The 106550-nt window shown below is 39.0% G+C and overlaps 1 protein-coding gene and 2 long non-coding RNA genes across 52 annotated transcripts; 2 read left to right on the forward strand and 1 right to left on the reverse strand.

Moving 5' to 3' along the window:
• Positions 1-767: 767 nt before the first annotated feature.
• CREM (cAMP responsive element modulator) lies at positions 768-63602 on the reverse strand. Of its 50 annotated transcripts, none has more exons than XM_070255123.1 (11): positions 62825-63532; positions 58862-58909; positions 53966-54086; positions 46339-46462; positions 32017-32163; positions 29516-29613; positions 29225-29367; positions 21191-21379; positions 10648-10683; positions 6812-6968; positions 768-1581 (listed from the first exon to the last, which is right to left on the reverse strand). In XM_070255123.1, exons 3-11 carry the CDS (start codon positions 54007-54009, stop codon positions 1437-1439), a joined length of 1083 nt encoding a protein of 360 aa, XP_070111224.1. In that variant the 5' UTR covers positions 54010-54086; positions 58862-58909; positions 62825-63532; the 3' UTR covers positions 768-1436. The 50 variants fall into 50 exon arrangements, with proteins under 50 accessions (XP_070111224.1, XP_070111223.1, XP_023487890.1 ...); XM_070255122.1 differs by having other exon boundaries at positions 768-1990; positions 62825-63141; XM_023632122.2 differs by lacking the exon at positions 58862-58909 and having other exon boundaries at positions 62825-63602.
• Positions 63246-72649, forward strand: LOC111771172 (uncharacterized). The gene is made up of 2 exons (XR_002804848.2): positions 63246-64155; positions 69536-72649. It is a non-coding gene; the product is annotated as an uncharacterized lncRNA (long non-coding RNA).
• Positions 72650-83661: 11012 nt separating this feature from the next.
• On the forward strand, positions 83662-103980 carry LOC138921406 (uncharacterized). Its single transcript, XR_011433962.1, has 3 exons — positions 83662-84154; positions 89592-89733; positions 103887-103980. It is a non-coding gene; the product is annotated as an uncharacterized lncRNA (long non-coding RNA).
• The last annotated feature ends 2570 nt before the right edge of the window (positions 103981-106550 follow it).

A 106550-nucleotide genomic window follows, 5' to 3' on the forward strand; every position in this document is an offset into this window, starting at 1 on the left:
GAAGAATAAGTATTTCTAAGGAAAGGTAAAAATGGCATGCCCTGCCTTCTGGGAATCACAGATGAAGTGAAAGAATGATGAGGACGTGGGGACAGCAGTTAGACACTACACAGCGACCTCCTGTTTCTGTAGCTCCCTACACACACTGACCGGTTCCGCTACTAAAACCAGGGCTGGGGTCACACTTAACAAATTGGAAGTGATGGCAGGAAAGATTGCAGAGTGTGTTCCACACTCTCAAGAGTGACAAGATGACGGCATCCTGTAGTGAGGGCTTTGAGCTTACACCTGGAGCTTTTTATCATAAAACAGAATGAAATGTGGATACCACCAACAGCACTGCTGTCTCGATGTAATGAACTTCATCCGAATGTGCTGATGTAAAAATATTTGATCTAATATAAACTTCAAGCTGTTTTAAAATGGAAAATAACATCTTGGGTTGTTTTTGTTTTTACTTTAAAACTCCTACGGTTGTTAGCTAAACCTCAAAATAGAGGGTCATTAGCAGGAGATTTCCAGACCATCTGCAGAAAGGCCCAGGCCATCACCCGAGCTGAATCTCTAGTAGCTGCTCTTCTGTGAGAAAGCTCTGGGCCGTCCTTCTGATGAGATGGCAGAAAGAGCATGCGCGGAGATCATGACCCAATGTAGACATCGGCTTGCCTACCTTTGAAGGTATGCAAGCGCAATTCTAACTTTTAAGTCATTCCAGATATTAAAAAGTTGTTGTAACTTTCATTAGGCAACATCAAACCAACACTAAGAACTTCTGCAAGATCTTTATATTACACAATAGAGTAAAAACTATTGTCAATGTTCAGATAGTTAAATGAGCACCAAACACTACAAAGTGTAACCAACATGGTTCTATTAAAAACTCTCAACTATGGCATTCAAGGACAGCAATACAATATTTCCTTTACAAAGCAACTAATATAAAAATCTGCAAATGCCATAAATTCATTCATAGGCTATTATTTTCACATAGGCATGTCATTAGAGTCTTTCAACTCTTTCTTTCAATTCTTTCCTGAGGTATTTTTTGTGGTTTACTTTTATTGTACTGCTGGATGCATTATCTTTGATGATCCTTTCCTAAAATGATTTTTAAAGACCTGCAAAAAATTTTATTGCATAGGACACTATTCATGACAGAGATTGGGAACTGCAAATATGTGGCATTGAAACAAGTCTTACAAATATTGCATTTTAAGAATTTGTTACATACATTTTTTTACAGTTTGTCTCTTTTAAAAAACTGAAGTTACAGCTAAGAGTTAACTACGTACAGTGAAGCATTTTAGGAATGTTAGAGATTAGAGAATACGATGAATGATACAAAGGAAAAAGCCATAATTCTTGTCAGCTATATATTGTATTGCCTTCAAAAGCAACTGTACATGTTGTAATCAGTTCATAGTCAAATATTTATACTAATCTGTTTTAGGAGAGCAAATGTCTTTCAAGGTTTCAAGTTCCTCTATAAGCTTCTTGTTCTGAACTTCCAGCACAGCAACTCGACTCTCCAGACACTTTACATATTCTTTCTTTCGACGTCGACATTCTTTAGCAGCTTCCCTGAAAAAAAGCAGAAGCAAAGGGCAAACAAAACATTTGTTGCATGCTCCTGACAGACAGACGGAAGTAAGCTTGGTGAATGTGAGCATGGCTGCATTCCAAATCTTGGAACAACATTCCCAATTCCATCTCAAACACTAAGCCAAACTGGATTCTTAAGGGTCAGAAGTGTCCCCTCCACAAGTCCACATGACAATTAGTAGAACTGCTGCATCTCCTGCCTTGATTAGAGTTCACAGTAAACAAGGTCCAGGTCAAAGACAGTTACTCTGCTTTATGGCAATAAAGATCTTTGAGGGCCTTGAGTTCCTCAATGAGAGTCTTGTTTTGGTTTTCAAGCACAGCCACACGATTTTCAAGACATTTGACATATTCTTTCTTCTTCCTGCGACACTCCCGGGCAGCTTCCCTGGAACCAACACAAGGCAAATGACTACAGGCACAACCTTCCAGCACAATCCAGAGTGGCTCAGTGAGCTGCCCCCCAAACTCAACAGCCAGTCAATCCTAGGCAAGGTTTGTACAAGGCGACACAACAAGTGTAACTAAGCACAGCATTTTGTGAGACTACTCTAAGACAACAAGAACAGCTTGAAAGCAGTCAGTTCGTGGGCATTCCTCACAAACGGTGTCTGTGTTTTCGTAGGGCATACTTTCCATGATAACAGTGACCAGAATGGTTTTCAGTAACCTAAAATAGAACGCATCCCCAAGTGGAATTTCTACAAAAACAGTCACAGATCCTTTTGATTCTCTTAGTTATTTTTGTCCACCAAAAGCCACATATTCTATCACAATGAATCAACATTATTCGATCAAAAATGATTAAAAAAATTAATCCTCAGAAACCTGAAATGTCAATATTGGAGATTTTAACTCTTCAAGACTAAATCTGAGTAAAACAAATAAGATCAATCACGACTGCAAAAAAACCAGTTTATTGGCTAGAGAACAACATGGATAAAAATAACAATAAACAAATCATGCAGATTTTCATAAACAAAAATGAAATGGACTCTGCTTCTGAAAACTAAAGAAGGAAAGAAGGGAAGGTACGCAATACAATACTCGATTATTCAGACAATTTAAACCCAGGAATATGAGAACACCACAATTAAAATTATGAAAAGGAAGCTACCGAATAAGTCAAAAGTACATTTCAAGCCTGTTCGCTCATCACACGCATTTACTGCCCAATATGCTGAATTGTAAAGCACTGCAGGCATGCCCAGAGGAAAGCAGACCAGCAGCCACAGCAACAAGCTTAAATAAACAGATGGGTAAGTCAGTCATTTTCAGGTATCATCCCACCAAAAAATAATGACTACAGCAACACCTTCTCTTTCTCCTTTTGTTCAGGGTGGGAGGCGGTGGCAACGACATCATTTACTGCTCTATGGAATACACCCGCTCAGAACACCTTTAGTTTGGAGTATTCAAGTGAGAATAACTGCCCTTGGGGTACCCTTCACATGAAAACAGCCTACATTGAAACAGATAATTCAAACACGTTTTAACAAAAGTCATGCTGAATGTCTAAACCCCAGTCGCTGTAATGCCAATTAGCCTTGCCGCAGTTCTGAACCTGGAGTGATGTGTACAACAGATCGGCCAGTTCTGTTTTTAGGATAGTTCACTCTCACTAACAACTGGTTATCTCTGTTTTCTCTGTGGGAAGCAAAAGTCAGCAGAAAAGAGACCTTGAAATACCAATGAACTGCAGGAAAAGATCAACCCCTACTTCCTAACCAAAAACAATGCACTCACCCCGTGAACTCAAAGTTCTCAGACTTCTCTCTCAACTGGTTAACAAAAAAATAAAAAATGTAAAAGTGAATTGAATCTGATAAAGATTAACTTTAATTAATAAGCAAGGCGAAATTAAGAATAATTTCAAGCATATTTATAGATTTGCCAATTTGGGGACATAATTCAACTCTCTTCCACAAAGGAACTAAAGTACATTTATTAATACCAAAGCTTTCATGATTAAATCATTACATTAAATTCTAGATTTAGAAGGAAGATAGTGATTTTACAAAACAAGTTACCAGTAAATGAAATTTTAAATATCTAATAGGAGTGTTGTGGGATATTTAATTTTTAAAATTTCATTTGTTCACAATAAATAGCACACAGTAATCGTAACTTCATATTTCACGTGTTCGTGCACGCATGTTACCAGAGCCAAAATGTTCCAAGCACAAAGCTTTAAATGATCACACCAGTAGACGGTACATTCCTAAGTACTTCTCAGCTATGGAAAACACCTGTTTCTTCTATTAATAGTTAGCTCAGTTTTCAGGCCTTGCATTTGTCTGGATATATCCTCAGCATGGAGAGGAAATACATGGCAAAGAGGAAAAATTGACAAGGCTATAAAGAAATAAAAACTGTCACTGGATTGGTGAAAATATAATTAAATATCTATTATAAATGCCACCCAAAGAATAAAAAGAGACAACGTATAAGAGGTCTTTCACGTTAATAAGTAAAACCTACATCCTTTCCATGAAGTTAAATCTGAAGCTGACGTTGAGGTCTTTTTGAGGTGACTCAGGTGTTTTAGAGCAGTGGGCTGGCTCTGGAATAAAGAACCGTCCAGGTTCTGTCCAGTTTGGGCTACGTGATCTTAACCAACTTATTACTTAACCTCTCTGAAGCACACTTTCTCATCTGTAAAGTAAGGATAATAACCAGACCTATTCTCACGTGAGAGCTACGTGTGAGTTAAAAGAAACAACAGAAATAAAGTACCTAAAAGTTGCATACGATACTTGCTCAGCAGATATTGAGCAACCTAATAGCCATTTACCCTCTGCTCTTCTCTTGTCTTGCTCTGAAACTGAGATTTGGAAAGCTAAAATTGACCCTTCTCAGAATCCGTTGCAGCTAGGGCTTCTATTAACCATTTCTAGTCAATGGAATGGGGTGAAAGCTGCCAGCAGGGTCTTCTAGGAAAAGTTTTCACAAGGGCCAGACTCAGCCAGCCTCAATTTTTAGCTTTAGCCCTTCTCTCTTCCTGCCTGATGCAAAGCTTAGAGGTGGGGCAGCCATGCCGTGATCACAAGAACAAATGTCACACGCTAAAGATGACAAGGCAGGCAGGAGCCTGGATCCTTGATGACCCTGCTGGCCTTTGTTCTGGCCGCGCATACCTTTGGACCAGCTATGTAAGATCACAACACCACCTGCAAGCCTCCATTTCCCTTACTTATTTACAGCCCAAACACAAACGCTACCCAAGAGTTACTAGCAGCTAATTATGTTTTTAAAACCCCAAATTTTATGATTTTTTTTTCCTCAGGGAGATCTCACATGTATGCGTAGGTAGTTGTGGGGCATGTTTCTAGGAACCCACTACCTCATATTTTATCTATTTCATTTTGGTAATTCTACTGACAAAATTTTTTAATCTAAAAATAAAGGTGGAGAATAATGACAAAAGGGAAATAAGAAGGCTACTTCTTAGTTCTTCCTTTTTATTTTCTTTGGGAAAGTAAGACATCAATGAACAAGTTTATAGTTTGCATTATTATCACATTTTATATCTCTAAAGTGAACCTCACAGTGTACATTCTGTGACCAGAGGCAATGATATTCCTAGGTCCTGAGATCTCTGCAAGTGCAGGTGTGAAGTATCCATATTCCTTCATCAGATCAAAGTCAGGGATCTGACAACAAGACTTCCATAAAACAACTATGATAGAAGTGATCGCCACCCACTCAGCCCCTGCAGAATTTCTGAATCCAGGATGACTCAGTAAACCTGGCACAAACACTGAGAAAGATGTGTTTATCTGAGTGATCCTATTTCTGGTTGTCTGTTGAGTTCTCCGGGGTGCAAAACTCCACCTAGTGATCTGTGGTAACTAATAAGCTTGGGAACTGTGGCCAACTTAAGGAGTCCCACAATCTATCAAATTGTGGCATTTAAAAGGCTATTAGTGTAGGGGCTGGCCCCGTGGCCGAGTGGTTAAGTTCGCGTGCTCCGCTGCAGGCGGCCCAGTGTTTCATTAGTTCGAATCCTGGGCGCGGACATGGCACTGCTCATCAAACCACGCTGAGGCAGCGTCCCACATGCCACAACTAGAAGAACCCACAACGAAGAATACACAACTATGTACCGGGGGGCTTTGGGGAGAAAAAGGAAAAAATAAAATCTTTAAAAAAAAAAAAAAAAAAAAAAAAAGGCTATTAGTAACCTGAATATAGCTACTACTGGTTCACACTCAGTTACAAGGGACAGTGATGAACTCAGCACTATTTCCAAATTTTAGAGGCTCAGAAGCCACAATATCTAGATTAACTAGGTTGCTAACACCCAGTAAATTAACTACCACCATGTGGTCCTAACCATAGGCAAGCACATGATCCCATCTGAAATGTTTTGTTTTCTTACAATGAGGACATTATTTAACACTTAAGAATATGGTGACAAAACTGCTGGGAAAACTCTTATATCATATTCTGTTCATTTTGAAAATCAGATTAATTTGCACCATTCTCCATAATAAAAACTAAACCAATAAATAACATGTCAGTTAAATGAAAAAGAATTTTGGAAAATAGCATTTTTATGATATAGTGCTGTTTAAAAAATAAAATTATAGAGGTACGGTGTAAGAATAAGTGAGAAAAAGAGAACAGACTGGAAGTATACATACTATAATATTAGTAAGTATCTCTAAGTGGTGGGGACAGGTGTAATTTTAATTCTTTCTGTTGTTTTGTATTTGCACTAGACTAGAAATGATCAGAAAAGGAATTCCTGTATAATAGAGAAAAAAGCAAAGTTACAAGGTAGATAAAAAGAAACTACTTAGAAGTAAAAGACTTAGAAAATTCTTAACTCACCCCTATATTTATTTTGCTCATAAAGAAGCTAAAAAATTATACTTATCACCTACTTCACAAATACCAAGTACAAAAGAAATCTTTATTTGTAATAAAGCCCTTCCATCGTCACTAAAAAAAAAATGAATCTTTTAGACATTACCCTTACAAAACATAGGTATATACCTCTTGCTGATGAAATAGTTTCACAGCTAAGAATTCTGACTAGAAGAAAATCTAATTATCATCACACATAGGGCACAAACCAACATAAAAATGCCATATAACACTAAACTGGGGAGAAATAGCTTAGGAAAAGTAATTTTCTTTAAGACCCACAGTAATAAATTATAGGTCCTATAAGTGGTTGCTGATATCCAGTGAAACATCTTACCTGTTTTTCATTAGCCTCAGCTCTCGTTTGCGTGTTGCCTCTTCTGCCAGTTGCTGGGGACTGTGCAAACTTCCTGGTGAGGCAGCCATCACTACCCCCTGTGGCAAAGCAGTAGTGGGAGCTCGGATCTGGTAAGTTGGCATGTCACCAGTGGCAGCTACAATAAAACAAAATATTACAAGCTTATATGAACAATTTACAACTTGATATTTTATATAGAACTGACCTGAAAATAACATACTTCTTCTTACATGTCATTAGAGGTGATCTTGCTAACACTTAAGATGATTATTCTGAGTATTACAGAAATCTCAGGTATCAAAGATCTTCTTCAACATTTGGAACAATGACATTCACCATGCTCTATACATTTAAAGTAGAAAAATGTCCTAGCCTAAAATCAGTGGTGTGCTGATAAACGTTTAACAACCAGCTCTCTGGGGTTGTTGGCCCGGACCTGTAGCATCTGTCTTTCCCATGACATGAGTTCTTTCACCATGGCCAAATTCAAGCTACCAATGTGACTTCACTGAATGCAGAGTTGGGAAGAGATACACAGTAAGTACCACACCATACTGATAAAACAGATGTAAATAACCTCAAGAACATAGATAAAATAATTAGAAATGATGTTTTGAGTATTTATTGTCGTTTTTAATGTAATTTATTTGTTAAATGTATGTGCGTGTGTGTGTGTGTATAAATTTTTAATAATGACTGTTTTAACAACCAGTTCACAAAAATCCTGAAAATTTAACAATCAGCTCTAGCAAACCAGCAGGAGCCGGCTCTAGCACACCACTGCAAAAATTCTGATTAAGCACAACATCTCCATCCTCTGCCTATTCCAGGCAGGAGATTTTCCTGTACCCTGTATCATGCCTGAAACAGTTACCAAACGTCTTCAAGTGTAAGTCCTACTAACAGAGGAGGACTGAGGTGCTGAAGGAAAGTACCAGCTCACCGTATTTGCAGTTAAAAGTCAAAAACAAAGCAGCAAAGCTCTACTTAAAAGTGGTTTCTCTGGGGAATGATCATTTTTGTCTTTCTTAGGTTTCTTGGGATAATACATTTCTAAGTATTCATTTTTAAAAAATATTTTCTAATTATTGTATAACCATAGTTAAATGATAGACTTAATATTTATTTAGTATTCATATTGAGTACTAAAAGTCCTCAAAATGTCCTAATTTATATTCAAAATTTCTCTCTCTACTGCAATAAACATAGCTTCCCAGAAAAGACAGATGGATTTAAGTGATGAAACACATTTCCACCACCAATATTTCAATTTTGAGAATGTATGGTCCAGAGTTAATGTGACATCCTGACAGGATATTACAAGCTAAACGCAAGAAAAACGTTTAAAGAAAGTTACTAAATCCTGTAAAAATTGGTCTGAACCAAATGCCAATCACTTACATATTTCAATAAAATGTATTATACCCACTGAGTAAGAACTAAAATTTTACCCAAAAGGAAGACAAAGACTTTTTCACTTAAATAGGATAGTATCAGTGAAAATGGCCAAGTAGTTTAAAAGATCTGTCAAAAATTTATCTATGTGCTTCTTTTTGGGTAAATCTTAGGTTTGTTTTCTCCTGAGGGCTCAAGAATAAGGTGAAAGACTAAAACAATAAAAAATATGGCTTTGGGAGAAGATCATTAAAGGTCTTCATAAGATTAGTAAAAATACCACTTATAAGGTTGTACTACTTCTTCCTTCTGTATGTAATTTAAAAAAACAATGGTGATAAATAGTAACTGTGATAAATATAATGTTCACTAGCAAAATCTCTATTGACAACCTTGGGAAAAATTCTAAATTTGTTTTTGTGACTATTTAAAAATACTGTATACATAGATGTCTCACTGTATGTCACAGAAAATTTTATAGCTTTGAAAAATGTAACACAATTTTAAAACCAGTTATAAACTGTTAACATACTGAACATTTTTTTAAATATGTATTTTATCATTTTGTCAGAGGAGATAAAATAGAGCACAGAATGACATAGTTCTCTCCTCTCTTCTTTTTATCCACATCCAGGGAAGAAGGTTATGGGATAATAAAGGTTGAAACAATGGAACAGCTGCAGGTGACACAGGCTTTCTAAAACTGGAATAGCCAGTGATGAATGAGAAGCTGAGGTGTCATCAGGTTGACGTTTGCACACGGCAAAGATGCAGACCTTGGTCCAGGGTTGTTCTTTCCAAACACGGCTCACTAAGAAGCGCAATAAAATCAACAGAAAGGTACAGAGGAGTTCATTATACCCTCTCTGGTTTTATATACATCTGCTATCTTCTCTACTGCAAAGTTAGAGCAGAATGCTTACATGATATATAAAAGTTAGTTGAAGAGTATCCATTTTTTTAAAAGAAGGAAATAAGGGGGGTGGGAATACTTCACAGATGAAAAATAAAGCTCATTCATTGGTCTTAGAATCCGAAATGGTTCTAAACTTTTGCCTGTTTCCAAAAGCTGAAACCACCCTCAAAGGAACAAATTCGGCACTATCAAGGATAATGGCAATTCCAAAAGAGGCATTCTTAAAACATTTTCAGCAACCGCTCAAATGATAATGTGGAAGAGAATGATATACTTGGATGTACTAGTTCTGGGATGTTAGCTAACAAACTGGGTTTTATTACAATTTTTTAGACATACTATATTCCTTTTATCTCCTTTGACAAAAGTCAGATTGCAGCTCATTAGTTGAAGCCAGAAATATGAATTAGTATAAATTAGTAGGAATTAGTATAAATTTCTGTAATATCCCAAAGAATCTATAAGATGGTACACTTCTAATGGTCACTGAACAAATATGAATGGATAAATCCCACATATTCAAATAGGATCTTATTAGTAAATACATTAAGAAGATAAGAGCAAAGAGCATCTCTTGTTTTGAGGAAATCCAAATGTCAAAAAGTTTTGTTTTTGAAACAAGTTATATAAAAGTTTTTTATCTTAGTTAGCTCCAGTTTCTAGTATTAAGAATTCAGTGGTAATTTAAAGCAGATAAGATACCTGGGCTTACAGATCAAAGAACCATCCTGTGTCCTTTGATGACATATCTTATGCCTGCACTCTTATAAAGGCCAATTCCTGTTCCATCTAACTACTAAAAGTGTCCAAATTGATTTTTATTCTAGCGTTTCATTGTATAAATTATTTCTGAAAATAAATGGATCATCAGTGGGGACTTTAAACTCATGATTGGGGAAAGATAATAAGAAAAATATATTTATACACTAATTTTATTCTAAGGCAGTGAAAGCTTTAAAGACAAGTCTGGGATATCTTTTTTACCTTAGAATCTAGCACAGAACGTGACATATAATTGGTGCTTGGTGAGTTTACACGTGCGCTATGAAGTAAATTCTGAACTTCCCTGGGTTTTGCACAAGCCCACTGTCATTTGGAATGTTTAAAATAAGCAGTCTTATAAGACTTTCATTAGCTATCATTATAGCTAAGTCTTTAAGTCTTTAACACTAAGACCTGGAAAGCCCTACAAGATGCTACATATTTATTCAAACTGGCCTTTCTTGAAAAAGGCATTATTTCTTCAATCTTTCCTCAGATGTTAGTCATCTAACCCGACATTTTAGAAGCAGAGATGTTCTAATTATAGTGTTTCCAACCATATAACTCTTGACATGGAAAAAAAATCTTTAAATTGAGTATCAAATATTTCATGGGAAAAGAAAATTCCTAGAACTCAATTCTGGTCATTAACTTCATACCTCTCTTTGCAAGCTTTAAACACGGTACAGCAGAAAAAACATGGGGTTTGGAGTCTGGGTTCTAGTCCAGCTTTGCCACTTACCAGCCATGTGACTTGGGGCAAGTTCAGTTTCCTCATCTGTAAAATGGGGATACAGTATCTCATTTAATACTCACAATACACCCTGCAATGTATGTCAAAGTGTCTAGCACAGTGCCTGGCACGTGGGAGGCATTCAGCAAATGTTAGAGCCCTTCCTCTTCCCTTCCTTAAGTTCTGAAAGACAACGTTCCAAGTTATGCTTATGCCGTGGATTAGTCAAAAGGCAGATAACATCCATAAATATATTTTCCCCTGGAGTCTCCCTGCTAACAAACCTGGGTAATAGAATGGTGAAATATACGCTTCTTACTCCTTATTTTCTTTAAAAATATGCCTATTAAAAACTTTAAAGCTGTATACTGTATTTTATTATATTCCTTTAGAGAATAAATTATTAAAAGATAATATAAAATGTTCTTTTCAATATATATAACAATTTAAAACAGAACCTCAAAGGTGAAGAATCACAAATAACCAAATGATATCATCTCAGCAGACTGGTAATAAGAAAACTGAAAGATCCCACAAGTCAAAGAGGTATTTGTTTGTTTCTTCCTAAGAAAGAAAAAAGAAACCCAGCCAAATGCCTATCTAGATAGCTTCCAAAGTAAAATGATTTATCAACACCCCAAATGATGGTGACTTTACTTGCTTGCTTGTTTATTTATTTAGATTGCTATAGTACTGAGCACATTAAGTAAATAAAAACAGCTTTACATATGGTGCTAACGTCATATGACATTTCGCCATGTGTCACTAATGCCAAGGACACCTAAGTAATAAGCAAGAGAGGTAACCTAGAAGTCATACTTAAAGCAAGGGGCTTCTTCCCCTAGCTCCAGCAGCTATGCCACCTTCCCTTTCTCCTGTGGTTCCCCCCCCCCATCACACCAGTGCTGCTAATGCCCAAAGCAGGCTTGTCCCTGCCTGTCGCCTCAGTCATAAACTGTCCCTCCCCTACTGCTCCACTTTTGCCAAGAAAATTAAATCCTACATAACCATGACTACGTAAGCACTGAACATTTTCAAATTTGTTACAATTACTAGAGCACACAGACCACACAGAATTAAGTCATTAAATATTTATTACTTTAAGGTACACATAAGGGAACTTTCTGAGTTGTTTATTAAGTGTAAACTTTAGAGTAAAAAACAAGTCCATGTAAAAAATGAGATATTATGAATACTGAAATTTAAAGTTCTATATAATAGCAAATATATGCTCTATTGCCCTATGGGAGTAATAATAAATATTCTAGGAAAAAATCCATTTGACTACTTAAAATGATACTAACTTCATTTTGCAGGTTTATAAGCAGTGGGGAGTGTGCTACTGTAACTCATCTAATGTTAGCACAGTTCATCAATGTCAGGCAAATTTGGAGGAGCAATGTAATATGGTGTGAAGAGAACCAGACAAGCAGTCTGAAGATTCAAACTGGCTCACCACTTGCTGGCTTCGCAAGCCTGCAAGAGTCACCTATCCACTCTGAGCTGGGCTCAGTGATCCGCAAAATGAACGCGATACTATCTGACCAGGGTGAACCAGTGAGAGTGCACGGAAGTGCTTCCCCTCTTCTCAGTGAGGCCTCCCCTCACCCTCTATTCCTGTGGGTCTCGCACCTTCTGACAGCTTCTTTGATAGCACTTACCACATCTGTATTTACGTCTTTGAAACATTAAGTGATTTTTTTATTTTAAAATTTACATAAATGCAAAGTATCATCATAATTATTTTTATTAGGCAATATATTCATATAGGCAAATAAAATAGGGCAAAGTAAAACAATTATCCCAAATTATATTTCATTAAAAAATTTTCCAAAATGCTGGGAAAATAGTAAAATGGCCCTTTCAGTAAAACATCCATACAGAGTTTTATTGAAACTTAAGGTAGATGAGTGCCTTGTTATTTTCACTTCCAACGTGATTATAACTTGTTTTGCTAACAACTTCAACAAACTGTTACAACCTGATCCAAACCATTCTTTTAAATGAAAATTTCCAAACAAAAACCTTTCCCAGTAGCCTCCTTTCACAAAGGTGAAATGTATTCTTGTTCTCATGCATCAAATATTAACTAAGATGTTGTTTTCCAAATTTGAATAAGTCGGAATGTTTGTTTTTCACAATTCAGAAATCCAGGCTGAATACTACTTTTTAGAGTTTTTTAGACACGGAATCTAAAAAATATGGAGTTAGACTCCTAACATAATCAGCTTGTGAATAAAGCCAAAAAATATTTCTAATAAAAATCTAACCTATACTCAACAGAATCAATAATTCTCTAAACTATAGATATTCACTTTTCACATTGAATTCCATGATGCTATAAGTAAATGCTCCCAAAACCTTTTCCAGTCGTCAGTATTGTTGGGAGCCTGATTTTCGTCTAGATCAGTTTTTCAAACTTTAAGTTGTAGACCATTAGTGGATCGTAAAATCAATTTCATGGGTCAAGAATAGCATTAAAAAAAGAGAAGGAAAGAGAACAGAAAAGTATGAGTACCTCACATACAGTAAGTATAAGCATCGCTTTTGAAACTTGTTCTATATTAATGTAGGGCACACCCACGCACAGGTCTACTGCACCATGATGTAAAACAAGGGTCAGAGTCAAAAAGCGCAAGCCAGCGGTCCAGGTCAACCCTCTGGGTTCGCCCATCCACACAGGCACACCACAACTCAGAATCCAAAGGCTGCCCCGGGAGCTGCTCTACTCCACCTGCGAAAAGCACCTTAGACCCTGCGCTCTTTGGACTCTTCAAACAAAAAGAAAAAACGTGTTTTTCATTTTAAAACGGTATTCCAAACAGAATTGATTCTGTGACAACTGACCAGATTTCCAAAAATGATGATTTCCAAAGGCACAACGATATCTTGTGAAAAAAGGCTGACATCTTCTAGTTTCAGCATTTTGAAAATTTTAAATTGGAAAGGGTAACACTGTGAAAAAAAATCTCTTTAAGGATGGTATGTTCATTCTGTAAACATAAATGTATAAAAATGTTCACTTATATAGAAGCAATGGTTAAAGTTTTATGCAAATTTTTACCTTAAACTTTCATCTTTAAATATATTCTGAGTATTTTCAAATCATTTTATTTTTTGTTATGATTCTCATGCTCAGACAAGTCAAATGCTGAATTGGAATTAAAAGCTTAGTAAAGAAACATATAAACCAATTACTAATTTTTTGATATATGTGCAGAAAACTGCCTTTTGGTTCTGAGTCATATAACACGCAATATCTGAGGTTAAGTCCATCTATATCTTACAATAAATTTGTATTGGAGAGGTTCTGCAATCTGTAGCATCTCTAAAACTTCACAAAAGCTCGAGAGAAACAATGGGTCCTCAAGATAATCCTACAAACAAGCGACCACGGCTTTTGCACGCTCCCAACACGGGCCTGTCGCCCTGGTGGCGAGGCCGCGGCGGGCGTCCGCCAGCCCCCTCTCCGCGCCCACCTGCGCGCTCGGCGCCGGGGCGGCGGGCACACGCTACCTCAGTCGACGCCGCCGCCGCCGCCGCACGAAGGACAGCGGCCACCCGGCCACAGCCGCGACCCGCACGGGCACCGACGCACGCGCGGAACTCCTGGGGACGCCGGCCCCCGAGCGTGCCCTCGGCCGGCAGACACTCACCTCGAGGGGGGCGGCAAAGCACGGCTCGCGAGCGAAGCTGAGCGGCGGGAGGGCGCCCCGGAGGAGCGGCGGGGCCGCCCGCGCTCACGTCAGCGGGCGCACGCGCCAGGGCCCGCGGCCAGCCCGGCTGCTGGCTGACGTCGGCGCGCCGCCCGCCACAGGCCCCCGGCGCCCCCGAGCGGTTCCGGGAGGCGCGGTGACGTCAGCGCGCGCCGCCGCAAGCCGAGCCGGGGGCAGGGGCCCGGGGCCCGAGAGCCGGGGGTCAGCGGCAGCGGCCCTCCGCGCGGCTCCTCGGCTCTGGGCTACGTGCGTACGCGGCGAGGAAATCGGCAGCTCGGTTTTTGACAACTTGCAAACTGTGTAAGTTTAATCTGTAGCGGCATCGGACCTGCAACAGGTTGCAGATGAAGTAACAGCTTATTTTGGTAGAGCGGAACGGAGAGCGAGCGAGCGAGGACCACTGCCGTGGTCAAGTGAGCGAAGAGGCAAGCACACTGAGATGCCTCAACAGAGTGCGGAATTTACAGAGAGAGAAAGAAAGGAACGTCTTACTCCTCAGCTACCGGAAAAGTCATACTTTCTGAAACACTCAGGTGTCCCGAAATAATTTTTTTAAAGTTCAAAAAATTTTTTGCAGAAGTAATTTAAATCCCACTTTAAAATTCTTACCTGTTTCATCTCCAGTTACAGCCATGATGGGCTTCTGCATACAAACTGCCTTGTTTCCCCTCTCACAGGGCAACAAAGTGTTCCGAACTAACAAGCATGGGCAGGGTACGTAGGAGTATTGACATCACAATGACATCACTAGCCTATCACTGCCATCAGTTTGCTTTGTCACAGCCGAGCTCACTGAAACCCAAGCCCTATGAAAACCCTTCCTGCAATAAAGCATCTTAATGCTCGTTTCTCATTTTTACATAAAAATATGTTGGGATGGGCTCTGGCAAAAAAACGTCTCATTAGCATTAAAAGTTACATAGTTGTTTCTTATGGGGCTTCTTCTTTATTATTGTCCTGTCCAAGTTTCTAGATAAACAAAGGTGGCATAAACCCTATATAGTTTTCATAACTCACAGAAGGAGGAAAAAAATACTTGGAGATTAAAAAAACAAAAAAAGAACCCTAACATTAAGCTCTGAAAGACACTGTGAAATACACAGAAGTGTATTTCATAGACCCTTCTAAATTCACCCAGTAAGAAATACCCAGCCACCTTTGTTCACTTAGCACATTTTTATTTGCTACACCACCATAAAAATCAAGCTGTTCCTAAGGTAACATAGAATTTGCTAATTTCACTTGAAGGGAGTAGATACTGAAATTTTAAAAATTCACTGTGCCAAATGTAGCAAGTATTATATGGCATTCTTCCATAAATATTAGATTGAACCAAATAAATCTGCTGATATTTGACTTTTTTGGCTCACAAAAACAGCAATTTCATGGGGCTCAATCTAATACATTATTTTACTAAATTAAAATCCCTTGAAAAGAATTTTGTGATTTTTAAAAATTCTTAAGTCAGTCACAATTACTATTTGTAAATTTTAAAAAATATGTCCAATTTTATTTGGGTCACCTAATGAAGGTTCAGTGCTTGAATTGCTGGTTCTCTATAGGAAATTTAACAATTGCACAGTTAGACAAAAAACTGGCATATGTTCAACAGTATAATAGACCACAGCCTGGGGAAAAACCTGATTTGCATCTCTACTGCAGAAAAATAAGTGACATGTCACTGAGACCTTTTACCTCTATCAGAGGGCTGCACAAAGCCCATTCTCTTATCTGATTAGAATCCAACCCGACCTTATGTCAATGAAAGGACACTCTACCACAGTTCGCCTTATTCAATTAAGCACCTTCTGGTAAAGGCAGGGACTTCACACTTAGGTACTAAGGAAGTGAGACATCAGGGAGTATCAGGTTTCCAGTGTTCTCCAGAGCACATGAACTGAAGACAGCCTGCCCTGGCTGAGGAAAGAGGTCTAGGGATCAGCCTAGATGTTAACCCCATCAGAGGATCCATGAAGGACTCTTCCATCCCAGCCTCACCTAAAGGTTTGGGTCCAAGAGTCAATTTTATGTCCAATTTCAGAAAGTTCAAATAGATTTTTATGTCAACATTTCTTTAAATTGGCACTTGGTGCTCAATAAATAGTGTAAAAAAGGGTAGAGGAAGGAAGGGCAGGAGGAAGCTTGGTTGCTTGGCGGACTACTGCTGTAGTTAAGTTTTAATATACTTGCTGGACCAAACTCAAGCAGCACACAGAAGTAGTAACATTTTCACAGACGAGGAGTACTTCACTCTCGTTCAGTAAATGGTTACTGAATGTTTATCATACGCCAGCGACTGTGCTAGGGACTAAGAATCCCTGTCCAAATAGAAGTTCCCATCTAGGCAGGACATGGAGCTTCACAAGAGTGTGAGATGTGCCCCAAGAAGGTGCAGTGGGAACTCACAGGAGGTATCTAAGCCACATCTGGAGGATCAGGGCAGGCTTCCTGGAGTGCTGTCTAAGGTGAAAACTGAATAATGCACATGATTAGGGAAAGTGTTCTTGTCAGAGCAAAGGCTACGTGCGAGGGCCCTAGAGAGGAGAGGGGGCATGGCATATCACAGGAAATTAGAAGAATCCAGCACAGAGCTGCCCTACAAAAGACGAAGAAGATGAGAGGAAGGAGGCCTGGATCAGGCAGAGACTTGGGCCGTGTTAAGGATCTGGACTCTGTCTAACAAGTAACAGGCAGTCAATGAAAGTTCTTGAGCAGGAGACTGACATAAATTAGATGTGAATTTTAGAAATACCACTCTGAATTGCAGAATTGAGAGTATAATGTAGAGAGGGAAGTGTCGGAGGCAGAGACTTGTTTTTAAGAAATAGTAGTAGCTCCCAGGATCATTGAGAAGGATGAAGAAAGAGAGCCTAGCTGAACTTTCAGGAACAATTCACAAAAAACCGGGCCAAGAAGGGATCTGCTGCCTCCGGCATGACTAGGAAGATCAAGAAGCTGCTCCACAGCGGCCAGCTTCAGAGCAGAGATCGGAACCTGCTGTCGTAATCCAGGTCAGAGCAGATGGCAGCCAGAACTAGGGTTATGACTGGGCGGAGAGGAGCGAAGAGGTGTGATTTGGCTAGGAGGAAGAATGGATGGGGGAAGGGAGAGTAAGGGATGATGCTCAGGTTTCTGGCTTGAAGCAACAGGATGGACAGTAATCCATTACTGAAATAGGGTAAACAAAAGAACTGGGGTAGGGGGTCAGCCTGGTGGTGTAGTAGTTAAGTCTGTTTGCTCTGCTTCGGCGGCCTGGGGTTTGTGGGTTCAGATCCTGGGTATGGGCCTACACACCGCTCATCAAGCCATACTCTGGCGGCATCCAACATACAAAATAGAGGAAGATTGGCACAGATGCTAGCTCAGGGACAATCTTCCTCACCAAAAGGGGGGAAAAAATACTTGGGTGGGGAAAAATGGATGTGGAGTTTTGGACTTAAGTAGTTGAAGATGTGTGTAGGATATCTGAGCAGCCAGTTGGAGTGGGGCACAGTCACAGTGAACTGAAGCCATGGGCAGGGAGGTCATCCAGGGAGAGTACTCAAGTCTGACAGCAGAGGGCCCAGGATGCAAGCCTGAGGAATGCCACTAACACTTAGGAGCCGGGCAGAGGAAGATCAGACCAACAAAGGAGACTGACGGAGAGGCAGGAGAGAGAGAAGAAACTACAATAAAATGCAGTATCAGGGAAGCGAAAGAAGCAGAAGTCAACAGTGTTAAATACCGCTGAGCGATTAATTGAGAACTCACAAAGAAACTGCTGTGACCTTTCAATGGAATGATAGGGGGGAAGGTGGATAGAGAGTAAGACAAGAGTGCCCAAGGACCCTGTGATGTGTAACGCAGAACTAGAGCGGCTGGCCACCATGATTTTAAAAAAAAGTAGAGGAGGAAAGGAAAGGAAAAGCAAAGGCCAGGCAAGGAGAGAAAGAAAAAGAGAGGAATAAAGATTGGAAGGAAAGAACAAACATCTTACTTGTATTTGATAAAAGCGTTCACATAGTATCACGGATAGATTCACAATGAATCAGCATATTATTAGCAGTAACTATAGTTTAGCAAGGTTAATAGATAAAAGGTAAACTTTTAAAAAATCAATAATATTTCTCTTCACCTGCAACAACTAGAAAATGTAATAGAAAGGCACCATTCATAACAGCAATGAAAACCATAAAGCATTTAGGAACTAACTAAACAAAGAATATAAAAGACTCCCATGGAGAAAATTTTAAATTGTTAAAAGAAGTTAAAATAAGATCCACCTGAATAAATGAGACGATCAACAGTTTGGAATAGGTCAGTTTAACATTATAAAGCCTTCAGTTCCGCCTAACTCTTGTGCACTGTTGGTGGGAATATAAACTAGTGCAGCCTTTAAGGAAAACAGCATGGAGGTTCCTCAAAAAATTAAAAATAGAACTACTATCCAACCCAGCTATTCCACTTCTGGGTACTTATCCAAAGGAATCAAAAATACTAACTTGAAAAGATATCTGCAGTCCTATGTTCATTGCAGCATTATTTACAACAGCCAAGATATGGAAACAACCTAAGTGTCCATTGATGGATGAACGGATAAAGAAAATGTGGTACATATATACAAGGGAATATTATTTAGCCATGAAAAAGAAGGAAATCTTGTCATTTGTTACATGGATAGACCTTGAGGGCATTATGCTAAGTGAAATAAGTCAGACAGAGGAAGACAAATACTGAATGATCTCACTTATATATGGAATCTAAAAAAACCCAAAAAAACCAAACTCATAGACACAGAGAACGGATGAGTGGTTGCCAGAGGTGGGGGGTGGGGAACGGGCTAAGTGGGTGAAGGTGGTCAAAAGGTACAAACTTTCAGTTATAAAATAAATAAGTCCTGGGGATATAATCTACAGCATGGTGACAACAGTTAATAATACTGTGTTGTATATTTGAAAGTTGTTAGGAGTGTAGATCTTAAAAGTTCTTATCACAAGAAAACAAAATTTGTAACTATGTGTGGTGATGGATGTTAACCAGACTTATTGCAGTGATCACTTATTGTGACTTATACATATGTGGAATCATTATGTTGTACACCTGTAACTAATATAATGTTAAATGTCAATTATAGCTCAATAAAAAGACCAGTTCTCCCTAATTAATCTATAAATTAAATGCACTCTCATTTTATTATATGACATTGTTATTATTTAGAAACTCAAACTTATTCCAAATGCATACGAAAGAATAACGGTTCCCAAAGGCTAACTCAGCACTAAAAAGACCCTAAGCAAACAGACAGACAGACAGACAAAAGGACAGAAAGGGGAACTTGTTCTGCGAACCAACAAACCAGTATGGCACTGGCACATAGAAAAAGAGACCAAGAGTGCAGAATGGAGAGTTCTGAGACAGATCCAAGTATACATGAGAACCTATTGTTTAAATACTATTGCCCCATAAATTAACTGGGAAAGAACAAACCATTAGTAGGGAAAACTAGCTCCATACATGGAGAAAAAATGAAAAGGAATTCCCACCTAATAGTATGTACACAGGTGAACCTCAGGTGGATTAAGGACCTAAATGTGAAAAGTAAAACTACAAAGCTAATAGAATTAATGTAGAAAAATATCTTTATGACTTATGGAAGAAAAAAAGTTCTTAACTAAAACCCTCAGAGGACAAAACTTATGTTTAAATAAATGTGTTTAAACTTCTGTGCATATTATCTATGCAAAATATAAAACATTTAAAAAACTCTCCTTGTTGTTAAAGTATCAAGTTTGCAGCAGGTTTTCCATATGAAAAAGATAAAATTAGAAGAAATGATTATTCTTTATGATTATTCATTTAGACACCAGAGTTCACGAGTTATCAGGGAAATATGTAGGTGGACTTAGTTTTACATTTAAAATTAAAGTATTGGGTAAGTACTATGTATTTTTTTTTTACTCCATAAATGCCACCACTTCAGTTCTTCATATACTTTTATAATTGTCCATGCTAACCCCCAAATACCTAAGAGAAAAGCTAATTTTCAAGAGATTCATCAATTATAATCTGCTTTTTTCCACACTTGCAAGATTTTCAAACTAAAAGAACTGATTACTCCCCTTAAAATTAGTGCTATATCATATGCCCTAAGCAAACAGACCAAGCAGAATAGAATTAAATTAAAACAGAAGTTTTGAAAGTTGTATTAAACATATTATAGTTATTATAGTTATTATGAAGACAATGAAATTAAAATAATGTAAAACTCAACTTTGATCGAAATCTTAGGTTATCCTAAAAGCTTAGGGCTATGTGCCAACTGTTTTATTTCACTACTGTCAGCTTCTGTAAGAGGCAGTACAAGTACCTCAGAATTCAGATATACTAAGAATGGTCTAAAGAAAAACCAACAACTAGCCTTTGTTTTCAAATGAGATGTCTAAAAATGAGACTTGAGTGTAACAGCTGGAGAAAGACCCAAATTCAGTGCAAAATGGACTGGATACTTAAATCTTCATAAACTAGGTAATAAAAATATATTAGGCGCAATATTTCTAACCCCCAAATGAAGGACATTTACTTAATTCAAAAATTCATTCATGTTTCCAACTCCCTTTTTCCATCATGCTACTCTGAATTTAACCTTTCTTAAGAGCAATAAAACCTGCTAAAAAGTGAATCATATAATTTAACTTGTTTAATGTATTAAAATCTTTCTTTTTCAACCCTTTTAAGTGCCTCCCCCCACCCCCCCAAATCTACCGTCTGTATATTTCAGAAAACTATAAAATCACCACTAAATGGTATGATATAATAATCCACAGGTATTCTAAATGTATTAGATTAATAAAATATACCTTGAACAACAACCTGGCTGCCTGGGACAAAGAACTGCTGTGTGCCATCAGCTGATTGTGCTGCATACTGTACAATTGTAGCACCTGGTGGAGGAGCTCCTGAATTTGTCATTGTTAATGCCTGCAGTCCCTGAACACCATCAGATCCTGGGTTAGAAATCTGGATTGTTCCACCTTGGGCTATAGCAACTTAACAGAAAAAGAAAAGAAATATTAGAGAATTTCACGATTCATTTTTAATACTCCCAATACTGGAAGAATATACTCTGGGCCTCTTTATTACCAATGCTTCCCATTCTAAGTTACCCTTACTGCTCTATGCTGAATTGATAAGGAGGTCCTCCTTCATGGGACCACACTCTGAAAAAGCTCATAAATACTCAAAAATAGCTCATATTCAGAATTGTTTGACAGACATAGAACCCATGGAGTTTTCCGTCTCCCTGGCATCCATCCAGCTAAATTATTTAAGAAGCAGACTGGAGATGCAGACAGGGAGAAAGTCCAGCTTCTTGATTTTCTCCATTCTTTCAGATATTTTTAGTTATAGATAAATAGCATTCTTCCAACATTTAAGAAATGGTCAGCAAGGTTCCATTGAGCATAATTACAATGAATTTGTACCTTCATTCAGCTAACCACTTTTCTAATTTATCATCAAGAAAGTAGCTTTTAATGGAATATATTACATATTTTGGTTTTAAAGCTCAAGTCTACAAAACTTTAACCTTTACCATTTTGACTATGCCAGGAGAATCCTGACAAACAAAATGTTAAGCTGGAAAGGACCTTAAAAGGCAACTGTACTGAAAGATTGTGTGCTACACTATTTACCTCTACCAAGCATCTCCAACAACTGCAGCTAACGGCAACAAATATGAGGCAGATTTCCTCTACATACTGAGACTTGCCAGACATGTTTAAAAGTTAACATATTTATGGAAAGTTTCAAAAGAATAATTGATTAAATGTTTTGTTTTTAAATTTCACTCTAAAGTACTCTTTAAAATATCTGAGAGTACTGTATACTTTAACACAAAGATTATGACCCCATGTTTTAGTTTAAACACTAGACATTAAGTGGAACTAAGGGCTATCCTTTTTTCAAAAAATCACATATAAACTAGCTAACCAGACTTTACAATGAAAATAAAAACACCACCACCAGAATAACACAACACTTATAAATCAATGTGAATGTCTGACAGGAATGTTATAGTAGTGTTAAAATATACTCTGAATCTTTCCAAATCATTACATAACATTTTTAAGAGTGTCTGGGCAAAGGACCACTTAGTTGATGACCTGATCGTTTACACTTGTCAGAACTATTAGAAAGAGTAACAACAACAAATCTTCAGTGCTTTGACCTAAGGTTGTAGGGCCTAACACAGAAAGATGGGTTAACATTTTTAAAAACATTTCAACATAGATGCATTCTCTGCATTTTAGTTCATTGACATGCCACTAGTAGAATATGATTGACAGAAACTGAAGAATCAGTTACAGAATGTCAATAGTGCTGAGGTTGAGAAACTCTGATGTAATATCACTTTATTTATCTCGTTCACCTAGAGTACTATATTCTGTACATATTTAAAAACAAGATTTTACCATGACTCCAAAGATTTGCGGGACTCTCCCCTTACAATAAAAAGGTTTGGGAGAGATCTATGTCTAACTTCTTAAAAGGGAAGGATAAAGAAGAGATGCTGCTTCCTGGGTCCTCACGGCTGGACATGAATGAATTTCATATGTTATCATACATTTGAATGTGCATTTTCAGTTGATGATTAGTTTGATGTCATAGGAATAGTGCTTTAGAAGGAACAGGCACAGGCAGTGTAACCACAATGTGTAAGAAGCACAAGCCTAGCATATAGCAGGCACTCAATAGAAATGATGAATGAATGGCCTTCATTTCCTCGAGACAGACTATATTATGAACAACTTAAGCCACCTGTGAATCTAGAAGAGTTAAATGAAGTATGGTTTCAAATTCTAAATGACTCATTTCAATGCCAATACAATTATCCAGCTTTTGGACTAGTAAAAAGCTGAGGTGAGAGTAGTTGCTTCCAAGGATAAGAACCATGAAATAGGTAGATAACAAAGATCCTTACTTTCTTTTTTCTTTCCATAGTTTCTTTTTTTTCACTTTCTTTTTCAATGTTTTCCTATAATTCCAACCAAAACTTCCTCACTTTTACACCATAAAAAGCTGATATATCAAGAATTTGTTCCTCTCACCATTTTCTGGTCGAGTCATTATATAATTAGATGTGGACAACAAGAGCTGCACGCGCGCGTGCGCGCACACGCGCGCGCGCGCACACACACACACACACACACACACACACACAGAAGCTGGCTCCAGGGGGAAAACGGTCTTACTAAGTCATCTTGTACTTTGGCCTAGCTTTTATTTTTTAAGCCAAAGACACTGTTGATTTTGGCATTATCAAATGACAGAGGACTTTCCTATTTAAAATGTTACCTCTCAATTGACAATAAACAAGATTTCCCAATGCTTCAGGATACTGGAAATAAGCTTTGTGCATGCATCTGTGTATTCAAAAGATTTGAGGAGGAAACTTCCTAGGCTAGAAAATATTCAAGGACAGTATAATGTGTGTTTTCAGCAAACACTCATCAAGATAAATCAAACGGTAGGAAAAACTAAGATGAAATTAACTGAATGAGTTGTCATAACTCATTTCGTTTTAGCTAATTATTTTTTTAAAAAAACTTATGGAAGTTTTCTAATAAACAGAAGTAGAAAGAATTTTCCCTACCCACTCATCCCAAACTTTTTTTTGTCTGGAGTATTTCAAAACAACTCCCAGACATTGTGTCTGGCTAATCATTTTTAAATGAAACGATGGGCCCATAGGAAGGCCATTAGCAACCAATGAAAGTAAAACACCTTTCTATTTCCCACTAGCTTTACTTGGGCACCCAGGCTCTATTAATGCTTTCTTGGACTGACACGTGCCTCTGAGGCATAAAAGCTTGTGCCTATGGCCACACTGTTGTTCACAATGAAGACCCCACACTGGCCTATGAACATTGATTTGCACTCAAGCAGAAGTCAAGGGTTTTTTTATTTTAGACCATAAGCATAGGAACTTTCCTCTTTTAAGTAATCCTTTATAACATTACAGTTTCATAAAATAATCAAAATTGAATTAAAATTGGACAGCTAGATTATATAATCAATGATTTAAGCCTACTGGTACGTCACCTGCTCATAGCAGTCGTGGGTACAAGTTAGACTCTTTTGTCCTAGTTGCTCTGGGAAGGACCTGACTCTTTTCCCCTAAAGTCTCAGGTGAGCTGTACTTCATAATTAAGTAGGTCACTCTGTATCCACTGGCTGAATGTCATACACACTGACCTTACGTTAAGAAAGAGTGTCTAGATAAAGTGTAATTCATTAATTTACTAAGCATTTTTCTACTAAGTTAGTTTTAGTTACACAAATGTCTTTATAAACTTCTTATATAGTTATGGTATTTGGTTTCAAATCAGTATTAACTCAAGGATGTCTTACACATCCCCAACTTACCATATACCATGGTAACCAGGATGATATCATGTCAACTAGTCTAGGCAATAAATGCTTTACAAATTCCTGGTATACAAAACTGTGTTTAAAAAATCTGCTCCTCCCATTACTCACTGCCATTGAGCACTTCTCTCCTGGAGCTGTTAATATCATTGATGTAAGGAAAATATTACTTATGGGATGAAAATTCAAGAGTTTTGGTAAAAAATTTTTAATTAAAAAATTAATATTTTAAAGTCTTGTCTAATCATTAAAGAAGGAAGAAGAGAAAGATAAATAAGGGTAGGAACTGAAAAAAAGAGTTCATGACCAAATGAGGAAGGAGTAGAATTTATATAAACTAAGATTTCATCTGACCTCTTTCCACTTGATGCTAATATCTGTCTTTAATCTGAAACCTTTATATATGAGCTAATTCAAATACATAAACATATAAATATTTAATTATTATTTAAAACCATCTTTATTCCAAATTGTAATAAAGAGATTCACAAATAAAATTTCATTGAATTACCTTTACAAAGAACACAGACCTTATGCCAGTGAATTCTCAGGTTTAAATTCAAAAAGTGAGCACAAAACAGAACCTGTGAGGACCTGGGCCTTAAAAGCCAAGGAGTGCATACAGCAGAAGAAAGACTTGACAGACTCATGCTGTAACAAGAACAGCAACACCCAGGTTAAAGAGCCAGATTCCCATGGGTAGATCCCTCCCGTGTTTGCTTTGAAAGTGACCTTGGGAGAATGTCAGCAAAGTTGCTACTGAGAATCATAAACACAAGTGCATGTCCTTTAGAACGTATGAGCCTGTCAGGTGGCCAAGGCCTTGATGGAGACATGGAATCAGTGTCCATTCAAATGGTCTCCTGAGAACTCTCAATTCATGAAGCAGTCCGCAAAGTTCACGTCTATCTTTCCCATGATGGTGGACTATGGATTGACCCACTTACCTTTAGTGTATAACAATTCCAGTTAAAAGGAGTTCATAGACCCTCATTCTAACAAGGTTCCTAGTAAAATAAAGTAGGAACAAGCAAATAGACGGGACATTTAGCAAAAAAAAAAAAAAATAACTGGAAGTCTTGGGTGATGGTCCTTAATTGATAAGGGAAGAGGTCAGGTATAGTAGAGTGGGGGATAAAAAAACTGTCTTTAGAGAAAATTTAGTGAACTATGAAACCCCAAACATTTTAATTTATTTAGCTGCTTTACTATGCATTTATGAATTCACTTGCATTTAATGCATATCTTAAATGTTTTACGCAGCAAGTAACATTCTTTGCTAATTCTAAGCCTTTCTGAACCGCTTTCAGAAATGTTCTTCTGTGACAGAACAGATTTTTTTGACCAGAGCGACTTACTAAGCACACAGCAAACCTATCACTAAGATCTGTACTTTCAGGAAAGATTTTGCAAGTGTGGCTGTCTTGGTGTTGCAATAATGAATCCCTATTTTAAGTTATTTTTCCCACTCCCAGGGAGTAGCCTATTGCAACTTTCACTTATTAATTTTTGTAATTAAAAAAATAAGTTAAAATAGTAAAGCCAACTTCTGTCAAATATTTAACTTTCAACTACTAACTGCTTGTATACAGGAAAACCTGAGTTTACTTATTTTTATTTTATTCCTTCAGCTTTGACACACCAAGTTCTTTAGTTCTTTTTGTTTTTAACTCCAACTAACTCCTTATACCAAATTAAAAATAAATAATCTAAAATAATAATCTTTGAAAATAAAAAACAAGTGAAGTTTGGGGGAAAGTCATCCATGGATAAAAGTAGAAGAAAAAATTAAAACTAAAAAAACAGTTTTACAATAAAAGGTTATCAAAGGGTCTCAAAAATAGGTATATGCAAATACATAGAAATGTCTCCAGAAATTCTAGCAAAATAAACTTTCCTATTCTAAAACCAAAGGACACCAGTAATTATTTCTATTTCTAGATATTTAGGAACAATATTAAAACATTAATATCTGTTGTTATTCCTAGTGAGAAATATGATTAATGAAAATGGATTCTGTGTATGTGTAAAGATACAACCACCATCCAGTTAAAGTCAACATCTTCTAAAAAGTTTCAATATTAGTGTTCACTTCTTGAATGAAAGAATTATCAACAGAAACAAGTGGCACTGAATGTCTAAGAAATACAAAATTTTAACAAAGGCAATATGGCTTTTCGTGAACCAATAAATGGCAATTTTCACCTGCAGACGGCGCACATAGAATAACCACAACTTTTCATTAAAATAACTGCCAGAACCATACTGGAGGGGTCTCAATTCAGAAACCTAACTTACAGACACTGCATGACTTCTAATGTTGCAAACAGATAAACGGCTAACTTCTAAACATTCGATTTTCTAGTTCTCAACCACAACTCCCGACTCCACTACCCCCTCCCCAGCCTCACCCCCAGTGACATTTAAAGCCGAGCCCCCACACTGCCCCCACTGCAAGCTGCACTAAGAGCACAAGAAACAAAGGCTTCAGCGCTAGCTGGAGGGAGCGGGCCAACGACCTTGAATGAGACGTAGCCGCAGCTGGCTTACATTTCTCTGTTGCCTGTCCAAAGTAGCAAGTCTCTCTTCCTGGACTTGTACCTGTTGTCTCCTTTTGTCCTTACACTAACCCCAGAGTTTGGTAATTTGCTATTATTCCCATTTCAAAGACTAAAACCCTGAGATGGGAAAACAAAGCTTCTCGCTCTAATCCAGTCAGTGAGCAGCAGGACAAGGGTGCCTTCCCCACGTCATCTCTAGCTTCAACATTCTCTCAACCCAACGTGTTGTCATGATGTCAATGTTCAGCTAATGATCTAGGCAAATGAACTGAGGCGTCCCCTTCCTGTCACCTTGTAAAGAGACCACCGCGTCCACCACTCCAAAGCAGGCTCAGGACACGCCAGGGAAACTTTTAAGATGACAGCCTCTTTGGTCATCCCTCAAACTTTAAGATGTCTCAGCATTATTTTGGCAGTAATTTCCAACCTTTTCCCCATCACAACACAAACAGAAAATCATAATATGTGTAGAGTCTACTGTCCAAGGCCAGAGCTGACCCATCGGGAGGTTCTAGCAGCTCCAAGGCCTGCCCAGCCACTCTGGGCCTGAGGGCACGAGGAACTCACACACCTGTGACCCGTGTGCCGCTCTGCAGGGGCCCACCGGCTGGCAAACCCGGATGTGCAGTCTACAACTCCCACCACGTGCTCCCAGTGGGCCAGAGAGAACAGCATGTAAACCAGAGAAGTAACAAAAGAGGAATGACAGTGAAAACCTCAAGGTCTGACTCTTACAAACAGTGATGAGTTTTCTTTTCCTAACAGTGACTTTGGAAAAGGCAAGTCAGTACCCTGCAGAGGCTGTGGACAAATTATACCCCAGTTCTGCCAGGTTTGATGAGGGGAGCTACCCAAAGAGCGCAAGGGACCAAAGGAGAATGGGTTTAATACTGCAAATCCACTGCCACTGTCAGAAAAACTCTAACATACTCATGACAATATAAGGTCTTTATATATACTAAAGAAGATTATAGCTTGCTTCAATAGCCAGGTCTTAAATTAAGACTTGAGATTTTTCTAGATATTATTGCTTTTTAAAGGGAAATCAGAAAATATATCTAAAATCTTAACACTGTATTTGGACCAATACAGTATTTAATATCACACATATTCCACTACCTAAGCAGCCTTTTTTTAAAAAACTTTTTTCTGTCTTTCCCTCCTCCCATTTTCTTTTCTTCCTAACCCTCAATTTTCACTAAAGTATTTTTATGTATCAAACATTCTTGATTCGGGAAAAAACTAGTGCTTTAATTGGAGCAAAAAGCACAGAATGAACAGCTCATTAAAATGCACAAGACTAAATATGAATGTATCTGTTTATTTAGAGCTTTTGGTACTTAAAATTTCAAATAAAACGATCTGTCCAATTGCTGTAGTTCTAAAAAGTAAATCATTTTTCCATTCTCTTCTGGAAAAAACCGCAGCACAAATTAACACAGAGAGTAGTGTAAACAGAATTACATTTAAAACACAATTTAGAAAACATATGTACTTCTTGTAGATTAGTAAGTATAAAATGTAATTGTTGGTAACAAAGGCCAACAAAAATGAAACACATTTGTATCTTATGTTTGCATGCATCATAAAGACAACAAAAAACTGTAAGTTTTAAAGTTTTACTAGACATGAATATAAACATATAAATAGGAAAAAATCCTTTTATTCTACCCCCAAATTTTCTTCTATATTCAGTAAAGAACTGTATACTTTTCAAAAGTATATGTGTGTATATATACAAATCTCCCTCTTCTTGAACAGGTACTTTTCATTCAATGGTACACAGTTTAGGTATCATGATGCCTTTTAAACCTGAACCATTCAATGTCAACTCAGAGGCTTCGCTGTTCCTAGAGAAGACTTAAAGCTAGCCTGCACCATATCGTACTGCAGCATACATACTGTATTGCCCCGTGCTAGTCTGATATATGCTAGTCGGTACTGCCATGGTAGCGATGTGAGGTGGCGTTCTTTCTTCCTCTGATTTTTCTTCTTCAATCTTGGGAACACCAGGCCCATCAGAGGAAAGTTCATTCAGTATTTTTCTAAAATATAATTTAACAATAAAAATAGTTAAGATATACAAATGAGATTTAAAACAGAAAAGCTATAACAGAAGAATCAGTTTGATGTATAAGTATTCTCCCTTTTTTGGAAAAAGTATCATTACAGTAGGAAACTTAATTAACATACCTATAAGAGGGTCTTCGTGAAAGGATTTCTCTACGTTTATGAGAATCAATTACATCTTCTGATTCTGCAGACTCATCTGTCTCTGCAATCGTTGCTACCTATAATACAAGAGTTTCTGAAATGCATCACAAAATATGTGATCTCCTTCATTCAAAACACGGTGGTTACACGTCTCTGTGTGCACTTCAAAGCCAGGTGCTGGGGAAGCGCCCAGCAATACAACACAGTGAACCCGCACTAATGGAGCTCACAACCTGGCTTAGGAAAGGAAGCACAGACAGAAACATTTCAGTTGTAAAACAAGTGTGTGTGGAAAGGAATGCTACGGATAATAAATACTAGAGAAATGCAAATGAAAGAGTGGTTGGAATGTGAGGTGAGGCTTCCCAGGAAAGGACTAAATATAAGATTAGTAAGGTCTAAGATTCTGACTCTGAAAGTCCTCTTACACACACAGCAGGGAGTGAATGAGCGAGTGACAGAAGCAGAAAAAGTGTCTCCATTTCACTGCCCTCTTCACAATACCACAGCTGACTTGAGCTAGGTCTTCAAATTAGACATTAGATAGGCCCAAAGAAGAAAGGATATTTGAGCAGGTAAACAAGTGAGTTAACAAGCCTGGTTAAAATTAGGATTTACATTACAAGAAGTAGGTTGGGGCTTGATGGTGGTAGGTCTTAAAGGTCAAAATGAGGAATTTCTCCTTAAAAGAAAGAGTAGAGTTTTAAGTATGATTTCATTTTTTCAAGTCAAGTAATAATATGATTATTAAACAAAATCAGAAAACTAAAATAATATATCTGTCTACAACATGACTGCTCTCAATCTATCCATCCATTTATCATTCTGGGCCTAGGATAGTTCTGACTTTACAAAACTCACTTTACTCATTACAATTTAATATTACAGTTACATGGGAATTTGATTTGGGCAAAATCAAAGGAGCTTTTTAAAACGTCAACAATGCAAGCAGGAATATATACTGCCCAAGGCACAGGGATGTGCATATATGCTCACCTCCAAATGACCATGTCACACCTAAGTACACTCACCAATGAACAGAACTTACTAGAAAAAATGTTATTGCAATCAGACAATAATACATCACCTATCATTTTACACTGGGCTTTCACACATCTCTGATATAATCATAACAACCCCCTATGTGAGGCAGGCCATTATTCTCCCTTTTTAGAAAGGTGAAAATTGAAGTTCATGCAGAGAGATTAAGTGACTTGCCCACGGTTCAACAGGGAGGAATTCTAAGACAATGATCCACTGGCACCTGGCTCTAGAAAGATAATTAAATCATCCATTTACTAAAATCCAAAAAAGCCTACTGAATATACTACTTTCTTCTAATACTAGCTAAGTTAAAACTAAGCAGAAAAATCTGCACCCCAATAAAAGACATAATACAAAAAGGAGAGTGGAAAGACTTTCTTGTTTTATAATTAAGGTCAAAGAGTCCGAAACTCTTGGAATCAAGGGTCATCACAGAAAGAAGAAAAAGACAATGCTGAGAATTATTCTTACACTTTTGAGCAAGACAGGAAAAGACACCTGTTCTGCAAAGATAACCAAGCTTTTAATGCATGTATATTTATTACTTCAGATATTGTGTTACAACTTTGTCCTGATTCTGCAATAAACTGTACTCATATATGCAGGAAAAGGACAAGATTAAGTATGTGCATCTACGTTTTCCTCACAGATCTTTCTGTCATCGATTAGGTTAAAATAATTTCAAGATTTAACAGATAACAACAAACAGATCTAAAAAAGGGACAAATAAACTCAGTAAAAAGGAAAAGTATGCTTTAATAAATGAATACTCATTTTAATTAATCAATAATCTATTGATGCAAAAAAGGTTTTAGCTTCAAGAAATGTTAAGGATTTACGACCAACCTTGATAATAATAATAAAACACATCTCTGGATCACAACCACAATAATCATGTCTATAAACACTAAGATTTAATCTGAGGGGGGTTCATGACGTATAAACGTAACACCAAGGTGACAACATCATTTTATTTTCTATGGATTACACATATTGAGTTAAAAATGAACTAAAACTTCTACATACCTACTAATGTGAGTATTCATGCAAACAGCATCAGTACTACACTCGCTACATCAGTGTGTTATCAGACATCTTCTCCAAAGAATCCTCAAAATATTGTTAAGCACCACTGGAGAGCTTTGCTCAATAAATCTGAGTTTGAGCACAGAGCAACAACGTGAAGAAGAATTACTCCTCTGTCAATTACTGATTCTGCAAATGAAGAGCTGACAATAAAACTGCAACTCTTCATCGAATCTATGTCTCTAGCAGGGCACAGTACACTGCACACATAAACAGGAAATTCCACCAAATGTCTAATAAAAAGACTTGAGAATCAAAGCTACACAAAGAAAAAGGTCATAAATGCATTAGTAAAAGAAAAAGAAAACCTCAAGAAAGTGCAGGACAAATTACCCAGGAAGGAAGCTGACCTGAACAGTCTGTATTTGTGGTGACTGAATAACCGATGGCTGTGGGGTCTGAATTACTCCCCGGACATGGACAGTTTGCCCTGAGGGTAATTGTACTAGAGTTACAGCTGGAGAGCCTCTTCCGGTGCCTGATCCAGCTACAGAGACCTGCAAAAATGATCATCATTGAGGATTAAGGTTGCACCTTTTTTTGTTCTTTTAAAGAAATATAATTCACTACTATGACTGGCCTATTTTTCCTTTCTTTTTCCTGTTTCTAAGAAATGACGAGCAAGCCAGAGACTTACCATTAGGAGGCGGTCACTGCCCTGGAACAGTCATCCTCTGATGTGACAGATAGTAGAGAACCCATGCTCCTCACTTTCGGTTTCCATGCTTCGGTGGCTAAGAAGGTTCCCAGCACAAAGTTCTAAAGCAGTTAAACTACCTCACTACGAGCTCAGGACTACTAACAGTGAAGCCTTACTTAAGCCAGAGGAGAAACTGCCCCAACTTCTTAAGATAAATTGGAGACAGAACTTAAATATGGTGAATTATTTTTTAATAAATGAAATGTTCAATATACGATATTCTAGTACTACTCCAGGTGCAAGACAATGCCTTGTCTCTATAGTAGTGAAAATTGCAGCTATTTTTATGCCTCCATAATCACAAAAGAGGCACAAGCCAAAGAAATTCCAGGACCTTTCACGCCCGTAGCGTCTCTGACCCACAGAAAGCTCCTGCCTTAGGGCTGGTGTGGCCCTCTCACACTTTTTCTCTTCCCTAGCCTGAACATCCAGAGAGGGCCGGACCATCACTTAGTTTGCACTGAGAGAAGAGAGCACAGCCATCTCCCAGCTACCTTGAGTGCTTTCGACAGAGATCCCAACCAGCAAAATACAATAATACCTCCACTCCCCAGGACTCAAAACCTGCCAAGTTTTCTAATTAGTGAGCAACTCGGTCCTATAGACCAGTGTAATCTTAGAAACTTTGCTTCATTTTACTAAGTTTCACTATTCATTATCACTTAATCAAAACAGTCAGACTTCGGCAATGAAATAAGCTACCAGTTCCTATCATGACTGGCAGGAGAATTGCAGGATGTAAAACAAATTTTGAAGGAAGCCTCTGTGTAGGACCTCACTTTAAGGAACACCAATGATTTCCGATCTACTTATATTTTAAAAGAATTATTAAAAACTGAGTTTATAACAGATAATTTTAAGATTTATTTACATCATTCCCTTGGAAAGCAAACTTTGGCAATCCAAAAGTAAAAATTCTTTTATCCAGGCAAGAGAACCTATATGGTAAGCACTGTACTAGGTACACCAGGGTAGAAAGAATTAATAAAACTAACATCTCAGAAACAATAGCACAGCAAACAGTATGGAACTAATTGTTCCATGGGACAGGTCATGAAAGTCATAGGAGCACAGCCTAAAAGATCAGTATGGGCCTGAACAGTAAGTGAAGGCGCTGTGCAGGTGCCACAGCTTTAGCCGGTCCTTGATCTGAACCTGGAAAACAGCTGGACAGAAAAGGGAGAAACTAAGGCACAGCCAGCCAGCCAGCACGTAGCCGAAGGGGCAAACTCAGCCCATCTACCCCTGGAGTATTATTGTCTACCTGAGATTTTAGGGGAAAGAAAAAGGTTATCCCACTATGGAACCAGATTGAACAACTAGATGTTAAAACAAACAAACAAACAAAACTGGAAAAATCTATTCTGCAAATACTCCTAGCACAAGAGGCAAATCTGTATGAATTATAAAAAGGTACACACCTCCATGTGGACCAATCACTAAAAGGTACTCCTTTGGCCGCACAACTAATTCTCACATCATTTAGTCTCAGGAGACCTATACACTCTTAGAAATCACCGATGACCTCCAAGAGCTTCTGTCTGTGTGATTTATATCCAGCAGGGTGCTGCAAGCATTTAACAGCCAGCTTTGGGCAAGGGAGAGCCTTGATTTGTAACTTTTCCTGATTTCTGTCATGTGAAAACTCCTACTACAGCAGATTTCAAGCTACCAACGGACAACACTGAGCACACAGTTGGAAAAAGAGGCACACAACCAGCTCTCACAAGCCAGCTCCAGCACACCACTGGTTATATGAATTGATATTTACCATATTAAAATTAAAACTGAGAATCTAAAAGAATATTTAGCAACTCATTTAAAAATAATTCAATTACATGGTAACATAATAAGCATTTTATGAAAATTTACTTTTCTAAAACAAAAAAGATGAGTGACAGTGTTTTTACATTTTGACAAATTCTTTTAATGTCTGGTTTAGCCGAAAACAGCTAAATTCTCATACCTATTTCTGTACTCAATCTGTTGCAGTATTATTTTAGTTGATATCTGAAGAAAATTTGGAGCTCACATAGATATATGATTGGAAAAGGAGGACTATCTTGATAGCTTCTTCAGAGAAATGTGGATATTCTTCTTTGATACTACACCCAAACTCAACAAGTAGTTATCTCTTAAAGGTTAGAATCTGAAACCTTATCAGTTAGATTAAAATCCATTATCAATCTTGTACTTTGGATGGATCTTTACATATGCATGATTTTGTAACATCATGTGGTAGTTATTTGGAAAATATTGGCTCACTGAGTTAAGCAGATCTCCCAAATGCTGACACATTCCATGAAACACTATCAGAAAACCACATTCATTAAAATCAACATCAACCTCTTCAGAAAACTGTAAACACTGGGAAACTATCAAGCTCAAAATGGGAGATGCAGGTTTTCCAAAATTCAAAACTTCTGCTTAAAAGCTTGAATTTTAACATTGGCAATAAACACTGTCAACTGTTTTCCCTGAAGTGACAAGCTCACTCCATTTGCTTTTGAGAACATTTGTCAAATATTCAAGTTTGAATAGCCATAGTTTGGCTGTCAGCCATTCTTTTGAGAAAATTGGTGTGCTGTGAAGAAAACCCAGCTAGTTCACCCTGCCGCTTAAACAATAACTCAAGTGTTTCCTTCAAGAACCCCATCAGTCTTCAGTATGCAGCAGAAATGCTTTCAGCGATCGTCTCAATTTCACAACAGATTATTAAAACAACCTAAGGGTCAAGATTCAGTACAAGTGGTGATAATCACTGCTTCATCAAGGATATTCTTAAGTGAAACTGACTTGTTTTAGCTGCATGTGAATGGCGGTGAAGAATACAGTGACTCCTAGTACAGGATGGTACCACTGACTTGATTCCTGCTAAGGCAGCAAGTTTTACCTTCCATCATTTTTGCACTTTTGGTGCAAATGCCAATACAGAGAAAAAGGAAAATAAATCTCCGTGTTATTGTGAAAATAGTTTTGTCCTCCCAAATCTCCTGAAAGGGTCCTCAGAGTCTCCCCCAGGGTTCTATGCACTACACTTTGAAAACAGCTGCTCCGTGCTATTGGCCCCCAGACCGTGACTCACAGCTTCAAGAGCAGAGTGCTCAGGCCAGCTGTAATTCCAGCTCCACCACGGCAGCACCGACAACGCAGTAACCCCGAGAGTTCATGTCAGAGACTGAGCAAAATGTAACAGAGATTGTACCCAAGAGTACTACAACTCTTCTTACAGACTGGACCTGTGGACTGAGATGGCAGATGGTGTCTACGCTCACTTTCTGTGGGGAAATACCCTAGCTTCAAAGAAATTAGATATTTGAAGAACTGAAGAACAACTTAGGAAAGATTCATAGGGATTTGATATGTATAAATCATGCTTTAAGTTGCTTTAATTATCTTTCAAATATAATTTCCAGAATTTTAAATTATTAAATAATTGCTTTATCAAAATGGGCTTAGTGTCAAGAACATGTGCTGTGGAAAGGGAGATGTACTCACTAATACACACCGTACTCCTAGAATTCTGGAGATGAGTTATGTGAATTCTATAACTACAATGAAACTTCTCTCTGTCCAAACTGTGGGCAGTGCAAAAGCTCACGTGACAACTCTTTTGTTAAACTGCTGAAACAAAGGCTGAGCAGCAACACAAGCGACACTCCCTAGAGTTAGAATTCAGATGTATCCTTAAAAAAAAACCCTTAGATCTAGAAAATGTTCAGACATTCTACATTCTCACCGGTTTTGCAAAAATTGGTGACTAGTACTAAGCCTATAACTGTATTGGTAGAGTTAACAGGCTAAATTTCACCATTATTCATTAAAAAAATAACCACGTGGCTCCCTACCTTTGCCATCTTGGCATTATCATTATATTATTATACTGATCACATGGGCCACAAATGAATCACATGGTGCCCTTGAAGTAGAGTATGGTAGACAGATGGCATAGAAGGAACCAAGGCAATGAGTCAAGAACACACATGATGGGGGCTGGCCCCGTGGCCGAGTGGTTAAGTTCACACGCTCCACTCCAGGCGGCCCAGTGTTTCGTTGGTTTGATTCCTGGGCGCAGACATGGCACTGCTCATCAAACCACACTGAGGCAGCATCCCACATGCCACAACCAGAAGGACCCACAACCAAGAATATACAACTATGTACCGGGGTGCTTTGGGGAGAAAAAGGAAAAAATAAAATCTTTAAAAAAAAAAAACATGCACGATGGCCCCAAACAAAAATGGGTAAATAAAGCAGCATCTTTTTGTTTTGTGTAAGGTTAATAGGCAGTGCTAGGCAGGCTAGATTGAAAGCAACGGTAGGACAGCCAGGTGGAAATGTTTAATAGGCAAGGAGAATTGTGGGAGTGATGCTAAGGTGAGAGCTCAGACAGGAAACACAGATCTGAGAAACAGCAACAAAAGGCAATCTACAGAGTATTATAATTACTTTATTCATACCGTGTAAACAGAATTCCAAAGAAGCTCTGGGAAAAGAAGGGGATTAAGTCTTTCTTAAAAGACACTACTATTACAGAGACAAACTTTAGTTTACTTGATATAAAATACATATAAAACATGTAGAAATAGAAAAATCTTTCTTATAAACATTGAATATCCATTCCGCAACTTTTTAACAAGAAAAAATCTCACAGAAATAAGTCATACTTATGAATTAACTCATTCTTTTATTTAATCAACAAGTATTCGTTGGGAGCTTGTCACGTGGAGCAGTCTAGACAGTGGGGATACAGCAGTGAACAAGAAAAGTCTCTGCTCTCCTCAATCAGAAGGAGACAGAAGATAGATGAGGAAATATGCACACAATTTTGAGTGCTGCTAAATTCTTAAAAGAAAAATCAAACAGGGTAAGGGATCAGAGACTGACCAGGTGGGGGGAGTGTGGAAGGGAGCAACGTAAGAAATACTTGTAGAAACGTCTCGGGGAGGAACATTGCACAAAAAGCCTACATGAAGATAGCTAGAGGAAGAGCTACCAGTACATTCCTCACATTCCAGCATCCAAGTGGGCAACTGCTCAAAAACAAATTAAAGCCATTAAATGGATGTATTTTATATTTCACAATTTTTAGACCTCTGTTTATGAGGCTCTAACAGTGTGTAAAATGAACTCCCAGTAGCTGTAATTTACCTTTTTTTCCAGGTCTCCTGAAGAATAATCCTCTTCTACAGGATGCCTGAAACACAGATTATGCTGGTGCCACCACATCCACCCAAACCCCACTACAGACAGTAGCTAATCTGAAGAAATCAGGTAAGATGATGCAACCAACAGCCTTCCGTGGCTTTGCAATTAAAAAAAGATCCTAATAATGACACATAACTGGGAAAACCTCACAATGTTATAACACAGCATTTGATTAGCACCTAGTAGACTAGCTCCAATCCACAGCCAGCTTCCCTTATGATGGGGTTTATGATGTCACAGTACAGCTGCAAATGTCACAGGGCTACTCGGTCTGCATTCAAGACAGTTAACAAAGGATAAAAAAATGTGAATTCACAATAGAGCAGATTGCGCTATCAACTCTGCTGTCTGAGAAATCAAATCTATCTATCACCTAGTTAAATTTCAAGAACTACAATGAAAATCCACTAACAATCTAAGCAAGAAGCTGGAAAACTATCTTGATTTCTGTGTATTAAGACAGGATTCTCTAAAGAGTCTGTTTCCTCTATGGAAAAAAAAGTTAAAATATTTCAAATATTTTAAGCTTAAAAACAGAAAAAGAATATAAACGTGAATTCTTGAATAAAGATGCAAAATGTCTATCTTTTTTTAAATCACATTTAATTGTTCTAAATGAAGATAAACACAAAATTAAAAATGCAGAGTTGGTCTCATTTTAATGTCTTTACTGTCTTTCTTTTCTATTGAGGTTTTTTTTTTAAACAGTGTGGCTAACAAATTGCAAAATCAGTGAAGTTAAATTTTTAATTTTAACCTGAGAATATCAATTGAAAATATTTATTGATAACAGAGCTAGCCATGTAAGACTAATATTTTCATATCTACTATGTTACAGTTCTAAAGAGAAGTACACAGGGATGCTGTTGTCTCAGATCCTTTTTGTGTGTATAGGGCATAAACAAATACTACCTGAAATCCATAATCTGAATAAAACAAAAACGGAGAAGTGAATCACTTTCTGGTTTTATAAACACAAATAGCCAAATAGCGTCTCTCTTTAAAAACATTCCCCTCTTGAAAGCAAAGTAAGTATCAGAATCAAGTCATTCTTAATTACACAGTCTATTTTGACAATACTGCCAGTAAGCAGTGATGATCAAATTAAAATTAGGAGTTCTTTATCCTTTGAAAAACAATGCCGTAGCTGATCTTTTTTTTAACCTAGTTAATCCTTATAGTATCTTGAATTTCCTATTCAGACTAGTTAGAGCCTTTTATATTTTAGCTAATATGAAATGTGTTTCACTTATCATAATATATTTTAAAAGTACCATGAGAACAAACATGATTTCTATAGAAGTGAAAATTCATTTTAGCTCTAGAACTTCTAAAAATCAATCTTGTATTTTGTTTCACTAAAACTGAAACTAAAACCGATCAAAATTTACTAGCCACGTGTATTCACACACAGAGAGAAGTAAGTTGCAGTGAGATGCTGAGCCCCAAATGGCATTCACCCAGAAGATAATCTTATGAGGGCAAACAGTGGATATTAAAACTGCTCCTAACAATAATACAGACCACTTCTAACAATGAGTAGAAAATGGACAAGCCAAACGCCAGAAACCACAGAGTGAATGCCTGAAACCACTTACTCTCCAAAACGTCATGTTAATTTTTATTTCTGATCGAAAATAACTCTTTATAGGAACACCTATGAAGCAAACTACAATTCACTTGAGTTATCTGTCTTATTCTACCAATCACTTGTTAGAAGTCCAAAAGAGCACTGACTTGGCAAAAACAACCTTAAAAAATAGTAATAACAGGGGCTGGCCTCATGGCTTAGTGGTTAAAGTTTAGCACACTCTGCTTCAGCGGCCCAGGTTCGCAGGTTTGGATTCCAGGTGCAGACCTACTCCACTCATCAGCCATGCTGTGGGAGCATCCCACATACAAAATAGAGGAAGATCAGCATGGATGTTAGCTCAGGGCTAATCTTCCTCGAGAATGAAAAAAAAAAGGAAGATTGGCAACAAATGTTAGCTCAGGGCAAATGTTCTTCACCACCCCCCCCCACCCAAAAGAGTAATAATAAACAAAATACAATATATGCATACAAAGGAATATCATTCAGCCTTAAAAAGGAAGGAAATCCTATCACATGCTACAGCATGGATGAACTTTGAGGACATCATGCTAAGTGAAATAAGCCAGTGTAAGACCAACTTACACTGGCAGTACCCATCATGGTATATTAACATGTCCAATATCAAATGTATACCCATTACTTTCTAAAAAGGCACTTATCATCTGTGAAAACAGAGGTCTACCGCTGTAGAGAACACACCTATTTAAAGGCGTTGTTCCTGAACTACATCTGCTGGCATCTTCTTCATCTGATACTGTCTCTACTTAATATATTCAACACCATGACCAGGCTTTTCTCTCCCACGCCTTTTTGGAGAACCACTGGAATTTCACCTCTGATAGGGCTCAGAAAACTAACATTTTTGAAGAGTACTATTAAGATGTTGTCATTAGAATTAATCAGTGAAGTGAAAATTTCTCAAAGCCTCTGTGTTTTCCAAATGTAATTCCTTTAACAGTTCAAGGTTTACAAAGGTTGTAGTAACAAAAATTAAAATAAGGCAAAGTAAATAATCTCTGAATCTTATTCAAAGAAGAAACTACAAAATTAATGTTTCTTTTTTTCAAATTTCAATGTCTAGTCCACTCTTTTGTTGTTGTTATTCTTTCTTTTTATTGTGGTAAAACATACATAAAATTTACCATCTTAACCATTTTTATGTGTACAGTTGAGCACTAAGCATATTCCACACTGTTATGAAAGAGAACTCCAGAACACTTTCATCTTGCAAATATGAAACTCTATACCCCTTAAACAACTGCTCCCCTTTATTGCCTCCCCCAGCCTACTCTTTTACTAAAAAAAGTTCAGAGAAAAGGGTAAAAAAATAACCGTGTTTATACTCAGTTATTTTCCCATTACCACTAGTGACAAACTACCCATTATTAAAACTAAGAAGGAAAACTTGAACATCGAACAAAAAGTACCCAAACCTCATAGAAAATCATTACAAATGACAGAAAATCTTAATCTCTCAAACACTAAAACAAATTTGTTTTGATTATATGTATTTTTGATTATATATTTTTTCTGATTATAAGAAGTACGAAAACAAAATCTTTTTCTGAAATTTGACTTTGCTTTATACTGCTGAAATTATTTTTGAAACATCAAATTTTATTCAAAGCAAAATATCATCACCTTTAATACACTGGGATGAAAACACTCATTCTAAAACTAAACACTAACCTTTAAAGAAATTTATTAGCTATTACAATCATGCATCTCTTAACAATAGGGATATGTTCTGAGAAATGCGTCATTAGGCAATTTTGTCATTGTGCAAACATCATAGAGTGCACTTACACAAACCTAGATGGTATAGCCTACTGCACACCTAGGCTCTATGGTGCTAAACTTCTGAAAAGTCATTAGGCAGCACGTGACTGTATAGATAAAATTATCAAGACATGAGTATAGGCGTACAACAAATTCTTGTTCAAATTGAATAAAATGGTAACTAATAGTAACAGCTCACAAATTACTTTTACTTATGGTCCCTCAAACCTTGAATTACCTTAAAAAATGAGTTACCTTTCAAAGCAGTATGTTTTCTTGAATTAACTAAGGAAAAACAGATAATGCAAATTTAGCATTTACTGAAAAAAATTCACTATTTTTACTTTTTCTTTCAAGTTTTGTCCACTTTTAGAGATAATTCTAAGTGAATACAATGAACATTATGTTCAAAAAAACTAAATTAGGAAGGAATACACAAAAATAAGAAGCAATAGAAAGAAAGGCAACAATAAAATGGAAATTTTTATTTCAAAACCTTAAGAGGAACATTTTTCTCCTTCAGCAGGAGTCCCTCAAGTAACGGAATTAACATACTGACGTTTAAAAAATAATATTCAATTTCAACACCAAGCTTAAACTAGATCTACTTAGCTGGTGGTAAATATACCAAAGCAACCTAACACGATGTAGACCATCTTTAATATACAAATACAAAGTTGCTGATCCATTAACAACAGCAAATGTTGCTTGAGTTTGTTTTGTTTTCTGATAGCCATCCACATCCTTCCTGGTCCTATTTAGGATCAAGAAGATAGATTTTTTGCCGAAACAATGAGAAATGCCATTTCAATTGTGTACCAGATTGAAACAGAAAACGTACAGCTTATATATTAAAATGTATCCCCTGTTAAATCATTCCTACTTCAATCCCTCACTGTGAGCAAGGTCTGTTTTATTCCAAGGTGCTTCTTTACATACTGTTTGCATTTAGAATTGAGAGATAAGAAGGGAGATTAGCAGAGTACAATCCCTGAACAACATCCCCTAGTGGCTTTCTCTGTTCCCTAGAGTTGCACTGTTTTCAAAAATACAAGGTCCTCAGAAAGGTTAAATTTTACATCACAGTAATTCTCTCGAGGCCCAATGCTGACCCTGATGATCTCCAGTTTCCTTCCAGCTCTATGACTCTTGTGACTCTGCTCCTTTCATCTTTCCTTTCTATCTTTGCTGAAACATTGAGAATCGGTCATTTACAAAGAAGAGTTATTTAGCTTTCAGATGTATAGGCTTCATCAGCAGCTAAAAGGAATGAAGCTCCAGAAAGCTGGTTTTAAAGCACACCCTTTCCAGTGGCTCCATCTGGATTACCTCGCGCACCCAGATGTCCATGGCAGTTATCAATTCCCAAAAGACTTGGAACAAGAAAGGTTCAGGATGTCATCACTGTTCCTTTCAGAGTAGATTACACATTCGTGAGATATGTGAGGGAATGTGAATGTGAAGTGCGTATCATGCCAAGGAATTATGCCTGATTTTATTAGGTATGATATGACATTTGGTTATATAAGAAAATGTCTATAATTTTTTAAGAGCTGCATACCCCCAAGTAAGCAGGAGAGAAGTGACATGATGTCTGAGATCTGCAGAGCTGTTTGAAATATTTCAATAAGAACGACAAAGAAAGTAGATGGGACAAGTCCTACAAAATCTTAAGTTTGTATATATGTAGGAGCATTATTCTGCTCTTGTAAATGTTTGAAATGTTTCCTCACAAAGGACATTTTAGCTTGTCATTCCCCATCTAAAGATTATATTGTTTCCAGAGGATGTGTCACTATTTTTAAACTACTTGTATATATAGTAATTCTGCCTTTCACCAGTTTGGCTTTTGGAAAGGATTTCTTCCTGGCTTGGGTATTTAAAAGAGACTTTCCAAGAGTTCTTCCACGGGGAAGGGAAAGACTGGATCTAGTCTTATATATCAACACATACACTTAACAAATAAGATACCAGCTTCAATTAAAAATAAATCAACAGAAAAAATAACTCAGGCAACAAGGAAGCCAATCTACAATATTTAACCTCAATTATCTGCCCCCCCAAGATTTGTTAATGGCAACTCCTGCTTCCAACTCTGACATCATCACCACTGTGGCTTCTATTTACTTTTGAACAAAGATACACGAGAAAGGCTGTATTTATATCCGGGAAGTTATAAAATAGAAAAACTTAAAACTCCAGCCTCCCTTGTGCACTACTGCCTCCTCTCCATCAGCAGAACAGAGGCCTGAAGGCCAAGGGCAGGTCAAGTTTTCAGGTCTTCATAGACGGGATGAGTTTCAGAGCAAACTTGAGGAGAAGTAGTTTTGGAAAGGCCAGGGCACTCAAAACTAGCAGTGTACTATCACGTGATATCAGATGCGAGGGATCAAAAAGACTCCATCTTTTGGTCACACCTTTTGTTCCCACACTATTTAGTGATCATTTGATGTTGTAAAAAGGAAAGTAAGTGTTATAAATTCCTATTTGTATGAAACTGAATTTAAGTTTAAAACATTTGGGAATTTACGGCCCTCTGCTTGAAGAAAATGAAACGAGTAGCAAGTAAACACAATGACCTCAGGAATTATTCAGAAGAGTCAGTCACTTTCCACATACATTGTAGCTTTCATAAAGATTTCACGTGATTTCCCAATCCTTCTATCACATAACATGGCATAATAATGATCATGAATACTCATAAACGAACAGCTTCAGGTATCACAAGAATCTAAGTTAGGAATTATACTTAGAAAATTTTGACTGCTAAGAATTGTGTCCTAATTCTTTGAAAAATCATGATCCATGGCATAGAGGATAACTCTTAGTTAAAGTAATCAATGAATCAACATACAGATTACTTCTTAATCTCCTAACGTTTCTCATATGTGAAAGATAAAAACCATAGTTTATTCTTTGATCAAATACTTCAAATATACAGAAAATAGAATAAGATAGCAAGTCTATGAACTTGCTATCCAGACTTAATAAATATCAACATTTGATATATTTAAGGTTTTCAAAGAACTAATAAGCATTATAAACGTAAACCACAGGTTTTCACTAGTTCTTTGATTCAATCTTCTCAGAAATCTGTCTTTTTGTTCTATTTTATTCAAAACACTTGCAACTTTCCCACACCCCAGTTCTCACAGACCTACCTTTATTATTTCACAGAAAAATTTCTTGAAGAATCTATACCTCTAATTTCTACTTCCTCTCCCTCTTATTTATTCTCTAACCTATTAAAACCTAGCTTCTGTTCACTGGACTCCTATTCAATTCCAAGCCCTATAAACCCAAGGTTATTTTTTAGATTTCCTATTATGTGGCCTCTTTAGTAACTTCCAACTGCTCACAGAGCTGGGTGTTACCCAGGCTGCAGGTCCTCAGAAGTGCAAATTATCATCTTTGGACAATAAGGATCTATTGTTTTGACTATGCAGGCCTACAAGGCTGGGGGAGGAGGCCCGTAGGAGTCCAGTGAGTAGTACCACAAGGGAGGGAAGTGGAGGCAGACGGAAGACGTGCTTTCAACCTCAACTTCGGCAAAGAAGAGCAGAACTATAGACTAGGAGTCATAGTTATAAAACTCTGGAAGACGTCAAATTCATGAAACAATACGTGCATTCTATTGTAGTCACACAAAGGGACTAACGGATATACACCAAAATGCTAACAACAATTAAATTTCCAGATGTCAAGATCATGGAGAGTTCTTATGTTAATGTTCTATAATAAACATGCTTTTTTTTTAAATATGAAAAAGGCTAATTTTTTTAAATAGCAAAAGGTTTGCATGCCTGTCTTCCAGGCTGACAAAGGAGGGTGTCGCCAGGGAGCTGTAGCTGCACAGAACACTTGGGAGGAGAAAACCCTAGGGTGACAGTGGGTGTTAGGAGCTTGAAAGAGGAAACACAAGCAGGCTGGCCGCACGGGGCCCAGTCTTGAGAGAGAAGACCCGTCACAGGAACCAGTCTGGCCTGAGACTACCCAAGAAGTGCCTGGCATTCCCCCTGGGCTGCCAGTTAGCCATTGGGTCCCTTCTTGTCTTCCTTCAAGCTCCTGTGAAAATTTCGCTACTACCCTGTACCCTACACTACCAGGACTCCACCCAAATGGTGTCTCCACCACAGGCTCGCCGACTTCCAATCCCACCTCCACAGAGTTACTAGTGTGGTAAAGACAGCGAACACTGGGGAACAGCTCAAGACTGTCCAGGATACAGGACACCCCAAAGTCTCAGATGTACACGACCCTCTGCTTACCTTCACCAGCTCCACCGGCCAGCCCAGACACTAGGGTCCAGGGAGGCTCAACTCCTGCGGTTCCCTGAGCACCCCAGGCTCTGGCTTGGTACCTCGGCACACACTCTTCCCTGGCCTAGGATACACTTCCCTACCCTATCCAGCTGGTAAACTCCCACCCACCCATCAGGTCCTGCTCAAATGGAAAACCTTCTGTCAAGCACTCCGAGGTAACTGGCTGCTCCCTCCTCTCTATGCCGTAGCCATTTTGTACACAACATTTTATATAGCACTTCTTAGACTACTGGAATTAATCCAATACCTGTCTACCCTACTAAACCACGAGATGTTTAAGGCCAGGAATACATATCCCCATGTACCTAGAATAGTGCCTAGATGCAGTAGGTACTCAAAAATATTTGATGAACCAAATAAATCAATGTGTTTTTACTACATATTTTCATAGATATCCCAGAAATAAATTTTAGGAGCTGAAAAACAGGCACTAACTCATACTGCTGCTCCCTGAGTGAAACGGATTCAGGGGCTGGCCTGGTGGCATATCGGTTAAGTTTGCATGCTCTGCTTCAGTGGCCTGGGGTTCATGAGTTCAGATCCTGGGTACACACCACTCATCAAGCCATGCTGTGGTGGCATCCCACATACAAAATAGAGGAAGACTGGCACAGATGTTAGCTCAGGGACAATCTTCCTCACCAAAAAAAAGAAAAAAAAATCAATTCAAAGTTTAAGACTTAACCAAAAAGAAAAGTAAAGATATCAAACCAAATATATACTGGGCAAATGGTAAGATTTCTGCCACATTTATGGCTAAGAATATAAAACTGTATCAATTTGGAATTACCAACCTTCTCATAATAATTTGAGGATTGCATATTGTGGAGGGTTTCTGTTTTTCTGAGAATAGTGGTGGGGGGAGGAGCGCTGCACAGTGTCTGTTAACGATGCAAAAGTAATTCAAACACGTATCTTCTCTTTGAAATCAAATCAGTAAGAACGGCTGACCACCAGGTAACAGGGGAAAATTAAGATCAACTGCAAGAAAACAGAATCTGCACGCAATTCTCATTTCTATATATTGTAACTTCCATCAGGACCTGCCTACTGCCTACACTGAATTTACCTGAGCTAAAGTAGGGACTGAATTTTGACCAGTCTGGGTCTGCATATGAGCAGATTTGCTCTCTGCCACAGAATTTGTTACACCTCCATCCTGCTGAGATTCAACTGTTTCCATGGTCATTTGTCTGAAAAGACAATAAAAAGGAAGAAGTATTAAGGCCCTATCTGAAATATTTCTGTTTTCACCTAGCTTTCTGATAAGCATTTCTGTCATCCAATTGTACTCTCTGATTTTTTCAAGCAATGGGTTCAGTGGCACAGTCTTAACTCTCCTGGCTAAGGCACCTTCTCTGCTCACTGGATATGAACATGACCAAGGGAGTACTGCCAAAGGCTTTATGAGAATTTGTTTAATCACAAATTTTTTAAATCTTATAATAAAGTCTTCTTGATAATTATTTCAAGCCCTCTAGTAAAAATGAGTGATAAAATGGGGTTTTCTATCTGACACGAAGCATAAATATTCTGTGACTCTCAAGGCCTAATCTCCCTGCTTTACAATATGATGAAGTATGAAGGCATTTCCCCATGTCTAAATGAATGCATTAGAAAGACGTGTCTAGCTTTGTCAGTGCTAAGTTGTTTCTGATAAACAAGCCTGAGATCGGATCACTCAGATTGACCACTTGTCCTGCAGCTTCCCAGTTACTTAAAGAGGAGAATCTCATTTTTCCAGGAAAAATTTCTGACATAATTTTTTTGCCTCTGATTTCAATTTAAGTTAATGATTTCTATATGGAGTCTTTCTAGATAGAAGGTAAGCCGTATTATAATAAATTTTACCCTACTAGGAGAAAATATAAAATGTAAACAAAATGAATTAAACAAAACCAAATTTCAAAAACTTATAAGAACTACTCCATGCTACTGTCTATCTTTTCAACTGGCAATAACAAAATGTGCTCTTCTCACCTTATCAGTCTAAATACCTATCCAAAAAGCATGCAGCCCATTTAGAACTTGGAATTAAAACGTCAAGATCTTTTTTCCAGATGTAATTAATTACCAGATCCTACAGATCTTTCATCTACTGTCTTTCACTTAATACCTTCATTTGCATTTCAATAGCCATTACCTGAATCCTCCATTCTCAAACCTGTCTGCTATAGTCTATGCTATACCTAGAGTTACTCCTCACTATTCAAAGTCATTTTAATAATTGTGACTGACCATGACAATTTAGAGCAACTGTAAAAAATAAAAATCCATGGTCTACTGTGAAAAAATGTCTTTCTCTCAATATTCCCCAATTCCTTTATCTCTTTCATTTTCCTGAATGGCCCCTCTAATACTAGCAAAGTATGGTCATCACACTGCATAAACTGTCAGTTCCCGTGGCTTTACTTTTGCTTACGTGAGCAGTTCCCAAAGAGAATACCTTAGAACATTAGTTCTGCAGGATATGAAAAGGTATTAGCTAGGACAAGAGGGTAGGGGGAGCACTTAGTAAAAGAGTTCTAAACATCCGGGATTAAAAGGGTTTCTTTGCTGCAGAACTCCTCAGAAGCATGAATCCACTAGTGTGCCTTGAGAAGGGGAGAGGCTACATATCCAACAGGCAGGGTTTTCCAAAAGTATCTGACCACCAAAAGCCCTTTTTCCACAAAGCATGTCCTAGCAGCTGTGTTTTCTAAACAACCTGAGAAATGTTGTCTTATGCTATTTCTTACACCTTTATTAAAAGTTCTTTTAAGGCTCTGCCAAGAACTTGAGTCTCAACGCAACATTACATGCTGAAAGGCCTTCCCAGTAAACTCTATTCATTTCGGAAACAATCACTTAGCACCATCTACATGACAGGCCATGAAAATACGAAAGCGGGTAAGTCACAACCCTTGTTCTGAAGGCATTCACTCACTAGTTGGTCCTCGGTTTCTCAAAGAAGGACAATGTGTATCAGAATTACCTAACATACTTGTGTTTTTAAAAAAAGCAGATTATGAGGCTCAACCTCAAATCTACTGAATCAAGCTTTTGGGGGACCTACTTTTTTATATGCAAAAGATTCCAATATATATTAAAATTTGAGAAAAACTTAGCTTACTGGTAAATTCTATCAGGTAGACCAATAATGAACACAAGTAAAGCAAGTTCTTAAATTGTGTGAAGGATGTTATGTATGAAATGCTTTGGGAAATATAGGAAGGAATGATGAAGTGTGCCTGAGAATGGGACCGAATGAGCCATACAGAGAGGGATGGAAAGGATTTCACCAGGTAGAAAACGAAAGGAGGATTGTGAGAAGAAAAGCACAGAGTATGTTTGAAAAACAGAACGGCTGGGTGTAGTCAAGAATCTGGGTGAGGAGGTGACAGAGGAGGACAGGAGGAAGTGCAGCAGGAAAAGCTGGATGGAACCACATTAGGAAGAGCCTTTAATACTCTAGAGAGAAAACAATGTCCGCCTCATTCAGACGCCTCCTCTGCTGAGGTCCTTCAGTATCTATGGAGTCAATCTATACCGTATAAGTTTCAACCATTTGATACCTACAGAGAAGTCAGTCAAGAATCAGACAACGAGCAAAAGGTATCTGTTAATAGGCAAAACAAATGGCCCAAAGTCCATACACTAAAACTTCTAAAACAAAGAGAACCTCTCCTGGTGCATACTTTAAACTCATTTGGTTTTATTCTAAATACAACTCTACTTTACCCGGTTTCTAAACATACTGGATTAAGAAGTGACAGCTGACAAGGGGGAGGGAGAACTATAGAGAATATGATAAAGAGATTAAAATTCCGAGTGTGTGGCAATTTGGGTCCATACAGGGTAAAGTCATCTAGTTCTTTATACTCAACAAATTTAAGGATTTATGAGCTAAAATTCAGTAACTGATATTTACAATAACTATCCTAAGTCACCAAGAAAAGGTTAATGACACTTACTATACTTTAAGGAAAGAAGGATCCACAGAAAAAAATCCAGGAAGACTTCCTCCCATCAAAAAAAAGCTCTAATGCCTAAAAAGGTCAACCTGAACTGAATAGGACTCATTTTTTGAGATATAATAAAAGACTTTGTAAGTTACTAAACATTTCAAAAGTTTAACACATGAAAGTATTTTTATATACATTATCTCATGTAATCACCTTACTTGCTCCTTTTCTCTTGGGTATTCCTCAGAGTTCAGTCCTTTGCCCTTGTCCCTTCTTCAGTCTACATACTATGGCTTCTTCAACCCTATATGCAGATGGCTCCCAAATCTGTATTTGTCCACATCCCCTTCCTATTGAGCATCTCACCTTAAGAGTTTTCATGGACACCTGTCTGTTCCCTTATATTCCTTGTTTTAGTCAACAGCATCACTATCCATTCAAGCCCCAAAGCTAGAATCATGTCTCTATATGTGAGTCAGTACCAGATCACATACAGAAAAACTCCACATAGCTAAAACATCAGCCAAATCAGGCCCTGAGCCTCCTGCTGAAGCAAGGCAGAAACGGAAAGTCAGCGGCCACCCCAACTCATCCTCCTTGCCACACTTGGCATCATCCACTATAACCAACACTGACTCAAGCAGCTGAGTAGCTGCTCCTCACAACTGCTGCCACCCACTCTAAAGACCACCTATCACAGACAGTGGGCCTCCCCCTAAGCCATGACTCAACTGCAAGGTCCCTTCACCCAAACCAGAATCACATCCATCAACACCTCACATTCCTACTTCCCCAGTCACTATCAAAGACACAAGCTTTCCCATAGTTCATCTTCACTCTCATAACTAGTGCTTCCTTCCCCCCCATAATACAATTGCTGGTTCCCTCTATTACTCTCAGAACACCTGTTATTCCACCACACTGAGATCTCCAAACCACTTTCTCCCCTTCCATCAGCACCTCCATTTTCTTCATATCCCATCTTATTTGGCTTAGAATCCATGGTTTCTCATTTGAACCATTACATCCCAATACCCTAAATTCTCTTTTCCTTTTGTTGTATCAGCTTAGTAAAGACCAATCTCAGATAGAACCAATTCTGTCACCTCTATGCCTGTACCATGACTGATGAACAATACTGAACAAAACTATAAAAGAAAAAAAAAACCAAATGGAGGGTGTTTGGAAACCTTCCAGGTTGGTGAACATGAAGAGATTCAGAGAGAGTGATACGCTCAGAGAGCATGGAATCTCCCCACCCTTTCCCACACACATTGTTCTATGCATCTCTTCTATCTGGTTGTCCCTGAATTATATCCTTTTATAATAAGCTGGTAAAATAGTAAAAAAAAAAAAAAAAAAAACTATAAAAGAGAATATTATTAAAGCTATCAAATTTAGGGTTATCAGCCTCAAAGGGGCAGCAATCTTATTGTTTCCCTAGCGGCCTTACTCTCCCATTCTCTACAATTGTTTCAAATTTTCTCCCTCTCCTCAAATCCCTGAGCTCACCTACTACCTACACTCAATGTAAAACCTTGCCTTCTGTTTCAGATGAGAACTCCCTCAACTTCCTGCCACTAAACCTACACAACCATCACTTTTCCTTGTTTCCTGCCCCCATACTCTTAAAGCCCTCCACATGGGGCTGGCCCCGTGGCCGAGAGGTTAAGTTCACGCGCTCTGCTTTGGCGGCCCTAGGCTTGGCCAGTTCAGATCCTGGGCGCCGACCTACCACTGCTCATCAAGCCATGCAGAGGCGGCATCCCACACAGAAGAATTAGGGACCTATAACTAGAATATACAACTATGTACCGGGGAGCTTTGGGGAGAAGAAGGAAAAAAAAAAGATGTGAAACCTCTAAAAAAAAAAATTCCTCTACCTCCTCTGGATTGGTCTTCAGGGATATTATACTACAGCTTAGCCCCTCCCCTCTCTACTGGTTTCTCCTATCAAGATGTAAACGTGTTCAAGTTTCTCCAATCTCAAACACACACGCACACACACACACACACACACACAAATTCACTGAACCAGAAGTCTTTCTCTAACTATTCTCTTGAACCTCTCTTCTCCCTCACACTGCTAAACTACTTTAAAGAACTGCCAACACTAGCGCCATTTCTTCACCTCCACCTACTCCTGGACAACCCCAAACTGGCTTCTGCCTCACTAAAACTTCTCTAAAAAAGGTAATCAATCTCTGTCACTAAATCTAATGTTCATTTTAAGTCCTATCTTGTTTGATCCCTCAGGAGCATTCAAAACTGTTGACATTTCCCTTCTTGAAATCAATCTTGATGCCATGATACTGCATTTTTCACTCTCATTCAATTCTCTGAGAATTCCTCCGCAAGCTCCTTTGCCAATTCCTTCTCTTACTCAATGTTAACCTCCAACATGGCATGTCTTCAGGGCTGTTTAGCCTTCTCACCTCACTCTGAAATCTCTCCGGCGTAGTATCATCCATTTCTCTAGATTCAAAAACCAGCTATAAGCTTATGACTCTCAAATCTGGATTTCCAGCCCAGAGGCCTCTCTTGAATTCCAAAATCATATATCCAAATGCCTATTTAACATCACCAAACACACACCCTACAGTTACCTCAAACTCATTGCGTCCAAAACTAAACTCGCCTTCTTGCACAAACATGTTTCTTACCTCAGGAAATGGGGTCCCACCATCCATCCAGTTGCTAAAGCTGGAAAGCTGGTGTCATCCCTGAAACCCTCTCCCTTTCATTCCCTACAGCATTATGACCAGGTGTGATGATTCTACCTTCTAAAGAACAATTTAGTTCCCTTCTCTACATTCCCACCACCACCGCTCTATCTCCCTACTCTAATCCATGCCAACGGTTATCTTTCTAAAACATGTATTTCTGCTTAAACCACTTCTCTGCTGAAAACTCTTCAGTAGCTCCCTACCGACTGCAGGATAAAATCCCAACTCCTCATAATACTAACTACAACTATCGTTTGTTAAGTGCTTACCATATGGTAAATGCTTAAACTAGTTTTAATCCTTAACAACCTAAAAAGTCAATACAGTTGCTTCTTCTTTGAGATAAAGAAAAGGAGAAGCGAATCTCGTGGACGAGTGGTTAAGTTCGTGCACTCTACTTCAGAGGCCCAGGGTTTCACCAGTTTGGATCTCGGGTGTGGACAAGGCACAGCTGATCAAGCCATGCTGAGGCAGCGTCCCACATAGCACAACAAGAAGGACCTACAACTAGAATATACAACTATGTACTGGGGGGCTCTGGGGAGAAGAAAAAGAAGAAGAAAAAAGAAGATTGGCAACAGATGTTAGCTCAGGTACCAATCTTTAAAAAAAAAAAGAAAAGGAGACACGAGGAGCTTAAGAATCTGATTTTACCACAAAGGTATTGAGTGGCACAGCCAGGTTTTGAACTAAGGTCTTTTTCTAAAGTCCGTATTCTCAATTACTAAACCAAAGTGCCATTCAATCTCTTTCACAAGGTGACCCCATTTTACTTTTTATAGCCTCATCTCCAGTCACTCCACTCCTTACCACACTCTGCATTCAAGCCTCCTTATAAGCCTCTTTTTTTCAAATATACCTCTTATTCCTCTAGTTCTAATTTTCTATATCTGCTCTTCCTCTTCCTGGAATGCTCTTCACCCTTTCTTTGTCCAGTAGGCAAATTCCTACTAGTTCTTCAAGGCCTGGCTCAAAGACACCATCTTTCAAAAGGCTACTCTAATAACCTTGGGCGGAATGAGTCATTCTCTTCCAACTTCCCAAAGCATCTTATGCAGTACCTGCACTATAATATTTGTCTAGCATATAATACATTTGTTCACAAAGTTCTAACACTAGTGTGAGCAACTCAGGGACAGGGATTACATCTTAGATTTCAATGTATTCCCACTGTCTAGTACAGAATCTATCATAATCGTTTAACTAATCAACTATTCTGGAAGACTATGCAACTGTCAGATGTTACTAAGTCGATAAAAATAAGGTTCAGAGAGATTAAGTGAGTTTCTATGGGGTACATACTAGACAGCATGATAGAGGGTGAAGAAGAGGTCTGGTGACTGACTCCAGGGTTCCTTCCACAGCCAGGACCCTGAGTATTCCACGTTAGACAACATTTTACAATAATCATGTGCTTCTGAGTACACTGGAACTATTGTCACAATTTTCATTCAGATATGCTCTGTCTTTCACATTAGGATGTACGGACCGTAATTTTATCCCATTTGTATTCTTCTAGAGTGCCTAGTATAATGCCCAGTACGTGTCATTCAGTAAAAGTTTGATACTAAAATCAATTTTCAGGTAAAAATCATCTACAGAAGAGTTAGGTCAGCACTGTTAATTTAAAATAAACCCTATCATTTTCAAACAAGTTTATTCTGACCCATATCTAACCGCTGTCTAGTACAACTTCCTAAACCCACTAAAAACCAACCCCAGGGCAGGACTCAGGGCAGAAGATTCAACTAACATTTAAGTGCTCTAGATAAGGTCAAGCACTGCACCGGGCATTTACAAACACTATCTCAGCAGGAGATGGAGGACCCAAGCTCAGCTATAGATGACGGACACATGACAGTAACATCTGTAAATCAGCCTCAGCTAGTCCACACAGAATTGATTTATAAACTGTAAGAGAAAGATCTATTACATATATACATACATTATTAATTTATCCATCATTTTAACTCTGAGCTCTCTAAGTACAACTTTCAAAAAAACAGAAAAACACATATCCACCTACCTTAAATTTGTCTTAAAATACTTTTTCCTGCCACATTTGCTCATTATTAAGACATTTGCAAGCAACGCTTTTTGCTCCTTCCTCGTTTTCTTCTTTATTTATCCTGCAGTAAAATTATAGCCTTGAAGTGGGAGATAAAATTTAAAAACATTAAAATCTCTCAAAACTACTCCAGAAGAATACTCTAATTTCTATAAAACTGAAAAAACAGAATAGAAAGCTGAAATCATTCCATATTTTTATAATCTTACGTCTATTCAATTTTCTTATCTTCTGAGGAAAAAAATTCAAAAAACTTAAATCGTGGTATTTCTCAGATTATTTTCTACTGAAGAGAAAGGAGTTCTGTCTAAATCATTTAATATACACTATGTATATCTTGTATCGGCTCCATTTTAAAATGATAATAATCACTTAATAAACTGAATGAATTTAACACTTTCATAAATTTCACTCCATTGCAACAAATTTGTCAACTGTTTTTTCATTTACCTTAAATTCAAACTGGGTTTTGTCAAAGAATTTTAACCCCAAACAAAATATCAACAGTTCATTTAAAATCTCCTTCCAATAGCCTTCAATCCACTAAAAAAGCTGTTTTAGATACTCCAGCAGTTAAACTCCATTTTTTTTTTTTACTAATATCTTTAAAAAATGCATTTGACATGCTGAATGAAGTAAAATTGGCAAAGAAAAAGACCAAAGCATATCTTGGAGCCCTTACTTATTTTAGAGTTGGAAAGGCCCATGCACCTCCCTCAGTACCTGCCAGGCATCTATGCCAGCAACGCTGGAGCTTAGCCACAAACATGCTGCTTTCAGGGTTCCCTCCTAAGTGGTCCCCTCTAAAACGCTGTCACACCATCCCAGTCAATTTTGAAACTGACTCAGCAGGCAGGTTTGCCACACGCCACTAAGGGCACTAAGACAATGGTTATTGCTGCTACCACCTCCTCCCACCGCCCAGCATAGGGACAGCAGGAGACGCGAGGGCACTTGAACCAGGCTATTGACAACATGAACAAAAAGCAAGGATGCCGCCCTTCCTTCAGACTAAACCTTCTTCTGTGTTAAATTATGCTGGCATTTTACACGGCGACATCTTATCTTCCCTAAAAATCATGTAACCAAGAGGGCAGGGACCATTTATTTATTCAATAGTGAATGGCGCCCATAATATGCAAGGCCCTTGTGTTAGGCACCAGAGACACAGATAAAATGTCGGTGCTCTCCAAGAGCTTGCAATCTAATGAGGTAGATGGATGTTTAAACAAAAAATAATGACAATATTGTTTAAATAATAATGATGGTTATGGCACCAAATAAGAAAAGAGAAGTAACTGCTAATTTCTCATGGAAATATTTTCTTTAGTTTAATTTTTGAATAAGTAATACCTTCCTATGATTCAGGATTCAAAAAGTAGAAAAAGGTATTCAGTGAAGTCCAGAACAGCCACCTATTTCCTCGTCCCAAAGGCAACCAGCGTTGAAGAGAGTACCAGCTTTCTCCACCACAGCCGCAGGAGGTTAGAAGAGAAAGCCTCATACCAGAAGAATCCCATCAGACAAACCCGACCCGGACCCGGCCTATCAGAGAACGAGTTCTTTCCAACTACTAAGTCACCACCAACTGCCTGCTTGCCAAATCTGAAAGGATGCTTTTTAGTCCCTATCTTCCTTAATACTCCTACAGCATTTCCTACTCTCCAAATTTTGTCCTCCTTGAACTCTTTGTAACACGTTTATGCTTTTCTTCCAAATTATCCAGCCCTTTGTTTTTGGTCTACTCTTTAAAGGCTGGTATTCCCAGGTTTCCAGTCACAGCAATCTCCTCTACACATTCTCCCTAGGTGACTCTATCCTCACTTGACAAGTCTCAAATCCCATGTCCAGCCTACAACTCTCTCTCCTGAGCTCTAGCCCATATCTATCTGCCTATTAGTTGAATCTTAATGGTTAGCTCACAGATCCTCAAGCTCAAATTTTCAAAACTAACCTCAGCTCCCTTGCTCTGCATCTCTCCCCTCGCTGTGCTCTTGTCTCAGTGACTGGCATCACTATTCACTCAGCCCCTGTCTGGGAGTCCTCTTCTCCCTCCATTCTTCAACTTCCTTTGTCCCTCATTCCTGAGTAGCAGGATGGTAGCGTGTAGTATAAAAGCACTGGCTGGCCCTGGAGGTTGACCTGGGTGTTGAGTTCTATCACTTATTAGCTATGTGATCCCAGACAATTATTTAATTTCTCCAAGCATCCTTTCTCATCTGTCAAATGACACCAATCTTGTGAGGAGGAAAGGTATTAATAAATGCAAAATGTCTAATTGGCTTGGAATATAAGCAAGGACCACCAGCTTACTCAGCCTCAATAATTTTCTCTCCTAAAATTCTCTCCTCCATTCTCTCTGCTTCATTCTCTCTGTCCTCATTGCCACTGCTTTAGTTCTGAAACTGATCATTTCTTGACATGATTAAAGTGATAATAGACTCCCTATAAGTACTTCACCTCACTCAAGCCTCATCTCAGTCCCTCATAACCCACTCCATTAGACCACAACGCTCTATTCAGAATGCAAATCCAAACATGCTATTTCTTCATTCAAGATCCTCCAACGCTTCCCTGCTGCCTAAGAATGAATACCCAAAGTTCTCAGCGTTTTAATTTCAGGTACTTTGTAGAGGCTTGATAAAGTTTGCGTAAAAGCATTCAGATTTCAGGTTTGCCATTCTTTTCTATTACATCAATTTTCCAGGCTCAAAATTGCCTTATGTGGATTTGCAGATCCCATTTTACCACACTATAAACTATGCATACTTTGAAAAACTCAACTGCTTTTTATTCTGTTGATCTCATCCCAAACCTAGTTTTAATGCCCTAGAACATACTCTTAATGGGCAGACTAGGGCTGAATTTAGCATCCACCACCTGCACATACACAAACACTGGAATGGCTAAGAGCTCAAATGTCCTAATGTGTTCTCAGGATGGGCTTAAGACAATGTACAAATATTCTATTTAGCCTACAACATACCCCTAAATTCATCATCATTTCATGATACAGTGTGACATCATAATGTTTAACCCGATCTCCTTATACCTAAAATCACAAAGGATACTGATGTCATGTCCTGTATACTACCAATTTTCTACAAAAATAATGTTAAAATCCTATCTAACAAGGAAGATTTATCTTTTAGAATAGAAAGATATATTTTAGACTGGTTTATTATAGGTAAATAGCTTATACTAAGACAGAAAAATGAGTTAAAAAATTCTTTTGCCTAGATGTGGATTTCTGTGCTGAATCGGGAGGAAAGCCATTTCTCATGGTGATAAAGCTTTCTGTCATATATTAGGTTTGATGACAAAAGTAACATTCGGCATTCACCCTACTCTTCACCAGTGTGCTACTCTATTCACCCTTTGGCATAACAGTTTCCATTAATTTCATTGCTATCAAGTATCCCATAATAAACAGCTCTCTACACCAATTAAAGATAGCATTATATTTACACTTAAGAGTTTTGAACATATACTCTGCTGTGGTTAATTACATTAATATCTTGATTTTTCTGAAATAATTACATTTATTTAAGAATCAAAATTCTTGGGCAACTTGCCTGGAATATAAAAGTTTACCTAACCAATCTGCACCTCACCAACCAACTCTCTGATTAACCAATGTTCTCCATTCCCTCCACAGATTAACTACAGTTTAGCAAATACCCACTGCAGGTGTTCTCCAGTGTGCCCAAGGGCTTACGTTCCTAACGGCTGGGGGGATGCTCACCAAGAGTCAGTTGTATTTATCATCAAACCTGATTATGCCAGCCATACTTATTATTGCAATTTTGGAATTCTGTTAAATAGCATGTTAGACAAAATTATTAAATAGATACAATGATTTAAAAAGAAGAGCTTCTATGAAAACTAAGTTGAATGATTTGGAAAGACAAAATAGGCAGGCTGCTTTTAAAAAAATCTTGCTTTTGGACTAGACATTACAGTGGAAAAGAACTATAAATACTGGGGAAATATTATAAAAATGAAGAGTTCTTTATAAAGACACTTGCAAAACAATGTAAGCTCTTGCTCTACTTTCAAAAACACGAAAATAGAAAAAGCAAATTATGCACTGAGATAGTTTTTGCAAGAAAGGCAAAGCAAAAAACCCCTGCACAATTAGTATAGTCAAAATAAAAGGAATGTGGAATAAAAGGCAGTACATGTCCTATGGAAGCAGGAAGAGAAAGAGAACACAGAAAAGGGCAATCTGTTTCTTTGGTTCTGGGATGAAGCAAGGTTTTAGGTCTTCAGGAAAGCAGGACATCTTCGTAGGTTAACTGTGATTTAAGGAGCAATAGCAAGTAAGGTTTGAAAGACAAGAGGAATATGAAGCTTATATTGTAAAGCTGGTCCTTCTCAATCAAGTCAATTAAAAAGTCGGGAGAAGGCAGGGATAGCTAGAAGTGAGACGTAATTCCAAAGAGCTATATCCCCAAAGTTGACAGGGATGAGCCTATGGTTATTACGAATTTCAGGTGAAGGAGATGAGGAAAAACAAAGTGAGACAGCAGTAATGGGAAACTAGATCACTTTTAAAGTTTTGTAATCTTTGTGAAGGAAAGTTACAATAACTTTCAAATAACAAACTTTACACTTTTGTGTAAAAACATAAGTAGCCAGGAGCAATGCTTGTAAATAATTATTTGAAACACTTGTAAATAATGTCTTTAATATTTTGAACATGAATCATATAGAAAATCAGGCAGCTTCTAATATAGATTCAAGGCCACTCCAATTTAATTGCTTCAGATACCTGCTATTATTTAAGAAATCTTTACTAACATCACCAAAGGATTAACTATTCAAGAAACTCTTTTTCAATTCACTCCCCACCTGGTGCCTGCTTTTGGTTATGTCACAGTAGGTGAACAGCAGAATCAGCTGCAAGGGGGAAATGAAAAATGAAATTCAAATAGTCATGGCTTATCCCCACCTCTCCAAGCAACCGGCCCGCCCCGCCCCCCTCGCCCCCACTTCAGCTGCCACACACACACCACTTCTGAAGTGAAACAAAATTTGAAGTCTTTTGAGGGAGTTATTTGCTTGACTAGTCATTGCAGGGTTTTTCTTTTCAATAGCATGCTTCATTACTGCACTTTACATTTCCAAACACCTCTACATGAAGGACAACTGCATTGCTACCGACCAGTAAATGTGGGAAAGAACAGATAACACACTTGAACGAGCTGAAGTTTAGAGAAGTGAAGTTCAACATTATTATACTTACGTAGATTGCTCCTATCTTGTGCATATGAACAAAACTGGTATCTTTCTAAACGCAGAAACATACCTAAACACACCGTCACTTTCAAGAGGAGCAAAGCATCCCGAGCGTCCACATACAGTAACATAGGTCTTCACGCACGGTACAGTTGCCCCAGTTCCAGAGCTGGAAGCTTTCATCACAATCAATGCTAGGACATAAATTCCAGTTTAAAATATTTCTAAGCAAAAATTCAGTTTTGTGCTATCAATGAAAAAAATTGAGGATGTTTGAGATTATGAACAAAACTGTATGACACTTGACATTGAGTTAGGATGGTCTGATTTTAAGTCTGTTGTGTCAAAAGAAATTTCACTAAGATAACTTTGAAGAAGCAGTTTATTTTGTGAAATTCTCAAAGTATTAGAATCACATGAGCCCCACTGCTAAAATTTCACAGGATTTTATTTTGACATTTAATTGGTCTGTTTTGTCACTGTTCAGAAAACATGCATGAAGATGCTTCCCATTTTGGGAGAAGTGGGAGCCTTCCAAAGAGCATCACAAAAGAGTTGCTGGTAAGGATCCTGAAAGGCCTCCATCCTTCCTCACCAGTGGGACAGTTATTCGAACATTCTTTGAGCAAAACTCCCATATAACTTCCTAGATATCCTTTTCCTCAAAATGGCTTCACATACTCCTTACTAGTCATTTCCTCTAACACTCCTGGGACAGCAGTCAAGAGACGTGCAAAATATTTTTATTTTTTAAACTTTGCTATAGCTGAATTATACCAATAAGACTCAAGGTGTCTTCATGAGTAATATCAAGATAAATTCCCACTAATGTTATCCTTAGGGTTTCCTCTTCATTCTCCCTTATTCTCTACTGGCTATCCTAGAACACCAGAAAAAGAAAACCCAGGCGTGAAAGCATCTACTCTGAAGAACAGCCCGGAATTCATTGTGCATTTCCCATGGTTAAAGTGTTTTAAATACCTTTATGTATTCTTTTAAAAGAAATTAACAAGATGGTTTTAAATGTTTATTTCTACCTAAGTGTAACAGATGAGAAACACTTTCCCTGAAATCTACATTTTTATAATCTATATATCTGTATTGATAATATTGAAAATGCATTCGAGATAACTCTTCACAAAGTTGACTTTTATATATGCAATTCATCAGCTCAATACAGTAGAAATACTTAAGAGGTGAAAGACACTTCAGGCTTATTTCATTAACAAAGTTGACTGCACTTCAAAATATCAATGGTTCAACTGTTAAATGTTTGCATAGCTCAGCTTTATTTTTAAAAGTCTATCTAAATGGACATCTGAGTACTTTCCAGCAGATAGTTCAACAATAAACCTGGCTTAATTTTCTGGCCCAATACTTACTTGTAGAGAATATTAAGTTGGGGAAAACAGGATCAGAAATATATATTTACACTGGTAAAGATTGGGCCAGAATGTATATTTATAATCTGAAACTCTTCCCTACCTTTCATGAAATGGCCATAATTCTAAAGCAGATTTTATTTTTTAATCCTGCAACGATTACTCTAGTTGTGTTGTGTCAGTAGCAAACTAGAGTAGCCCAGGGAGTGGGGAGTCTGTTAAAGTCATCAGTGGAAGCAAAAACTTTTTTTTTTTTTGAGGAAGATTAGCCCTGAGCTAACTGCTGCCAATCCTCCTCTTTTTGCTGGGGAAGACTGGCCCTGAGCTAACATCCATGCCCATCTTCCTCTACTTTATATGTGGGACGCCTACCACACAGTAGCTGGACAAGTGGTGCCATGTCTGCACCCGGGATCCGAACCGGCAAACCCCCGGCCACCGAAGCGGGACATGAGCACTTAACCGCTGCGCCACCGGGCCAGCCCCTGGAAGCAAATTTCATTAACCTTCCTGGACAATGCAAAAACAAAAAGACTAAAGAGAGCCTCTGTATTTACATATTCAATAAAAATTTATTCACATTCTCTTACAAAATATGTACACAAAACATCAGTGTGATTACAACTTCACACCACAACGACTCCAGGTGGACCAGCAAGTCACTGGGAAAGCATGTGCTTACACCGACCTATTGACAGATTCACCAGAAACGCTGGCGTAATTATCAACACTTAATACGACAGCGCTTTAAGGGTTTACTCATCCGGGATCAAAATCATTTAAATATCTTTTTAAAACTTCTGTTTGGACCAATAAGTAGTTACTTAAACATCAGTTTTAATACCTAGCATTTACTGGCCAAAACACACTGTTTGCAATTTGCCTTTCTTTAGAAAACAACAGTTACTTTAAGTTCAAAGATTTAAAGACTACTCCGACTTATGCAAGGAAAGCAGCTCGTTCTCCAAAAAAACCATGAAGACTAGGAGAAGAGGGGCCGAGTTACCACCCAGCGCGGCACCCTTTCCACGGGGCACCGCAGCCCGCGGCCCGGACCTCCGCTTCTGCGACCGAGGGGCCGCCCTCCCGCCCGATTAACCCGCACCGCAGCCAGCGCCGCGGAAGCCGCGAGGGGCGCCGCCGGTCGGAGGCGCTGCGGCGGGGCTCCGGGGCGCCCAGCGGGGCAGGGTCCCGGCGTGCGGCGCAGCGACGGCCCCGCGGCCGCGGCGGGCGGAGTGGGGCGCAAGGGCGACCCCGAGGCGAGGAGAGCCGCGATCCGTGCGCCCCGCCTCGCTCACCCAGCCTGTCGTGGGGACCGCGGCGGCCCCGCAGCCCGGCCCTCGGACGCGCGCCTGAAGGGGGGGGTTAGCTGACCTCTCAGCCGACTGATACCCCGGGACAGCGGCGCCACCGACCGGCGGCGGCCCGCCCCTCCGCTTCTCCAGCCGCGGAGACCGCACGGCCCGGCGCCGGGCGCCTTCAGAACCACTCCGCCTCGTCAGCCCACAGGACGCGGGAGCGCCGCCAGCCGCAGGGGGCGGCCGCCGTCGGCGGGGCGGGACGGCGCCGCGAGGCCGCGCTGCCCCCGCCCTGGACCCCGGTCCCCGGCCGCGCTGCCCACCCCCTCGACCCCCGGCCGCGCTGCCTCCACCCCAACCCCCAGCCCGAGGCCGCGCTGTCCCCGCCCTGGACCCCGGTCCCCGGCCGCGCTGCCTCCACCCCGACCCCCGGGCCGAGGCCGCGCTGTCCCCGCCCTGGACCCCGGTCCCCGGCCGCGCTGCCTCCACCCCGACCCCCGGGCCGAGGCCGCGCTGTCCCCGCCCTGGACCCCGGTCCCCGGCCGCGATGCCTCCACCCCGACCCCCGGCCCGAGGCCGCGCTGTCCCCGCCCTGGACCCCGGTCCCCGGCCGCGCTGCCTCCACCCCGACCCCCGGCCCGAGGCCGCGCTGTCCCCGCCCTGGACCCCGGTCCCCGGCCGCGCTGCCTCCACCCCGACCCCCGGCCCGAGGCTGCGCTGCCCCGACCCCGGCCCCTGGCCCGAGGCCGCGCTGCCCCCACCCCAGGCCCGGCCTCCATCCAGTCCCCACCCAGCCCCCGGCCCCCGCCCCGAGGCGGCCCCCGCCCGGCTCCGCTCCGCCTCCTGCGCCGCGTCGCGGGCTCCTCGGCCTCGGGTCGGGCCGGCGCGCCACTTACCCGCCGCGGTGGGGTTTACGTAGCGGACTCGTCACAGCTGACGGACGGAGGAGGTGGAGGCGGCACCCGACCGCCGCTCGGGAGCCGCGCCGCCGCCCAGCAACCCGGCGCCGCCGGCCCACGTCGCCCCACGTCAGCTCTGATGCGGCCGCCGCCTCCCCACCAGCTGGGCCCAAAAGCCGCGCAGCCGCCTTCGGAACCGCGTCCTCGCGCCCCGCCCTCCGCCGCCCGGCTCGGCGACTGCCTCCTGGGGCAGCCCGGCGGAAAGATCCAAGGCTCGAACCCCGCCCCCTGCAGGCCGCCCGCGGGAGTGCGGCGCTGACAATCCAACAATTAAATGGAACGGGGCAGGGGAGGGGGAAGGAGACGGCGGGGGCGGGGCGGGGGCGGGGCGGGGGGCGGGGCCGGGAGGAGGAAGGCCGAGTCCGAGGCGGGGCCGGGGGGCGGGCTGGAGGCCCGACGCTGCCCCGCCACGCGGGCGCCTGGAAGCCGGTTATCTGCTCGCTAGGTTAACGGCAGCCGCCAAGGCCTCTACCCCTCGAGGTCACCTCTCCTCTAGGCTGCCGGCCAGGGCGTCCTCGTCCCTAACCCCAAGCCGAGGTCCGCGAGCGTCGTGGGACGCTTGCGGCCGGAGGCGCATCCTGCGACCCCCGGGGATGCCGAGTGGGCCTCCGGAGCGTGGCCATCCCGAGAGACGCCCTTCTGCCCAGAGTCCCCGGCTGGACGCGAGCCCCCCGGATGCGCCCTGCCGCCGCCTCCGCGGTGACCTTGTCTCTGCGTCAGTGTCGCGGAGAAACAGCGACAGACCCGCTGGAGATGTGACAGCAGAGGAAGGCCTTTGATAACAAGCAAACCCCTGCCTCTGGGAGAGTCCAGCTTTCGCCCGGCTGAACGCCGGGGCTTCCAGAGGAGCGGTTCTGTCCCGTAGAGCAGTCACCTGTTGTCAACCGGGAGCCCATTCTTGCGTGCTCGGAACAGGCGAAGTTGTAAGGCGGAGTACGCGCTCAAAAAGGCGGGGCTTTTAGCCTAAAAGCAAGCCTCTTTACGTTTAGAAAAGACGAATTTCCCACAATGACCTACCACCCACCTCGTGGCGCTCAGGAGTGCGGCTCGCTGGAGACCGCGGTGGAGGACGCTACTTGAAAAGTTGCTGAGGAAAGGGGACAAAAGCATTTGTCAACGTAGGGCAGGTAGAGAAGGGAAGCTTTGTGAAATATTAGACGCCCACCAGAGCGGAAGAAAACCTTGGACTCTTCAGTGCTAGATTTTTGCCACCCTGAACTACTTGCAGCTTTAATGCATGCTAGCAGAGATAAGAAAGTAAAAACCCGGTAAGTTCACTTCCCGCTCTTGACATAGGCAGAATTCTGAAGTTCCTCCTCCTAGTATAATAGATGATGTCTATCTCCACCACCTTATAAAAATTAAGTTCTTAATGAGAAACATTAGCAAATTAGTAAAATGTAAAAGTTAACCAAGTCCTTTTTGTGTGTGGTTAGACAAGGCTGGCACAGTATATTTATCCATAAGTAACCCATACAGTTTATTTTAGCTCAGAAAATAGGGGCCATTGGAAGGAAAGACAAGAAAAAAGGCCAGATTACTAAACCCTGAAAACAATGCCATTCGTTATGGTCGAGACTGACCATGTGCCGGATGGATAGATTTTAAGCTACAAGTGATTTGGGGGAAACTGTGATCATTCTCCTTCCCAAAACATTGTTCTCCACCTATTTGTTTATTCCTAAATTTCTCCAACAAAGTATACATTACATAGAATTTATTAGACATAGGCCTTAAAATGCTAGTATGGGTGGGAAATCAACCCTTACTTAGATGTAAATGTCCAGTCCTTCTGGAGAGCAGGGGAAGAGCACCCGCAGAGGGCAGGAGATAGCAGGAAAGGTACAAGTCGTTTCCTATTGGTGCTACGACAAATTACCACAAACTCAGTGGCTTAAAACAACACCAATTTATTATCCAGCGGTTCCATAGGTCAAAAGTCCAATCCACATCTCACAGAGCTAAAATCAAGAGGTCAGCTCCAGGGTCAGCTCCTTGCCTTCTCCAGCTCCTAGATGCAGCCCACATCCCTTGGCTCATGGCCCTTTCCTACCATCTTCAAAACCGGCAACAGCTGATCGAGTCCATCTCTTTGATTCTCTCTCTTGCTTCTGTCTTCTACTTATAAGAACCCCCGTGATTACATTGGGCCCACCCTGATAATCCAGGATAATCTCCCCATCTCAAAATAACTGATTAGCAACCTTAATGCCACCTGCAACCTTCATTTTCCTTTGCCATGCAACCTAATATATTCACAGGTTCCAGGGGTTAAGTGTAGATGTGTTTGTGGTGCCATGATTCTGCCTACCCACAGTAAAGGATGCCAAAAGAGGCTTGAGCTCCTGGGACAAACCACCTGCCTGTCGGAGTCATCCCTTAAAAGTGATTCAAGCATTTGATTAGAAATGCCAATGACAGATTTTTCAGTTTCTCATCTTTACAACTACTGTAAAGATGATAGAACATTTTAAATGGAATATCAGGGATAAAGAAGAGCAGCATGGTTATAGAGTATTCTTATTTTGTATGGTCAGCCACTATAGTCTCAAAGTGCCTTCATAATTTGCACTTAGTAGGACCTACTCTAAATCCAAGCTTTGTTCAAATCTAATTTTCATAGATCAAGGGAAATTGTATCCACAAGAACTGTTTCTATCACAGAATAGGAATTCATATCAGGCCAAAAGAATTATAGGAATGGCAATTTCTTGTTTTCGAAATATTTTTTACTATGTTCCCTATAATACCAATATTTCACTGCTATATGTATGTATGCTTAATTATAAAGCTCAGAAACCAGAGACTATGTCTTTTTTTCTCTCTTAATATCAGAGTGTTAGTTATTGGAATACTACATCATTCGTCTGCCAGTGTCCAGGAATACTGTGTTTTGAAGGAACTGGGCAAAGATGATACTTGGGTGACGTACACATACTTGCACGCCCACCAAATCGGGGCCTTGCTATCACCTTGCTGTGAGCTGTAATAGAAGTTAAAAATCATAGAGTCCAAGCTGGGTTTGAATCTAGATGTATTAGCTCTGGGCAAGTTTCATGTCCTCTTTAGGAAGGCATAAGTTTTTAAATGGAAAGAATAATAGTACCTACTTCTTTGGGTTGTTACAAAGATTAAATAAAGTATCTGCCGTAAGGTAAGTGCTCAGTAAAAAAAGCTAACCATTTTGGGGTTGGCCCTGTGGCATAGTAGTTGGGTTTGGCGTGATCCGCTTTGGCAGCCCAGGTTCTTGTTTTCGGATCCTGGGCACAGACAGACTCCACTCGTCAAGCCATGTTGTGGCAGCAACCCTCATACAAAATAGAGGAAGACTGGCACAGATGTTAGCTCAGGGCTAAGCAAAAAAAAAAAAAGAGGAATATTGGCAACAGGTGTTAGCTCAGAGCAAATCTTCCTCACCAAAAAAATAAAAATAAAAAATTTAAAAAGGTAGCCATTTTTATATTGGTCCACTGTGTAGGTTTTTGGGTTCCTCACCTAGGCAATATTTAGTTCTCTGTTGAGGAGAGACAGCTAGACTACCTACTTTCCTGAGAAAATACAGGCTGTCACTCAACACCCTCATCCTCTCTCCTCACCTCAAAATATCTCTATCTTAAACTGTTCCTCCCTTTTTGGGTCAAGAGGAGTGCCTCCTTTTTTTTCCTTTCCAAATCCAATTGTAATATGTGTCATTTCTTTCTCATATCAGATCTGCTCAATTATCAGCTGCCTTGTACCTTCAGTCTCTTTCTTCCTCTTGGCTCCTTCTCCTCTTCCTGCAAATGCATTTTTATCTTGTCTCTCCTTGAAAACTCTTGACACTGCTTCTCTTGCAAGGAAGGTTACAGAGTTGCCAACTCCAGGGTGCACATTCACAGTACATTTTTTGCCCCTATGCCTGTTGTTCCATCTCTTGCCATTCTCTCTCTCAGACTTCTCAAGAATAGAAGGCACTTGCTGTGGTCGCTTCCTTACCATCCACTTTTTTATTTCTTATTCTCTGGCTATCTGATTTTTGCCCTCTTCTCTCCTCTTTCTGATTACACTTTTTCTCATTCTTCATACTCTTTGATCTCTTATCCTCATCTGACATTACCAGTTACTCCTACCTTCATAATATCATCTCCTCCCTGAGTTTCCATGACACTTGACTCTCCTGGTTTCGCTCCTCTGCTTTGCTTTGCTACTGCAGACAGTCCTGAATTTTCTGCCCTTAGACATCTTCCACAGTGTCTTCCTTAGTTATCTCATCATTCCTGTTTATTTGGAAAGAAAATTCTAAAATTTATACCCAAGCTCCCGACTTCTTTCCCTATCACCAGGTCATATTTCCAATCACCTGATAGAAATTTCCACTTGCATGGCCTAGGATCATTTCCAACTCAGTAGATTCAAAACTGCATATATCATCTTCCCTCTGCATACTTGAACCTTGGGGTTTTTTTTGTTTCAAAAATGTTAATAGCACTTTTCAGCTCCCAGTCATCCTGCCTCTGATCCTTGAAGTCATTTTGGTCATGCTTTACTATACCATTGAGGATCCATTTAGTAAATAATTTGAAGTGCCTACTATGTTCTAGGCCTTATGTTAAATGCCACGTCCTATTACTTTTACCTGTAGAAGTCGGCATCTACCCTTTCCTTCTCATTCCTGCTATCACTAGTCTGATTGGGGTCATCCTTGCCTTGATATAATTCATTGTAAGTGTTTCTGTCTGGCTCATTTTCCTCATGCATGGCTCTCACGATGTGATTCTCTTCTTAAAAGTCTAGAATGACTAAGAAGGACTGAGACTTAAAGGGTCAGAGGTGGAAAGGAGACTGAATTCCCTTTGGTGGCCTCCTGAATTTTGTACTACATGTATTGCATATTCTAAAGACATAAAATTTTAATTAAAACAAAGAAAAACTTCAGTACAATCTTATTGGCTAACAAAGTCCAAATCCCTTAGTTCAGCATAAAGCCCTTCATGATCCGGGTCCAGCTTAAGTCTGCAGCCCTGCTCTGTATTAGTCCCTTCTGTTTCCTGCCACACTGGTTCCCATACCTTGCTGCACCTCAGGATCATCTGAAGGGCTTGTTGAAAAGACGTGTTCCCGGGCCCTAGGCCCTACCAACTGACATACTGAGTCAGAATCTCCAAAGGAACAGCCTGCAAATCTACCTTTTCTAGAGTTTCCAGATCAGTCTGACAAACTGCAAGATTATTACTCTGCAGCACGTTAGCCAAGCTTTCCCACTTCCTGTTCCATATATTTTCCTTACATTTTCCAATCTTTTTGGCCTGTATTCACTCCATTTTCTCACCAATTCTCTATATCTACCTGTTGAAATCTTACCCATCCTTTAAGACCCAGCTTACGTACCACCTCTTTAGAAATAATCCATCTCTTCTTTGCTTGTGATTAATGATTATTGTCAGGGCTCCAGAGCCAGAATTATGAGTTAAAATTCCATTTTTCATCCTTTACTAGCTGTATAAATGTTGGGCAAGTTCCTAATCCTCTCTGTGCCTCAGTTTCCTCACTTGTGAAATGAGGATGATGTTAGTACATGCCTCATGGGTTGTTGCGAGAACTAATTCATTTAAAGTAGGTAGAACTTTGTGCCTGGCCCAAAGTAAGCACTAAATAAATGTTAGCTATAATTAATACTTTATGATTTGCCCAAGTTCCTTTGTTGACTTGCGTGGAATCTGAGAGCTAGAAAGAACCTTAAAAATCTAAAACAGCTCCTTTGTTTTATAGATTAGAAAGTGGAGGCTGAGAGGTTACAACACTTGCTTTGGCTAATAAATAGTAATATCAGGACTAGAATCCAGGATTTGTGTCTTTTAATCCTGTACTACTTCCACTATACCCAAGATCTGGGAATTTTGCATTGTTCAAATGACTGTCTTCCTACTTTGTTTATTTTACTGATTTACCCCAGGAGAGAATTAGAAATGGATTCACTTTAATGCATTTTACATAGGCCCTTTCTATTCAAGCTAGGATTTGAGGCTCTGAAAAATATAATGTGCCCAGTTAAAATATTTGAGAATGATAAAACAAGTCAGTGTAATGTGTACTTGATTTATTATGTCTCCAATATGCTGTTTGGCAAGAAATGTTTCATTCTACTAGAAAGTTAACAGTTCTAGGTTCCAACATAGGAAATATCCTTCTATATGTGGGTGTGTGAACTTTGTTCTTTGAGTTCGGTAAACTTAAACTTCCAAATCTAATATGCTCTGAACTCAGCAGAATATTTAGAACTGTAGTTAAAGGATGGATATTATAATAAAAACTCAGGCCACTGAATTCTTTAAACCTGTGAGATTATTTGCAGTCACTAAACTATGTCTAATTTTTTAAATCATAAAAATGCAATGAAAATCTACTTTCAAATGTTTTTCTACATTGTTTTAATTGACAACAAATTCACTTTCACCAGATTTTCTGTTTACACACATAATTACATTTAGCTATTGTCAGAGAAAACCATAAGGCTGGAAAACTATGAAGCTTGGCTAAAATTGACCTCTGTTCAACCCTAGAAATTGCAGGATTTAATAGAATTGGTATAGAGACTTGGTTCTGTTCTCTGAATATTTTTTGGTAGAATAATGGTAGTAATTGGTATTTCTTTTATTTTTATATTTTTAGGTATGTAGACGAGAGGCTGGCCAGCCCTGGTGGTCTGGTGGTTAAGATTCAGTGCTTTTGTCACCATGGCCTGGATTCATTTCCCGTCAGGGAACCATACCACCCGTTGAATCACGCCATACATCTGTTGGTTGTCATACTATGGCAGCTGCTTATTGCTGTGATGCTGAAAGCTTTGCCACCAGGATTCACATACCAGCACGGTCACCCATGGTGCACAGGTTTCAGTGGAGTTTCCAGACCAGACAGACTAGGAAGGAGGACCTGGCCACCCACTTCCAAAGAAATTGGCCGTGAAAACCCTATGAATAACAGCAGAACCTTGTCTGATATAGGGCCAGAAGGAGAGAGGATGGCACAAAAAGACAGGGCAGGGTTCCGCTAGGAGTCAGAATCGATTGGATGGCACTAACAACAAAGATGAGATGCCAGAGGAACACCAGCGTGGTAAAGATGTCAATAATAATTCATAGAGTGTAAGAACTGCTTTTTAAGTACTTTATTAATCATTTTAATTATTAAGAAGAAATTTGAAATTAGTCCCAGAATTAAGTCCAATGACTATTATATAAGGCCCTTCAAAACAATCACGCCCCACTTTACAAGAGATTAGAAGGTTACTGGATTAAAATAAAACAGCACCTCCTATGACGAGGAGGGTTCATTCTAGCAACTGTTTGGGACAGGGACTAAATTCTGAAGACTAAATTCCATTACATTGAAATGGCAGCTGTCAAATCTCAGTTGTGCACATGATTGTTAGAAAAAGGCGAAATCAAGGTGAGCCAAACTGAAAACACATGTCGAGAGCTAGGTAAAAAGCATCAGGTTGGATTGACTCATGATGAGATGGGCAACTGATCGATCAGACCAAAAAGAGGAAACGCAAGACCGTTAACACGGAGCAGGGAGTGTCAGTGCTTTAAGGGGGTCGGGTGCTCTGGAATCCTAAATCAGGTTGTTGGAAAGGGGGTTAGGGGTGGAGAGAAGGAGAGAATGGGAGGGAAAAGGTAAGAGGGTAGAAGGCTGTATACACACACACACACACACACACACACACACATACACACAGTTGGCCTTCCCTATCCGTGGGTTCCTCATTGGTGGATTCAACTGATGCAGATGGAAAGGTCTGTTATAGTTGCATCTGTACTGAACACATACAGACTTTTTTTCCTTGTCCTTATTCCCTAAACAATACAGTAAAACAACTATTTACATAGCATTTACATTTTATTAGGTATTATAAGTAGTCTAGTGGTGATTTAAAGTATATGGGAGGATGTGTGTGGGTTATATGCAAATACTATGCCATTTTATAGAAGGGACTTGAGCATACCTGGTATACTTGAGCATACTTTTGGTATCTGCGGGGGTCCTAGAACCAATCTCTGGTGGGTATCAAGGGACAACTGTACGTATGTGTATATATCCACCCAGCCCCCTTCAAGCCCATAAGAACTACAGCAAGGGAGAAGCCAGGCATGAGGAAAAGAGAGAGATTGTCATTATCAATATATTTCATATTGGAAAAGGGCTCTGCCATTTTTTTGCTCTGTGACTTTAGCCTCCCTCTCAGCCCACTTTTCTTTAGCTGTAGAAGAGAGATCATAATAGCGACCGCATAAGGTATTTTCAAAGAATAAATTAATAAAAATGTAAAGGCTTTGGTACAGTATTTTCAAAGAATAAATTAATAAAGATGTAAAGGCTTTGGTACAGAATGTAACACTAAGCGCTCAATAAATATTAGCTATCATTACTTTATTAGCCAGTTTATATCATATTCATAATATAGTAGAAGAGGTAGTAGACACATTTAGAAATCATCTAGGAAAGTTTAACCCCCGAGTACATGTACTTCTTACATTTTGAACTTAACGACATGTAAAAATCCTATCCACGAGAGCCAGTTGTACACCACCAAATGTAACGGCCCTTCAGTCTGATGAAGATTCTCATCTTGACCAAACTCTAGCCAGGCTCCTCTGAGCCCTTTTCTCACCTTGACCTTTAAAGACTGGAACGAAGGGCAAACATAGTTTCTAATACCTCAAGGCCGCATCCCTAGGATGACCCTAGCCCCCTTAGAGTGCCTGCCTGAGCAAACTCAAAGCTGCCAGAAGAATCTGCAGCTTGTTCCAGCCAACACCTAAAGAAAGGGCCCGTCTCCCAGTTGCTGTGGGAGGGTAGGAGCTTCGATAAGCAACAGTTAACAAACCCAATGGGTTTCACATGGCCCAACCCTGACTTCGCACTTTTTATAATTGATCACTTCCCTGACTCTGCCGCACCCCATTCACCCCCCTCCCTATTCTTGCATTCTCCCTTTAAAAAGCCCAATCACTTCTCTATAAATCAAAGTTGAGTTCAGTTCATGCGGGACTCTTTTCCCTATTGCAATAGTATATACAGTAGTCTCCCATTATCTGCAGTTTCAGTTACCCAAGGTCAACCATGGTCTGAAAATATTAAATGGAAAATTCCAGAAATAAACAACTCATGTTTTAAATTGCATGCCATTCTGAGTAGGGTGATGAAGTCTTGTGCAATCTCGTGCCGTCTTGCTCCATCCCCTGCCCAGGACATGAATCATCTCTTTGTCCAGCATATTCATGCTGTATATGCTACTAACTTGTTAGTCACCTAGTAGCCATCTGGGTCATCAGACCAATCGTTGTCGTATCGCAGTGCTTGTGTTCAAGTAACCCTTATTTTACTTAATGGGCCCAAAGTACAAGAATATTGATGGTGGCAATTTCGCTATGTGAAAGAGCAGCCATAAAGTGCTTCCCTTAAGTGAAAAAGTGAAAGTTCTCAACTTAACAAGGAAAGGAAAAAAATCACATGCTGACGTTGCTAAAATCTACTGTAACTCTTATTACAGTATATGGTTATAATTGTTCTATTTTGTTATTAGTTGTTAATCTCTTACTATGCCTAATTTACAAATTAAACTTTATCATAGGTATATATCTATAGGAAAACACATATATTAGGTTCGGTACTATTCGTGGTTTCAGGCATCCACTGGGGGCCTTGGAACGCATCCCCGCAGATAAGGGATAAGGAGGGACTACTGTATTTGATTAAATTCTGTTCTTACCACTTTCACTAGTGTCTGGCTTTGTTTATCCATGACAAGTCACAGGAAGCATTAAACATCCCTGAGTCACCTCGCCATCTATGACAGGCAGGCAAACTTTCCGATCCTCCTGTTTCTTCTATTACTTTCTTCATTGGAGAGACGTTTTTGGTACCTGCCACGCTCCCCTCCTTGGCCTTGGAGTGCTTGCATTCCAGTTAGGTCCACTGCAGGCTGCAGTGCTCTCCCTCCCTCATGTGGGATGCTGTGCCTTCCTCTGACGCTTCCACACCGGTGCCCACGCTGCATCCTCACACCTTCAGCCTGTAGTTTCTCCTTCACCTCTTTTCAACTCTTTCTTAATTGCTAAAGGAAAGGAAAAAAGACTCCTTGCTTTCTCTAATTCTATTTCATTTAGGAAGCCAGAACACATGTCTAATCACACCCCTTGGGCATAATAGTAGAGGTAGTAATAGACCTATTTGAAGGAAAAAGAAATGTTCAAGTTCTAAAATAAAATTAGGCTAAAAAAGAGTCAATGCCTTCAAGCTCTGAGGAACTCATTAATGTGTGAAGTTCTGTTTAGAATTTCCACAAACGCCTCCACTGATGAAGTAATGTTTCTCTAGTGATACCATCCTCCATCTTCAGCATACAAAATAAATTTAAGAACTCCTTCTACTTTATCTTCCTTCTGTTTGTTAATTACTTATAATTCAGAAGTGTTGTATGTTTCACTCATTAAGAAATGTTTAGGGGGCCGGCCCCATGCCCCAGTGGTTAAGTTCTCATGCTCCGCTTTGGGAGCCTGGGGTTTCGCCAGTTTGGATCCTGGGTGTGGACATGGCACCGCTCATTGGGCCATGCTGGGTTGGCGTCCCACATAGCACAACCAGAAGGCCCTACAGCTAGAATATATAACTATGTACTGGGGCGCTTTGGGAAGAAGAAGAAGATTGGCAACAGATGTTAGCTCAGGTGCCAATCTTAAAAAAGGGAAGAAATATTTAGACAGATGTTAACTAGACTTATTGTGGTGATCATTTCATAATGTACATAAATATCAAATCACTATGTGTACACCTGAAGTGAATAGGATATTGTATGTCAATCATACTTCAATATTAAAAAAGAAATATTTTTGGAGGACATACTTCATTCAAGGAGAACAGTCCATAGTGATTACATTATGGCTTAAATAGGCTTCATGCTACTATTATTTATGCTATTTTGCCGTGGAAAAATATTTTTCCTTCTAAACAGTTAATTTTTCATCAAACCTTTAGAATACAGTTCATCTGTAAATTGTATATAATTTTCAAATTCAGAGATTAATGAATTGGTAATAAAATTTTCTGCACTAAGTCTTGACTTGTGAAAATCAAGATAGGATGGGCTTTTCATGTTCTCAATTCCTGAAACATGCTACCTCAGACCCTTTTCACATGCCATTCCCTCTGACTGTAATACTTTTCCCTTTCTTTTGCCTAGTTAATTTGTGTTCGTCCTTCAGAGCTTGGCTCATTATGTCTTCTTCAGTGAAGCTTCCCTTTATTTGACAGACTGGATTAAGCCACTTTAACCATTTATATGCTTTCACTTTAGACTTCTCTTTTGTAGCACTTACCATAATTGCAGTTAAGTGATTATGTCCACGAGTATTTAAAGCCTATCTCTCCTGCTAGAGTATAAACTCCACGATGGCCACGGTTTCTTTCAATACTGTTTCCATAAAAACTCCTAAATTATCCCTTAGGATCACCTATAAGAAGTCAGGACATTATGGGGAACCCATTACGTAGCCCCCAACACAGTTGCGTGCTCACCTTAGGCTCTTGAATACCTGTCTGTTTGCTTTACTTGACTTGTAGAGTTCATGTCATGTGCTGGAGATGTTTAATAACTGTTTTCTAATAAGATGAGGACTAAGAAGAGTCTTGTGAAAAATGTACTTGAAATGAAGGATTAGCCAGCATGTCTCTATAAAACGTAAGGGAAGTGATATGCATATTATTTTGTATATAAAATACCTCATTTTTAAGCATGCTTCATCGATAGTAAGTACTCTAACTAGAATTTACCAAGTTCTTGGTCTTCATAAAGCGACAACCTCTTATTTATTAGGTTATAGTGCCATCATGTGGACATTTTATTTTCCTAAAATAAAATGTAGCATTTTTGAAGACGACAGTAGAAAACCACTATTGGGAAACCCAGCCATTCCACACCGAAGCATGACAACTTGTAATTTAGTATTGCTTTCTAAGACTGGCTGTGTAAGATTCCCGTGGGGATTTCTAATCTGAATTGTTAGTATGCAGAGTTTGGAAACACTCATTTGAATGATAAAAGCAACCTTCTGAATGTGATGGCTTGAAGATTCATGCAGTCCCTGCCTCAACCAGGTTTTTCTTTTCTGTTTTACTTTTGTTTATCGGTCTATTTTAAAGGATACAGATGAACAGCCAGATGAAAAGATACACAGATCAAGAAGGGAATCCTTCCAGAAACACATGACCTCCAGTCCCTCGGAGTTGAGGTGTGCCCCCTCCCGGCACATGGGTGTGTTCACCGACCCCGAAGCTCTCAGAATCCCATAGTTTAGGGATTTTTAGGGTGGCCGCATCCCGAGGGCAATCTTCAGCCTCCTTCCTTCCCCCGAGGATGGGGGAAGGGGCTGAAAGTTCCAAGTTTCCAACCAAGGCTTGGACTTTCCGTGACCAGCCCCCTGAAGCTACCTAAGAGGCCACCAGGAGTCACTTCATTAGAACAAAAGGTGCTCCTGTCACCCAGGAAATTCCAAGGGGTGCAGGGGCTCTGTGTCAGGAATCAGGGTGTCGACGAAAACAATCCACAACCAATCTATAAATGAAAATTTGGGAGAGTTTATTCTGAGCTAAAATCTGAGGACCATGGCCCAGGGCCTTTCTTCCTGAAGGAAGAAAGGGCACCAAAGAAGTGGGGTACACAGAGCGGTTATATACCCCCAAACAGGATGTTTCACATATGATTGAAATGTCCCTTTTGCAAAAGTCTCGAGACTGCTCTGTCGGCACAGCGATTGATGGAAATAGCAGGTAGGTCTGCTGTCTCGGTGGACACAGCAGGGTGGCAGGTCTGTTGTCTCCAGCTGAGTGGTCACAGGTGAGCTGGGTGGTCAAAGGTGAGCGCAGCAATCAGTTCGTAGCCTAAGGAAAGATGCTTATCCTTAAGGAAATGCCAATGTGGGGGGAAGTTGCACCTTTATCTTAAGGCCATTTGTTCTTACCACAGGAAATGTTTAAAGCAGATATGCAATGCGAGCTCAATGGCCACAGTCAGGCCCTTTTGGAAAAAACAGTCAGGCTGAATTAGGTTTACACCAAATGGCTTCCTCATATACTCCAATATATCCTATTGCTTGCCATTTCTATTTGTCAAGGGAAAGAGACCAAATATATATTTCTCGTTATGTCACAATTAGCCATTCTCATAGGTGTTCAGAGGCATCTCTGTTGTTTTTATTTGCATTTCCCTCTGGACTAACAATGTTGAGCTAAGCACCTTTTCACGGAATTATTTTCCCCCTCTCTATCTTCTTTGGTGAAACATCTTTGCCCATTTTTTAATCGGGTTTTTTGTTTTCTTGTTATTGACTTTTGAGAATTATTTATACATTCTAGGTAGAAGTCCTTATTATATATGTGTCCTGCAAGTATTTTCTCCCTGTCTCAGCTTGTGTCTTTATTATCCTAATCACAGCTTTTGTTTTTTTTGTTTTTTTGTGTTTTTTTTGGAGGAAGATTAGCCCTCAGCTAACTACTGCCAATCCTCCTCTTTTTGCTGAGGAAGCCTGGCCCTGAGCTCACATCCGTGCCCATCTTCCTCTAGTTTATACGTGGGACGCCTACCACAGCATGGCTGCCAAGCAGTGCCATGTCAGCACCCAGGATCCGAACCAGCGAACCCCGGGCCGCCGAGAAGCGGAACGTGCGAACTTAACCGCTGCGCCACCGGGCTGGCCCCCCTAATCACAGCTTTTGAAGAGAAGTTTTTAACTTTGATGAAATCCAACCTATCAATTTATTATTTTATGAGTCAAGACTTTGGTGTCAAACCTAAAGAAATCTTTGCCTAAAGAACAAAGATTTTTCTCATATGTTTTCTTCTAGAAGGATAATAATCTCAGATTTTACTGATCAGCTTTTTAAATTTCTTTGTTTATGGTTATGAGGCTGTGAAAAAGAAATCAGGAGACAAAGTCTTTTTTGCCACGTTAATAGTAAAAAATGAATTTTAATGTAAAAAATCAACAGAATCACCCAGACTGGCTCAGGAGAGCAATATAGTCTATGGAAAAGAGTTCCAAAAAGATAAGCTCCTTGAAAATTCCAGTGAATCTAGATATGAATACCAAAATATCTGTGTAAAAGGCTAAGTGCAATGACTGTCGTGGAGAGCTAAGCATTAGTTGGTGAATCCACTCAAAGTTAAACTGACATTCACCAGGAACTAAACATGGTAAAGTATATGGTTCAAGCAACTCTGCATCACAGATGTGGACCCACAGAAATAGAGAGTTGGAAGGAACTTTAGAATTCTTCTGTTTTAAAACTTTACTTAGCAGTTTAACTCCTTTTTAAGGTGAATAACTGAACTGATAAAAACAAGTACTCTCTTTGAAGCTGAGACTGAGCCCTACCTCCTCCAAGAAGGAAGATGTGGTTGAAAACGTCCTTTGGATTTCCCAATTAAAAGATCACTTAATGAACACTGACTATTGCTTTGTGTAGGCACTGTGGGTAGGCAATGAAAATGAGAGTCGGGAAGGTGCAAGGAGCATTGGAAAATGCCAATTTTTAAGGAGGTGGGCAGGAAAGAAAAGAACTAGCAAAGACATTTGGAAGTGTGCTCCGTGTGACAGGAGCAGACCATAAGGGGTACGGATCAGCTGGCCTGCGCCTGAGCTCCTGTTCCCTCTACTGTCCCACCAGCAGCAGTGATTGCAGGGGAGGGATTGTGAGACAACGTGGAGGGCAGATGATGCCCCAAGGGGCGGGAGGAGTGAATGCTTGAGCCAGATCACTACCCTAGAAGCTAGCCAAGGCAGCTGATGGTCCCAAGGAATAAATATGAGCGTAGGGGGGAAACTTATGAAACATCTGAGGAACAGGATAACTTTTAGAGTAAGACAATCATAGGACTACTTAGAGCAGAGAAAGTCAAACTAACGCATCAGAGACAATAGGAATTTTAAAATTAGCTTCATTAAAACCTTCAGAGAAAGAAGGAAGAATGTTGGAAATACAATGCACAAACAAGCATTTGTGAGTTGGATATTGGGTATGACAAATATTAATGAAATAATTCAATGAATGGGTTGAATAGCAAGACAATATAGCTGGAGAGTTACTTCATGAACTGGAAGACCGGATTAAGGGAGGGATTATGAAATGGAAAACGTGAGAAGAAAGTTAAGAAATATGGAAAGTAGAAGCATAAATATTTTTCTAATGGAAATCCTAGAATTAAAAAAAAGAGATTAATAAGAGATGAAGGAATTATTTCTGAGAATTTCCCAGAAATCCCAGAATACATAAAACACATGAAAAAGAATGCAATTGTAGAATTCAAGTTCACATATTTCTGTAAAACTGTTTTCTTCCATGCCTACTTGTTTCATGGAATGGTCCACATGGAATTAACATTCCTCCAGCAATATACCGCCTCCAGTAATATACCACCTCACTTGCAGTGTAGGGACCTTGCAACAGTATATTCCCAATTCCTCCCTTCCGTTCATTGTGCTATTGTTGTCATACATTTCACTTTTACATGTCCTAAAAAGGTCCAAGACTTTTCACTCTTTTTGCTTTTGACGGTTATCTTTTACAGCAATTAAAACTTAAAAAAATTACTTTACCTGCACTTATTCTGTATCCATTTCTTTGTGTAGATCCAAGTTTCAATCTGATACTGTAATTCACCCTCTTAAAGAACTTTCTTTAACATTTGTTGTGCAATAGGTCTGGTGGCAATGAATTCTCTCAGTTTTTGTCTGAGAAATTCTTTTATTTCTCCTTCATTTCTGAAAGATATTGTTGTTGGGTATAGATTTATAGGTTGAGAGGTTTTTTTCCCAGCACTTTAAAGATGTTATTCTGTTGTCTTCTGGCTTACCTGGTTTCTAACAAGAAGTCTGCTATAATTCTTATCTTTAGCCTTCATGTAATTCTACCCACTCTGGCTGCCCTGAATATTTTCTCTTTGTCTTTTTTTTCTTAGCAGTTTGAATATGATATGCCAGTGTATATCTGATGGGGGTGGTGGTGGTGCTGGTGCTGGTGTGTGTGTATGGTTAAACTTATCTTGATTGGTGTTCTTTGAGTTTCTTGGGTCTGTGGTTTGGTGTCTGCCATTAATTTTGGAAATTTTTCAACCATCATTTGCTCAAAAATTTCTTCTGCCCCCATATTCTCTTCTCTTTCTGGGATTCCAATTATGCAGATGTTAGACTGCTTGATATCTCACAGCTCTTGGATTTCCTGTTCTGTTCTATTTCATTCTTATTTCTCTTTGTGTTTCAATTTGAGTAATTTCTATTGACTATCTTCAGGTTCACAAATTCTTTCCTCAGTTGTGTCAAGTCTACTGAGGAGCATATTAAAGATGTTCTTCATGTCTGTTACTGTGTTTTTTATTCTAACATTTTCCATTTGATTCTTTCTTTCTAAAAAAAAGCACCTGATACTGCATGTTGTCAACATGATATGGTCTTTGTCTTCCTTTTCAGTTTCATGCTCTAAGATTTTCTCCTTTGCTTACTATGCTCTGGTCATACTGCTATCTTTTGATTCCGCAAACACATCAAACTCATCCCTTATTCAGGCTTTTTCCACTTGCTGTTACCCAGAAATCTAGTTCTGCAGATCATTGTGTGACTGGCCCCTTCTTGCCATTTAAGCTCAAATGTCATCTCCTCAGAGAGGCCTTCCTAATTGCCTTAGCTAACATATCATCCTCTCATCACTTTATTCCATTACCATGTTGAATTTTCTTCAGAGTATTTGTCACTGGATGAAATGAACTTTTTTATTTGTTTACCCAGTTTTTATCTGTTTCTCCTCACTAGAATGTGAGTTCATTGAGCCCAGGACCCTATGAATGCTGTGCCCATCACCTAGAACATTGCATGGCACACAGTAGGTATGCAACAATGATATGATGAATCAATGAATGAAAGAAGAATGTGTAAATAAATGTGCAATTCTGTCTGATTGAAATGTATAGTTTTTTTAAAAAATTAATCCAATAAACATTGAATAGTTATGTGACAGCTGACAAGTATAAGAAGACTCAGGCAGTTCTTTGGAAAGGTCCACATGGACCACATGGAATTGAGGCCTCCTCAAACAGTCACTGAGAAACTAAGGCCTGCTGCCAACAGCAACGTGAGTGAGCTTGGAAGCAGATCCTTCAACCACAGACAATCCTACAGATGACCGTAGCCAAGGCCAATTAGCTTGACTGAAATCTCATGAGGAACTCTGAACAAGAACCATCCGGCTAAGCCACTCTGAAATTTTTGACCCATAGAATCTGTGAAATAATAAATATTTATTATCTTTAGCCACTGGATTTTGGGGTAATTTGTTGTAGAGCAATAGATAACTAATATATTCACAAATCTGGAAATTAGGATTCATCCTTTATAATTTCCTTCTCCTTCAACTCCAATACCAAAACTATCTAAATATCTCCAATTTCTCCCTTTCTTTCCCGCCACTATCCTAGTCCAAACTACTGTCAATTCTCACTTAAGTCAAATGCAATAATGTCGTAACTGGTCAGCCTTTATCCATTCTGGCCTGCCTTTAATCTATTCTTCACACTGAGGCTAAAATGTTCTTTTCCAAACACACAAATTTCATGGGCTCCTCATTCCCCCTAAATAATTACAATGAACTATTGTAAGTGCTAAACTAGAGGTAATCTCAGAGACTACAGGTATACAGAAAAGGAGCAACAAACTTGTTGAGAACAGGAACCAATTCTTCTACTTTTTTTTTTTTTGAAAGTTTCACCCTGAGCTAACATCTGTTACTGATCTTTGTCTCTCTCTCTCTCTCTTTCTTTTTTCCTCCCCAAAGCTCCAGTACATAGTTGTATATTCTAGTTGTAAGTCCTTCTAGCTCTTCTATGTGAGCCACTGCCACAGCATGGCTACTGACAGACGAGTGGTGTAGTTCCATGCTGGGGAACTGAACTGGGCCACTGAAGTAGAGCACACCAACCTTTAATCACTAGGCCATCAGGGCCGGCTCCTTCTACTCTTTTTATTAATAATTTTTCAATAGATAATATGTAAACATGGTACAAAATTCAGATGACACTAGAGTGTACAGAGAAAGGTACAACTCTCTCCTATCTCTGTGTTCCCAGTTCTCTCCAGAGGCAACACATGTGCAATTTTTAAATATATATTTCTAGACATACTTTATACGTATCTATTCATTGGCAATTATGGGAAATGCTTGAAGTAACCTACCCTTGTCTCTAAAACCATGGCCTTCAGCCTGCTTTCAAACCCATTTCCTATAATCCCATTTCAGATCATAATGACTTTGGTTTCAAAACCAGGTAAGGGCAATGCAGACATAATTTATACTTTTTGTTTATTGCCAAAAGGAGTTATAATAATAAGCAGACATACACATTTCAATGTAGCCTCTAACCCTTTAATCTTTTATTTCAATAACTATTGAGGATATATATTTTTCTCATTTTCCATAACTGTCTAAATATAAAATACATTGTCCCATGCTAACATCTCATTTTTTTGGTGTGAAAATTTTTTTCTTATAGTGTTTGTTGATCCTTTTATAAATTTTTTTATTTCTATTTTTAAGGAGACTGCCTCTTTCAGGAACCAAGTTCATGACTTTTAATAAAGCTTGTTACTGACATTAATTGTACTCAGCTTATTGTATGTAATTATTTAATTTTTTTCAAACTAAATCCAAGCCATCACTTTTAATTCTTGTTAAATGTCATACTGTTTGTTTCCACCCATTTCTGGAGTCTTTAGAGCATACATTCATATGTTTTTAAGAATTTTGATTCTGAGTTGACCTATAAATTGATTTCTTAACATTGATTTATTGAGTGCCTAGTATTGGCATACTGCTATGCTTTCCTAAAATTTCCCCTATCTTTAACACAACTAAGAAAAGAAGGTCAGCAACCCCCTCCCTCACGCTATCAAGGTTCCAGGCAACCAACATAAGTAAGGAGTAGAGAAGCCTGAGGAGGCGAAGAGGGGAGGATAGAAAAGTGAGGAAGACGAGACAATCAAGGGACTAAACTCAAGGTGAAAAGGAAAGAAACGTCTTGTGCCATCTTGTGGACTTTGTGTGAGTGTGTGCGCCCGTGTGTACATGTGTATGTGTGTGTTTGTCTCATAGTAATGTTTCTGTACAGTTAGTAGACTCTGTTTAAACCCTTCCAGATGGCAGAGTCAGAAGTGATTCACCATAAGCTAATGAAGCTTAAATTTCCTCTCCAAGGCCCTTAGTGGGGCCCTAACATTTTTTGCTTAAGATTTTGTATTCTTTTTCTTAAAGAGGACCCCTCAAATGCTAGATTCAGTGAGTTACATTTTATTGTGAAACTTTAAATATAGAGGGGAAACAATGAATGAGGGTGTGGAATATGAGGTCAATATTAGTTCAAACAGCCTGGAGAAAACCATGAATTGGTGAAAATATTTTGAGCCAACTACCTGGAAGGCTCATTGTTTTCTGGCTTAGATAGTTTACAAAGACCCAACAGATTAGACACCAAAAAAAAAAAACCAACTAAATGAGGGAACTTTTCATACTGATTTTATAACTACTTTTTTCCATTAATAGATAGCATTATTCAGTTTAGGTTTCATGGAATTTCAACCGTTTGGGCTGGAACTAACATTGAAGATCACTTGGGTCAAGTTTCTTATTTTATTACAGAGGCACAGACATTTAAAGGACTTGTGTGATGTTACAGCTACAATACAGATCTCCTGTTTCTTGTGCTCTGTTATTTCTACTCCATCTAATTAGAAAGCATTCCTCTTTGGTGTACTCGAATTAGAGCAATAAGCTGAGCACAAGCTGTGCTACTGCCAATGTCAACAGCAGCTGCGCTAGTTCTGGGCTAAATCCATCTTCAAGGCTGCTTTTGTCACAGAGCAGAATTGAATTATGCAAAAGATTGGTTTAGAGCCAAGGTATGACAGGAGTGGTAGGAGTGGATTCAGAGGAAACAGGAGTGTTTATGTGAGTGGTGACCAAGCTGTAAGAGGATCTAGCATGCTTTTACCTGTGAAGGGTTGAAATCCTCGTCTCAGAGGTTCTATATTAAGAATTAGTTGGCATGAATCTGTTGTGTTGACACTTCAGTCACTTAAATCTTCGTTCTAACTTTCAGAAAAGTAAGGATAATTATTGACTCTAAAAATCAAATCAGCGACTTTGATTAAGTTACTCTGATGATATTAAAATATTTTCTCATGTGTGGCTAGACATTGGTACTTATGAGGTTAAAGTTCGATTTCCATTTACACCAGTTGGTTCCATGCTGAAAGCAACTGGTTCTATAGCCATAGGCTGTCCCACTGTCCCCTAGTTATAAGCTGCTATTGAAGGGAGGCCAGGCGAATGAATGTCTCTTGATCGCTTGGTACCTCTCTAGTAAAGAAAAAAAAGGCCAAATTATATTCTCAACTAAGTAGTCCCCAAGTGCTCTTCTTGCTGTTGAAATAGTGACCCAGCAATGGGCTTTTAAAGGTGGTGAAACAGAGAATTTAAAACTCTGGATTAGTATTCTCGAGACCAAGTTTCTGGTCTCTGATGAAAGGAAGTCTCTTAGGATCCCTGGACGTCAATTTTCTCATTTGTAAAATGGCATAATAATATGTCCTGCCTACCTCACAGGGTTGCAGGAACAAAACTGAGTTGCTAAACAAAACAACATGAACTCATAATTTGTACATTAACTCATATTTCTTTGTTCTTTGTCGCAGGATGTGCAAGTTTAACTTTGAAAACAATTCGCATGGCTTTTTATTTTCCTTCCCTGCTTTGGGAGTTCTTCAGCCCATTTTTGGAATAAGAATGCAGTAAAGTTGGAAGAAGACATTTTTCTGGGTGGAATGAAAATACATTTTTTTCATGTGCTAGTGATTTGAGTTTGATTTCCTAGAGAGTGATAAGGAATTTTATCAGGGAAATGAAAGAAAACAGAGATTTAGAAGGAAAGAGTAAAAGGGGGTGTGGGCTGGACTTAATAGACACAGGCAGCTACAGAAGAATACTTAAAATGAGAGACACCCTCCATGTCAGGAAAATGTGGACTAAGAAAGGCTCCTAAACCCAGAAGGTGTCTAAACCTGAGAGTGACAGATTGCTGTGTGAGATACTGCTCAAGTACCTAGGAACTGTGGGGTTGGAGTTTTGGCTGACTGCTAAGCTTACGGGCAAGGCATTCTTTTCTCTGCCAACGCCGGGTTCTTCCATGTACGTATAGCCCAACGATGCCCCAAAGAATCTCTTTATTAGCATGATGGTATAAGTACATCTGCCCCTGTGTTGAGCGTACTCAGGTACCCAGAGCTGAGATAATGAGGTATGGATGTTACTCATATCCTCTAACTCCATGAATGGCACCAGGACCACCATCAACAACCTAGAAACCTAAGCATTATTAATTCATTAATAAAATGATGACACATAAAAATATAAACTAAAGGGGTAAGTATAATTACAGTTTGAGGAAGGGATTACAATTCTAGTAGTTTTGGTGAAAATAAATTTAAACAAGTTTTAGAATGAAAATCATTTTGGGAGGATTGTGATCAGAGAATATGACCTTAAGTTTTTCTAAAACTCTGCTTTTTAAAAACATTCTAAATATTTCTTTGTTAAGTAAAAACAATTTTTGTAAATAGTTTATGGACATCCAGTGTGTATAAAGTTCTACGTTTAACTATATGCTAAATTAAGTTTAGTTCAATTCCTTTGTTAAAAGATGACTAAGAAAAAAAGGCAAAATCATGCTTCTCATATAGGATCACCATATCAAAAACTGTTTTGTACTGTAGCACCATTTTCTTTCTTTCTTTCCTTCTTTCTTTTTTCTTTCTTTCTTTTTTTTTTTTTTTGCTGAGGAAGATTCACTCTGAGCTAACATCTGTTGCCAATCTTCCTCTTTTTTTGCTTATAGAAGAATAGGGGTGAGCTAACATCTGTGTCAGTCTTCCTCTATTTTGTATGTGAGTCGCCACCACAGCATGGCTGACGAGTGGTGTAGGTTCATGCCTTGGATCTGAACCTGTGAACCTGGGCTGCCAGAGCAGAGCATGCTAAGCTTAACCAGTATGCCACAGGGCCAGCTCCCTTCCTTTATTTTTTTAAACCACTTCATTGAGATATGATTGATATGAAAAGCTGAACATGTTTAATATACACAACTTGATGAATTTGGGGTTAAGTATCCACCCGTGAAACCATTACCACCAAGGTCATAGACATATCCATTACTTCCCAGTTTCCTTCCTCTCTTTTTGTGATAATGATGATGATGGTTTTAAGAACACTTAACATAGCTTCCACCCTCTTAGCAAATTTTAAGCATACAATACAGTATTGTTAGCTAAAGGAACTATGTTGTACAGCAGATATCCAGAACTTTTTTCTCTAACATAATGAAACTACGTACCCTTTGATCTTCACCTCCCAATTTCCCTCCTCCTCAGACCTGGGAAACCATCATTCTACATTCTGCTTCTATGAATTTGACTATTTCAGATTCCACATGTAAGTGAGATACAGTGTCTGTCTTTCTCTGTCTGATTTATTTCACTTAGCATATTGTCCCCCAGGTCCATCCCTGGTGTCGAAAATGGCAGGCAGGATTTCTTTCCTCTTCGAGGCTAAATAATATTCCATCATGTGCATATTAAACATTTTCTTCATTCATTCATCCATTGATGGACATGTAGGTTGTTTCCATATCTTGACTATTGTGAATAATGCTGTAATGAACTTGAGAGTGCAGGTATCTCTTCCCAATTCTAATTTCAATTCATTTGGATAAATATCTAGAAGTGGGATTTTGAGATCATATGAAAGTTTATTGTTAATTTTTTGAGGAACCTCCATATATTTTCCATAGTTGCTATTCTAATTTACATTCCCACCAACAGTGTACCAGGGTTTTCTTTCCTCCACATCCTTGCCGACACTTGTTATTTTCTTATTTTTTGATAATGGGCATCCGAACAGGTGTGAGGTGATGTCTCATTGTGGTTTTGATTTGCGTTTCCCTGATGATTAGTATGTTGAGAAACTTTTCATGTATTTGTTGGCCACTTATATGTCTTCTTTGGAAAAATGTCTATTTAACTCCTCTGCCCATTTTTAAATCAGATTGTTCGCTTTTTTGCTATTGAGTTGTACAAGTTCCTTATATATTTTGCATATTAACCCCTTATCAGATATTTGGTTTGCAAATATTTTCTCCCATTCCATAAATTGCCTTTTCATTTTATTGATTGTTTTCTTTGCAGAAGCTTTTTAGTTTGATGTAATCTCACTTGTTTATTTTTGTTTTTGCTGCATGTGCTTTTGGTGTAATATCTAAAAAATCATTGCCAAGACCAACGTCAGGGATTTTTTTCCCCTATGTTTTCTTCTAGAATTTTTATGTTTCAGGTCTTATGTTTAAAGTCTTTAATCTATTTTCAATTGATTTTTGTGTAGGTGTAAGATATAAATCCAATTCATTCTTTTGCATGTGGATACCACTTACTGAAGAGACTATCCTTTCCCCATTTTGTATTCCTGGTGTCCTTGCTGAAGATTAAGTTGACTGTATGTGCATGGGTTTATTTCTGGGCTCTCTGTGCTGTTCCTTTAGTTTCTGTATCTGTTTTTATGCCAGTCACATACTGTTTTGATTACCATAGCTTTGTAAAATAGTTAGAAATCAGGAATTAAGATGCCTCCAACTTTGTTCTTTCTCCAGATTTCTTTGGCTATTTGGAGTCTTTAATGGTTCCACATAGATTTTAGGATTGTCTTTTCTATTTCCGTGAAAATGCCATTGGGATTCTGGTAGGAATTGTTTGAATCTGTAGATCTCTTTGGGTACAATGGACATTTTAACAATGTTAACTTTCCAGTCCATGAACATGGAACATCTTTCCATTTATGTGTATCTTCTTCAGTTTCTTTCATCAATGTTTTATACATTTCAGTGTACAGATATTTCACCTCACTGGTTGAATTTATTCCTAAGTATTTTATTGTTTTTGATGATAGTGTAAATAGGATTGTTTTCTTAATATCTTTTTCAGATAGTTTACTGTTAATGTATAACAACACAATTGATGTTTGTATGTTGACTTTGTATCCTGAAACTTTACTGAATTTGCTTATTAGTTCTATCAATTTTTTGGTGGAGTCTTTAGGATTTTCTATATATAGATCACTTCATCTACAAACAAAGACAATTTAACTTCTTTGTTTCCAATTTGGATATATTTGTCTAATTGCCAGGCCTAGGACTTCCAGTACTTTGTTGAATAGAAGTAACAGGAATGTTGTCTTGTTCTTGATCTTTAGAGAGAAAGCTTTCAGCTTTGTACCAGTGAGAGCGATACTAGCTGTGGGTTTGTCACAATTGGTCTTTACTATGTTAATGTATATTCCTTCTGTATGTAATTTGTTGAGAGTTATTATCATGAAAGGATGTTAAATTTTCTCAAATGCTTTTTCTGTATTTATTTAGATGATCATATGATTTTTATATTTTATTCTGTTAATCTGATGTATCACATTTATTTATTTATTTTTAGACTGACGTCTGAAATTGTTTATTTAAAAAGTTTAAATAGGGGCTGGCCCCGTGGCCGAGTGGTTAAGCTCACACGCTCCACTCCAGGCGGCCCAGTGTTTCGTTGGTTCGAATCCTGGGCGTGGACATGGCACTGCTCATCAAGCCACGCTGAGGTGGCGTCCCACATGCCACAACTAGAGGGACCCACAACGAAGAATATACAACTGTGTACCAGGGGGCTTTGGGGAGAAAAAGGAAAAAATAAAATCTTTTTAAAAAAAAGTTTAAATAGCTGCAAAGAAGATAATTTATGGCAATTTGTAAATATTGAAATTTTGAAGTGAAGGTATATGTCACTCTTTTAAATGTATGTAGCTGAATTTAAATATCATGGCATTCTGATGCATACATTTACTTTAAAAACATATGAAAGAGGTCTTCTTAACAGTCAGAAATTTTACGTAGTTCCTTTTATTCCTTGAATTCATATTTTCATTCCATTTACCTCCTCTCCACATTCTTTACTTAATACAGATTATATGATTGAAAGTCTTTTATTGATCATTATATCATATACATATCTCTAACAAAAGTATATTTATAAATAGAAATGTAAAATGTTTCGTTTCCTGTAACCATATAGTTCTGAGTATTAAAAAATTCCATCTGAATTATCATAACTGTCAATAATACACAATTGATCAAAATAACAAATATATTATGGATTTTAAAAAATGATTCCTAAACATATAAAATAAAATTTATAGGAAATTCATCTCATAATGAGATATACGAGGATTTTTTAAAATTTCATTTTATTGAGGTCATATTGGTTTATAACTGTGTAATTTCAGATGTACGTTATTATATATCAGTTTCCGTATAGACTGCATCATGCTCACCACCCATATATAACCCAGTTTTTCTCTGGCACCATGCGTATGCATCCCTTTTACCCCCTTCGCTCACCCCTCTACCCCCTTCCCCTCTGGTAACCACTAATCCATTCTTTATTTTCATGTGTTTGTTTATCTTCCACATATGAGTGAAGTCAGATGGTGTTTGTCTTTCTCTGTCTGGCTTATTTCGTTTAAAATAATACCCTCAAGGTCCATCCATGTTGTTGCAAATGGGCCAATTTTGTCTTTTTTTTGAGGCTGAGTGGTATTCCATTGTATATATATACCACTTCTTTAGCCATTCACCAGTTGTTGGGCACTTGGGTTGCTTCCACATCTTGGCTATTGTGAATAATGCTGCAATGAACATAGGGGTGCATAAATCTCTTTGAATTGTTGATTTCATGTTCTTTGGATAAATACCCAGTAGTGGGATACCTGGATCATGTGGTATTTTTATTTTTAATTTTTTGAGAAATCTTCATACTGTTTCCCATAGTGTCTGCAACAGTTTGCATTCCCTCTAGCAGTGTATGAGGGTTCCCTTTTCTCCATATCCTCTCTGACATTTGTTATTTTCTGTCTTGTTAATTATAGCCATTCTGACAGGTGTAAGGTGATATCTCATTGTAGTTTTGATTTGCATTTCCCTAATAATTAGTGATGTTGAATATCTTTTCATGTGTCTTTTGGCCATCTGTATATCTTCTTTGGTAGAAGTCTGTGGGGCCTGCCCGGTGACGCAGCAGTTAAGTGCACACGTTCCACTTCTTGGTAGCCCCAAGTTTGCCAGTTCGGATCCCGAGTGCAGACATGGCACCACTTGGCAAAAGCCATGCTGTGGTAGGCGTCCCATATATCAAGTAGAGGAAGATGGGCATTGATATTAGCTCAGGGCCAGTCTTTCTCAGCAAAAAGAGGAGGATTGGCAGCAGTTAGCTCAGGGCTAATCTTCCTCAAAAAAAAAAAAAAAAAGAAAAGAAAAGAAAAAGAAAAAGTCTGTTCAGATCCTCTGCCCATTTTTTGATTGGGTTGTTTAGTTTTTTGTTGTTGAGTTGTTTGAGTTCTTTATATATTTTGGAAATTAACCCTTGTCAGATATATGATTTACAAATATTCTCTCCCAGTTGGTGAGTTGTCTTTTCATTTTGTTTATGGTTTCCTTTGCCTTGCAGAAGTTTTTTAGTCTGATGTAGGCACATTTGTTTATTTTTAGTTTCTCTCACCTGAGTAGACATGGAGTTCAAAAGGATGCAGCTAAGACCAGGAGAGAATGGCATGATTTATTCAAAGTACTGAAAGAAAAAAACTGCCAACCAAGAATACTTTACACAGCAAGGTGTCCTGCAGAAATGAAGGTGAGATAAAGACTTCTCAAACCAACAAAAGCTGAGAGAGTTTGTCACCCCTAGATCTGCCTTAGAAGAAATGCTGAAATGAGTTCTTCAGGCTGAAACTAAAGGACACTAATGGTAACATTAAGACATATGGAAATGTACAACACACTCGTGAAGATAAGAATATAGTCAGATTCAGAATACTCTAATAATGTAATATGGTCATGTGTTAACCTTTTAATTCTAGTATAAAGGTTAAAGGACAAAAGCATTTAAAATAGCTATGGCAACAACAATTTGTTAATAGATATACAACATAAAAAGATGTAAATTGTGACATCAAAAACATCAGATGTCAGGTGGGATAGTAAAAGTGTAGTGATGTTGTATGCGATTGAAGTTAGGTCGTTATCAGCTTAAAACTGACTGTTAAGGGTGTACCTCATTGTATTGTGCTTTCTTTATTGTGCTTCACAGACATTGCATTTTTCACAAGACCCTCCCCCCGCAAAAAGATTACAGCTCACTAAAGGCTCAGACGATGATTAGCATTTTTTAGCAAAAAATATTTTAAAATTAAGATATGTACATTGTTTTTTTAGACATAACACTATTGCACACTTAATAGACTATGGTATAGTGTAAACATAACTTTTATATGCACTAGGAAACAAAAAAATTCATGTGACTTGCTTTATTGCCATATTCACTTTATTGCAGTGGCCTGGAACCAGGGCAATATCTCTGAGTTATGACTGGATAGCTATAAGATGTTTAAATCCACGCTCGGGGTAACCACAAAACAACTTATAGTAGATACACACAAGATAAAGAGAAAGGAATCAAAGTGTACCACTGTGGAAAATCATCAGTTCACAAAAGAAGACAGCAAGCGAGGGAGGAAGGAACTACCAAACAGCCAGAAAACAATTACAAGATAGCAATAATTCTTACTTATTAATAATTACTTTAAATGTAAGTGGATTAAATTCTCCAATTAAAAGGCATAGAGTGGCTGAATGGATTAAAAAAAAGACCCATCTGGGGCTGGCCCAGTGGTGCAGCAGTTAAGTTTGCACGTTATGCTTCTCAGCGGCCCGGGGTTCACTGGTTCGGATCCTGGGTGCACACATGGTACGGCTTGGCAAAAGTCATGCTGTGGCAGGCATCCCATGTATAAAGTAGAGGATGATGGGCATGGATGTTAGCTCAGGGCCAGTCTTCCTCAGCAAAAAAAAGAGGAGGATTGGCAGTAGTTAGCTCAGGGCTAATCTTCCTAAAGAAAAAAAATAAGTAAAAATTTTAAAAAAAGACTCAACAAAATGCTGCCTACAAGAGACTCACTTCGGCTTCAAGGACACACAAAGGCTGAAAGTGATAGGATGGAAGAGATATTTGACACAAATGGAATCCAAAAGAGAAGAGGGATAGCTATACTTACATCAGACAAAATAGACTTTAAGCCAAAAATGGTAACAAGAGACAAAAAAGGTCATTATATAATGATAAAGGGATCAATTCATCTAGAGGGTATAACAATTATAAATATATATGCATCAAACATCAGAGCATTTAAATATATTAAATGAATACTAGCAGATCTAAATGGATTAATAGACAACAATACAATAATAGAAGACTTCAGTATCCCACTTTCAACGATGGCTGGACCATCAGGACAGAAAACTAATAAGGAAGCATTGGACTTGAACTACACTTTAGACCAAATAGACCTAACAGATGCCTATGGAACATTCCATTCAACAGCAGCAGAATACACATTCTTCTCAAGCACATACGGAACATTCACCAGGATAGATCATTTGTTAGGTTACGGAATAAGTTTCAGCAAATTTAAGAAGAATGAAATCATGCCAAGTATCTTTTCTAACCACAATGATATGAAATTAGGTATCATGACAGGAGGAAAGGTGGAAAATTCACAGATATGTGGAAATTAAACAACACTCTCCTGTACAACCAACGAGTCAAAGAATAAAACAAAAAAGAAATAAAAATCTTGAAAAAAGTGAAAATGGAAGCACATCATCCCAAAATTTATGGGATGCAGCAAAAGCATGCTAAGAGGGAAAATTATAATGATAAATGCCTATATTAAGAAAAAAGAAAGACCTGAAATAAACAACTTTACTTTACATCTCAAGGAACTAGAGAAAGAACAAACTAAGCCAAAAGTTAGCAAAAGGAAGGAGATAACAAAGATCAGAGAAAAAAATAGATGAAATAGAGGATATAAACACAATAGAAAATATCAATGAAACTAAGAGGTGGTTTTTTAAAAAGATAAACAAAATTGACAAGGCTTTAGCTAGAATTACCAGAAAAAAAGAGAAAGGAGTCAAATAAATAAAATTATAAGTGAAAGTGGAGACATTACAAGTGATACTACAGAATTATAAAGGATTATAAGAGACTACTTTGAACAATTATATGCCAACAAACTTGATAACTTAGAAGAAATGGATAGGGGATGGCCCCGTAGCCAAGTGGTTAAGCTCACACGCTCCACTTCGGTGGCCCAGGGTTTCACTGGTTTGGATCCTGGGTGCAGACATGGCACCACTCATCAGGTCATGTTGAGGCAGCATCCCACATGCCACAACTAGAAGGACCCACAACTGAAAAAATTTACAACTATATACTGGGGGGATTTGGGGAGAAAAAAAGAAAAAAAAGAAGATTGGCAACAGTTGTTAGCTCAGATGCCAAACTTTAAAAAAAAAAAAAAAAGAATAGCTAAAACAATTTTAAAAAAAGAAAAACATGGATAAATTCCTAGAAACATGAACCTCCCAAGACTGAATCATGAAGAAATAGAAAATCTGAGCAGACCAATAACAAACAAGGAGATTGCTTTAGTAATCAAAATGCTCACATTAAGTGAAATAAGCCAGACAAAGACAAACACCGTATGATTTCACTCATCTGTGGAAGATAAACAACTTGCAAACAAACAGAACAGTTTAGTGGTTACCAGGGAGAAAGGGGTGGGGGGTGGGCACAAGGGGTGATGGGGCACATTTATATGGTGTCTGACAAATAATAATGTACAACTGAAATTTCACAGTGTTATAAACTATTATGACCACAATAAAAAAGAAAAAAGAATGAACAGAAAAAAGCAAAAAAATCCGCCCAAAAAAGAAAACCCTAAGACCAGATGGCTTCACTGGTGAATTCTGTCAAATATTTAAAGAATTAACATCAATTCTTCTCAAACTCTTCCAAAAAATTGAAGGAAAGGAAGATTTGCAAACCATTTTATGAGACCAACATCACCTTGATACCAAAGCCAGACAATGAAATTATAATTACAAGACAATTTCCCTAATGAAGATGGATGCAAAAATGATCAACAAAATACTAACAAGCAAAATTCAACAGCACACTAAAAGGATCATACACCATAATCAAACGGGATTTATTCTGGGGAGGCAAGGATGGTTCAACAAATGCAAATCAATAAATGTGATACACCACATTAGTAGAATGAAAGACAAAACCCCTATGATCATCTCAATAGAAGCAGAAAAAGCATTTGACAAAATTCAACATCCTTTCATGATTAAAAACTCTTGACAAATTGAGTATAGAAGGAACATACCTCAACATAAGAAAGGCCATATATGACAAGCCCATAGCTAACATGTTACTCAGTGGTGAAAAGTTGAAAGCTTTTCCTCCAAGGTCCAGAACAAGACAAGAGTGCCCACTCTCACCAATCCTTTTCAACATAGTACTGAAAGTCCTAGTTAGAGCAATTAGGCAAGAAAAAGAAGTAAAAGGCATGCAAATCAGAAAGGAAGAAGTAAAATTGTCTCTCTTAGCTGATGATATGATCTTGTGTATATATATATATATATAAAATCCTACCATATATTTTATATATATATATTTATATATATATAAAACTACCAGAAAAAGAAAAAAGAAACCATTTCTTTTACAATAAAACCAAAAATAATAAAATACTTAAGAATAATAAATTTAACCAATGAAGGAAAGACCTATATACTGTAAACTAAGACACTGATGAAAGAAATTGAAAACACATAAATGGAAAGATATCCCATGCTCATGGATCAGAAGAGTTAGTATTATAGAAATTTCCATACCACACAAAGCCATCTCTAGATTCAGTGAAATCTCTATTAACGTTCCAATGGTATTTTTCACAGAAACAGAAAAAACAATCCTAAAAGGCACATGGAACCATAAAAGATCCCGAATAGCCAAAGCATTCTTGAGAAAGAAAAAGCTGGAGGCATCACTCTTCCTGATTTCAAACCATGTTACAAAGCTTTAGGAATCAAAACACCAGGGTACTGGCTTAAAAGCAGACACATAGACCAATGGAACAGAATCAAGTGCCCAGAAATACACTCATGCATATACGGTCAATTAATATTTGATAAGGAAGCCAAGAATACTCAATGAAGAAAAGATAGTCTCTTCAATAAATGGTGTTGGGGAAACTGGATATCTACCTGCAAAAGAATGAAAGTGGACCCCAATCTTACATCACTCAAAAATTAACTCAAGGGGCCGGTCTGGTGGCACAATGGTTAAGAGTGCACGTTCCACTTTGGCAGCCCAGGGTTCGCTGGTTCAGATCCCGGGTGCGGACATGGCACTGCTTGGCATGCCATGCTGTGGTAGGTGTCCTACATATAATGTAGAGGAAGATGGGCACGGATGTTAGCTCAGGGCCAGTCTTCCTCAGCAAAAAGAGGAGGATTGACAGCAGGAGTTAGCTCAGGGCTAATCTTCCTCAAAAAAAAAAAAAAAATTAAAATGGATTAAGGACTGACAAGAAATTTCCACATATTGATGTATATGGGGTAGCTATTCTGGTTTAAACTGATTCAGCTTGAACAAAAGAAGCATGATTTATGGACTATCAAACATACATTGTACATCTGCTTTAACCGCTAAAGAATGCATTAAACATTATCTCAAAGTGAAAGAATGCATTCCTTGAAGATAAGGATGCATGCTTCCTTTCCTACGACACCAGTTTCACCAGTGATGGTACTCCCTTGAAGATAAGTTTTCTTCCCCAGACATCAGGGTCATGTTGACCTGCTAATGTACCACTGAAGAGCTCTTTGAAACTTTGATGAATATGTATCTAGGCATGGTTGACGTATGCTCTTTTTTCAAAAAAGGTATAAAACTGTACTGAAAATCATGCTTCTCTGGAGGGCTTTCTTCCTCTGTGGAGACTGCCTCCCCAGTTATAATTGTCAGCGTGGCTCAAGTAAAACTCACCTAATCTCTCCTATCTAAAGAATTGTATTGGTTATTTGTGTTGACAGGACTTAAACATAAGACCCCAAACCATAAAACTTGAGGAGAAAACCTAAGTGGTAAGCTCCTGACATCAATCTTAGCAATGATTTTTTTGAATATCACAGCAAAAGGACAAGCAATAAAAGTGAAAATAAACAAGTGGGACTACATCAAATGAAATAGCTTCTGCACAGCGAAAGAAACAATCAACAGAATGAATAGACAACCTATGGAATGGAAGAAAACATTTGTAAACCGTTTATTTGATAAGAGGTTAATATTCAGAGCCAGCCCTGATGGCCTAGTGGTTAAAGTTCTGCATTCTCCACATTAGTGGCCCAGGTTTGGTTTCCAGCCACGGAACCACAGTACTTGTTTGTCAGTAGCCATGCTATGGCAGCAGCTGACATTGAAGAACTGGAAGGATTTACAACTAGAATATATAACTACTGGGGCTTAGGGGAGAAAAAAAAAGAGAGGACAATTGGCAACTGATGTTAGCTCAGGGCAAATCTTTCCCAGCAAAAAAAAAAAAATAAGAGGTTAGGAGCCAGCCCGGTGGCCTAGTGGTTAAGTTCACATGCTCTGCTTTGGTGGTCCGGAGTTTCACCAGTTCGGATCCTGGGCATGGACATGGTGCTGCTCATCAAGCCATGCTGAGGCAGTGTCCCACATAGCACAACTAGAGGCACTCACAACTAGAATATACAACTATGTACTGGGGGTCTTTGGGGAGGAGAAGGAGAAGAAGAAAAGAAGATTGGCAACAGATTTTAGTTCAGGTGCCAATCTTTAAAAAAAAGAAAAAATAAGAGGTTAATATTCAAAATATATAAAGAACTTCTACAACTCAGCAAAACAAACAGTCTGATTAAAAAATGGTCAGAGGACTTGAATAGATATTTTTTCCAAAGAAGACATACAAATGGCCAATTAGTACATGAAGAGGTGCTCAACATCACTAATCATCAGGGAAATGCAAGTCAAAACCACAATGAGATATCACCTCACACTTGTTAGAATGGCTGTTATCAAAAAGAGAAGAGATAGCAAATGCTGGCAAGGATGTTGAGGAAAGGGAACCCTGGTGCACTGTTGATAAGAATGTAAGTTGGTGCAGCCACTATGGAAAACAGTATGGAGTTTCCTCAAAAAATGCAAAGTAGAACTACCATATGATCCAGCGATCCCAGCTCTGGTTATATGTCTGAAGGAAATGAAATCACTATCTAAAGAGATATCTGCACCCCCACATTCTTTACAGCATTATTCACAATACCCAAGACATGGAAATAACATGTGTCTATCAGTGATGAACGGATCAAGAAAATATGGTACAAATATACAATGGAATATCATCTATCCATGAGAAAGAAGGAAATCCTGCCGTTTGTGGCAACATGGATGGACTCTGAGAGCTTTATGCTAGGTGAAATAAGCTCAGAGAGAGAAAGACAAATACTGTATGATCTCACTTATACGTAGAATCTGAAAACATTGAACTCGTAGAAACAGAGAGTAGAACGATGGTTGAAGGGTTGGGGAAGTGGGGAGATGTTGGTCAAAGGGGGCAAACTTTCCCGTATAAGATGAATAAGTTCTGGAGTCACGGGGTGCAGCATGGTGACTCTATTAACCGTACTGCATTGTATACTTGAAAGTGGCTGCGAGAGTAGAGCTTCAATGTTCTCACCATAATAACAACAACAAAACGGTAATTGTGTTAAGTAAAGAATGTGTTAACTAACCTCATTGTGCTAAACATTTGTCAACAAAAATAATCCATAACAAATCTATAAGTGAAAATTGGGATGAGTTTATTATGAGCCAGATCTGAGGACGAGCTTAGCCTGGGGACTTCCTTCCCCAAGGAAGGAAGGTCACCAAAGAACTGGGATGTACAGAGTGGTTTTATACCGTCAAAGAAGATGTATCACATGATTGAAATGTCCCTTTTACAGTAGTCACGAGACTGCTCTGTCGGCTGGGTTGTCACAGGGTGGGCACAGCAATCAGTTCCTAGCCTAGGGAAAGGTACTTATTCTTAAGGAAATGCCAGTGTGGGGGAAGCTGCACCTTTATCTTAAGGGCGTTTGTTCTTGTCTTTGGGACACAGCAAATGCTTAAAGCAGATATACAATGCACACTCAGTGGCCATGCCAGGCCCTTTTGGAAAAACAACGTCAGGCCGAATTAGGTTTCCATCAAATGGCTTCCTCATGTACTCCAATACATCCTATTGCTTGCCATTTGTTTATCACGTTACACAATATATACATGTACCAAATCATCACATTGCATCCATTACTCTTACACAATGTTATATATCAATAAAGCTAGAAAAATAAATTAAATGAATAAATAATAAATAAAATCCTCTCAAAAAAAGAACAATGTACCAAAAGAGTAGTTGTAAATTCCCACTCAAATAAGTGGCTCTATTAGGACATGTTAACATTAAATCTTGTTATTCACCTGATTTGTATTGTTTTCGTGTTAGTTTTGCTGCTTTGTGCTTATTACAGATGAACAATACAAATCATTCTGTTAATTTTTACTTTAAAGATCCTAACAACATTTGATTAGTAATAGTGTAGCTCATCAATAAGAGGGGGAATATCAATAGAATGGCTGGAAAATGGTGGTTGGGGAGACCTCCAGGGAACATATAAAGGAGCCACAATGCCCCTTCAGTGTAAATCAGGCAATAAAGATACTTGCTGTAATTTAGATAAGAAATGCTAATCCAATCTATCCTAATCAGGCCATATGAAATTGTATAGTAAAGTGAAGTAAAAAACAGGTGAGGTTGGAACTTAAGGTACACCCAGAGGACACATAAAACTTACACAAAATCCAAACTTATTCTAGATCCTAACTGAAAGTCAAGGACTTGGGATCCCTTATTCCCAAAGCAGATAGATCTGTCAGCAAGGAAGGGTCAGTGTGTTACTGCAAAATAAATTCAAATCACCCTGGAAGTAGCATCCTGGACCAACGTCCTGGTCAGGAGCCTCTGACTCTCACCCACCTCCACACAGTTCTGAATCTTAGATGGGCTGATCTCAGTGAGTCCAAGGTCATTTCTGTTCTCCTAAGCTGAGAAAGTGAAATTGAAGCCCTGGGAAGAGGTAGAAATAAATATAGAAATGCAGAAAAAGGAAATTAAACCTATAGTGTTAATACTCTCTTGTTTGTTTTAGGAATAAGTTTTGTAGTAATTGTGTAACTTGTCTATGTTATTCTTATATTTTAAAGTGTTTGAGACTGACAGAATATAGTTTTAATGTGAAATATTTAGGAGAATGTGAGTTAAAAGAGTCTGATTTAGTAAACTGGTACGTTTGTAACCTGTGTGAGACAGAGGTTTGTAATACTGCTTACGTCCTAAGGAAGATTTGTCATTATTGCTGTAAGGTTATCATTGCTTTGTTTAAACTGTGAAATGCTTGAACAATTTTGATACATTGAATTTGTGATTGTGATTTAAAAAGTTTGGTGGAAATTACTTAATAAAGCTTGTATACGTTTGGGAAGGCTTTATAGAAATTTAATCTGTCAAAATTATAAACTAATTGAGCATTAATAGCAAGAAGTGAAGACACATTTTTTAAATTTTCATACAAAGTGTACTTGATTTGTAACCAAATTAAGATTTGTAAATTGAGCTTAAACGTTTATGACAAACTTGGCTTTTAATCCAAGTTTTATAAATTGAATATGAATTTAAACACAAATAACAGGTTCTCCCTTGGCCTGGATACTGCCTATTTAGTTTTTGTGTTTCAGGTTACACATCTTTCCATAAGGAAGGCTTTTGTATTGGTTAGAAATGCATTGGGCTGGGAGTAAAATAAAACCAACAGTAACTTGAACATCTAATGGGTTTATTTGTCTCACTAAATAACAAATGCAGGGGTCTGTAGTGGCTCAGCGATATTTACAAGGACCCAGGATTCTTCTTTTTTTTTTTTTTTTTGAGGAAGATGAGCCCTGAGCTAACTACTGCCAATCCTCCTCTTTTGGCTGAGGAAGACTGCCCTGAGCTAACATCCATGCCCATCTTCCTCTACTCTATATGTGGGATGCCTACCACAGCATGGCTTTTGCCAAGCGGTGTCATGTCCACACCTGGGATCCGAACCTGCAAACCCCAGGCAGCTGAGAAGCGGAACGCGTGCACTCAACCGTTGTGCCACTGGGCCGGCCCCTAGGATTCTTCTCTCTTTTTGCTATACTATCCGTAGAGTGTGGCTTTTGTCCTTGTGGTCCCTTTGTGGCTGCTGCCTCTGAAGGCACTGTACCCAAGTTCAGGTAGGAAGAAAAAGACAAGGGACAAAGGGTAAAGGACAATAACCTTCTTATGAGATTTTGCAGTTTTTTCACTCAGGAAAGATCATTTTCCCCTGGGAATTTTGCCTACTTCCTAATTGGCCAGAAACATGTCACAAGGCCATTTGAGCTGCAAGGAAGTGTTTGCTCTATGGAGAGGCAGGCAAAGGAGAAGAGAGTTGGGATGGTGCTGGATGAACTAACATCTCTCATGTCTAAGACTGGGTTAGATGCCCCTTTCATGTGCCCCACAGCATCCTATAAATGAGAAGACCAACTCGAATACCTTGGAATACTATAACCAGTGTAGATTTGAAATGTATTAGTGGAGAGGAAAATGCAGAGTGTATTCTGCCTAATTCATTTTATCAACCTATATGCTGCCTATACACATTAATAAAAGTAACTGGATTGGAAACTCCTTAGAGCAGTATACTCCATGCACCATGGTTGCCTTGCATCTTTACTTGAGAAGCTTGCTACTCAAAGTGTGGTCCTGGATGAGAATCATCAACATCAGTGAGGAGCTTGTTAGAAATGCAGAATGTCAGGCCCCTCTCAGATCTACGAAGCAAAATTTGCATTGTAAGAAGATCTCAAATGATTTGTGTGGACATTAACATTCAAAAAGTACTGCTTTCGGGGATCCAGCTGTGCCACCTGGCCCTCTGGACTTCACGGTTACATGAACCAATACATTTCTTTTGTGCTTAAACTTGTTTCTGCCACTTGCAGTTGAAAGAGTCCTGACTGATACAGACAGTGACGATGTATTATTAGGTAGTTTATTCTCTACAGTGACTCATACATTTTTGTTGAATTGAATTTATAATGGAATCAATCACCCAAGCATAGGCAATCAATCACCAAAACAAATACATCAAGAAATAGTAAATGGATTTCAACTAACTCTGGTCAACTGTGGCTTCCTGGACACTCCCATTGTGTTGAGAAGGACTCGAGATTAGCCTTAGGTCTCAACAGGAAAGAGTATGCTTAGTGATGACTGCTAGTCATAAGCTATGAGCGTGTGGTGACACTGATGCCACCCTCTTATCTCAGAGGCAGATTCACATTTTATAGGGTAGTTAGAGGTGGTGGTGATAGTCAAGTCAGCTTCAATATTGCTCCTCATTCATTGCTTCAACAATTATCTTTTAGGATTTACTATGTCTCAAGCACTGTAGCAGGTCCAGGGATAAAGTGGTACGAGATATATATGGTCCCTGCCCAGCCAGAATTTATAATCAAGAGCAGGAGACAGACATTATATAAACAATCATGCAAAGAATTACTTGACTACGCTTGTGATAAGAGTTATGAAGGGAAAGTACAAAAAGTTACAAGACATGAAACAGGACACCAATCAAGTCTAAGGGGCAGGTTGGCTTCCCTGAACAAGAAGCTTTTCAGCTGAATCTTGAAGGATGGGTAGGAGTTAGCTTGGAGAAGAGGCAGTATAAATTGTCCTGGACAAAGTATGCTTGTCCTTTGACAACATCCTTGAAAACATAGTCTGGAACAAAAGAGGTCAGTGCTTCTGTCTGCAAGATGTACAGGAATATGAGAGACCCATGGGGAATTATCTGTCAACACTAGATTGAAAGCTATTGATAAACTGCTATGTTCAAAACACTAGGGACTATATAAGAAGGCTGAAATATATCTGACTGGACACTCAAGAAATGTTAATTGCATGAACGAATGATTTGGATGGGTGGGAAATTGCTGGGCCACATAGCTATGCATATTTATGTGGTAGATACGTCATCTCTCAGTTCTGTTTTCTTACTGAGCAAGCTAATGTTCTCGATTTCAGAAGTAAGCCTTGGAATCAATGATTAAATTGATTTTCTGGTTGGAAATGGGCCTCATGTGAATCTGGTTAGCGAGCTTTTCCTGAGGACCTTATAATCCCTAGACAATAGTTCTAAGGAGGCTGTGCTCTGACTCCTGCCTCATTTTCCAGCCTGGTCATTCTCACTGTCTTATGTGTACCCTCCACTCCAGCCACATTAGTCCTCTTGCACTTCCTCAAACGCCAAACTCCTTCATAAGGCAGTCTTTCTGCAAGTTGAGATTTCTTTTGTTTTCACTTTTTTTTTTTTTTTTGAGGAAGATTAGCCCTGAGCTAACTGCTGCCAATCCTCCTCTTTTTGCTGAGGAAGACTGGCCCTGCGCTAACATCCGTGCCCATCTTCCTCTACTTTATATGTGGGATGCCTACCACAGCATGGCTTGCCAAGCGGTGCCATGTCCACACCCGGGATCTGAACCGGCGAACCCCAGGCCACCAAGAAGCAGAACATGTGCACTTAAGTGCTGAGCTACTGAGCCGGACCCCAAGTTGAGATTTCTGAGTTGGGGGTTCCTTAGCTATAACACAAACCCACTTTGTGCTCAACAATCACTTGGGCTGCTCCAGGTGACACTTGTGGGGGAGGGGAGGCAAGGGAAACCAGTATGAAGATGAAGCTCACGTTTTTTGCTGTGCTGTAAGTAACAAAAACCTTGTCTCTGACCCATGAGTTTTGCGTCTTCTGCCAGCATCTATGAAACTGTGACAACTTGTCTGCTTGCAAGTAGTGTGAATTCTCAGACCCTTCGCAGTTCTTGACATATAGTAAGGGAGACCTATATGTGAATAGATAAGTTGCAGTATGAGAGGGCAGGTGTTCATGTGGAACTGGGAATATCAATACCAGTTTGTCTTGATGGTAGTGGCAAGAGGTCTGGAGAATAGAGTCTGGTAGGAAGAATAGGACTTTCACTTGTAGAGAAGAGTAAAGATATTCTCGATAGACGGACAGTGTACACAAAGGCGAAGCGTCTTTAAAGGACCTAATTTGTCTAGAAATAGTAAGAAGTTTCGTGTAGTAACAGGATAGATTGGGTGGGTAGCAGGAGATAACATTGGAAAGTGACAAATAAAAATGGCAAGTAATAGGATATATTGGGGTATATGAGGAAGCCATTTTGTGTAAACCTAATTCAGCCTGACCTTGTCTTTCCAAAAGGGCCTGACAGTGGCCGTTGAGCACGCATTGTATATCTGCTTTAGATATTCCCTACGGCAAGAGCAAAGGCCCTTGAGATAAAGGTGCAACTTCCCTCCCCCTCCCAACGTTGGCATTTCTTTGAGGATTAAGCATCTTTCCTTAGGCTAGAAACTGATTGCTGTGCTCACCTGTGACCACCCAGCTCAAGACAATAGACTTGCCTCCTGCTGCGCCCTCCGAGAGAGCAGACCCACTACCTGCTGTGTCCATCAAGTGCTGTGCTGACAGGGCAATCTTGTGGCTATTGTGGGAGGGACATTTCAATCATATGTGAAACGTCCTGAATGGGGGTATATAACCACTCTGCACACCTCACTTCTTTGGTGCCCTTTCTTCCTTCGGGATGAAAGTCCCCAGGCCATGGTCCTCAGATTTCAGCTCAGAATAAACTCACCCCAATTTTCATTTATAGATTGGTTATGGATTATTTTCATCGACAAAAGTATCAGCCCATTAAAGGAGGGCATGTCCAAAACTATCAAATATTACTGTAATTGCACTGTTTTCTGACCTTATTCTTGGAACCAAATTAACACTCTCAGAAGTAAATATGCATCTTGAAGCAGACTTGACTGCTCTGGACTAGTTTCCAATTTAGGGAGTTTTCTAATAAAAGGGACTATTTAAATGTATAAATATCCTTACTTTTTTTAACCTCGTAAGACAAATTAAACAAATAAATAATGGATTTTGGATCACAAAATAATGGATTTTTGTTTGTAGTTCTCTTCTTAAAACATAAAACTTGTTCATAATGTATAAACTTCTAATATACTTCAAAATATTTGAAATATATTTATTCTAAGATCAAATGCTGTAGATTAAATTGTTTTCTTTGCAAATATCAATTGTCACCTTTATGTTTTATATATTCTTTCCCAGCACAGATAGGTAAAGCCTGTTCATAGATTTGTAACATGTGGAATCTAGAAGTAAATTTAGGACACTTCTACTCTAGTATTCTTCTGCAAGCTGGACTTAAGTGTCCTACCACTAAAGGTGAAAAATAATTTTGTCTTAATTAATAAAAAGCCTTAGGCTAGTAGACATAATATTGCAATTTTCCACTTTTTTTCTCAAAGTTTTTACACAATTTGTGCTTTCTATTTTTTAAAATAGAATCTATATAAGATAGCATCTGATTTACAATAAAATTATACGTTAACTGTTAAAATTGCCAAAATAATCATTTTATGGTATTTCTTTAGGAGTGTCGACTTTCACGTGCTGTTTCTGTTATGCGTGTTTAAGGTCTCCGATCCCTTACTTTCATTGATGAGCAACCCAAGGCTCCTTGGAAGGTTATGAGACTTGTGCAGAAGGAAGACTAGAAACTCCATGTTCTGAATCCGTTTCCTGCTTTCCCAATACCCCGAAGCCCTATTCTCCTGTTTCCTCTTCCTCTTTCTTCTCACTACTAGGTACCCACCCACAGATATAGGCATTGTCCTTTCTCTTGTTCTTTTCTAGAGTTAATTGGTCTGAAACGACTGGGAAGAAGGGAGAAAAACTTAAATGAGAAAGCATATGGGTGAGAACCATGATGACATCAAGAGAAAACAAAGAGATGTAAAGAAAGAGGATGAGAGAGCTTGTTGGGGGTGACGGAACTCTTCTGAATCCTGATTGTGATGGTGACGACACAGATCTATATATGTGTTAGAACTGATAGAACCATACACTCCTCCTCCAATGAATTTTACTGTTTGATAATTTAAAATAAAAACAGATAATCAAGTGTTATCAGTGCAAGGAGGTCATGCCTCCAGTCTTTCCTACCTTCCTAAACAGTCATGGGGAAATGTGACCAGGAACTAAGCTACACGTGAGTAACTTGTTACAAATAGTACAGACTAGGGGCCAGCCCGTGGTGTAGCAGTTAAGTTTGCATGTTTTGCTTTGGCGGCCCAGGGTTCTCTGGTTTGGATCCCTGGTGCAGACCTGCATACCGCTTGTCAAGCCATGCTGTGGCAGGCATCCTACATATACAGTAGAGGAAGATGGGCAAGGATGTTAGCTCAGGGCCAGTCTTCGTCAGCAAAAAGAGGAAGATTCGTGGCAGATGTTAGCTCAGGGCTAATTTCCCTCAAAAAAAATAGTATAGGTTAAAAGACTCATCAAATTTACACATATGCTGATTTCTAAGACTATGTATTGTGAATGTTTCACTTTGCTTTCTCTCTCTTTTTTCACTAGAAAAGACATCTTTCTGAAAGCAAGAGGTTGGTAACTAATTTTTTTAGGTTAGTGTGATAACATGACTCTTCTGTTTTACAGCATGCTTTATTAAATATTAAACTATTGTACAATTCTTAGTATATTAGGTCTTATTTGTTTTCCCACAACGATCTAGCTGAGTAAACCATAAGGTAAATAAGGGTCTTCTTTTTTTGTCTTACTTGACTCAAGTATTCTAATTTATTGGAAAAGGCATTGATACCCAGCTAAGGCTCTTAACCTTTCCATACCTAAATATGCTATTTTAGAAATCTGTTTGCATAGTCTTGTGTAGTTCTTATTTCCAACATTGAAGGCGAGCATACTTCAGCGCTTAGAACCCACTTGGTCCAAGCTAATATTATTTTTTCACTCATGACTATTTATTATAATCTGTTGGCAGCACACAGATAGATATCAATTAAACCGGAACCATGTCTACATAGAAGTGGGCAATGATACGTAGCCATTCCATGGGGAAATGTGAGCACTTCATCATCATCATGATCTTTTAGAGTCTTTTCTTTTTTTTTAAATTCACTTTTTAAAGATTTTTTATTTTATTCCTTTTTCTCCCCAAAGCCCCCCAGTACATAGTTGTATATTCTTCGTTGTGGGTCCTTCTAGTTGTGGCATGTGGGACGCCGCCTCAGCGTGGTTTGATGAGCAGTGCCATGTCCGCACCCAGGATTCGAACCAACGAAACACTGGGCCGCCTGCAGTGGAGCATGCGAACTTAACCACTCGGCCACGGGGCCAGCCCCCCTCTTTTAGAGTCTTGATCCTCTGCTTGTGCCGCTCGATTTCTTTCTGCAGATGCTCAACCTCCTTTATAGAATGCTTTATAAAATGAGTAATCTCGTCTTCATGGTGTTTCTTCACGGTGTTTCTTCAAGGCTGCCAGTTGTTCTCTAGTCCGTGTTGGGAAGTATCATGCCTCTTGAGTCTGCCCTCTTTCTGGAGGCCCCTTCGGCCTCAAAGAATGAGCCTGCTTGGGAGTCGTGATCACACACGCACACACACATCTATCTACCAATTAGTCTCTCTTGCATTTTGTATGGATCTTTTATCCATGTGTGATTTTGTAATATCCTGGTAATATTGGTCATTTAGAAAATATTGGTTTATCGTGTCATGTAGGTCTTCTGTATGTTGACATATCTCAACGTACAGTATCAAAAAGTCGCATGCATTAATAGCACTACAGTCTCATCAGAAAGGTCTTCAAGCTATCAAGGTTATGGTGGTGAACACAAGTTTTCCAAATTTCACTTGAAAGCTAAACTTTATCATTGAAAACAGTCAGCTGTTTTGCTTGAAGCGTTAGGCTCACTTTATTCATTTTGGAGAAATATTTGCCAATTACCAAGTCAGAGTAGCATTAGTTTGTCTGTCGTTCTTTCAAGGAAAAATGGTGTTCCTTGAAAAAAGCAGCTAGTTCAGCTCACAGCTCAGCTATACAAATGCTTTTCTTCAAGACAACCATCCTACTTTGGTATGCAGCCTAAGTGTATACTTCCCATTTCTTCACACAGACTATTAGTAAGGCGTGCACTCATGGTTGAAATTTATATAATTAACACTATTTACTGCTTCATCAGGATATTCCCAAGTCAATTTTCTAAAAAAACGGGAGTGTGTGGCAGCAAACAATACTGCGATCCATTGGCCACTGGGGCAGTTTTGCGCCACCCTCTTGTTGCCTGCTAAGGCAATGTCAGCAGCACTGCTATTGCTTTCCACCACAAGCACAAATGGAACCCAATAAAAAAGACAAAGAACACCTTGTATTGTTATGAAGATTGTTTTTAACCTTAGGACCCCTGAAAAGGTCTTGGAGATTTCTAGACATGTGGGGACCACACTTTGAGAATTGCTGGATTAAAAGATGGGGAATATGTGAGAAAAAAAAGATCA

Source organism: Equus caballus, chromosome 29 (assembly GCF_041296265.1).
Source record: "Equus caballus isolate H_3958 breed thoroughbred chromosome 29, TB-T2T, whole genome shotgun sequence".
In the NCBI taxonomy this organism is placed as follows: Eukaryota; Metazoa; Chordata; class Mammalia; order Perissodactyla; family Equidae; genus Equus; species Equus caballus.

Bases quoted from the DNA above. Each gene is read 5' to 3' on its own strand.
- CREM (XM_023632122.2), bottom strand. From the start codon at position 54,009: ATGAGCAAATGTGGCAGGAAAAAGTATTTTAAGACAAATTTAAG. The intron at 29,614-32,016 runs GTCAGCTTCCTT...CTTGTATTATAG, and splicing joins CACAAATACAGACTGTTCAG to GTAGCAACGATTGCAGAGAC. The intron at 1,582-6,811 runs GTAAGATGTTTC...GCTTTTTTTCAG, and splicing joins CTGAGGCTAATGAAAAACAG to GGAAGCTGCTAAAGAATGTC.